Source organism: Pelodiscus sinensis, chromosome 7, assembly GCF_049634645.1.
Source record: "Pelodiscus sinensis isolate JC-2024 chromosome 7, ASM4963464v1, whole genome shotgun sequence".
NCBI classification, from domain to species: Eukaryota; Metazoa; Chordata; order Testudines; family Trionychidae; genus Pelodiscus; species Pelodiscus sinensis.
This window is the reverse complement of record NC_134717.1, coordinates 68,699,554-68,843,732: the sequence shown is the minus strand read 5'-3', so window position 1 is coordinate 68,843,732 and position 144,179 is coordinate 68,699,554. Positions and strand designations below refer to the sequence as shown.

The 144,179-nt window shown below is 41.7% G+C and overlaps 1 long non-coding RNA gene across 2 annotated transcripts; it reads left to right on the top strand.

Moving 5' to 3' along the window:
- The first annotated feature begins 24,947 nt into the window (after window positions 1–24,947).
- Window positions 24,948–133,333, top strand: LOC142830321 (uncharacterized). 2 transcript variants are annotated; one of them, XR_012905491.1, is made up of 4 exons: window positions 24,948–25,462; window positions 25,650–25,722; window positions 131,604–131,687; window positions 132,526–133,333. It is a non-coding gene; the product is annotated as an uncharacterized LOC142830321 (long non-coding RNA). The 2 variants fall into 2 exon arrangements; XR_012905490.1 differs by lacking the exon at window positions 24,948–25,462 and having other exon boundaries at window positions 25,473–25,722.
- Window positions 133,334–144,179: the final 10,846 nt, after the last annotated feature.

The following is a 144,179-nucleotide window of genomic DNA, read 5'->3' as shown; positions in this document are numbered from 1 at the left end:
GCATTATCACATAACTAAAATTAACAAAGGAAAGGCGGACTGTTGATGACTTCTAGAAGCTAATCTAATAGTGAGCTGAAAATTTTACCCAATTTTTCCCTACTTTAAAAGCCTCAGCCCAACAGAGCACTTTACCAAGAATTTAAATTTCTGTAAGTAAATGTCACTGGTCCCAATGATTTCACGTACCTATCAGTTTCTTAGGCTATGTCTACACTACAAGGTTTTTGGGCAAAAACGGCTGTAGTGTCCATACCTCAAGTGCATTTTTGCGCAAGTAACTTAACAGAATATGGTATAACAGAGGGCTTTTCGTGGTGGAATTATTCCTCTCCCCATAAGGAATAACTCCTTTTTGCGCTATAGCTCTTGCGTAAAAAGGCAAGTGGGGATGCTCTGGAGGGGTTTTTGCACAAGAACTGGCCTCCAGGAAAAAAAACAGGTGGCCTCTTGGACACTCCGTAGCAGGCAATCACAACTCTCTTGTTCCTGTCTGCTGGCCCCTCTTAAAGCTGCAGGCACCCTGCACAGCCATTGTGGCAGGAAGCTTGCCCTGCAGGTACCTTGGCCATGCGGCTCTTTGTCAGCAAAAATGGCAGAGCAAACAGGAAGCCGCGGATGAGCCAGGTTTGGGGAGGAGCTGATGCGCCAGCACATAAGGGTGATGCGCGACATCCATGCCACCCTATTGCGCCGGCTGAACACCAACCTGGAGTGGAGGCAGAAATCCTGGAGGGATCTCATGGTGCTCTGAGACACCGTGTGTGGCATCCTGTCCCACATGGGGAAAAAACCACCTGCTGCCACTGCTCCCGCTTTTCACCCTCCTCCCCTCCTCCTATACCCATGGCCCACCCATCTGCCCACTCTGCCATGCCTCTGCTCCCTCCCTTCCCCATGGCCATGACTCCTCCCTCAGTCATGACTAGGGCCCCTCCTCATGCCCCCCCCCCGCTGCCGACCCTGGGCCTGCTTTAGCTGCCCCTCCTGCCCACGCCATGGGGTCCTCATTCACGCCTAACCCTGATGATGTCCCCACACCGGCGGTGGCTCAGCAAGCTGCCCCACCACTCCTCCCAGTCCTTATCCCCCTCTCTGTTCAGACCGCACCCCCCTCCCTCCGCCCACCCTCATTTATGTTTAATAAAGAAAGAGTCATTTTGTAGTAAAACCAAGCAGGTGTGTTTAATGGAAAATCAAGGTAGGGGCAAGGGGAGGGTGTGAGAGGGGGAAGGGAGAGAGAAGGAAGAGTAAAGCCCCTGTTGTGGAAGTCCTGGGGCGAGTTACTGTGTATCTGAGAGAACCTCTCCCTCACAGCCTCCCGTATGTGCATCCCACGTAGATGTTTGTGAAGTGGTCCACCAGGGCCTGGAGGATTACAGAGTAGTAGCCTTTGCGGTTCACAAACTGGGCCGCTCGATGTTCCGGGGCCCGGATGGGGATCTGAGTGCCGCCGATTGCTCCCACGCAGCTGGGGAACCCCAGGACAGTAAAGACACCCACGGTGGCATCCAGGTCATGGATCCAGATGACTCTGTGCAGCAGCGGGGAGTCGATGGCCCGGACGACCTGCAGAAGGAGAGAAAGAAACACACAAAACAGAATGAGAGCGGGGTTGTGTGCTCCCAGTGAGACCTGGACACCTCCCCTCCTGCTCCCCTCCCCCCGCAGGAGCCCCACCCTTGACCCCGTGCCTAATCCTCCCCTCCCTCCCCCGTCTCCAGGCCAGTACGAGGGCAAGAAGGTACCAGCCCCCGGGACCAGGCTTTTCCCCCCACCCCCAGTCCATCGTGTACAGTCTCCAGTGCCCCGTCCTGAGGTTCCCCCTTATGCAACACCCCCTTTCCCCCCGTGCAGGGGCTGTAGCCTGTGATCTCCTTACCTGCATCAGGACGTCCCCAATGGTGGACGTCCCCACCCCAAACTGGTTAGCCACTGAGCGGTAGCTGTCTGGGGTGGCCATCTTCCAGAGAACGATGGCTACCCGCTTCTGGAGTGGGCCACAGCTGGGTGTTGTGTCACTGGAGGACAGGGACGAGCCAGGCACAAAGCTCCTGGAAGGTAGCCTTCCATATGTGGAAGTTCTGCACCCATTGCTGGTTGTCCCACTGCTCCAGGACCAGCCAGTCCCACCAGTCCGAGCTGGTCTCCAGCCTCCAAAATCTTCTGGGTATGGTGGGCAGGGCAGCCAGAGTGGAGCACCCTCAGCCAGACAGAGGCTGATCATCAGGATCTCAGGGTGCAGCTCCAGCTGGAACAGGACCGCTGCTTTAAGCAGGCGCTGCAGGAGTTCAGCATGGCCCTGGGGGTCCATTGCATGTCATGGGGCAGCTCCATAGCACAGGGCAGAGGAGGCAAAAGCTGTCTCATCCCCAAAAAAGCACAAGGAAAACACAGGAGGCACTGCTGAAGCTTTGCTTTCCCAAAGAGGCTAACAAGCAGGCAGCAGAAACAGAGAAGTGGCTGTCCAGGGGACTCCCTTTAAGCAAGCGTCTCTGGAGGCTCCAGCAACAGCACTCAGGAGCGACTGGTGACCTCTAGTCCTGCTAGAACTGGTTCCAGGGGGCTTTATGTGCTGGAGAGCGTCCAATAGTGTGGACGTTCTCTTGCACAAAAGCACATTGCAAAAGCCATGCGCTTTGAGGTCTCGACGCACTTTTGTGCAATACGTTTTTGCGCAAGAACTCTTCCACAAAAGGCTTCTTGTGCAAAAACCGTCCAATGTAGACAAAGTCTTAGAACCTGGCAAGATTTGTGGAGACAAATGAGAAAAGAAAGAGAAGGAAAATGTAACTTAAATAGGATTATTCAATGCTTTGCTGGCTCACAGCTACAAAGCAGGTGAAATTGTAGTAAATAGGATTACTCCATTGAGGATGAGCATAACATTAGTACTTCCTGCCAACACACAGGCTATAGGAAACTCTGCTCTTCATTTTATCCAGCACCTTAATTGTTTTACTTTATACAGCTGTGAAAGGGTGTCCTCCATTATCAAAAGTTTCCTTTTCTGCTGGCAGCAATCACATTGGATTGTCGTAACATTAAATACTGCCCCCAACTTTGGATTTAAATGATTGATGGATCTAAAACAATAAACTGTAGTTACAGTCCCTAGAAACTACTTGTCTTTTTCTCTCTGATTTGTTTCTTCACCTACATACTTTAGGAATCTAAGAGCAAAATTACAGGGTTCACACTTGTTAAAAATAGATGTACATTGTGTTTTTCATAATATACATTACTTCACGTTCAAGAATAATCTGCTGAAAAATACAGAGCAGTATTTCTACTTTAAACTACCCTCAACTGTTATGCTTTTGTTTCAAAAAAGAAGGAAAAGCAACTTGGATCTTCCTCCCCTAGGAACAATCAAAATCTAGAATAACAAATATACAATATGCAATATGTGCACTCCTGAAATATTGACTACCAGATGGTATGATGTTCAATGATGGAGACACACAAGAGAATTTTAGGTAAGCGGGAGCCCAACTAAAAATTGTGCGCTTGTTAATAATTTTCATATAATAAAATTAAGTATTTTGCTTCAGTAAGTGCTCAATTTACATTTGTCAGTGTAAATACTCATGTGACTAAGTCAAGTATGGTTTGGATTTCTATGTAGGGATAGTTTTTTATACACATTAAAGCTCAGATTGTTTGATATTTGGCTCTTCATACCCATTTATCTCATCCGAGCAGTGAAGAAGTGGCTGCAAGTTTCCATGAGAGTATAGAGCTGGTGGAGAGGAATTCTCTGCTTCTAGAGATGGGCAAGACCCTCACCCTTCCCTAATCCTCCACTTGCCACCCTAACACATCCTCTGCCTAGGGTAAAGTTAGTATAGAGCATGTCTGGGAAATGAAAAGGAATCTACATCTGCCCAGCCAATACTCCCTGTGGTAGGGCCTATACTGATAGCTTATTTTGCAGCAGTCTGATAGGTATTAAAAGCATTCTTAGGGCCAAAGGCCAGCAAAGAGCAGTTATCAGGACCTGGGAGTCACAATGGTTTCCTGGAGGTTCCTGTCTTTCTCTTGCACAGAGTAGGTCCATACCAAATGAAACTGATACTCACACTACCTCTGACCAGATTATGGGCCATTTCAGAAAGCTTAACTGGGGAATCACTGAAGTGAATACTATAATAAAAATAGATAATCGGTTGCTGATCTATACAAACTAGAACAAACGAGGAGATGTGCAGTCCTCACTGACCTGAATGGGGCAATTTCTCTGCTTTATGTACTTCTTCAGATACTAATCTATATCCTAGGAAGGTTCTTGCAAACACATGGGATTATATGACTCTTCCCAGTTCCCTTTTTTAAGAACAGAATTCAGGGAAGCTTTTGGGGCTGTATACGTAATGGAATGTATATAGTTTCACTAAGAGGTGCTTTGTCTGTAGCTTGCCAATATGAAGTTATTACTAATATAAACTTGGATCCTTAGACTGATGATATTTACAAACATGCTTAACATTACCCTTGTGAGTGGCCCAACTGATGTCAATGGGACATACCTAAAGTTAAGCCTCTGTGCATGCATCGGCTGGTTTGGGAACTTGATTAGGAGCTGTATGCCAGTCAAAATACTTTAAGAACATGTAGGAGAACTTCCACACCAAAGCTCAAAGGTTAAGATTCAATATGTTTTGTATTAATTGTGTGTGTGTTTATGCCACGGTCCCCATAAGTATCTATCTATCTATCCGTCTATCTATCTAGATATATCTTTTGATCATCGAACTCTTCTTCTGGACTGTGAAAAGATTTATTTCCTAAGACATCAACCATCTCCTAGCACAGTTGTTAAGTCTTAGCAACTCCAAGGCTTTTATTATTGAAATTAAGTGAGCTCTGTCTCTGACCCTATCTGGGTCTTCTTTCTATAGTCTACTACGCTGTTTATGTGCACTTCTTTAGTCAGGCTTCAGTACAGGAAAAAATAAATATATGACTGAAAGGCATGACTAATGTAACAGTAAAAACAGTCTTTTATAACAGCCCAAAGCAAGTGTTAGAAGGCCAAAAAGTGAAGTTGTAATCTGTGTTTATATGAATAGAAGCTATTACCTAGTTAGCACTTACTTATTCTTCTATGCAATCACAGAGTGAAAATAATGGCATTGCCAGTGGATGGGAGCTCTAAAACATAATGCCTTTTATTAACAGCTATAACAAAACAGATTCTTCCACTTCTGAGAGATATAATGGTTTTCCAGTTTGCAGGAAACAAAAGCAGAACAATCTGAACTGAATAGGGGTTTATTTGGGGGAGGGGGAGCCAAAAAACACTTAGGAGTTAAGCCTCCTAAAATGAGGTTGAGAAGTGTCATTGACATTTATGGGAAAAGAATCAAGTCTTTAATGTTTTCCACGGTAGCTTTTATAAACAAATCATTTAATTTTTCAACATCACTTTCTGAAAATAGCCCCCAAACTGACAGCAGCTGGCATATTGCTGCAACAAAAATGCAAGCATGTATTTTGGTCTCTTCTTTTCCAGCTATTCTCTATACCCAACTAACACTTTTGACTCCATGGGTCTGTCTACACAAGGAAATTATTTCAAAATAAATAATTTTGAAATAACTCCCGAAATAATAATTTTGAAATAGCACATCCACACTGAATGGAGCCTGCATCCATTTTAAAGCCCCCGAAAAGCACTCTCTGTGGCTGCTTGCTGAGATATGTGCTTACAGGGGCTCCTCTCTACAGTCGCGTCTCACACACCACTCCTCCACTGCCTACCTCCTCGTGTGACACCAAACTAATGCCGTGTGCTCTGGTTGCCCTTGCAGATGCCACCGCACTCACATCCCTCATGGTGCAGTTCATCCTGACTCCCCATATGCTGCTCCAACACGAGGACAACTAGCCCGAACTAGAGGCACTCCTGCTGGAGCAAATGGTCCTCAATCTCTGCATACTGTCTAAGGCCGCTTCCGGCAGAGGGAGACCAGTTCCAACTGATGGGACCGCATCGTCCTGCAGTGATGGGATGACCAACAGTGGCTCTAGAACTTCTGCATGCAGAAGTCCCCCTCTCTGGAGTGCTGCAAGTGGTTCACCCCTGCCCTCAGGTGATAGGACACCTGACTGCAACCTGCCATCCCCCTGCAGAAGAGTGTAGCCATTGCACCCTGGAAGCTCACCATGCTGAACAGCTACCGCTCCTTGAAGAACCAGTTCAATGTGGTGAAATCCATGGCTGGGACCATGCAGGTAGTCAAGGCCATCAATAACCTCTTCCTGCAGAGGGTTGTCCCTCTGGGGCATGTCAATACCATTGTGGATGACTTTGCCACTATGGATTTCCCCAATGCTGAGAGAGGGCATACATGGCACTCATATCCCCATTCTGGCCCCGACCACCGTGCCTCGGACTATATCAACAGAAAGGGGTAGTTCTCTAGGTGGTGCTGGCCCTGGTAGACAACAAGGGACAATTCACGGAGATTAATGTTGGCTGGTCAGGGAAGGTGCATGATAACCTACATCTTCTGGAACTCCTGCCCACTCCAGAAGATGCATACTGGCACTTTTTTCCCTAACCACACCATCAAGGTCGGGGAAGTGGATATGTCCATCTGCATCCTGGGTGATGCAGCCTACCCCTTGCTCCCTTGGCTCATGAAGCCCTATCCAGGCATCCTGGACTCCACCAAGGTGAATTTCAATGCCAGGTAAGCAAGTGCCGCATGGTTGTGGAGCATGCCTTCAGCTGCCTGAAGGGGAGGTTCAGGAGTCTCCTCACCTGTCTGGACATGAGCGAGCACAACACCCCCTATATGGTGGGCAGCCTGCTGTGTGTTCCACAACCTATGTAAGAGTAAGGGAGACTTTTCTGCCAGGGTGGGGTCAAAGGTGTAATGTCTGGGCAGGGCTTATGAGCAGCTGGAGATCAGTGCCATTTGAAAAGCACATTGAGGGAGAATTTCAGCCATGGCCAGCTGTGAGACTCTCCCCCATTCCTCTTCCCAAGGGGCCCCTGCATTCCCTTTGTGTGTCTTTCCTCCCCAACCCTTCATTCCCATGTCCTCCCTTCCTGCCTCCCCCCCTGGAGACACTGAACATAAATCCTAGCCCTAATCTCTACACTGACACCAAAACACCAAAGGTCTCAGTTCAGCTGATGGTGATATTTGAGCAAGTCTATCTGTTGCCTAGACAGTGGGCACTTTCCTGCAGGGGTGTGGATGGTCCAAGGGAGCCTTGATATCCCCACATCCTGGGGACAGTAGACATGGGAAGGTGCTGGCCAGGCCAGGAGCCTGCAGGCAGGAATGGAGAGGTGAGAAAATTCATTTGTCATCTGAGAAAATTCAATTGTTCCTGTTTCTATTTTATATCATATACTGATCTCCGATTTGCTATTACCCCTCTTTTTGAACTCTTAGTGACAGATTTCACTATGATCAGATAGATACAATCTATAAGGAGCTATTTCTTTATTTTTTCCCATTGTAAGCTTATTTTCAGACACTAATTCCTGTTTACTCTGTAAAGTTGCTCTTTAAAATATTTCTTTCAGCCTGACAGCCAATTAGTACACCATGGATTTTTTTTTTGTGTAAACTAAGAACATATGTTGTTTATCATAATCGTTTTCATTGTGTGGGAGGCCATCTCCTTGCAAATCTGCCCAAAGACACTTTGTTCTGTCCTATTTGCTTTACACTACATTTCATTCTTTGCAAGTGAGAGAGGCCTCCTTTTTTTGCCTTATTGATTTTATTTTTCCCTAACCACTTGGACTAAAATATACAGTAGAAAAGTTTTCCCTGACATTGTGATTTGCTCATTTTTGTTTGTGATGATTTTTATAATGAAACCATGGGATTTTAAAAAAGCCAACAACATTAAATTAATCATTTTTTTCTGCATAGATAAGGACATTTTTAAGATAATTTATAACAACATGTTCCATAGCTCATCAAATAGATAAAATCACACAGGCACAGTTTAGATGATGACAAAATGCACTATCAAAGAGAAGTAACAGGGTAGCTACAGTAAACCCCATATACAGACTAAGACCGGGTCTACACTAGGGGGCAATGTCAAATTATGCAACTCCAGCGACATAAATAGCATAGCTGGAATCGATGAACCTTAGATCAAGCTCTTGCAGTATCTCCACTGCAGAGGGTCGATGTAACTTGTCAACTCATCTTACACTTCTCAGTCTGGTGGAGCACTGGAATCAATGAAACCCTGATCAGCAGTTGATGTAGTAGTCCTTTACTAGATTGCTATATTGACCCCCCTGAGGACTGATCCCTTCAATTCTGATCTTCCAGTAAGTGTTCACAAGGCCTAATGTGCTAAACCTGCCAGCATGCTTTCTCTTTCGGTACCTTGATTCATTGGAATGCCATGTGGGTACAGGTGTTCACCCACGTAGGATAACTTGCAAAAGCAAGGCTTACTTTTGGGGCAAAATTTCCCATTAACTTCAATAGATCAAGACCACTCAGGGGGTATGTCTACACTACCCTTCTAATTCGAAATAGGAGGGTAATGTAGGCATACCGAAATTGCAAATGAAGCCCGGGATTTGAATTTCCTGGGCTTCATTTGCATAAGCGGGGAGCCGCCATTTTTAAATCCCTGCTAGTTCGAACCCCGTGTAGCGCGGCTACACGGGGCTCGAACTAGGTAGTTCGAACTAGGAAGCCTAGTTCAAACTACCGTTAATCCTCATTTCACGAGGATTAACGGTAGTTTGAACTAGGCTTCCTAGTTCAAACTAGCGGGGATTTAAAAATGGCGGCTCCCCGCTTATGCAAATGAAGTCCGGGAAATTCAAATCCCGGGCTTCATTTGCAATTTTGGTATGCCTACATTACCCTCCTATTTCGAATTAGGAGGGTAGTGTAGACATACCCTTAGGTAGTAAGTACCAATACTTTGTATTGGTTGGAGCATCAACAAAAAGGTGCAAATGAACTGCAATTGTGCCTAGTCCTTGAAGGGATTATGTCATTTAGTCCTAAGTAAGCACTGTTTTATCAACTTGATTTGCTAGTTTACAGTTTGCTTTTACAGATACCTTATTTGACTATGATAATACTGAGATTTAAACTTCAAATTTTCTTTTCTCCCAAACCTAGTGAAAAGACTAGAGGGTAGAGGATCTCATGCTGCTTCTTGAGAAAAGCCTCTCAACCTTCACATCTGCTAACAGCCCACATACGAAGCTAAAACTGTATCACACGCATTCACAATGTGGGAGCACCTGTTTTGTTACACGCCATGTGTGACAAATCAGTTTTAATCATACACATCCTTTTTAAGACCTAAATAACTACACCCTTTTCTTTTTTAAAAAAGAAAACTGGACATCATAAGCTCCATCAAATGCCATTTAAAGGCATCTCATATATGTCACTGGCCGGGGTTTGAATGCAGAACCCCTTCTCTGACCACAGATCTCTATCATTTGAGCCAAAAGAGTTGCTCTGGATCAACTTCTGGTGGGTAACATGCCAGACATGACACACTTGGCCAGCAAGTTACACAAATATTTACTAGACGTCAATTAAAGACAGGAAACCAGAAAACCTGGCTTCTATTCCTGGGTTAAGTGATGGAGTTGTAATGTGGGCTAATATACACTTAAGGCTTATATCACCATATGTCATTTGGGATCTATAATAGGATATATTTTTAGACCTATGCCTGAAGAAATTCTGGACTAGTGCATTAACCTACTGTACCAAGCAGTCCCTTCATAGAAGGCATTGCTAATGCTTTCACAGTTTAATATATTGACCACTACTATTATTTAGTCATTATCATTAAGTGAATGGAAGCTCCTTTCTGCTGTTGTCTGAACCTAATGTTGCTAATTTTCCTAAAACAGTACTTCTGGCCAAACTGTTAACGAACGATGCACTAAAACTAGTTTAATCATCAATTAAGTTTAGAAAATTGAAACATCTTACAGATAGTCATGCAGCTACTTATGGTTGAAAGTGATTATCTCAGGTTTCATATAGTTCAAGGACAAGTCTCTTCATTCATATGCAAAAATGGGGCTACTTACCACTTTGTGTGGGTATCACTAAATGATGCATAAACTTAATGTTATTCTACTTAAAACAGCTGGGCACAATGCATAATGTTCGCAAATTATTGCCTTACAATATGATCACAATTTTATTGTGTCTATTACATCTGTTGGCAACAAATTCAGGTGCTACTGAGTTTTTAGTATTAAGTTTAACAAAGAAGGTTACGGGATGATTTGCTTACAGTCTGTAAGTGACAATGTAAAGACCAAATTTTAATAAAGTAGAGAAAGCTGCAATGTAAACCAATGGCTGGAAATGGTTATGGGGTGATTTGATTACTTTCTATAAGTAACTACATGAGAAACAAATATTTATAATGGGATCTTCAATCTAGCAGAGAAAGGAATAACACAATCCCAAAAGTTGAAGGCTAGATAAATTCAGATGGGAAAGCAAGTGTAAATTTGTCAGTGAAAGTAACCATTGGAACAACTTACCTCGTGCTGTGTGTTGGATCCTCCATCACTGACCATTTTTAAATCAAGATTGGATGTTTTTATTTTTCTAGAAACTCTACTCTAGGAATTATTTTGGGATGTTCTATGGCTTGTGTTATACAAAAGATCAGAATAAATGATCACTTGGTCCTTTGTGGTCTTGGAATCTGTGAGTCATATTGATTAATCTCAGATGCCTTCTTCTTGAAACTTGACATACATATTGAAATCTGAAAAGGTGATGAATGTGCATGTCGGTCTATCAAGGCAGCTGACAGACTCTACGGGGCAAGGTGTGTGTGTGTGAGGAGGGGGGGGAGGGTCCAGCTTTTCACTCCTGGCAGAAGGGAGAGGCGGGGGGCATTCAGACTTCAGTGTTGTCTGGACAGCAGTGCACCCTCCCCCAGCTCTCAGAGCCACCTGGAGCATGTGTCATGGCACTTCGGTGGCAATTTAAAGGGCCCAGGGCTCTGGAGACTGCTGCAGTACAGCAGCAGTGGCTTGGAGCTCCAGATTCCTTTGAATTGCTGGGCACCTGGGCAACTGCCCTTTTTGACCTCCCCTGTCAGTCTTCAACTACTTCCATTAGATAGGAACTATGAAGGAGATAGAAGTCCTTCAGAAAAGTAAAGTTCTTTCCCCCCATCTTTTAGGGTCGTATCAAATTTAGTTCTTATGCGGCTTCTCCAAACTTTGAAAAAGTCAGGACATGAATTTCTAACATGATACTCTACATTTAAATGTAAAAGGTCATTTATCTTTTATCTCACAGTAAGTGAAAATTTATTCACATGTCAAATCTTTCATGTCAGGGAAAATCCAGAGTGTGGGCGCGAAAGCTTTTCATGTCATGTTTCTAATTAGGTCTGTGACTCATTCTCATGAATAATATATCAAGTCACATATTAGCATCTAATCCAGCTAACTCATCAATTTTCAGTAACCCTTGGCTGCAGCAACTATAATAAAAATGTCAAAGAGGCTGCAGTATTTTTCCAACAGCTGTTAGAAGTTCTGTATTGTCTCTGGATACTGAACTTCAAAGCAATTTATCAGGATTATAGGAAACACAGTGGGAATTTTGGGGTTGAATAGATTTGACTGAATCCATTACACTGAATTTCAGTGAAGGACTTTTGGGTCTAATTACAAAATTTTATACCTGTATTGATGGAAGCTATTTTCCTCCTTGATGTGAAATGAAGGTCCCCTGCAAGTGCTGTCACCTTCTCAGGAGCAAAATTTGAACATAGTGCATTTCGTATGTGCAAGAGACCCTAGAGCAGTTTGGGACTGCCACAAGAAAATGGACCTTATTCCAAAAGTCTTAACCTATTTCAGATATTCCATTTGTGTACATTGTGATAGACTCTGACCTTAATTTTACGGAACAATTTTTGCAGTACTTTTCCCAACTCTGGAAGTGACTGTTGCAGATGTTGTTTGTGATCACACTGACAAGTATTGTCTAACAGTTACACTCCGTCATACGGTGATCATCACCAATTAGTTTATTTGACAGCTATAATTTCCCAATGCACCATCGCTATTATAACTGCAAATTATTTTAGAGAATGTCCTTAAAATGTCTCATTTTGATTTGACCATTGTTGTCTGTTTTCCATCACTATCCTGAGAGGTCAATATTTCTGGCATATAGTTCCCTCTTGTTGTTTTTAGATATGTTATATATCTTTCTGCCACTCACAGTCCCCGGAAGAATCGGACTTTGTGTGAGGCCCCAATCAATGGCTAATAAGTGTGGGGATGGGAGAGGGATATGGAATTTAACAAGCTTTGCCTAGCTTTTCTGCCTTTCCAAAAGCTGCTGTTCCACTGCCACATCTTCTGAGATCTGCAAGAAAGGGAATCTTTGAAATTGATGTGGCTCAGCTGAAGTCTATGTCAGACTTCATGAGTCTAACCAGCACTGAAAAAAGACAGATTATATATCTGCTCTTCCTTTTGCATGTGTATTTTCTCCTCTCTCCACCCCATTTCTTCCTCTCTCCTTCCAAAGGAGCAATTATAAATATAATATTTTAATTATAGAAAGATTTGTAGACTACAGAACACATTTCTGACGTATGTTAATGAAAATCAGTTTGTTAACATATGTAAACTGCAACAAATTAAGAGCCTGATTTTCAAAAGACTCAAACTCCCATTTAGGCATCTAAATAACATGGCCAAATTCTCAAAAATACTTATATTACTTTAGCCACAAACCCATTATCATAGTGGAATATGAAAAATCCAATTAATAACATTTCACAATATCTTTCCTTCAGTATTTTAAGTTGAAACACATTTGTACTACAAAGTAGATTTCACAGATTTTTACAATAAGAATACTCAACAGGTATCTAAAGGTATGGCTACACTAGCCACGCTAGTTCGAACTAGGGTGGCTAATGTAGTCATTCGAACTTGCAAATGAAGCCTGGGATTTAAATATCCCAGGCTTCATTTACATGTTCCCAGGCACTGCCATTTTTAAATGCCCGGTAGCTCGAACTACCTGCCCGCAGCTACACGCGGCACGGGCTAGGTAGTTCGAATTAACACTCTTAATTTGAACTACCGTTACTCCTCGTTGCAGTAGGAGTAACATTTGCAAGTTTGAATGATTACATTAGCCACCCTAGTTCGAACTAGGGTGGCTAGTGTAGCCATAGCTTAAGGGTGTGTCAACACAGCACCCTAAAATCTAAATAAGATATTCAATTTTCTCTATGTAAATTGTGTTTCTTCTTTCAAATCTATTTTGAAATAGGCTATTTTGAAATTTGGCACATCTACACAGACATCCCTTAACCCCCATGGAACAAGGATTACTTGGATGCCAAAATAGCACACCCATTATTTTGAAAAATAACGGGCATCTTCTGTAGACGCAGGGTAGCTATTTTGAGATACCTCTGTTATTCCAAAAGAGCCATGCAGTGTAGATATACCCTAAGTGACTTAGGAGCCTAAACTGTATTGAAAGTTAGTGGAAGCTATGCTTCTATGGCATATGAGTGCTTTAGCTCTGAAGCTTATATCCAGGTGAAAATGCATACAACTATTTTGGTCATAAAAATATATAAGGGGTGATGCAAGTTGTTTGATTATTACATATCAATAACATATGTGTGTTGATAGCAGTCCCTTCGAAGGTTCTGTAACAGACAAGGCCTGTAGATTTTGACATTTTTTCCACATCTGAAAGCCTTCAGTGTGGCCCTCAAGGCATGCTAAAACTGAAAAAGTAGTAAGTGAAACTTCATTAAGTATTCCCCAAGAAACTCCAAAAAGGAACTGTAGAGTTTTCTATTTAATATTGCACGTGGGGAAAGGAATAATAAAGTAAATACCATGGGTTTATATGCCTAATAAAAGAGCATGAAACATTATAGTTAAGATACAGCACTTTCAAATGACTTAGCATGTGCTTAACACAAGTGTCAGGTAACAGGAATATCAGCAGGACAATATCAATAACAAACAAAAGGGCAAATAATAATTCTCAAATGCAAAAAGTTGAATTTAGAGAGTGGACAAAATATGTAAGCAATAGGATTCTGAGCCTTACCTAAATCTAAGCTTTAGAAGTGGGACACACAGAGGGTACGTCTACACTACAGCGCTAGTTCGAACTAACTTAGTTCGAATTAGTTAATTCGAACTAAGCTAGTTCGAACTAGCGCATCTAGAACTAAAAACTAGTTCGAACTAGCGTTTTGCTAGTTCGAACTAGCGCGTCCACACTGATTGGACGCAGGGGGGCATTTAAGGGCAGCTGAAACCGGTTCTGGCAGGGCATCAGGTCAGCAGTTGCTTTGTGTGGCTGCTGTCTGAGGCTATCTGAGGCTCGTGCTTAAAGGGACCCCCCCTGGACAGCCGGTTCTCAGCTTTTCCTGCTTGCTTGCCAACCTCGCCGAGGGACAGCAAAGCGTCGGTCTCTGTGCCCGTCTGTGTCGGTGCTTCCCTTCGGGGGGGACCGCCGCAGGTGGCAACATGGAGCCACGGCTCGCCCTGCACCTTCTGGTGCACGTTCTGGACTTGCTGCTGCAAGCCTGCCAGCAATGGCTCGAGGCTGCCTGGCACCACCTGGGGAACGTCAGCCCCCTGCCTCTCCGCCTGGCCGCCCTGGGGGCCGTGGAGGAGCCGCGGCGGCGCCCCGGCACCGGCGTGCCCCGCCGCATCTGGCGTCTGGACACCAGCAGCGACTGGTGGGACCGCATCGTCCTGGAGCGCTGGGACGACCGACAGTGGACCCAGAACTTTAGGATGAGGAGGGACACCTTCCTGGAGCTCTGCGAGTGGCTTGCCCCTGCCCTGCAAAGAAGGGACACTCGCATGAGGCCCGCCATCCCCCTCCAGAAGCGGGTGGCCATCGCCCTCTGGAAGCTCTCCACGCCGGACAGCTACCGATCCGTCGGGAACCAGTTCGGCGTGGGGAGATCCACTGTCGGAGCAGTGCTCATGCAGGTACGGCGCTCGTCGGCCACCGAGCCGGGGGGGAGAGGGGCTGCGAGGAGGGGATGGGCCGCCCCAGGGACAAAGGGGGGGGGCGGGAGGAGGCGAAGGCGCCCCGCACCGGAGGGGTCGGGCTGTCCCGGCCGTACTACACGCCGCCAGGGGGGTTGCTTCCGGGAGTGGGGCGCGGGGCACTGCCAGGGCACGCACGCTCCCAGCCACCCGGGCGCCCCACTGATTGACGCTTTGCTGTGTCTCTCTCCGCAGGTGGTCAAGGCCATCAACCGGGTGCTGCTCCGCAGGGTGGTCCGCCTCGCCGACCCGGATGCCGTCATCCGGGGATTCGGCGCCCTCGGCTTCCCCAACTGCGGGGGGGCCATCGACGGGACGCACATCCCCATCCGTGCCCCGGAACACCAGGCGTCCCGGTACGTGAACCGCAAGGGGTACTTCTCCGTCATCCTGCAGGCCGTGTGTGACCACCGGGGACAGTTGACGGACATAAATGTGGGCTGGTCCGGCAAAGCACACGACGCCCGGGTGTACCGGAACTCCTCCGTGTGCCAGCGGCTGCAGGACGGGACCTTCTTCCCCGACCGCCACATCAGGGTCGGGGACGTGGACATGCCCGTCTGCCTGGTGGGGGATGCCGCCTACCCACTGCAGCCCTGGCTCATGAAGCCCTACACGGGACACCTCAATCCCTCCCGCCAGGCCTTCAATAACAGGCTGAGCAGGGCCCGCATCGTGGTGGAGGGGGCCTTCGGGCGACTGAAAGCCCGCTTTCGATGCCTCCTCACCCGTCTGGACCTGGCCGAGCACAACATCCCTCCCGTGGTGGCGGCATGTTGTGTGCTCCACAATTTGTGTGAGCGGAAGGGGGAGGCTTTCTTGCCAGCCTGGATGGCTGAGGCTGACCGCATGGCTGGACACTACGGTCAGCCCCGCACCGCCGCCGTCCGGGAAGCCCAGCGGGGGGCCATCCGGATCCGGGAAGCCCTGCGGGACAGCTTCCAGGTGGAGGAGGAGGAGGACTGACCTCTCCCTGCATGCCCCACCGGGGCCTTCTTCCACCCTACCCCCCCCCTTCCCCTTTCCCCTCCCTATCTACTGTACAATAAAGACACCTGTTTTTCCAACAAAAATGTCTGTTTATTTCAGAGAACTGGGGTGGGGGAGGGAGGAATGAAGGTGGGAGAAGGGAGGGGGAAACCTGGGACGAGGGAGCTGGAAGGGGAGGGGAGGGAAGGGAGGAAGGGAAAGGAAAGCTCAGGGGTGGGAGTCTGGGTGCCTCTCCCGTCTCGCCACACTGCGGGTCCGGGGGCGTCGGTGGGGAATGGTTGTGGAGGGGGGGGCAGAGAGGACAGGGGGTGTGGAGGAAGCAGGAGCGGAAGCAGGAGCGGAAGCAGGAGGAGCAGGAGGAGCAGGGGGAGCAGGGGGAGCAAGAGGGGGAGCAGGGGGAGCAAGAGGGGGAGCAAGAGGGGGAGCAGGGGGAGCAAGAGGGGGAGCAAGAGGGGGAGCAGGGGGAGGAGGAAATGGAAAGCGGTCTAGCAGGCTCTGGAGGTGGCCTCGCAGGGCACGGCCCTGCTCCTCCAGGGCCTCCAGACTCCTCTGGCGCAGCCTGAGGTCCTCCTGGACCCAGTGGTCCTGGAGACGGAGCTGTCGGTCCAGGAACCGGAGATGCCGCCTCTGGTAGTCCTCCTGGTTCCTGGCTGTCCTGCTTGCCCGGGCGCGGGCGGCTGCTGCAGGCGGTGTGGTGCGCCCTGCAGTCCCCGGTGCTGCAGCTGTGGTGCAAGAAGACCAGCGGTCAATTACCCCAGGGGCCCAGGTGTGTGAAACCCAGCTCCCCTCTGCAAGGCCAGGGCCCCTGCAGGATCCCCAGCTGCTGCTCCGTAGTGGGCAAGGCCCAGGCGCACGGTCCCGGGGCTCCCTCTCGCCCCAGCCCCCCGTACACATAAGGGGAACACGAGGGTACTCACAGGTGGACGCCTCCCCGGCCTCTGATGATGCAGGCGAGCGGCTCTGTGGGGTGCCTCGGGGGTCCCGGGTCCTGGGAAGGCTGGCGGCAGGCTCCTGGCTCTCAGAGCCCTCTTCCTCCTCCTCGGTGTCCAGGAGCGGTCCCTCTGCCCCGGGGTCAATCACGTCCCGGGGGGCAGGGACGGCATGAGGCCCCAGGATGCGGTCCAGGGCATGGAAGTGGGGGCAGGCCTCCGGGTCAGCCCCTGGCAGGCAGGCCCGGGAGTAGGACTGCCGCAAGTCTTTAATCTTGCAGCGCACCTGCTCCCGGCTGCGCTGGTGGCCCCTGGCGGCCAGGCTGGCAGCCATGCGTCCATAGACGGCCGCGTTCCGGTGGCTAGTGCGGAGATCGTGGACATTTGAGGCTTCCCCCCAAACCTCGATGAGGTCCACGATCTCCGCACTTGACCAGGCGGGCGCCCGCCTTTTGCGCCCCCGGGCAGGCTCCCGGGAGCCGCCAGGCTGGTCGTGGGGAGCAGTGGAGGGCTGGGAGCCCTCGGATGGCTGGCTCATCCTGTGGCAGGTGCAGGCTGTGCAGGCACGGGTGCTGGCAGCCTTGCAACTGGCACAAAGTGAGTAGCCAGCCCGTGGCCCTTTAAGGGCTCCGGGGCCGGGAGGGGGGCAATAGAGTTTCCCTGGTGTTGGCCAGAGTGGCCACCAGGGAAACCTGGGAAGCCTTAGCCTCCCACTAGTTCGAACTAAAGGGCTACACAGCCCTTAGTTCGAACTAGCTAGTTCGAACTAGGCGTTAGTCCTCGTAAAATGAGGTTTACCTAGTTCGAACTAAGCGCTCCGTTAGTTCGAATTAAGTTCGAACTAACGGAGCGCTAGTGTAGCGCATAGGAAAGTTAGTTCGAACTAACGTCCGTTAGTTCGAACTAACTTTCTAGTGTAGACATACCCAGAGGGACTTGGGCGCTGTGAGGCTCAATGTTACAGTGTGTATCTTTTTGGCACCTAGAAAGACATAGGGATGGCACTATGATCTATAAGGCTGAATTATGCGCTTACATTCCCTGTAGAATGAATGGAATAAAACAGGATCTTAAGAATGCAATCCATGAAGCCAGTATGGTGGGCAGGGTACTGCTGACAAGAGGGGTGCATGCTAAGTCCCTTCTCTTTCTGAATATGCTTCAGGGTTCTTTAAATTCCTCTCATTGAAGCTGTTCTACTGTGGATACATAATGAAAGGATGGTTGGAGAAGGAGGACTGGACCACACCACTGGGGAAAAAATAAAATCTCTCTTTTATTAGCTGAAAATGTACATGTTGTACGAGTTTGGGTGCCTACAGAATCTAGCAGAAGTTTCATGGTTTGAAGTGGAGCAAAAAGAGATTCAGACTGTCCTGCTTTGAACTGGTGCCACAATTTATGAGCTGAGGCAAAGGATTAATAGATTCTAAGCTCAGAAAGGATCATTGTTATCACTTAGTCTGAACTCAGAAAATTCCATCTTCTTCATCAACACTTAGGTGAATAACCATTTATGTTCTTCGCCATTTGGTTTGTCTCTGTAGTATCATAAAGGATTGTCAGTCCAGACTTTGTGCACTCATGTAATAGAGGATCTGCCTCTTAGTTGCTTCTACTCTTCTCTTGGTAGAATTTTGTTCTGGATGTTACAAGCCATCTGGAGAATGGGATTCACCAGAACAGCTTGCAGCATAACCAAAAAGTGTAAGATGCTTCCTGTGGACAATGGCTTCAGTAGGTTGTAGGAACCCTAAATATTTGCATTATGACTGATGTTGGTCCATATACAATGCTGGAATTGTGTGTGAAAAGCCTGCAGCTTTACCCAGTCTGAATGATATGGCGTCCACAACTATACAGCAATATGAAGAGTTGAAATAGATCCTGAATGTCTTTGTCATGCTGAGATGATGTTGATTCCATGTGTGTCATAAATACCGTATTTTCTGGCGTATAGGGCGACTGGGCGTATAAGATGACCCCCTATCTTTTTAATTAAAAGATAGGGTTTCATCTTATACCCAGCGCCCCTCCGCCTCCTTTGCTCCCGGTGTCCCTGGTCTGCTGGAGCTGGTCCCCAGCAGACCAGAGGCACCGGGAGCAAAGCCGCCAGGAGCGCCAGGAGCGCCTGGGCTTCCCCCCCCCCCCGCCGGAGCCCCTCCGCGGCTTTCAAAGCCTCGGGGGAAGCCGGCGGGGGGGTATCCCAGGCGCGCATGGGCTTCCCCCCCGCCGGAGCCCCTCCGCGGCTTTGAAAGCCTCGGGGGAAGCCGGCGGCGGGGCATCCCAGGGGCGCATGGGCTGCCCGCCCGCCGGAGCCCCTCCGCGGCTTTCAAAGCCTCGGGGGAAGCCGGCGGGGGGGTATCCCAGGCGCGCATGGGCTGCCCCCCCCGCCGGAGCCCCTCCGCGGCTTTGAAAGCCTCGGGGGAAGCCGGCGGGGGGGCATCCCAGGGGCGCATGGGCTGCCCCGCCGCCGGCTTCCCCCGAGGCTTTCAAAGCCGCGGAGGGGCTCCGGCGGCGGGGCATCCAGCGTACAAGACGACCCCCGATTTTTGGGGGATGTTTTTTAACTTCAGAGGTCGTCTTGTACGCCGGAATATACGGTAACCCATGGCAGATGCTGCCAGGCCAGTCTGGTGAAGAACCTCCATATGAGATTTGGAGGAAATATACATAACACAAATAGGAAAAACTAGGGACCACTTCAACCAGGCCATCTTTCACCTAGTATGGAGAATGGGAATCTTCTCTACCACCTGGAAGGGTGGTACTGTAATCTCACTTTATACGGGGAAGGGAACATGAAGCAAATCTAGGAGCTACAAACCAATCATCTTGTTGTCCATTTCAGGGAAGGTGTTTGCTCATGTTTTGCTGGTACATTTGGAGTCCATGCTACATTGGAAGCTTTGCCCCCAACAGTCAGGCTATACAAGGAACAGGCCAACATTAGCTTGTTGTCAGAGATACACCACAAGTTCAGGAAGTCTCTGTGTATAGCATATGTCGATCTTAAGCGTATATGTCATTCAGTTGACTAAGTTGTACCGTAGAAAGCCTTAAAGGGTGTAGGTGTCCCAACAACTCTGCTGGGACATGATTAGTGAGCTATACAATAGAACCATTGCCCATGTACATATGGGTAATTGGATGTCAGCACTTATTAAATCAGTATTTGGAGTCAGGTAGGACTATCTCTTGACCCTTCCACTCTTTTGTCGGGCAACAGATTTCATAATTCAGCATTCCATCAGGTTCATAGGCATTAATATTTGTGATCTCTTGCTCTCAGATCTTGACTGTGGTGATAATACTGTTCTTCTAATAGAGATGCCCCCAAAAAGCACTCCAACAAATGTCAGCCAACATCAGCTTACCTGTTTCATGGTCAATAACAAAGCTGCAAAACTTAGGATCGGGTCCGCCCGCCACTCCAATCTCTTTTAATAATGGAACTACTGAAGTACTATAGTTCCTAGAGCATATGTTTTAGCAAAACATCTAATCTTGATTTAAAAATTGTTGGTAAAAAAATCCACCCTAACCTTTGGTTAACTGTTCGGTTAATTACTTTAATTACTTTCACCCTTAACAATTTATGCTGGTAAAAGTTTAATATCAAGTCTGAATTCATCTAGCTACAACTTCCACCTCTGCTAGATTGAAGAGACCATCATTAAATATTTATTCCCCATGTAGATATTTAGACAGTAGCCAAGTCATCCCATAACCTTCTCTTTGTTAATCTAAATAGATTGAGCTCCTTGCTACTATCACTGTAAAGCGTGTTTTATAATCATTTAATCATTCTCATAGCTCACCTCTGAAACATATCGGCTACGTCTACACTGGCCCCTCTTCCGGAAGGGGCATGTAAATTTCACTAGTCGTCGTAGGGAAATCCACGGGGGATTTAAATATCCCCCGCGGCATTTAAATAAAAATGTCCGCCGCTTTTTTCCGGCTTTTAAAAAAGCCGGAAAAGAGCGTCTAGACTGGCCCCGATCCTCCGGAAAAAGTGCCCTTTTCCGGAGGCTCTTATTCTTACTTCAAAGTACTACGACGACTAGTGAAATTTACATGCCCCTTCCGGAAGAGGGGCCAGTGTAGACGTAGCCATCTAGTTTTATCAACATTCTTCTTGAACTGTGAGTGCCAGAAGTGCATATAGTATTCCAGTAGCAGTTTCATCAGTACCAAATACAGAGGTAAAATTACCTCTCTGTTCCTACTTAAGTTTCCCCTGTTTATGTATTCCAAGATCACATTCGGTTTTCAGTGAGTGTCACGCCTGGCCTAGCAGGGGTGCTATAGAATAACCACACATGTAACAGGCTGCTAAAAATAAAAACTGAGAAGCAATTATAAATGACTTGTAGGAGACAAAATAGCTACCCAATTCACTAGGAAGTCATTAAAGTGCACAGTGTACCCAGAAGTTGGGGAAACTCATTCAACAATGAGCACACATGCCAAGAAATAGATACTGGAAATTTGTTGATCATTATCTTTACTTTAATGTGAGATGGACAAAGATAAGAAGAGGTAAAATGAGTCAAACCATTTTAAATATTCTTCTTCTTAAGGGGAATGCAAATAATTGTTTTGGGGAGAGCAAAAAAAAGCACTCCCAGAGAAGGGAAAACAACTACACCTAAAATGTGACCAATGTCCTTTTGTAAATCTGGAATGAAATAACACAAAAAGGCAAAGTAGGCTGATGAACAAAACTGGAGATTATTGAGAAAAAGAATTGCTAATTAAATGTAAGAAAGTAGCCTTAAAGAAGGAGGAATAATTAGCTGTCATGAATACATTTAAAAGAAACAGAGCTAAAATTAAACATGATCATTTAAGAGATTGGCATCAGTGATGAGTATCTGCTGGGTGATGCTTTTCAAAAGAATATTGAACTGGCCAAGATCAAAGTTACTTTCACATGCAGAATTTCCAACTGAAAACTATATGAGAAAATAGAACTGATATAGATTAACACATTTCAGAAGGTATTCATTATCTAAAAATAGCAAAACAGCAAACATTGATCAGACCTCTGAAAAAAGAAGAGGAAATCAAGGTTACGACAAAGTAGTTATGCTTGATCCACCGAAACTCAGAGAAAAAGAGATCCCATAAAAATGTGAAAGCAGACTCATTATTTGACAACTTATTGTCCCTTGAGAATGACAAAGGGCCCAAAAACTGAAAATGGGAAGGCCAGGCACCCAATTTAATTTGGCATTCTTTCAGGGGATTGGGTTAAAATATTATTTCTCCAGCCTGAACCACGAGCAAACTCACCAAAAGTCCTGTTTGCCTAGACATAATCTCAGTGGAGCTGAAGCTCATGAGTTGACATCCCTCTCATTAAGAGAAGGCTAGAAGGGTTTTTTGTCAGTAATAATTATTTTCCATTAGAAACCACTTCTTGCTGCAGTTTGACAGAACCTCTATGTGTTGACCCTCAGAAGATGGTCTTTAAAGATCATCTGTTCTTCTTGGTCGTGAGTAAAAGGGGAGTGAGAAATGAGCAGCTGAAAGGAAACATTGGAAGGGTCTCTTTTTAAAAGCCTGGAATTAATGTATGTGCATGCACTCCGGGAAAGACACCCTCTAAAAAGAAATCTAAGTAAATGGATAGATCACCAGAATTATGCCACAGAAAAAAAAAATGTCAAAAATCAGTTTTCTGCCTGAAAACAAACTTATCTAAAACAATTATAATTTTGCAGTCCATGTAAGCAATATTAAATACTTGCTTGTGGTTCAACACGAAGCTTTTTATTTAGGAATGATTTGAACAGTGTTTAAAACATCATTCCTACTAAGGAAAAGGCAAAATAGATGATCCTATCCCATATAGGGTGCACTCCTATTTCAGAGGTAACATATAGTACTTTGCTCTGTGATTTCTGCCTTTTCTGAGCTGGAGGGTATAATGCAGTATATTTCTCTTTGCTGCTGTTGCACTCGTTGGCTATGTAAGACTTGCAAATCTACAGCATATGGCTCTGCTATATTGGCCAATAAAGAAGGAAATAACTGCATATGACTTTTATTTGGATGGTGAATGCTGGAAAAAAAAACCAAGAGTCCCAGGAGATCTTAAACTAAAAAGCCAAGGTGTTTGATGTGATGTCAAGGACTGCTGAAATATGTAATTCATTCCATCTGCTCTCCTCAGCACAGGAGAACTGCACATCAGTGCCAGCTGCCTATGCCGCAAACTGAAAGAAGAGAAACCTTGGCAGTCATACAGTGCAATACTTGTAGAGTGCTGACAAGCCTCAAGTTCCACTTTCTTTCTTAAGCAATGTCTCTTTGTTAACAGGATGGGCCAAATTCAGAGGTGACTTTGGATGATACCAGGGAGATAAGAGGTGTCCTGGTCCACACAGTTTTCTGCAGCTCCAATTGGCCTGGAATGGTGATCTGTGGCCACTGGGAGATACAATCGCCCATACCTGCAGACACATCAGGTACGCCCATATTGACAGTGGCCTGTCAGGGGCTAACCCTGGTGAACCACTACCATTTTATTGACCATCCCTGTCTTAGAGCAATCCTTAAAATTTTGAATGTACAGCTCAAGAATATGTTACCTCCAGGAGACAGAGTTTATCATCCCTACAAGAATTATAAGGAAAGTCAAGGAAGAACAAGTGCATTTGAACTCCTAAAATGCAGGACTTCTGTAGAAAAGTTAAAAAAAGGTTAAAAAAACTCCTGACTACTCAAAACTACAGAGTTAGTTTGTGACCAGGATTTATTAGTGGCTTGTGGGGAATAAATTTTAGATGATAGCTTTCTTCTTTCCATACTCATAGATAACTGTGTGTTTTACAGCTAATGCCAATCATGTAATACTGAGAGATGATTATATTAATTATTATTTATTATTATTATTAATTTTGCCACTGAAACACATTCATCTCTGAGGTGGAAATGTTGTATTTTGGAGAGATGAGAAGAATAGCTTATCAAACTACACAGGGAATTTAAGAACAGCAGGCAAAATTTATTTACCGAAGCTGGAACTTAGCCAGGACACAAAGGGTTAGCATCCTTGATCTTACAGAAAGCGCCTGAGGATTTTTAATAACCATGAGTAATCAAGAGGCCTGCCACATATCACTCATTTGAATTAATTCTCAGGAAGGTTTTTAAAACATTTTATTCCTGTAATGAAGGGTTTTATGATGTGTTTCAATATGACAGTTAAAATCCACTAGGTGTCTGAAATCTCACTTATTTAAGTTGTCATATCTTGAAAGCCCTGTATCAGGGAGTTCTCTTTCACATCTCAGAGCATATAATTGTCAATAACACTTTCTTCTTTATGTGTATACTTTTTGTTCCACAATGAAAATGTAAATTGCTGGTATAGAAACTGATTAGTATCAAGGTTGAAAATAACATTTATTTTTCTAAAACCCTATGAAGTTAATAGGCAACATATGATTATAGACCCCACCACACACACACACACACACACACACACACACTGATATATACAACAAAATCCTAGATTAAATTAATATTCTTGAGGAGGGAAAATCAAAGGCTCAAAATTAGGAAATGCAAGTTTTAAGGTTCCCCATGTAATTTTCATTTGTCCCCCTTAAATTACATGATCACATACTATTTGTTCTATGGGACTCCTGCCTCATTTAGTACATATACTTTGTGAGGACTTTATGTATAGGAATGAATTGATCCTCTCTTGCTCGCTCTCTCTCCCTCTCCCTCCCTCTTGTTATGGGGGCGAATAAACACTATATTAGCAATGTCAGAATTTTGGAAAGCCCAAGTAGCCCATTTTGTGGCACCTGTAAGGGAGACAGGTAATTAATTATTAGACCCAGCTGAAGAGAACCAGGCTGAGTGTTTCATATAAAGCAGTGGTTCTCAACTAGGCATGTAATCAACTCATCTAGAAATTTACTTATTTTTTAAAAAGCAGATTACAGGAAAAGCAATAGCAAATCAGTACAAACTGAAATTTTCTAGAGTCATGGATTTGCTCATACTGATCTATAAACTGAACTGTCAATACAGTTTTTATATTTGAATTGATTTATAATTATATGATAAACATGAGATAGGAAGCACTTTTTCAGTAACTGTGCTTTGTCTTTTTATGTCTATTTTGTAAACAGGTGAGGTGAAACTTAGGGGTATACAAGAGAAAGCAATACAACAGTGTGGAATGGTTGAGAGGTATAGCTACTGGTAATAAAAGGACTGAGGGACCACTAAGGAGACTTGAAAGGAGGGGAAAAAAGTTGAATTAGGATTCATCTAGCCTGGGGGGTGAAGGGGTTTCAGGAAGAAAAGTGTCTAGGTGGCTGTGAACTATTTTGATAATGAGGAAGCTCATCAGCAACAAAGTGTCAAGAAGTCCCAGAAAGGAGTGGGACTTCTGAGTGTGCATGCTGTAGGTTGTGGTCCTAGGAAAAGTGCTAGTGGACAGGTGGAGGTAAGAAGTATTAAGGGTTTGCATGGAGCATGTCAGCTATTAAAACACAGACCCTGGGGGCTTGAGTATGGCCTGATGTAGATCATAATACTTCATGTCTGTGACTCTCTACATCTCTCTGGAAAAGGTAAGATTATGAATAGGCTGGTTAGAAATGGGAGTTGAAAAGAGCTTGATTGTCCCACAGCAAACCATCTGTTGGGGAGGCCTGAGGACGAGTTGCTCCAATGCTCCATCCATCTGTAAGAAGACTCAATCTGGTGAGTTTGCTATGTTACCTTTTCCTTGCTGGGCACATGCTATTCTGCCAAAGATATAGTTCCTGGTTATAGTACTTCCTCACAGAGACTCTTCAGAGATGGAGATCCTTCCTTAAATGGATAATGATTGTATTAAAATATTATCAATGTACGTTATTGAAAGTGTACAAGTGAAGGCCAAATGCACCCCCCTCCTCCCACCCAAAAAAAAGCTGTGCAGGTTTATTCAGATCTACCAAGTCTTGCCTTACACCACTGGGCTGTGAGAAATCTCACAAATAGCCTTGCTTGCATTTATTTATTTTCCTTTTGATCCCACATGGCTTCAGCTGAGTCAGAAACTCTAAGAACAATTATTCTTGTGGTACGACACTTGAGAACCACTCCTTCTGACCCTGGCAACAACCACACTGTTTTAAAGCTGTCACAAAATAGCCCAAACCTCTGACTTAAGTATGGGGGAGGTTGTTGTTTTTTATTTTTATTGGGCTTAGTGAGCCCTATAAATTGGTAATGGAATCTTGGGTTTCATTTCATTCTAGCCACTTTGTCCATCTATATTGCCATCAATGTCTTTAAGTAAAAGGACATAGCTTCAGCAGAGATTAAATAACTGAAATGATCAGTCTTTTACAAACACTAAATGTCAGAATAATTATTGTTAAAGTTTGGAAGCTGTGGGAGGTAATTTACAGGTGGGAGGGAAGAAGCCTTTCTAAAACTTGAACAGCTGTATTCAAACTACTTAGTTACTCATAAACATGAGCTTTTTTTTTTTAACACATACAGTGGAAACTCCTTACTCTTGTGTTTGAAGAAAATAATGGAATTTATTTATTGATTGCCCTAGAGTAGATCATGATGCTTGTTCTGTTTGTGTGGATTTTGTGTGGATTTTTTTGTCAAGTCATAGTCACTATCTCCAAGAGATTGTAATCAACACTAAATTAATCATTGGGTCTACTTCCTCAATATTGTTTATGCACTGTTTAAATTGAAAATATGCAATTCTATGAAGCACTAAAATATTGGGCACTGCTGGGGGTTTTAGTCTATTTGAAAAATGTATGGAGTCACTACTGAATTTTCCAAGATTCTGAAACATGTTTGTGTGTGTTTCTCTTTATAGCCTGATCTAAACAAAAAAAGCCGAACCCCTCTTTTCAGAAAGGTGGGAGCATGCCTTTTGAGTGAGAGTCTATAGGTTTCAGAGTGCTAGCAATCTTGGGAAAGAGTTACTTTTTCAGTTTAAATTGCATTTAATTGCTAAATTGGTCAATTTCTAAACATTTTGATACTAATTACATAATTACTTTGAAGTACAAAAAAATACTTGCAGTATTTCAGCCAGCTCTATAGAAGAATAAAAAATACCACTACTTGATCTAAAACTTGATGTAATTAGAAATGTAGAACGATGAATTGAGTGAGTACTGTGAATGCCTTGAAAGACGGCAGCTGTATTTTAAAATACAGCTACTGAGCTGATAGGATACACATTTTGAATACTCTTCTCCAGGCCCATCCACGGGGGTGAGGAAGAGGAAATTGTTCTGGCAATTCAAAGGTGCCCTGGCTGCTTATGCCTAGGTTATCTCCTGGCTCAAGTGGTCCAGACTGACTCGACACAAGTATAAATGGTTAAGTGGAAGGAGCTAAATGTGACTTAGTCTCTGCTATACTCTCCCGTTCTTAAGGTGTTGCTGGCTGACCAAAACCCTGGAATGAAATATTCTATCATGAATGATGCTCAGTGTTATACCATCTGACAACTACTGAATTGGGCATGGGACTGTTGGTTTTGACCACAAACCTTTTTCCCGGGCTTACTCCTGGGTTATGAGAGGCGACAGTGTAGTAGCTGTTGCAGCAGCTACTTTATGCACACACAGGATCACCCTATGCATTGGGAATCCTTTTCTGCGAGTGCTAGCTTTAAAAATGGCTTTGTATCAAATGGAACATGAGCAAGCTGCCTTAAAGGCTAGATTTAACCCATGTGGCTTTAAAGAAATAGGGGTTTTTTACACAGACCAGCAAAGGAGAACTCATGGTATTTTTTACTTAATTTGGTCAAGTGCAGAGGTTAACATGAACGCTACTCTGGAGGGAGATTAACTGCCATGGGCTCTTTCTAAGCAGTGCAACAGAAGGAGCTGCAGGTTCCTGTATAGGTAAAAGAGGGTCCAATTAAATAAAAATAGCCAGCCCAATGGCCGTCTCCTTAGTTCTGAGACTCCCACTGGAACAGCTCCCAGCAGCTTGTTAACTGAACCAAAAGGTGTACACCAGAAGTTTTCTCAGGCTACCCCAAGCCCGTTATCAGGTTGTCCATACCGTAATTCAATACAGAATTGGGCCTGTATGTGCATCAGGCCCATTGTTTGCTGTTGCTTTAACACCCCTCTACAAGATATTAATCCGTAAGGCTAAATTCTCTAGGGTGATGTAATTATGCACAGCTTAAATGGAGTTTTGTCTGTTAGACCAGCAAAAAACTTAGCCCTATTCTTTTGATGCCTTGATCCTGTATCTGAGCAATAATGGGATATCACTGCAAAGTGATTTATTTCAAAGTTCCATAATTTATTCTAGCACTTTCTTTTTTCCCCTTCCTCCACATTCCCACCCCTGCCCAATGGAATTCTAGTGTGGATATCTATTGTGAGTCTCCATTAACATGTGTAATTTCTAGCCTAAGATTTCATGCCATAGGGCAGGTGGCTTTTGTGAAGGGACATGGGTCTCAGTTTGTGACACAACCTTCTCATGTAACTTAATTCTCTCCATGTGGGGAGGCAAAACAGTTATGTATCTGGGTAGGTATATTGCTACCTCTGCTCCCACAAAGGCCTGTTACAGTCAAGAGGGGACCTGCAGAGCACAGCACTAGGAACAGACTCCTACCATGGTCCCAGAGGAAGACCATCATGGCCAAGGAAAAAATCCCATGTAGAACTTTTTCCTTTTTGATGGAGAAGGCAAAGTGGATAGTCTGAGGTTGTGTCTCTTTCCAGTTGGTTGAGAAGAGTAAGAAAACACTTGAAGTTGGGGCAGTGGCAAGCTTATGACTGGAGGAGGAAATTGCACTGAATTTCATGTTAACAAACCAGATCCCATAGAGTTGTTCTTATTGGACTTGTGACCATCTCCGGTGTATTGGCGATGTCTAAGAAGGGAATCCAGGGAAAGAGCTGCAAAGCCACTACTGGCCACAAAGGTCTCCTGAAAAGCAGTTGACCTTGTTTGTGACTAGCTCCTTCAGTGATTTTTTTTTTTCCTCTTTCAGAAGAGTTCAAGTCCTGTTCAGGCACCCAAATGCATGCTTGTGTTTCAAAAGAAAATTTGACCATACTTAACATTGTTACTTGGTGAAGAAGAGATTTGAACACCTGGCCTTCATTCAAATGCTTAAATGGGAGCAAAGCTGTCTTGACAATCAGGCCCCAATTTTGGATTCTGAACAAACACTTGACAATCTAGGTCTACCTTTAGTCATATCGGTTAAAGATGTAACCATTTTTATTTTTCCTATTCTAGCTGTTCCTCTCTGTTCCAGAACAGCCTTTAGTCAGTATTTAAAAGTGCACATCTTTCCTCTATCGTTCCCACTTGTAAATGCCTCGTCCTCTTTCCATTTGGAGTAATTAGCACTTATGTATACATTTTTTTTCTCCCTTTCTTACCTGCCCTCATCCTGTCCTTATTTTAATCTCTAACCCATAGGGAAAACCTCAGTTTCTCCTAGCATGCTTAATCCTTTTGCTAGGGCTGGCTTCTTTGCTTAAATAATTGACTTCAGACCTAAATCCTGAATATATTCAGAATCTACAAGTTTCCCATTGTGTAGGAAGTCAGTGTTTTCATAAAAATGATGGATTGGAATTACACAATGGTTTGCTGCTGGTACCATTCAATTTGGAATTATTGAATTGCTTTAAAGAAAGCACTACTGCGGTAAGCTTTGACATACAAAAAAGGCTTTTTCAAGCTCTCAGACATCTACAAGAGAAATCATACAGCAACTTTAAAACACTAATACATAGCTCACAAAAGGGAACAAAAGTATAAAAATGCCCTCTACTTTGCAATCAATACAGTGAATACTTGGACTTCATAAGATGTTTTCATTTTATAGAACGTCACCTTACCATACTCTAGTAACATTCTTTGAAGTTCTGCTTATTATGACAAGTGACCTATAAATACAGACACCTATTGACAAACATTCTATTTGCCAACAACAGATCAAGATTGAGGCTCAAGAATAGTGAGACAGTGTTAGGTCAAAGACTTGAACAGAAGACTGAATAGCTTAGTGAAGACAATGCAACATGAGGCCATTCATAACTATGGAAATGTTAACTTAACCTTGGAAATCCTTTATGGACAATGAAAGGACTCTTATGGACAAATATTGGTGTTAAGAAACTAGTCTATTCCTCATAGAATCATAGGACTAGGAGGGATATGAAGAGAGCAACTAGTCCAGTCCCACGCACTCATGGTAGGATTAAGAACCATTTAGATGATCCTTGACAGGTGTTTGTGTAACTTGCTCTTAATCTTCAATGGTGGAAATTTCACAACCTATCAAGCATTGTTAAAAGTACAAAACCCACCTGGAGAAGTAAAATAATGGATTAATAAAGTCAGGCAGATACCTAGAAGTCGCCTACTACAGGACATACCCAGCAGCAGACACCATTAGCCTTTACCTACAGTCCCCAGGTAAAACCTCTCCTACACATCATCCAGGATCTACACCCTATCATAGATGATGATCCCTCACTCTCTCAGACCTTGGCAGGCAGGCTAGTCCTCACTTAATGACTGCTCCCAATCTGAGAAATATTCACCACCAACTCTACATCCTACACCTAGAAACCTATCCTGCAACAAACCCCATTGCCAGCTCTGTCCACACATCTATCTTAGGGTATGTCTACACTTTATTTTAAACATCCCAGGCTTCATTTGCATGTTCCTGAGCGGGTGCCATTTTTAAATCCCCTTAGTTCGAACTGACTGCACGTGGCAGTCAGAAGTTAATCCGAACTACGTCTTTAGTTTGGATTAACTGACTGCCAGGTGTAGCCATTGGCAGTCAGTTTGAACTAGGGATTTAAAAATGGCACCCGCCTGGGAACATGCAAATGAATCCCAGGATATTTAAATCCTGGACTTCATTTGCAAGTTTGAATGCCTAAATTAGCCACTCTAGTTCGAACTAGGGGGCTAGTGTAGACATACTCCTAGTGATGCCATCCCAGGATCTAATCAATCTGTTATACAGATTGTACCTCCAAAATCCAGGAGTCTCTGGTCCAGGCCAGCCTGGTGGGGGTGAGGAGGGCAAAGAAGGGTTGTCTGCTAGGGAAGCCAGCCAGCAGCGGGTGATGGGATTGGGGACCAGTGGCAGGAGACCTCCTCTGGTCCAGCAAATTCTCTTGTTCAGGAACTGGCCCAGCCAAAGGGTTTGCGGGGCCCATGGCAGGACACTGGGAGCGAGGCCCCATGCCCGGCTAGTGAGTACTCAGCAGCATGGGGACCTAAAAGCATGGGGCCCAAGGCGTTTGCCCTGCTTGCTTTGCCCTAGGGCCAGGCCTGGTCCCTGATGATGCTGGACCAGAGAGGTCCAGCCTGTACCATAAAAGGCTTATTCACATGCACATTTATTAATGTAATATATGGAATCATGTGCCAACAATGTCTGCTGCAATCTATATTGGACAACCCATATTTTTCTCTCCACACAAAATAAATGGATGCAAATCAGACATTAAGAATGGCAACATAAAGACAGTGGGGGAGCACTTTAACCTCCCTGGACATACGGTTTTGGACTTGTAGTCAGTGGGTTTTTTTGTGTATGTTTTTTCCCTGAATGTCAGCTTGCAACAAACCACTGAGATGGAATTCATATGAAAACGTGACACCATGAATTGAGGTCTAAATAGACATATGGAGTGGTTCTTGCATTACAGTAGGTAATTTCCCATTCAAGTACAAATATAATCACTTGCTCACCACATTGGAGATGAGCCCCAGCCATTCTGATTTAATTGTTGCTATTGTGATAGTGTGATCTCTGTATCCTTTTTTCTCTTCATCTGGGCTACGTCTAGACTGGCATGATTTTCCACAAATGCTTTTAACGGGAAAGTTTTCCGTTAAAAGCATTTGCGGAAAAGAGCGTCTAGATTGACACGGACGCTTTTTGCAGAAAAGCGTCCATGCCAATCTAGACGTGCTTTTGTGCAAAAAAGCCCCATCGCCATTTTCGCAATCGGGGCTTTTTTGAGCAAAACAAATCTGAGCTGTCTACACTGGCCCTTTTGCGCAAAAGCTTTGGAGGATAGGACTTTTGCCCAAATGGGAGCAGCATAGTATTTCTGCAAGAAGCACTGATTTCTTACATGAGATCGTCAGTGTTCTTGCGGAAATTCAAGTGGCCAGTGTAGACAGCTGGCAAGCTTTTCCAGAAAAACTTGCCAGTCTAGACACAGCCAGGAGGAAGTGAGTTTTAACCCACAAAATCTTATGCCCTAATATGATATGTTTATTAAAGTGCCATCAGACTCCTTGTTTGCTGAAACAGACCAACACAGTTACCTCTCTGAAACATGTCCCTTTTGTATTAGTTCAACTGATTGTTCCTTCCTAGTACATTGAATTTGTCGTTGTTCAGTTTCATCCTATTTTGTTAATTTTGAATTGTAATCCTATCCTCCAAAGCACTTTGAAGCCTTCCCATCTTGGTAGCTTGGTACTGCACACAAGCTTTGTATGAGGACACTTTATGCCATTATTTAAAAATCACTGAAGATTTTGAACAGAACCGCACCTAGAACTGATCAGAGGGGAATCCCACTTGTTATGCCCTTCCAGCATGATACTGAACCGTTGATAACTACTCTATGAAAGTAGTTTTCAAATCAGTTTTGCACTCACCTTATAGTTACTCCATCTCTGTTGCATTTCCCTAGTTTTTGTGTGTTTGGTCATGCAACATTGTATCAAAAGCTTTACTAACATAAATATGTGCAACAGCTACTGCTTCTGCATTATCCACGAGGGTTGTTATCCTCTCAAACCAACCTGATAGCATTTTTGACACGCTTTGTTCTTCTCAAATCCATGTTGAAATTTAACTTGTTCTTTCCTTATTTTTAACCTCTGATCCTACTTTATTTTAACTAGCATTCACAGTTAGACATTGTTAGCAAAGTCACACTTGGGGTGTGTCTAGACTACATGCCTCCTTCGACGGAGGCATGTAGATTAGCCAGATCGGAAGAGGGAAATGAAGCCGCGATTAAAATAATCGCGGCTTCATTTAAATTTAAATGGCTGCCCCGATCTGCCGATCAGCTGTTTGTCGGCAGATCGGGGGAGTCTGGACGCGATGCCCCGACAAAGAAGCCTTTCTTCATCGACACAGGTAAGCCTCGTGAAACCAGGCTTACCTGTGTCGATGAAGAAAGGCTTCTTTGTCGGGGCATCGCGTCCAGACTCCCCCGATCTGCCGACAAACAGCTGATCGGCAGATCGGGGCAGCCATTTAAATTTAAATGAAGCCGCGATTATTTTAATCGCGGCTTCATTTCCCTCTTCCGATCTGGCTAATCTACATGCCTCCGTCGAAGGAGGCATGTAGTCTAGACACACCCTAACAGAATAGATAGGGCCTGATGTGGAATGGTGGTATAATGCCTTTGTTTCAGAAGAGGGTTCGCCCTGGAATCTGCCGTATCTAATCACCGGCAGATTTTACAGCTTCAAATAAACACAGACTCACTTTCAAATTTAACAAATATATTGTATAACACAACAGGTGAAAGATTACAATCAATAACAATAAATCAATACTGAACAATTCCAGCCCCTCTCCCTCTGTTATAATATAATGGTGATCTTTGCTAACAGTAGAATACTGTACTCAGTCAGCGGTCTGATGGAACAGGTGCTCAGGACCTTCTACCCTGTGGCTATGGACAGCTGTAGGGGAGGAACTCTGAGGAGTCCTTAGGCGTATAAGCCTCAACAATGTTAGAGCTGGTGAGTTGGCAAGGTAAATGAACAGTTCTGTCTTTGCTTAATCTTTGCCTTCACAATGGATTACAAAGCTGCTCAGTATTCATGAAGCTGTTCTGGTACTGCTGAGGGCCTTTGCCAATGACATGTGACACAGGTAGCTATGGACTCCCTGTGTTGGACAATTGCCACAACAGTGGGTCCAAACACCCTGGTGGTGGCTGTGGGATGAGGCCTGGTCTGTAACTTGAGATGGTCCCGGCCTTCACCATGGCTCCCAGGTACAGCAAGCGATCTCTTCCACAGTGTAATGAAGAACTGCCAACCCAATCCTCTCAGGAATCAGTGTATTTATGAGTTCAAAGGCAGGAAAACAGCTAGAGTCCTGTGTGCAGAAAAGTAGAATGTGTACAAAGTCTACATGCCTTGTACAGATTTCTGTGCTGTGTGCAAAGCTGTTTTGGTGGCAAAATCTGTCACTCATGATGGGTTCCATTCTGAATTCCCTTTCAAAACCCTGACTCCATTTTTTTTACCAACTATGTCTTAACAACATCTAATTGCCACCAACCTTCTTCGAGAAATCAGAATAAAAGAATAAATGTTTCTATTCATCTTCATGTGTGCAAAAGCCTTCCTCTATGATCTTAGACAAGTTACTTTCAATCTAAATATCTGAGCACTTGAACACCAAAATTCACAGCACTGTGGTTGTGCACATGGCACCAATTATGTGCACACGGCACGGAAATCTGCACAAGGCATGTAGACTTTTCACACATTCTACTTTTCTACACACAGGACTCTAGCTGTTTTCCCACCTTTTGAACTCATAAATACAAGGTAGTGTTGGGTATCCATCCAGGTACCTAACTCCCATTCAAATCACTTAGCTGTCAAGTGAAGCAAATATTTTTCTATACGAAGATAGCATTGCTAGTGCTTATGAAGCTTAGAACAGCAATAGCAGCTTGCTATTAAGTAATGTTTAAATAATAATGCCATGGAAGGACATTCAGGGAACAATCACATTTTAGAATGAAAAGACAGGCAATAGAAGATGAAATCAGATCCCACACTTTCTGTGCCACATGGTAATTCACATTAGTAGCATGAAGGTTCAGATTTCCAGTATTTCTTGCTTCAAGAAATATAAAACCTGTGTGCAGTAGGTAGCAAACTTAATACTACAGGTTGAGCCTCCCTTGCCCAGCACCCTTGGGACCTAACAGGTGCCAAACCAGAGAATTCGCGAAACTATGGGATGTCCATATTACCTAGCCACATTACCAACACTTCCATTGCTTGCTGGGCTCTTAGACGCTTATGAGTAAATTAGAGTTAAGTAACAGCATAAAACTCTGAGAACCAGGGCTGGTGGCTGTACACAAACTTTGAGATGGCAGGAAACTTAACCATTTATCATGGGTGTGGCCATCTGACTAACTAAAATCATGGCAGACCATGGATGTTGCCAGACCAGAGTGGTTCAACTTGCATGAAAAATGCAAGTTAATAGGAACTGATGGATATGCTGGACACCTTTAAATACTGGGCTATTCATTAAAATTCTTTCAGATTGAAGAGGCGTACTCCAGGCTTTTGAAAACTTTAGTCACTGTGAATGCTGGAATTGTATGTCAGGCTTCTGACTATTAGGCTTTAAATGATAAAACACTCCCAGTTTAAAAAAAAAATCATTGCATAAGAACTTATCTACACAGCACTATTGTGGACTATCAGGATGTGATTCCTAAAGCACATTAATATGTTGAGCATTAATTAATTCATGAAGACCTTGCTAGTATATACTAAATGTTTGTCAGCATACTTAATTGTAGTAATATCACATTAAAATACATTGGGAAACATTACCATTGTGACTCCTTACAATATGCTTTTTTATAAGGAGTTGTATCTAGTATACAGAACTCTCTGAACTTCATTTTCAAGGTTTATTTGATTTAGATGTCAATACCTCCCTCCCCCAAACACCCATACTGTGCTATTTCTTAAATGAATAGTTTTCACTTTTTTTCTTTCTTTGTGGCCCTCCAAAAACTTCAGGTGGTGGTGCAGACTCCCTTAGAAGTCTTAGTCTGCAAAAACCACTATGTCTCTTCGATCATGCTTCCTTGTCATGTAACTTTATGAAAGGAGCAATTCAGTAAAATCTGTACACGGAAGGAAACTCATTACTATATATCATTACTGACAACACCACAGCATTAGAATTCTTTTTAAAGAACTGAAATAAAGGGCAATTGCCTGTGTAATTGCCCCCTAAACAATAGTAAACTGTAGCAGGGTTTAGCTCTTCTCTGTAAGCCGCAAGTCTACAAATGCCTAAAGAAATAGGGTCAAAATAACGGACTTCCATACCATTTTTGAGATTTTTCCTAAGGTATGTTCCCACTAGTGAAGAATTTTCACCTAAAACTTTATGAATACCAAATACTGATTCTGAATATTATCTAAGGAAAAGATCCTCTGAAGTTTTGTTTTCAGGACCACATTCTATGCCGTGTATTTAGCCTGAGGTGAAATATAAAAATTCATTAATACTCCAGTTATTTTGTGGTAGCCGTAGTCAAAAAAGGCCAAGTGAGATGACCCAGGCACTAAATAGGCTAGGTAACCTGACATCAATCCTGGGCAAAATAGTGAAAATGCTGTTATGGGACCAGTTAATAGGAGCTAACATACTAAAGAGTAGCCATCAAACTAGTGGATGCTTTCCAGTTGGAATCGTAGCTGTATCTTTAGTTTTTTGTAAGATGTCTGACCTAGTACCACATCACACTTCTTTCCCCACAAATCAAAGAACCTCTAAACATCATTAGAGAGCACATCGTAAATAGGCAGGGTTGCCAACTTGCACAAAACTGAGCATCCTTACCCTGCATCTTCTCCTTGGTGCTATGCCTCCCACTCATCCTGTTGTTAGGATTGAAAGTTTTATGCTTTTTTATATTTGTATTTTTAGGTTTAATGATGTAGCAATGTAAGGTAACATGACATTTAAACTAAGCCTTTTTGAAGGAAGGTTTAGTGACTTTAGTAAGGAAGGAAATAGTTTTGGTATTGTCTGTTAATGAGACTAGAGGGATGTTGAAGGCTGTAGTTTTAATTGTTTGACTTACAATGCCTCTTGCTTTGCCCAATATGAGATACTAAAGTTATGCTTTTCTTAGAAAGGCCTTGTAAAAGATTATTTGTGTGGAAGTGGTATGTGTGCTTCGAGATAAAGGTGCAAAGGTTATTGCTCAGGACCAGATGGCCAAAGAAGGAGGACTGAGCGTGGGTGAAAACAGACTGTTTGGCGTCAGAAGAATCATCAGTCCCCACCAGTGCGTACCCGTTGCCACGGAGTGATCAGGTTGGCAGATTGACCACTTTAAAGTGAAGCAAGAACCCTTAAAAGCTGATTGATTACAGGATGAGCTTTGGAAATGTTTTGGGAATGATTGACATCAACAAGATAACACGCTGGTCGCAGACTGATGCAGCGGAATCCATATATTTCAACAAAGAAAAGGATTCTAAAAGCAGGGTGCCTTGCTATGGAACTTTGGGTTCGTCTTGTCACCGACTCCAGATGAGCATCGGATCACAACCAACGAAAGGCCCCGCTCTCCCTTTGTGATCAATCTAACTGGCCACTAGATTGATACAGATTCTGATACAGATTCTGGACTGGTCTAACATTGTCTGACGGGACTGTGTGTGTGATTGAAAAGCATATGCAACTGTTTTATTCTCAATAAATGCCCGTAATGCTTTTCGCCCTATAAAAGATCTTGTGTGCTTTGTTTAAGCATAACACTATTGCTTGCTAGCCTTACCCTTACTTGCTTATTTTTCCCAGGTTGGAGTAAGGGGAGGTTGATTGGTCCAGCTGCGGGTGCAGTTTCTGGGATGGGGCTGAGAATGAGGGCTATGCTGTACATGAGTGTTGCTGGGCTGGAGCAGAATGTTGGGGCATGAGAGGGATCAGGGAGCAGGCTCTGGGCAGTGTTTACCTCAAACAGCTTCTACATGTGATGTGTCCCGCCTCCAGTCCCTAGGCAGAGATGTGCCCAAGCAGTTCTGCATGTTGCCCTGTCCACAAACTGTCTCCATCGCTCCTATCATCGCCTGTTTCTGGCCAATGACAAAGCAGAACTAATACTTTGGACAGGGGAAGCATGCAGAGCCCCCTTGCTTCCCCTGTGCATAGGAGTTGGAAGGGGGACATGCCATTGTTTCCCAGAGCCAAGGCAGGAAGGGAGACTGCATCAGCCCGGTTGTGCCACCAAACAGACTTCTAAAGGTTTAATCTGTAGTGCTGAGTGGAGGTGCCAGGATCCCTTTTTGACCAGGCCTGCTGGTTAAAACTAAGACTCCTGGCCATCACATAAACTTCCTAACTGAGGGCTACTTTGAGATCTGTCAGTGGGGAATCCCAGTGGAAGAGGGGTGGAATGATGATCTCTACCCACTCCAACATTCTTTGTCTTCAGTATCTCCATTCTACACATAAAGGAGATTAGATATGTCCCTTTGTCACCTGATACCTTCACCTCAATACTGAATTCCTGACAGACTACAGTATAACATTTTGGATTATTAATTATTATTGGATATGCTAGTGGTGGTTTGGCATATGTTCCCTATAAATAAACAGATAAAGGCAATTAAATATTATTGCACACATGAGGCAAAGTGATGCTTGTATGCCTATATTTTGTGTAGAATGTAAAAGACTCTAAATAGTGTGATGTGAATGAGGCAGTTACATGGCTTGTTAGCTTAAAAAAATTACATTTAGTCATCTTTTTTCCCCCTTAAAATAAACCATCAAACTTCCCAAATAAGGATGAGGGACTATCACTCAGACCTAATACCTGACTAAATAATTTGCACAGTTATTATCATAGTTCTCTTTTTCCTCGGTCTTGCATAAATAACTGAAGTAAACGTGATAGGTTTGGAAGAACCATCTGTCATGTGTGGTATCACATCCCCAGCTCAGACAGAAAAGTGGTCTTGTGATAAACAAGTAGGCAGTTTAGGAACATAAAGTGCTTAAACCTCTGAAGGAAAAACAGCTTCCCTTCCCCCTTCTCTACTCTTCTTCTCCCTCCCTCTGCCAACCATCCTGTCTGGTGTAATATAATCACTTCCAGCATTTAGGGGATTTTTGGACAGAATTATCACCAACTAGAATAAATAAAATAGGCAATGACAGAAAAAGCTCACAGCTCTGATATTAATAGTCAGTAGAAGAACTTTCATAATAGCGTCAAGGTTTTCCTTGGTAAAGTGAACGTTGCACTCAGAATCTGGTTTATACATGAAACACTGAATGCAGCTTTCATAGACAGCGTAATTTTTTTTGACACTTTTGGAAGTGTTCTGCAGAACTGACAGTCCCATTTTAAGTCCATTTTGCTGATGGTAATTTTCATAAAGGATACTTCGGGTAATTAAAGTGATTCAAATATACTATATATGAACTTAATGGAAGGTAAGTATTGTCCCCATTTCACACCTTGACATTTGGGATAAACACAACCCCAATTTTATTTTATTTTATTTTTTTTCTCATAGGAGCTAGGATTTCACTCCCAGGACTTGTGACTACCAGTTCAGTACAGATCCATGCTTCCCCTTCCTCAAGCTATCTATGAAACTTTTTGTTTGACTTTACTTTCATACTAACCTTTTAATATTAAATATCTGAGCTTTTTATGCTCACAGCTGTAATGCTTACAAACTTGCCCTAGCTAATTAACCTTACACTTGTAGTCAGGTGCACCAACAAGGGGAGGGAGTAAAAGAGGCAATTGCCTAGGGCAATTGTAAAAGGCCTGGGGCTTCTGATTGTAGCATGCCACATAGCACTCTCATGGCAAAGTCCTGTCCCACATTATCCAGCCAACTCTAAGAGTTGGCAGGTGTTGTTTCTTTGTTAGGACCATATCCTGCAAGTTGCCCTATATAGAATTCTTTCTTGTAGTAATGTCAATGGTAAATTCACTACCACACTGATTAGGGCATGTGTGTTACATGGACCTTTCTAAGCTAATGACTCTGCATTTTCCAACCACAGGTTTTCTTGTTCCTGAAGATTCTTAGTATGTGGAGTGGTTTTGGGCAAATCCTCAGTTGTAGTGTGGCCTCTTTGTCAAATGTGAACACTGCTAACGCTGGTATAGATCTCCATGGGAGATTGAACCCGTTATTGCCCCTTCTTTGGTGACCGCGTCAGGAAAATGACAGAGAGGAGGAAGAAATTATGGCTTGGATTTTCCCTGATCCCTGGAACAACCTTTGACATCATTGGTAGATAGTGCTATTTGGACTGTATTCACTGGCTGCTCTAATTTGGGCTGGGCCAGTTAAGTGTTGTGGATTCAGGTTAAGGCAAAAATTGCTTGGTCGCCTTGGCATCCATTCATGAGTTGCACTGGGTACTTCATGGCCATGTTCAAAGACTAAAGCCTACATCTTTTCATAGCTGCAGGAAATGGTACAAAATCTGTATGTACACTTAAGAACACCTAATATTTGTTCCTTAAAAGAATGTCTTTTGTTTTAAAAGACATGTGCCACCTCTACGTCATAACCTTGATTTGGCAAACTAATGTGTTTCTTCAAGCAACAAGTCAAATTAACACAGGAAGAAAAGTCTTGTTAAATAAAATAATCCACACTCACTTCTTTCCAGTTGACTTATATTGCACTCAGCACAAGATCTGTATAAAACCATGATTTAGTCACTTTATGCTTTCATTTAGTGTCTTGTTCCACAAAATCTTCCCCACACGGTGACCATTTGAATCCATTTCAAGAAGGCATAACCCAACATTGGATTTACTCACGACCCTCACAGTTTCAACGCATTAGCCAGCAGAATGAGTCACAGTGGTGACCATTTCATATTATGAAATAAAAATTTTAAACTAGCCTAGAGTCCTAAGACAATCTATATAGAAAACAATGTTCTCTGAAATGCTACTGCTTTTTAAAATTTTGCCTACCTAGTTTTCTTTGGTTTTATATATCTTTTAATGGCATTTCCCACAGTGGGATCTACTTTTGTTCTTTAGTCAAAGGTAAATAGCACATGAGTAGAATATTTTTTCATTGTATAAAATGTGCTTGTCATATGCTCTGAATGTATGTACATGGACTAATATATAAAATTGACCTTATTTGTCTTCTAAAAGAACTCACCAGTCTTTCATTTGCTGCTTCAGCCAACCTTGCAGGAAGAAGCCTGACTAACACAAGCTTTCCCCATGTCCTGATGGTCCATAAAAGAGGACTTTGTCAGACTAATGTGAGGTATGAGGCTGGATTCAGTGGCTCTCAAGGGCAAGAGCCTTGTTTCTGGATATCAAAACCGCAATCAAGGAATTGATTAGTGGGGCAAACACACAGACTAACTTCTTCAAGGCCAGAAACAATTTCTGTCCTAATCATGAGGATTTGGAACTCGAGTTATACTTTGATGTGTAGAATGCTTACCACATCTCTAGTTCCATTCCCTCCTAATGATGATGCTTTTTAAAACATTGCCACTAAAGAAATGGCTCTCTCAATGTACATAATATTTTCCAACTCCTCTCTTCTCCCCCATCAGCTATGTTATCAGTGGTATAGCATATGGAGTATTTCATCAGGAATTAAAAAATTGGGTTTCAATTCAGGAAAAGAGAATTTCATGGATCTCTATTCAAATTTAAATGTATATGTAAACTGATACTAGTTCAGACCATAAACTAAAAACACTATTCAGGCAAGTGCAGCCTACTGCTAAAGAAACAAATGAACATTTTTCTATGATTTATCTTAACTAGTAGCATTGGAAAATTTTGTACACAAAAATGGTCTGACCTAGTGTGGCCAAAGATCTGCCTAGCTCAATATTCTGTCTTCTGATGGTGACCAATGCCAGTGGCCCCAGAGGAAGTGAACAGAACACGTAATCAAATGATACATTCCAGGCCCTTGCAAATAAAGTTGGGAATGCCCTCCAGTATACATGACACTACACTTACAAACATTCAATTTCATCTACCACTTTGTTACCAAGTTTGAGATCATTTTGTAGCTCTTAGCAGTGTGCTTGTGCACTTAACTATTTTGAGCAGTTTGGTATCTGCAAATTTTGCCATCTCTCAAATCATTTTTTCCAGATCATTTATAAATGGTTTTGACTAGGCCTGGTCCCAGTACGGACCCCTGCGGGACACCACTAGTTACTTCTCTCCAATTTGAAAACTGAGAGGACCTTCCTTCTTATCCCTGGATAGCTTACTTTGCGTAAAAGCCTTTGAGGGACCTAGTCAAAGGATTTCTGAAAATCTAAGTATACTATCCAGTGGGGCTGTCAGACTCTCTGGGCCCCTGGATAAAGTTTGGAGGTGGGCCCTTGCTCTGTGGAAGGGGCAGAGTCTTGAACCCAAAGGACAGGGCTGGTATTAGTCTCCCCCAAGCTGTTCAGAAAATGCACTCTCACCCAGGCAACCCTCAATGCTGTCTAGAGTGCACTATACAGGATTCCGGCAGTGATTTAAAGTGAATGGGGTTCAAGCAGTGTCTGCTGATGAAGCAATAGTGACAACTGGGAGCTCTGGACCGTTTTGAATCGGTGGGCCTGAAGCAGTTGCCCTCTTGGCTTATCTTCCCCCTTCCAAAGGCCTGGCACCAGATTCACTGGATTCCCTTTGCCTATGTACTTCTGGACAAAGAGTTCTAGAAGGGTGGTGAGGCATGATTTCCATTTACAAACCCAGTGTTTTACCAGTCTCCAACACATTGTGTTCTTTACTGTGATTTCAACTGGTTTGTCTAGTACTGAAGTAAGACTTTCTGACCTGTAATTGCCAGGGCCACCTCTAGAGCCCTTTTTAAGAGTAGGTCTCACATAGCCATTCTCTAGTCTTTTGGTGCAGAAGCTGATTTAAAGGAGAGGTTACATAGAACAATTTAGCAATTCTGCAATTTCACATTTGAGTTGTTTTAGAACTATTGAATGTATACCATCTGGTTCTAGTGACTTATTACTGTTTAATTTAGTAATTTGCTCCAAAACCTTCTCTAATGACACCCCAATCTGGGACAGGTCCTCAGATTTGTCCCCTAAAGAGAGAGGCTCACGTTTGGGAGTCTCTCTCATATCCTCAGCCAGAAAGGCTGATGTAAATAATTCATGTTGTTTCACCACAATCCCCTTCTCATCCTTGAGTGGTCCTCTACCACCTACAAAATCTCTATCAGGCATTCTTAAAACTGTAATACTCAAGTGGGGCAGTGAAGAAACAGATTGACACCAGCCAGACGAGTACCCAGGAGTCTGTTTCTTCAAGGCAGGCCCAGCAAGGAAGATAACAGAACACCACCAATCATCACCTACAACCTCTATTTTAAGCTATTCCATTGTAAAACCCTGTTAGACACTAAGGCTATGTCTACATTGGCTCCCCTTTTCTGGAAAAGGGATGCTAATGAGATCAGTTGGAATTGCAAATGCCGCGGGAGATTTAAATATCCCCCGCGGCATTTGCATGAACATGGCTGCCGCTTTTTTCCGGCTCGGGGTTTTGCCGGAGAAAAGCGCCAGTCTAGACGGGATCTTGCGGAAAATAAGCCCTTTTCCATAAGATCCCTTATTCCTACTTTCAAGTAAAGCGTCAAAACAGAAGACAAGGACAAGTAGAGTAATGGAGCCTCACAGCAGGTCAAAGGAAAAATTGAGGCAGAAATGAAAACTGCCTATGTAGCAAGAAAAGGAATGTGCCTAGTATGTAGTCAAAGGGGACACTCAAACACTAAGTAAACTTTCCGGAAGACAAGATCAAAAGCATGGTCAGTTCTCAGTATGTTCTCAAACAATGGTCAGATGAATCCAGTAACCTCTCATTTTCTGATATCAAACATTATAAACTCATCGAGAACTAACAATGAAAAGACATCTTTCCAATCAGTCAAAAGAATTGTCATTTTGAAAATTTTACCAAGTGCAATTTCAGGTCAAGTTCCTGAACTAAATGCTTGCTAGAATGTGCGTGTGCTATATTATTTTCATTTCACTGAATATATTGTATAAATTAACTCGGATCTGTTCACTTTCAGCCATTTGAAGGAACTTAGCTTGGAACTGCAAGGTATAAATCATAGTAGGATAATCATTAAGAAAACCAGCAAACGTTATGATCCAAGGTCTAGTAATTTCCATCTTAAAGGAATTCAGAGTTACACTGAAAGCCAAAGACATTTATGAACTGTGTACATCAAGATCCAAAGGAATAAAATACAGTTTATAATCTAGACTCTTCAAGGCACACATCCAAGGAACAGAAGCTTAGAATAAAAAGCATAGTGAAAATTATTCAAATAATTCTCATAAGATGTGTCAGCACTTTAAAATCTAGTGTGATAGCTAATGGAATATACATGGATTCAGTTGTTGAAAATGACTACACTTCTTCCACTGAGCCATGGAAGAGATGACAGTAGGACATGCACAAGCCAAACGAGGCCTGCATTATGAGGTCACTATTAGCTTTTCTGCTGCAAGCTGATGTAAAAGTTAAAGTTTTTTTTTTTTATATAGAGAGAAACATTTGACCGTTACAAAGTAAAATAAACATAAAATCATCCTTTGTTCCCCTCTTATTATTTTGAACTGCAATCATCAGCACTTGTATATTTATGGCTATAAAGGAAGTGTTTTTTGTTTTGGTCATCTAGGGAAATGGCAGAGGCATTAACAATACCTGTTGGATATTTGTATGTTAGCAGGAAAATTAATCCAGTCACATCACCATCATCACTTCAGTGCTATGTAAGGATTAAAGATGGTTATAGGCATTTTTGGGGGGGGGAGGGGAAGGAGAAATCTGCTTTCTATGGAATTGCTGATAACGGGTGTGACATTCATGACTTCCATAGTACCAGGAAGTTAGGTGTTTGGTTTTTTTTTAAACTGTAATCTCACGACTACTACAGCAGTCAGTGAAAGGCAATGGACCTAGGACAATTCATACTTATCCCTAAACTAAAGCAGGTATTTAACATGCTGCTTTTACAGTCATGTGCAAAATCTTCACCCAAGTTAAAACAATAGCTGTGACACCGCAGAATCATTTTCTCCAACCTCTAGGGCATTACACCTCATATAAATCCTCTAGGAAACTATTCAAATAGTTCTTTGGTCAGTTTGGGCCTCCAGCATTCTTCTACTGGAACAGGATAGAATCCTATATGAGAGCATAAAAGTTTGATTTGTTTGTTTCCATTCTCTATTTTTTTTCTTTATCTACTCAACACTTTGCTCAATCCCATGTTAAACAATGTGTTGGGTCATTATGAAAACACTCATTTTTAAAGAAAATCATTGCCTTTAATCTTTTTTTAAGCATTTTCATTCTCCCCCAAACATTCCAGCAATTCTACTTTTTTTCTGTGTTTGAAAAAAAGGTTTTACTTTGTAAATGTTGTGGCCCCCAGCCAAGGCTAGCGTACTCTCTTCCAAAATCTGGTTGTGGTCCTGCAGGGTAGATATAACTTTTCAGAATGCTGTGGCCATCCCTGCAGCATCATATCCCTTGTATCTAGATCATGAGGAAGGCTCTCCATGGACTTCAGGCCATGGGGCAAAGGATGTGGTTTAAGGGAAAAGAGGGGCTATATGCATTGATCTTCACTCTGGAGATTGATAAGCAGCTATAAAGCTACAGGCTACATGTACTTCAGTATATCTGAACTGGGGAACCTCCTCTGGAAGACAGGGGGTGGACCCTGGGGTAGCCTAGGGTAGTACCCTTAGGGGTACTCAAGAAATCTGGGGGAATGTCAACACAACTGAACTTTGGGAACATTTCTCTCAAAAATAGAAATCCTACATTAAGATCTTTAGCTCCTATCTAGCAAAAACTTACAAACACCTGTTTGCTGGATCATTGACTTCAATTGGTAACTCTTCTGTGCAGGAATATGTTATTTAGAATAATAGCAACATGGGTTTTGGGAACAGACAGGCAAACTACAGCGTAAATGAAACTTTTTTTTGTTATCCTGTACAGATTTTTTTTTTAAGACTTCAATGTAAAACATTCCCCAGAAAGACTTGAGTGGCTTTTTTTAACCATAGGTACCCTTTTCCTTGTAGCATTGTGTTGTAGAAGTATGTCGGCTCTGGTTTATGATGGGACTTTTTTGGGGGGAGGGCGGATTGGAAAGGCAAGAGGGTTCCCCATATATGGATCTTCTCCCCCACCCCCAATCCTGGTGGAGTGGGGGCAATCAGCTGCTTCTGCAGAACAACAGCTCTTGGGAGCAGTTGAGTATAAACATACTGTCGTTAGTCCCTGTTGAAAATCCACTCAGAAGTTAGGAATGCAGATATCATGGTATTGAAGGCTATATAAGAACATACCCAGACAATGGGAGCTCAAGGTGATTAGTACCTCCTGGAGCTCATCACATCTGCGGGATTGCTAGTCGTTTAGTAATGTACTAGACAAAACACATTATACAGAACCATTCTGCACTGAATTTTCAAGTAAGAGGGATGACCAAGATGACCAAACAGGTCCTTGCTATCTAGGATTTCTGTGATTGTTAGCTATCGATAGTACAGGCAGTCCCCGGGTTACATGGATCCGACTTACATCAGATCCCTACTTACAAATGGGGTGAGGCAACCCTGCACTAGCTGCTTCCCCCCAGCAGACCAGGGAGACGCGAAGCTAGCGCCCCCCTCCAGCAGACCAGGGAGACGCGGAGCGGCTTTTCTCAGCAGACACCTCAGCTTGAGAATAAAAGACTGAGGGAAGTGAGGTGTGGGAGAATAAAACTGAGCTCTGGAGAAAAGTTTGGCTAGAGTTTCCCCTACAATATGTACCAGTTCCGACTTACATACAAATTCAACTTAAGAACAAACCTACAGTCCCTATCTTGTACGTAACCCGGGGACTGCCTGTATATTAAGAGCTTGTGGAATGGAACACTTTATTAAATTCTTTTTTAAAAATGTCACTTTCACACATTCCCTATTCTATAACTTCATACTGTCAGTTGATCCTTCACCTCATTCTAGGTGTGTTTGTGACAATGATAGTGATTAATGTAAATGAAGCAATGGATGTAATTTACCTGCTATGTCTGTGGGTGACTCAAGCACAGTACCAATTTAACTTAAGGGTATATAGTAATAGCACAAATGAGTGCATAAAACTTTTGTAGTTTCCCTGTTATAAGTGAAATTCCAAAGTGGCTGATGAAAAGGCTGTGATGGAGAAAGGAAAAAGATTCATTAACACTGAAAAACAACTGTGTAGGACGGGAGCATCTTTACACTGCTGCAGTTTCTGAACTGAAATGGCATTAAACAGACTAGCGGGCAAGAGAACAACCTGCAGTGAGAATATAAGGGAGGAGATAATTTAGTTTATAGGATCAAAAAATGAAAGTGGCTGAACAATGAGACTTCTGAAAAGGCACTTTGTGGTAATGTTATAGAAATGTGAGTCTTAGAGGAATCAGCAGAGAAATAATAGAAATGAGTGAGTGGTCAAAAAAGGAAACAAATAATTAAAGGCGCGCGTGTGCACACACACACATATCACATTCTATCGTGCAAGTATAAGTTTGGTGCAGTGAATATTTACCTGGAATCCCATTATATAAATCATAATATCATGGTGATCAAATGTATACAAAAAATTACTGATTTTATTAATTTACAAAAAGATGGTTGAGTGTGTGTTCCTTATGTCGCTGTACATGTTCAACTTATGATTATCAACTTGTGACTATTCAACTATGGCCTGGTTCAAAGCCAACTGAAATCAATGGGAGTCTTTCCACTGATTTCTGTGGATTTGGGGGTCCCAGAACCTGTGTGAAGAGGATAGTTGACTTCTCTTGCAGTGCTTCCATGAGCAAGGATTTCAGCCATGAAAGGAGGGATGAAGTCAAGGGTCAAAGGGTTGTAATTCGGAGGAAGGTTGTTTTGGAGAAGTTAGAGGAAATGTAAGACTAATGTGGACAGATATTAGCAGGGTTGAGATGAGCAGTCTAAACTTGACATGGAAGACGGCAATAAAGTGGGTGACAAGGGGGAGACTGAAGCAGCTCTGAATCATGGATCATTCTGAAGTTTTTCTTTGGCACAAAGTGCAAAGGTGAGCTCATGTCTTGCATGTGCCATTTTGTGACATACTCCCCTTACTCTTCATGACAACTCAGTTACACTTTGTCCTGACATGGTGCCCGAGCAAGACAATGTTGTTGAACTCCCATGAACCGCTGAAAAGTACTTAGCATCAGCTATAACAGATGATTATCAAGCCCCTGTGTCTGTGCATTTTTTGGGCAGAACTGAAACGATAGTCCCTGGGCTGCATGAACTAGCAGAGAGACAGAGAGCGAAGGAAGGTACAAAGTGGAAAAGGACCTAGATGGGGAAATAAAGTTGTTGACATACCTCTTCTCTCTTTCTTTCACCTCCAAAAGCCCTCTATCTTTCCTTCCCCTTATGGACAGAAGTTGGGAGGAGGTGATCAGTGGCTTTCGTGTGGGGCCTCTCTAAGTCCAGGAAAGTACAGGGAAGTGGCAATTTCGAAATAATGGGCTTGGTACTGTAGACGCTCTGCTTGGTGTTTATGAAATAAGGGGAGGTTTTTTGAAGACTCCCACCGCATACATCAGGGCTTAGAAGCCTGAAGAATGAGGTGTGGATGAAGCATCCACTCTGGCATTTGCACAAACAGAGCCTTGGGGTAGTGCAGAGGCAATTGACTTCTAGAGTTACTCCAAAAGTTCAGGGAAGAAAAACACTTCTAAAATGGTGGTTCCTCCTCTTTGGTCGCTAGTCCAACAGATGGCTGGCTGCTTTCAGAGCATGCCCACCACAATTGTAGCAGCCTGCTGATAGCTGCACTCAGGAGATGAAGTTTCTGGAGATGAAGAAGGTGTTGGTGGGTGTTCTCTGTAGAGTCAGTTCCTCTTCCATGGGTACTCCATCTGCTAGCTGAGAATATAATTAATTTCCTTTTGAATTGCCAGCTAGTCCAATGAGCAAGCTTCAGCAAACTCTTGCTGTGGTGCCATTCAAACTGATTCTTTGGGTTTAAGGTCAGGGAAAATGTGATTGGCCTATCTTCGTAGTTCAACAAATCCTTAACTCAGCAATATGCAGAGGAGCAAAAATTTTTCTGCTTTCCAGAAAGCCACTTCTCTTTTCCATTCCATTGACCTCACAAGTCGTGGGAGCATGTGTTCATATAAGTGTAAGCTAGGGCTGAATTACTGCTTGCTATCAGCCAACTAAAAGGAGAGAACTGCCCTGGGGGTGGATGTGCTCACTCCAATTGTTTAGCTCTGCAAGATAAGTAACTGTTGATATGTAAACACAGCTCATGCCAGGAGGGGGAAGGAATACAAGGTGTGGCTATGTAAATCCAATTCAGCCAGGGCTGATGGAGGATCAGTGTTGGAATGGAATGGGCGTATTGTAAATAATTTGGGGCTGTTGTGGGGGGTCACAAATCATGCTACCCCTAAATGTAGGAACTGTAAAATAGGACACCAGTGCTTGCAGGAGAGAGACCCTCATTGTAAGAGGTCTCAGAGGAACAAGCCTCCCCCCTGCCAGAGTTGAGTGAACTGAGTTGGGGTGGGAGGAGGGCTTGAGTCAGCCTGCTTCATGCCTACCAGGTGTGAGCTGTAAGACTGGCTCAACCTGCCCATTTCCCCCTGGTTTTAAGGACAGACCTAAAGCAGACACCATGAGGAGACTTTTTGCTAGTCCAGTGGAAGCTGGAATCTTTGGCCAGCCTAGGTAGTGGCTAAAGAGTTGAAATCACTAAGGGTATGTCTACACTACCACCCTAGTTTGAACTAGGGTGGTAATGTAGGCATCTGGAGTTGCAAATGAAGCCAGGGATTTGAATTTCCCAGGCTACATTTGCATAAAGCCGGGCGCCGCCATTTTTAAATTTCCGCTAGTGCAGACTCCGTGCCGCGTGGCTACACGTGGCACGGACTAGGTAGTTCGGACTAGGCTTCCTAGTTCGAACTAGGGTGGTAGTGTAGACATACCCTAAGAGCTGAAATCCCTGGTTTGGCTGGGAGCCAGACCCACTGCATCCAGTTGAGTGGCTGGCGGGAACGACTAGCAGGCGGCCAGTAGGAGTGGCAGCAGGCAGCCAGCGAAGCGGCTGGCAGGAGTGACCGGCAGGCAACCAGTAGGAGCGACAGCAGGTGGCCAGCAGAGGGCAGCCAGCGGAGTGGCTAGTGGGAACGACAGGTGGGCAGCCGGTAGGAGTGGTGGCTGGCGGCCAGTGGTGTGGCTGGTGGGAATGACCAGCAGGCGACCGGTAGGAGCAGCACAAAGGTGGCCTAGCCTCAGGCTCAAGGAGTAGAGTAGTCAGGATGATGTGTCAGGGTCTGCACTGACTGGACAGAGCTGTAAGGGGGGCATTTGACATGGGGTATGGAGAAAATTTGGGTAAGTGAACGGCACCCTTACCTTGTTGGACTGGTGAGCCTGAGAGGCAAGAGACATTGCTCAATCCTTTTGATCTGGGACAATTACTCGTGGGGGAGGGGGCTATGAACTCTGTTTGTGGTATTTTCTCAAGATAATGCCATGTGACTTTCTCTCTCTTTCTTTCATTAAAAGTTTTGTTTCTACACTCAGGGTGTGTCTAGACTACATGCCTCCTTCGACGGAGGCATGTAGATTAGCCAGATCGGAAGAGGGAAATGAAGCCGCGATTAAAATAATCGCGGCTTCATTTAAATTTAAATGGCTGCCCCGATCTGCCGATCAGCTGTTTGTCGGCAGATCGGGGGAGTCTGGACGCGATGCCCCGACAAAGAAGCCTTTCTTCATCGACACAGGTAAACCTGGTTTCACGAGGCTTACCTGTGCCGATGAAGAAAGGCTTCTTTGTCGGGGCATCGCGTCCAGACTCCCCCGATCTGCCGACAAACAGCTGATCGGCAGATCGGGGCAGCCATTTAAATTTAAATGAAGCCGCGATTATTTTAATCGCGGCTTCATTTCCCTCTTCCGATCTGGCTAATCTACATGCCTCCGTCGAAGGAGGCATGTAGTCTAGACACACCCTCAGACTCTTTGCTTGTGAGTGGGGAAGCATTGCACCTCAGAGGCACCCAGGGGTGTGTGAATTTCCCAGGCTACTGGGTGGGGGCTCGAGCCGGTTCTGTGTGAGATGGACCCCTAGATATTGAACCTGGCCCTGGTTGCTGCCGGGCCTACCCAGTGGAAAGGTTACATAAGCACTAGTCCAACAGGTGACTGAATGCTTTCAAGGCTTGCACACCACCTCTGCTCCCTTCCTGCATCACATAGAGGATCCTCCCCCTTCCTGCTTCCACTCCTCCTCCAGCTTCAGCCCAGGCTGCTGCTTGCAAAGTGGTCAGAAGTATGCTGGGCCTCCAGCATAAAATATTCCACCATCACCCAAAATTCTTCCCCCTTACCCTGACAGTAAGTATGCAAGAAGAAGAGCAAGAAGATATGTCCACAGACACTATAATGGTTACCCACTTCACTGGGATCTGTTTGTTGACGTGTTCTTGTTTTTATCTGTTTTGATATGTAAATAAGTTATTGTTCATTTCACTTGTGTGCACATTCTGTTTTCTGAGTGTGAATGATGTGATATTTGTCAGATTTGGGATGAAGTAGCAGAATTCACTATCATTTTTATGAGAAATGCATGTGCCATGAAAGTGCAAACAACTCCATCCCTCCCATAAACTGTCCCACCCAGTGCCTGTGAATTTGAGATTTTTTTTAAGGGGCTCTTGATAATGAAGAGAGTTGTGAAATAACCATTGCTGTCCAAAGCACCACAATGAAGTGGAGAATTCAAATGAAACATCTTTCACTTTGGTTAATAGCTTCAGTGACAATACAGAGAAAGGAAATATAAGGGAAAATAACTTTTAATGTGATTTTTATTGACATTGGTGCATTTGCAACCCTAGCTCCCTCATCCCCCTCCCCACGCACACCCAAAAGTTTCAACTGGTACCCATGGGAATACTCATACTATAAAAGTGCTCACATCAGGTAGATATTACGCATAAGTATGCAATACTGCCAGAAAACATTGAGGAGGGCATGCAATGGAAAGTGAATGGACTCTTTGGTCAAAGGTGGTGGTTAATTAGTAGCCATAACATCTCATTAGGGCTGCCACTCTATGGCCTTTTGTTGAGATGGGGGTTTCATGTCAAGATCTACTAGAATTGGACCTGGACCACACGTTACCTGGAGTGAACCATTCTGGTAGCTTTTTCTTGAAGCTGGAATGTGTTTGATCCTTCATTTGGAAGAGATGGTTAGTCCAGTGTAGGTGAGGATGTTTCTTATGTTGATGCACACATGGTATAATCAGCTTAGTGTGTGTTCTGCTTATTAGCCTGCAGTTCCCATGGATCTTCCAGATCTGAACTAAGGAGAACTGATTTCTATTTTTGGTAACTGGTGTTCGTGTGGGGATGTATGAAATGCCACAAATATTGCCAATTCATCCCAGCCACTGTACTGAAGAAATAGGCAAAAACTTCACTGATGAGAATGGATTTGAGAATCTTTGTTTGGGGTTTTGTGCAAAGTTATATAACAGGAAAAAATTACTGTAGCAAATCAGAGTTCTGCTTAAAATAATTCAGTCCTGTCTTTCTGATGCATTTTAAAAACAATACAAGAACTTTCAAATAATAATGCTTTCCACAGAGGTGCTAAACTCTTCAAAATTATCAACCTGGGAAAATATTAGTATACTTGATCTAGAATACTTCACTCACTCAGTGTTGCAATGGCATTATAAAAATGGTGTTTAACGGTGGATCCCAAAGGACAATGCTTACTATATAGGAGGTTAAAAGCAAGCAGTGTAAGTATTGTTTATTTCTTTCACTCTCATGAATTTTGAACTGAACTGGGAATTGTTTGTGTCCTTTTTTTTGTTTTGTTTTGTTTTCCCCTGGGGCTTTAACAGATTCTGAATGATGACTGTCAGAGGTACCGTGGAGTTCAATACATTTGGTTATTTGAATTTCAACAGCACTCACGTGCAAAGACTAATGTTGTACACAAACAGTAAAAGGAGCAAGTGCATACCTCATTTACTGGAACAATGAACTGCAGTATAATGCATGTTGATGAAAAATGATATTTTTTTCCTCAAGCACTTCTATGAACACCTCATAAGGCATTTAAATAGTCAAGGAAAAAATTATTGCCTGGAAGAAAAATATTGTGGCATTACATAAACCAATTATTAGCTATTTAATATATCCTAACACATAAGAGCAGAGCATTCACCAAGAACCTTTGCTTTTTTAATGATTTGATTCTATGACACTGACATTTGTTCTCTTCTCTCTTCTGTACCTTTTTAAGAATGAGATCCAGTTTTTGTTTTTCCCTCTACAAAGAGAAAAAGTAGACTGAACCTTTTTGCAATCATGATGGCTGTGTCCAGACTCAGGGTTTTTTTCTGAAAAAGTAGCCTTTTTCCGAAAAAACTTCACCTGTGTCTAAACTGCAGCCGCGTTCTTTCGAAATTAAATCGAAAGAACGCAGCTTTTCTTTCGACGGTGGTAAACCTCATTTTACGAGGAAGAACGCCTTTTTTCGAAAGTGCTCTTTCGAAAAAAGGCGTTCTTGAATGCAAACAGGGGTTTTTCAAAAGAGAGCATCCAGACTGCCTTTCGAAAAAGCGGCTTGCTTTTTCGAAAGTTCCGCTTGCAGTCTAGATGCTCTTTTTCGAAAGAGGCTTTTTCAAAAGTATCTTTCGAAAAAGCCTCTTTCAAAAGAGGCTTGCAGTCTAGACATAGCCGATTAGTGGGACTTTTTTAAAGACACCCATCACAGGAAAAAAAATCCCCACACCTATGGATGGCCACACAACTGGACTTGAGTAGGATGGAAACTTAAAGATCACTGTTGTAAAGACCCCTTCCCCTCCCTTCTTTTAAACCAGGTTCCAGTAACAGGGCCTGTTCACCAGGTGCCTCTTCATTTCTGGCCAGAGTCAGTGAAGATACGTCATCTACCTCCATGGATAAATTAGCGGGTAGCAACTACGAATCTCTGGTTCTGGAGTAATGCAGTTCATATTGTTGCCTCAGACTTTTTTTAATCTCTTCAGTATGTTTTGCCACTTTATGTAGATCATAAGAGTTTTTTAGTTGCTTTTTTGTTTTTGAGTGAACCATGGACAGTTGGATGCTGTCACAGTTCAGGGAAACTGCACCTGTATTTCCCCTCAATTGGGTCAGTCAGGGTACTGACTGTTAACTTCTGTTTCTTTAGGTATTGCCTTTCTGGATGGAGACTAGAATCTTTCCCTTCTGAGGAGGGTGTTTATCATGCTGCATGGTTCCCTACTTTCACTGTGCATTTTTTTAGCAAAGACAAGTTGCCTACTGACACCTGCCTGCTGTCTTTACCGGGTAAAGACCTACAACTGGTCAACTGGCACAAAGCACAGCTGACATAAAACCAGAGTAAGATGGCAAAACCTTTGTCTCCAGGGAAAAAGTTCTGAGTACAGCCCACTGGCAGAGGTGGATTGGGTTAAAGGCTGTGGACTCATTCAGCCAGAGAGGTGCGCACAAAAGGAGTGTGCCTATCCAGTTCAGTAAAGTTTTGCTGACTGTCAAATTACAACAGTAGGTATCCTTTTCCCTTCTAATTTTATCCATCACTGTAAATCTACACAACACTTTAGTACAAAGTAAAGAATCCACATAAAATTTCAGGGGTAAAAGTAGGTAGGCAAAGTCATCAAGGCTAACTCACTTGAATAAGGGTACGTCTACACTACAGCGCTAGTTCGAACTAACTTAGTTCGAATTAGTTAATTCGAACTAAGCTAGTTCGAACTAACGCATCTAGAACTAAAAACTAGTTCGAACTAGCGTTTTGCTAGTTCGAACTAGTAAGTCCACATTGAGTGGACTCTGAACAGGGCTTAATGATGGCCGGAAGCAGTGCCGGCAGGGCATAAAAGGAGGACTTAGAGCATGGAGATACTGTCTCAGGCTAGCCGAGGGCTGCGCTTAAAGGGTCCCGACCCCCACCCCGGACACACAGTTCTAAGGGGTGCCCCGCTTGCAAAGAAGTTCTGGCTTGGAGTGCCCTGAGTGCCCACACTGGGCACATCACACCACTCGGCCATCAGCCCGGCTGCACTTGCCGCAGGCTGCCATCTGGGGAGAGGGAGTAATTGGGGGGCTGCAGGAGAGCTTCCACCCCCAGAAGCCCGCAGAGCCAGCCCAGTCCTCCCCATCGGGGGCTCGTACCCCATTCCTCCCTCACCTCCTTCCACTTGCCCTTCCCTAGCCCCCCTTCTTCTTGATGTACAAAATAAAGATAACGTTTCTTCCAACATTGACTCTGTCTTTATTGAAAAAAACTGGGGGAGACTGGGAAAAGGAGGTGGGAGAGGGGAAGAGAAAGGCTGGGAGAGGGGAGGGCAACTAACATGATCAGGGGTTGGGAACAGGTCCCAGATGAAGAGAGGCTACAGAGACTGGGACTGTTCAGCTTAGAAAAGAGGAGACGGAGGGGGGACAGCATAGAGGTCTGTAAAAGCAGGGGTTGGGTGGAGAGGGTGCATTCAGAAAAGTTCTTCCTGAGTTCCCATAAAGAAGGACTAGAGGACACCAAAGGAAAGGAATGGGTAGCAGGCTTGAAACTAGTAAGAGAAAGTTGTTCTTCTTGACAAAGCAAATAGTTAACCTGTGGAACTCCTTGCTGCAGGAGGCTGTGAAGGCTACAACTAGAACAGAGTTTAAAGGGAAGTGAGATCAAGTCATGGAGGTTGGGTCCATGGAGTCCTATTAGCCAGAGGGTAGGAGTGGTGTCCCTGCCCAAAGTTTGTGGAAGGCTGGAGAGGGATGGCACGAGACAAATGGCTTGGTCATTGTCTTCGGTCCATCCCCTCCAGGGTCCCTAGGGTTGGCCGCTGTGGGCAGACAGGCTACTGGGCTAGATGGACCTTTGGTCTGACCCAGGACGGCCATTGTAAGCTCAGGGCTCAGTGTCGGGGGTCTCAGTGGACCCCCTTGATTTTCATGCACACCTGGTCCTGGGTGGCCAGGCTGGCAGCTCTCCTGCCCTAGACGGCCACTTTCCTGTGCCTAGTGCGGAGATCGTGGACGAGGTCCACGATGTCCGCACTAGCCCAGGAAGGTGCCCGCCTCTTGCGGTCCAGGGCAAGCTCCCGGGAGCCGCCAGCCTGGTCCCGGCAAGAGGGAGTGGGCTGGGGGGCATCGGGTGGGTGGCTCTGTGCCGTGCCAGGTGCAGGGTCTGCTAGCTGGGTGCTGGCAGGCTTGCACCTGGCACGGGCACCGTAGCCAGCCCGTGCCCCTTTAAGGGGTCCGGGGCCGGGAGGGGGGCATAGAGTTTCCCTGGTGTTGGCCAGAGTGGCCACCAGGGAAACCTGGGGAGGGCTAGCCTCCCACTAGTTCGAACTAAAGGGCTACACAGCCCTTAGTTCGAACTAGCTAGTTCGAACTAGGCGTTAGTCCTCGTAAAATGAGGTTTACCTAGTTCGAACTAAGCGCTCCGCTAGTTCGATTCAAATTCGAACTAGCGGAGCGCTAGTGTAGCGCATAGGAAAGTTAGTTCGAACTAACGTCCGTTAGTTCGAACTAACTTTCTAGTGTAGACATACCCCTAGATACTTGACACTGGGTAAATAAACTCCATGCTGGCTTTGGCAGGGAAAGGATTAATTTCTTGCAAAAGAACACAGGCTTGCTCCATCAGCTCTGTGTGCCAATAAGGAAGCAGTTTTCACCTGGACAGGAAGTCAAGTGAATTTGTACTTAAAGTGAAAACAGCTTTTGCTTAGGGAAAATCAGGATATGTCTTGTCTCTTCTCCCCTCCCCAGCCTTCCCTGCAGTGGGGGGAGTTATGAAAGCTGAGCATTTCCCAAGACTGAGAAGGAGCAGTGGCAGACCCTGTCTCTCAGGCTTTCTCCAACCTCTGGAGAAACTAGCTTTGAAGGAAGAATGAAGCGGGTGTTTGATTATTGAAATAGAAGGCTGTTCTGTTAGCTAGAGCTGGAGCTCACAGTAAATGGGAGGAGATACACCAGGGTGACACTTGATGGGAGTGGGTGGGGAGTGGCTACTACTCCTAATGAGGGAGGAGAGAGTATTTGGAAAGTTCTGGTATCAAAGGGGGAAGATTTGGCTACTGCTTTCTTTTTGGACTTTTTTGTGAATCTTGGGGGTAGAAGATTTCTCAGTTTAGTTGGAAGGCCAAGCTACCTGACCAACAGAGTAAAGCAGTGAGGAGAAACTGAGGCATAACTCCACCAAGTGAAAATATAAAACGACTCTGAAGTTCCAGTATTTTGTCTGAATATATGTAGTTCATATCTTCATTTCTTACACAGTACACCACATGCCCCCCCCCCCCCCCCCCACGCCCCGGTCGAACAGTGTTGCCTGACACTCTGCTGAGGTGTTTAATGATTCATTTCTGAGGAAAAAGTCATATCTCGTGTTGACTCTTCAAACTAGAACTATCTTACTCAACGACTCTGAAGCTTCTGTGCATTCAGAATCATAGTTTTTGTCTCTGGTGACAAAAATAAGTGTTAACTACTGTTGACCGAATACAATAACAGTATGAGAGAAGCGAGCTGGTTTCTGTTCATCTGAGTCATCCATATAAATATCACCTTGTGTAACTCTTATTTTCAGCTCTTAATGAGATACATGTCAAGAAACACACAGCAGGCAATCAGATTGCACATGTGTCCAGGTATAACTTAGTACAGTAAACTTCCGATAATCCGGCACCTTTAGGACCCAGGGGGTGCCGGATTATCAGATATGCCAGACTATCAGAAGGGGGAGTTATGAGGGGTCTGGGGTGGGAGGATGCTACCCCAGACCCCCTCATAGCCCTCCCTACTGATAGTCCGGCTCTGCCCCAGGAGTCCCCGATTCAGCCGCTGCTGGTCAGTTTCAGCAGCGGCTGAATCGGGGGCGCCTGCAGCAGAGCAGCTGGGGTGCTGCTGGGTTGGTCCGGTAGCGCCGACCCTTGGCTCCGTGATACCAACTCCTCAGCACCCCAGCTGCTCTTGGGGACGCCTGAAGCAGAGCAGCTGTGGTGCTGACGGGTTGGTCCGGCAGTGCTGCTCCTCGGCGCTACTGGACCAACCCAGCAGCACCCCAGCTGCTCTGCCCCAGGTGTCCCCAAGTCTGCCGCTGCTGATACTGATCAGCGGCTGACTCCAGAAAGCCAGAGGCAGAGCTGCTCTGCCCCGGGTTTCCTGGAGTCAGCCCTGGTCAGTTTCAGCAGCGGCTGAATCGGGACGCCTGGGACAGAATAGCTGAGGCGCTGCTGGGTTGGTCTGGTAGCGCCAAACCTTGGCGCTGCAGGGACCAACCCAGCAGCACCCCAGCTGCTCTGTCCCAGGTGTACCCAAGTCAGCTGCTGCTGAAACTGACCAGCGGCTGATTCCAGGAAGCTGGGGCAGAGCAGCTCTGTCTAGGGCTTCCTGGTATCAGCCGCTGGTCAATTTTAGCAGCGGCTGAATCGGGGAAGCTGGGGGCAGAGCAGCTCCAATGGTCTGGCTGCCCGGAGCACTTCCGGGTTCCTGATGGTGCCCGACCATCAGGAGTGCCGGACCGTCAGATGCCGGACCATCGGAGTTTTACTGTAACAGGTAAATGAGGACAAAATTGGACTTGTAAAATCTTGGTCACTGGTGCTGATGCACAAAAAGGGTTGATCTCATCTTGATTCCTGAAGCCCACATTGAGTGTGCAGACCTAGCTGTGTGGTTTTTTTGTTTTGTTTTTGGTTTTGTTTTTTTTAAAGAGTATTTTAGGGCTTTAATCCTGCCTTCCTGCTCTGTCCTCTTTCTCCCACCAAAAACTTAGCTGTAGTAGACCCCTCTGCCAACATGATTCTCTTTAATTCAGGGTTTCCAAAACAGGATGACATTCACTTAGGCTTTGTCTACACCGCAGGGTTTTTGCGCAAGAAGCTTTTTGCAGAAAGCGCATCCACACCTCCAAAAGTGTTTGTGTTTTTGCTCAAGAGAGGATCCACACTGCATGGATGCTCTTGCGCAAGAAAGCTCTGATGGCCATTCACAGCAGCGGTGGATTTAGGGCTGGGTGAGCAGAGTGGCTGCCCCAGGCCCCGCGTTTCCCAAGACCCCACGCATGCGCCGTGGCACCACAGCACATGCGCTTTGTCAAAGGGGGGGGCTCCGTGAAATTTCACTGCTCAGGGCCCCACAGCACTCTCATCCATCCCTGATTCACAGAATGGCCGTCAGAGCACCTATGCTTTTTCTGATGGACTCTTTTTGAGCAAGAAACCCCTGTGGAGCATCCACACATGCCTTTTTGCACAAGAGCTGTAGAGCAAAAAGTTGTTGTTCCTCGTGGGAGAGGAATAACTCTACCAGCAAAAGCCCTCTGTCCTGTCGATTTACTGTATTTTTTTGTGTACAAAAATGCGCTTGAGGTGTGGACAATCTACCGATTTTTGTGCAAAAACCTTGTAGTGTAGACCTTGCCTCCGTTCAATGAAGTGCATTTCCATATAACGGCAGTTAAATAGCTGTTGGGCTCAACCTTTCAAATGACTGTTTCAGTGAAGTAAAGGCAATGTAACAAACTATACGGTAAAGTGGTGTATTTAATATGATTCTGCACCTGCAGCTTCTGGAACTTAAAATGTCTGATTTGGACTTGACACTTGCAGGCATTCTTTAAGCTTTGTGGGCATTTACATGTACTGCCTGTGTGTGGGGAATGGGCCATCATTTTTCACTGAAAAGCTTTAGATGAAGCACATCAAAGTCTACTGAAAGGGAATATGAATAAAACTATTTAATTAGACTTCCACAAGAGAAATATCCAAACAATAAATTCCTTGTCTTTATGTAGAATGATTTTTTGAACTAGTTTTGTCTAGTGCTCCTAAGCCCTTATTTCCATTTAAACAGGACTACTGCAAAGCCTAGTCATTCACTCCTACATTTGTGAAGCTGAACCTTAATCCTGCCATTTCTTGTCCACTGAATTAATTGCAATGGCTCCTATGTTAACTTACTTGCATGTGTCAGCCCTAGTGGGATCAAGTAACTCATTCATATCCTTGTACAAACTGCCTTGCTGTTCTAGAATCATCACTTTGGAAATATTGTGTGGTGGTTAAAACATGCTATTGATCCCAATGCACCACTGCAGAGTTACAGGGTAGAAAGCAGAAGAAATGGAATGACACATGATATAGATTATCTGAAAAGTTCACAAAAGAGATTATTAAATTAAATGTAAGTATAGTGGATTTTCACACCAGTCAAGATTTGGTCTTAATGAAGTGACACAGTAAACATCTGGGGCTGTGTCTACACTGGGCCACTTATTCCGGAAAATCAGCCGCTTTTCCAGAATAAGCTGCGAGCTGTCTACACTGGCTCTTGAATTCCGGAAAAGCAACCATGCTCTACTGTACAAAATCAGCTGCTATTCCGGAAAAACTATTCTGCTCCCGCTCGGGCATAAGTCCTTATTCCGGAACACTGTTCCGGAAAAGGGCCAGTGTAGACAGCCCAGTAGTCTTTTCTGGAAAAAAGCCCCGATCGCAAAAAATGACGCTCGGGGCTCTTTTCCGGAAAAGCGCGTCTACATTGGCCACGGACGCTTTTCCGGAAAAAGGGCTTTTTTGGAAAAGCAGCCTGCCAAAGTAGATGCTCCTTTTCCGGAAAAACTTAAAACGGAATACTATTCCGTTTTAAGCAGTCCCGGAAATTCATGCCAGTGTAGACACAGCCCTGGAGAAAAATCCCTGCACACATCCATGGATACAAAATAATGCTCTGTGTGTCGCGTTCTTTTCTAATAAAATGAAATATCTCATTACAGCTTCACTTAAATTGTAATGCAAGTTGTCATAGATGAAAGCTCATTGTCACTGCTAGTTATTTATGGCATCGTGGCCCTTGAATTATTTCTTTTACAGATACAATATGCCTCAGCTGTTGTTCCTCTGATTGCTTATGGCATGTCTATAGGTACACTTATAATTAATTTACAGAACATTTGATAGTAAAATACAGCCACTTCAGGACTCTTTCTTCAATTTACACTATGAGCTTTAAAATGACTTACCTCTAAATATCAGTTTTGAAGACACAAATATTTAGTAATTGTCAGATCAGGATGATGTAATGTGAAAGGAAAACCGAGTGTTCAGTATGGTAGGAAGAAAAACAAGGCTTTGGTTACATCTTCATGTATTTTGTAGCTTGTACACATCACTTGTTATAGTAGTGACAAATGTGATCTTAATTCTGTACCCTGGTAGCTTTCTCATATAAAGCTAATGCAGAGAAAAACACTAGGGCTACGTCTCCATTGGCAGCTTCTTGCACAAGAACTGTTTTGCGAAAGAGTCCTTGCACAAAAAGTCTTCCCCGCCAGTGTGTCTACACTGGCATGTGCTTTTGCGCAAGAGCATTTATGGCGGTGTGGATGCTCTCTTGCGCAAGGAACCTCTAATGGCCATTTTAGCCATAGAGGTTTCTTGCACAAGAAATTCATGTTGTCTGTATACACTGCTTTCTTGCGCAAGAAGGCTTATTCCCCGTGGGGAGAGGAATAACTTTTCTAGAAGAAGCCCTGTTTTCTGATGCTAGATTGTAAATTTACTTGCATAAGAACGTGCGTGCAGTGTAAACACCCGGCAAGTTTTTGTGCGAGAATAGCTGTTCTTGCGCAAGAAGCTGCCAGTGTAGACATAGCCTAAGTGAACAATCCTATGCTGACAGGGAGTTATGTAAAATTGTCTAACATTTTTTCACTTGTAGGGCAGCCAGGTCAGTCTTTGCATCACCTATGTTTGTCTTTTGCACCACTTCAGCAATACAAGGGGCTCATTCTAGTATTCTCCATGCCAAAGAGATCCTTACTATCCCACTTAGAGCAGCTGTCTGTGCCCTTTCCCTGCCTCTCTGGCTGGCATAAGAGGCCTGTCAGGGCCTTGGATAGAAAGGACTGTGCTTCAGCTATCTCATGCTTCAGGTGCAGTTTAGCAGCTAAAATTTGGTACACAATGAGCTATTTCCTTTCTCCGTCCTACCCTGCCTCCAGGTTCTGTCCAAAGCAAGTGTTCAGCTATCCTTGGCATCCAGTATTTAGTAAAGCTAAATCCCAATTAAAACGCTTGTATTTATAACTACAAAGAGGGGAAAGAATAGGACTGTCCTCATGTTGATCACTCCTGGAGGGTCATATGTCAGGGAAGCAACATGCTCTGGGTTATTGTCTGTATAAACACTTTCAAAAACAGTGAAAATAAACTAAAACCTTTGAGATGAGCAAACAAGTAAAGGCAAAATTACACATAGTGCTATGAGATGCCCAGCTATGACAGTCAACATGGTGGGGACAAGTTACATGATTGCTCATGTTTTGGTTTTAAAGGTTTCCCTTCCTTCATCCATCTTATTTTATTTGTTGAATTACATTCTTCGAAGAAAGGGCCATACAATGATAAGATGCTTTAAAACATCCTTATTAAATATGCTGGTTAATGAACAAGTAACAAGAATGGTGCTGGCACTTACGCTATATCTTGTAAAAGTTTGTAGTGTCACTAGCAGTTTTTCAATTCACTCTGTCAGTTCTTAACACCAAATGATATAATCTTCTAACTTTTATGCCATGCAACACATCCCACCATATTTCTATGGGGAAGGCATTCTCCTTTGTGTGACACCATCTCTAGAACAGCCTGTTTACTTTCCATGCTCGAGACTAGCATTCCTAAACAAACATTGAGGAATCTTCACTCTCAGTGCTGAACTAAAGCATTCTGCTGTGTGACCTAGATGCTGAGAGAAAACAGAGTAAAGTCATCCAAGTACTTTCTGCCCCAAGTATATGATGCTAAAAATACAATACAGGCAGTCCCCGGGTTACGCGGATCCGACTTATGTTGGATCCGTACTTACGAACCCGGTTTTTCTCGCCCCAGAGGACACGGCGGCGGGACTGCGGTGCAGTCCCGCTGCCCGCATCCTCCTGGGCGAGAAAAGCTGCTCCGCATCTCCCTGGTCTGTTGCCCCCCAGCAGACCAGGGAGACGTGGAGCAAAGCCGCGGAGGACCCGAGCGGGGGGACCGCGGCGTATCTGGGTGGTCCCGCCACCCGGGTCCTCTGCAGCTTTGCTCCATGTCTCCCTGGTCTGCTTGGGGGGGGCCCCCCAGCAGACCAGGGAGACGCGGAGGACCCAGGTGGTGGGATTGCGGTGGGTCTCAGTCCTGCCGCCCGCGTCTCCCTGGTCTGCTGGGGGGGGGTGGCTCAGCTAGTGCGCCCCCCCCTCCAGCAGATCAGGCTTTTCTCAAGGACGCCTGTGGTAGAGTAGCTGGGGCGCTGCTGGTTGGTCCCGCAGCGCTGCTCTCGGCGCTACTGGACCAACCCGGCAGCACCCCAGCTGCTCTGCCCCAGGCGTCCTGATTCAGCCGCTGCTGGTCAGTTTCAGCAGTGGATGAATCAGGATACCTGGGGCAGAGGAGCTGGGGTGCTGCCAGGTTGGTCCAGTAGCGCCAAGAGCAGTGCTACTGGAGCAACCCAGCAGCACCCCAGCTGCTCTGCCCCAGGCATCCCCAAATCAGCTGCTGCTGAAACTGACCAGCGGCTAATTACAGGAAGCCCGAGGCAGAGTTGCTCTGCCCCAGGCTTCCTGGAATCAGCTGCTGATCAGTTTCAGCAGCAGCTGACTTGTGGACGCCTAGGGTAGAGCAGCTGGGGTGCTGCTGGGTTGGTCCCCGCAGCGCCGAGGTGCAGCGCTGCGGGGACCTACCCGGCAGCGCCCCAGCTGTTCTGTCCCAGGCGTCCAGAGTCAGCCGCTGTTGAAACTGATCAGCGGCTGATTCCAGGAAGCCCGGGGCAAAGCAACTCTGCCTCGGGCTTCCTGTAGTCAGCTGCTGGTCATTTTCAGCAGCGGCTGAATCTGGACGCCAGTTCCGGCTTACATACAGATTCAACTTAAGAACAAACCTACAGTCCCTATCTTGTACGTAACCCAGGGACTGCCTGTATTTCAAACTGAGGAGCTTTAAAAGTACTGTCCCTTTGGCCACAAAACAAACATTACTCTGATCTGAAGGGAGTATGGATTCAGTGTCCTTGTGTTGCATGGAGGTTCTTAGAAATAACCTGAGCTGCCTTGATTCTTGCATTTACTAGAGTCCAACACTTTTATCAGAAGGTAGGTGATTATAATGATAGTTCTGTGGACAGACCAGATACAGAATCAGGCCTGAAGGATTCTGAGAGATACAGAAATGAAAATATTGGGGAAATGATTGCTTGTCATCTGCTAAAACTTGGAGAAGTAAATAAGGAAAGGGGAAAAGATTAAATGAGGGACTCAGCCAGGATGAAAAAACGGGAATGTGAATATATAAATGCATAGGAGCAAGGAGAGCATAAGTCCAGGGTTTACAATTACTTCATAAAGAATGTGATTAAAGGGAACTGTGCACCCATACTATATTTAAGGTGAATCAGTCTATTCTCTGCACTCATTAGCATCTTTGGTAAACCTCCTAATGATTTCAATGAAGTCTGAGTAAGAACCTTTCTTTTAAATTGGGTCTCTGAGAGTAAAAAAACATAGTCTCCCTCCCTAGGTTATCACAATTCCATTAAAGATGCATTTTCAAACTATTCTGAAGTACTTCAGTGATTTGCATGGGGCATATTATTTAAACCAAAAAAAAATGGGGGGGAGGGAGATAAGAAGCACATCAAAATTTTGAAGGACTCGAATTAGGAAGGATAGCAAATAATGAAGTGGAACTGCAAAATGAAAACCCATGGGGTTGAAGTTGAGCATGGCTAATATGAAATTCAGAAATACTGGGTGATCAAAAGAGGGCATAATGAGGAGGAGGGAGCATAGGCCTATTGTACATTTGATAGGTTTTTAAGCTAATATTTTTCATAGAATGCCTTAATGGAACTGGCTCTAACAGTGTTGCACATTGAGAGGAGTGTGACATGCCTGGCTATAGTTTTATGAATCTTTGCCATGCCTTTAAGCAGTTGACTGAACACTGCCAGCTATTGGTGGAAAAATTGTAAGCATTACTCCCACAACATGAGCGTGAACATGCCATATGCCACGAGCTAATATATTTAAGCTTGTAAAATTGCTGTACAGAATGAGATAAAATACAATAATATGTTACCCACTGAATATCTATTTAAGCTGTAAAAAAAACCCTACAAATCAATATTTTCTTATTAAACATAATTCTTTGAGATTCAATTAAAAAGCACCAAGAGCATGCGAATATTTTTATATCATAAGCCACTACATAAGGTTGGGAGTGGATTTTAAAAGGCTCAGTCGAAATCTGTGCTGCAGTTTGGAATCTACAGTATGTTTCAAATAAGACAACAGTTGGAACAGATGTCCATACATTCATCTGTCAGTGCTATACCCATCTGAAGCTTTATTTCCAGGCTTCTATAGGGTATCAGTAGAATTTGTCAAGTGGGAAATGTAATAAATATATTTGTTTTGTTTAATTCCAGGTGAACTTTGTTTGACTAAATGTTGGTTTAATGCTCCATAATGGCAGACTGACCGCTCCGAGGCTGTCAATGTACCCAGTGTGTTAATGTAAACTTCATCATGCAGCATCCTCCATGTTCTTCAGGCTTGACCAGAAGAAACTCATTCTGTGGGTGGAAGATAGGGTGCTTTCCATGGCCTCTTCAGGACTGCTTGGATAGGATTGCTAAAAAAAAAGGTGTTTCCAAAATGTATGTTGTATGATGTACAGGCAGTCCCCGGGTTACATGGATCCGACTTACGTCGGATCCCTACTTACAAACAAGGTGAGGCAACCCCGCACTAGCTGCTTCCCCCCAGCAGACCAGGGAGATGCGAAGCTAGCGCCCCACCCAGCAGACCAGGGGGACGCGGAGCGGCTTTTCTCAGCAGACACCTCAGCTTGAGAATAAAAGACTGAGGGAAGTGAGGTGTGGGAGAATAAAACTGAGCTCTGGAGAAATGTTTGGCTAGAGTTTCCCCTACAAATGTACCAGTTCCGACTTACATACAAATTCAACTTAAGAACAAACCTACAGTCCCTATCTTGTACGTAACCTGGGGACGGCCTGTATATATGTATTTGTTCACTAGCATAGAAATTGCACTGCAACCTGAAGAGCATAGATGGAGGCTGCCACATAAATCTTCATTACTAGTAAACTTCTCTGGGTTTGAACTAGCAACTTCAGACATGAGAAGGCTCTGTATCCTATTGCTATTCATGATTCCAAAGACAGTACTCGAAAGGGGAAAAGTGCAGTTCTAATCAGCTTAAAGGAATTGTTCTTTTGAGAGAGAGAGAATGTCTCCTGGCTTCCAACTTGATCAAGAAAGACTATAGAATGAAGGGCACATCTACACAGCATCATTATCTCAAAATAACTAGCATTATTTCAAAATAACTTAGTGTCTACACACCAGGCAGTTATTTTGAAATAATGTCAAAATGCTGTCAAGCTGGAGGACTACTTACTCCAACTCCAGTAACCCTTCTTGTACTAGGAGTAAGGAAAGGCAGAGAGAAAGGGCTCTATTTTGAAATAAGTGCTGTGTAGATGCTCCCAACTTCAAAATAAGCTACGCAATTGACACAGCTCAATTCATGCTGCTTACTTCAAGTTAAGCCCTGCTGTGTAGATGTATCCTTAGACTTCTCCCTTTCCCTCAAAGCATAAACTGTTTTTTTTAATTAATTTTTCCATTACCTTAAAAGAGAACAGAAAAAAATGTTTTATAGTAAATGTAAGCAGGTATAAGCATCCCTGTATGAGTTACCACTAGGTAAAACTAAAAAAGATAATTCTTACTTTAAAATAAATAAGGTAGAATTCAGCAGGCATTTAAGGTCACATTTTCAAAGAATAAATGGCATTCATGTAGTGGTTAATGCGGGCATATGCTTTGTCTGCCGCCATGGCAAAGTATTTATTTTAATTCTATAAGGTGGACTGAAAATTAAGCCTGAAAAGACGGGTGCACGTATGGGTTTTAGCTCCAATTTTCAGCTGTGGCCAATGAATCTACATAACGTGTGGAGAGTGAACTGCAGATGGTTACTTATGAGCCTTTGTGGGCCCTGAGAACTGGACTAGTGCACAGCCACTCCAGTACTCAAAGCATGCTAATAGTCTACTGAAGCAGAGCGGGAGATCGATCTGCTATTATCATATAAATATCTGTGCCCCTGGGATGTTGCTTTATGTACACTGGAACTAAATTTCAATGGCCAATTTCCCCAAAATGGTGGATGGGAAAATGGGCAAAAATACCAAGGCTATGTCTAGACTACATTGCTCTTTTGAAAGAGGAATGTAAATGAGGCAAATCAAAGAGTGCAAATGAAGCATGGATTTAAATACCCCATGCTTCATTTGCATATTCGTGTCTGAGTGCTTTTTTTTGAAAAAGGGTTTTTCAAAAGTGAAAGCGCAGTCTAGATGGGGTTCTTTAAAAAAAAAAAAAAACTCCACCCTTTTTTGAAAGAACCCATGCTCATTTTTTTCAGGAATACGAGTTCTTTCAAAAAAGATTTTTATTCCAAAAATCCCTGTCTAGACTGTGCTTTCACTTTCGAAAAAGCATTCAGACGTGAATATGCAAATGAAGCGTGGGATATTTAAGTCTGTGCTTCATTTGAACTTTTGATTTGCCTCATTTACATTCCTCTTTCGAAAGAGGAATGTAGTTTAGATGTGCCCTTGTTTAGACAGGTCATTTGAACCTGGTACCTAGTTCCTACATTGCTTAACCCCAACTCAATTGAAACCTCTTTCTTTTCAGCAAACCTTTCCTTAGCTTAGCTAGACCACTGAGGCACAATTACTACTTTGCTGAGCTAGCCCAGAAGCACAGTAAAACTCCCTCTGTCTAGTGAACTGGACAGTGCAATGGCGGCAGGACTGTCCCTTTATTATACATCCTTACCAGTTGGTGTGGTGAAAGAGCTCCTGTACTCAGGGCCAAGTCACCTACATAGGGTTGTAATATAGTGTCCATATCACCATGCGTGGGCTTAAAGCCTAAATCTCACTTTTAGCCGTTAGTAATCTTGTGTTTTATTTTTTTTATCAGAATCAAAATCCTTAATCTTGTGTTTTATTTTTTTTATCAGAATCAAAATCCTTAAAGTTAATAATGGAAAGAGAGGCTCCCAGCCCTGCTGTAGATATCAATCATGGTTTGTTGGGTTTTTTCAGCCGAAATAATTTTATTTTCAAAATATTACCTTCTCCATCTAACAGTCCAAATTTTACACTGTGGTATAACACTGAGCCACAGCAACTAATCTCTAGTTTGAAATGTTGTCAAGAGCATGCTGGAAATCTATCAGGCTATTGAGTTACACATGTCTCTTTGAGGTTGTTACTGACAAAGTACTTGAATAAATTAAAAACACGCTCTCATTTCAGAAACATGTTTGCAGTCTTTTTAATTAGGTCATATTTTTCCAAGTACTTCATTTCCTTTAAGGCTTCTGTTCCATGTATTCAGATACATTCAGTAGGCCATTAAAACATCCAGTCCTGAAGATAGATTATGAATTCTTATTCTTAAAATGATTAGACCAAGCACTTTCTGGCTTCTCTTAACAGATGATAGCAGGTACGAAGGCTATACGTAACAGTCAAATTACCCTCAATAGTTCTATTCTCCTTACGCAGCTGCAAATCCCTTCCTTTATTTCCTGTTTTTCCCTGCTCATCCTGCCCCCTCTGTCATCCCAGCTTTGTGTGTGAACTTACTAACATGCTTTCCTGGTATGGTTTTTCTTCGGGGCAGTTATTCTCACATGACCCAAAAAATATTGCAGTGCTACGGATACACGCCTCCGATTTCTTCATTTGACTTCTAATCACCAGTCAGCCTTTCAGGGATATCAATCTGCCTAGAAACAAAAGCACTGCACATTCAATTTGAAACTCATAAGGGAGAGAATTATGGAATTCTCCAAAATCTCTCTTAAAAAAACCTCTCCTCATAAGATAAGAATGAGGTCATACCAAAGATCTATCTAACCCAGTATCCTGTCTTCTAACAATGGCCAATGCCGGATGCCCCAGAGGGAATGAACAGAATAGGTAATCAGCAAGTGATCCCTCTCCTGTAATCCATTTCCAGCCTTTGATAAATAGAGGCTAGGGACACCATGCCTACGCATCCTGGCTAATAGTCATTAATGGGCCTAACCTGCATGAGTTTATCTAGTTTTTTTCATGAACTATAAAGTTCCATATCGTACATTCAAAGTTCCATATTATAAAATGAAGCTTTAAAAAATGTCTTTTTTTTATATTTTAAAATCTACATCCCCCTCGGTTTTGTTTCATCGTGTCAACCAAGAGTCAGTAAACAATGATCTCTCTTCTTCCCTTGTAAGCAACAGGTGGGCTTAGTCATCTTAATAATTATTTCACAAAGGGTGGGAGTATTGACGTGGGCAAAGACTGTATAGCAGGAAAGGTAGAACAAAGGAGTGGGTTTTGAATTTATTTCTCAGTGCTGTGAAGTCAGATGTAATTTAACAGCTGCAGTTTTTTATGGTGTAAACTAATTATTCACTGCAAGAACTTTGAGAGAGGTCATACTATATTAAAGCACTGTATCCCAATGGCACTAGAATCTCTTTTTATTTTAAATTAACTTTTCTTGGATTATTTTCTTCTGTAAAGAATGAAGCTTCTTTCTCCTGCCTAAATATGGAAAAAATCCAGTATTGGTCCGTAAGCCAACAATTCAGGAAAGCAGTTAAAGAATTAAGCATATGCTTGTTTGTCCATACAGAACAGGCGTGCCTTCCCTTAATGTACAAGGCCCACCTTAGGAATCATTTTACATTCCAGCTTCCCCCAACAAATTAGAGGAAATATCTTAGAAATGGAAAGAAATCCCTGTACACTTCTGAAGAGCTGTTGGACCTGTGGTTGGGGGAGAGATCTCCCTGCTTTTGTATAACACCTTCTCTAAACACGCCCTTAGAATATCTATTACAAAAGTTAAATAAAGGCTAATATTAAATATCTATTTTGATCCCGGTATTATAAACAGAGTAAATGATTTTAAATGCATTTCCGACATTTAATGTATTTACCAACCATACTCCTCCCCACAACACTTATTTTGTTTGCATACCTGTAAAACCAATTTAAAAACCAAGTAAAACTGAGCTAAACTGGGTCAAAGCCTTAGCTGTTTAAAATCCATTGTCATAGCTCTGTGAAATTCAATTCAAACTGTATGAAGAGCTGGATCTTTGAAAACTAAGTCAGATTGACTGACTAACAATTAGTCCATCTAACTCTGATGGATATTATCACAAACACTGCAAGGTATTCATTCAGTTTTAAGAATGAATTTTCTTTGGCTATATTTCTATTTAAGTATTTGCTGTCCACAAACATTAGAGCAGCTGAATCTTACTTGTGTAACTTCCCATTGGAAACTCATTCTAGGCACACAAATATCTAGCAGTATCTGTCTCACCCCAAATATCCATAACTTCTGTTGGTTCCTTAGAAATCCATACAAGTTGATAAAACGTCTTCCATATGCTGAGTATCCTCTCCAAGCTGTTTTATAAAATCATCTCCTTTAAACCCTTTCCTTTCATAATGCCTATGAAAACTGCCCAATTAATATTGACTATGTGCTTAAGTGCCTTTTCATATTTATCAAATGTTACTAGTTTTTTTTAAACACATTTTATAGCACTCTACTGCCTGCAGTTTGCCTGGTAATTGTCCCGCAATTGGATCTCCAAAAGCTGAAGAAAAAAAATACCATGTCAGGGATAAAGATATATTTCCACTGAGTGCCATATGGGTGCAAGTGTGGTCTTTCCAAATCAAAGTCCAGATTCAGGTCCTCTGATTGTAAACTTTTGAAGGCAGGGAGAGTGTCTTCCTAGCCCATTGTGATTTCTACTGAAATAAAAATAATAAATAATTAGCAGGCATGAGTCTGATGATTAAGGGGCTAGACTCAGTTCAGGGAATCCCAGTAACAGCTGTTGAAAACAGTGTTGTTTTAAAGTGCTATCAATGGATATTTCACATTGTGGATTATTTAACACTTGATTGCTAGGATGGTAACTTTTTTAGTTCATTTGTGTGTGATTTCAGTGACTTATGTAGAGAATGGGATCTTTTTATTGTGCCATTTTCACTTCTTTAGAGAACTACTTCAGAAGGCCAAATCCCTGACCAAGGCATTTAGTAAGCTATAGCAAAGCTTCATAAGGACAATTAAGATTTCTTTCTAAACCCTAATTTTTCTTTAGATCATTGAAAGGTGCCAGATAAAGACAGCCACAGCTGATAAAATAAAGGCTTGAAGCAGCATTCATGGGGACAACTGACTTTGTGAAAGCTCATTAATATGGTGCAGCTGTTGTGTCTCTGTTTCAGAAAACAATATGTACCACACACAACTCTATTATCCAAATTCCAAAAATGTCATTAGTATTGTAGGTGGAAATGCAATCTGAGGATTCTAATTCAAAAGGCAATACCCATCACTCTTACTTGATCTGTTTTATCTATTTCTACATAATTTTTTATTCCTAATGCTGAAAATATTATACAAACACTTAAGTAGTATTTTGCATAAATATGAACCTGTTTGAGAAGTAACCGATTTCTTTAAGCAAAAAGTTTGGCAAAGTACATCTTTCCAACATGAAGTTGAGTGTCTTAGTCCAGCATATCACGATATGTGAAATATACAGTAATATCAGTGAATATTAATGTAACTGAATGTAGCTGATATAAATGGAACACTGTCTTTGATATTATGATGTTTCAGCACTGAGGTAATATGGGAAAAATGCAATGTCCACGCCTTTCCTCCTAGATATTAGTGAAATAGTTTTTCCTAATATCCAATGTGGACCTCCCCACTGCAACTTGAAGCCATCGCTCCTTGTTCTGTCACAATTGAGAATAGCCTCGATCCATCCTATTTGGAACCCTTCCCCCTTTCAGGTAGCTAAAAAATATTTTCAAATCCCCTCACTCTTCTCTCCTGTAGACTACATAAGTCCAAATCCTTCAGCCTCTCCTCCAAAGTCAAGTGCACTGTGCAGACCTCCCGGTTCAAATCTGTAGCTTGACCTATACTCACAGTGCAACATGACAGTGCTTGAGCACGAGTCTCAGCAGAACACTGGCTCTGCCCCGCCCCCCACTCTCATCAAGATCATAGGGCCCTGGGTCTTGAATATTTGACCTGAATCATTCTGATGTGTGTGGAGATAGAAAGGAGCTTGGGTTCAAATCTGAGTCAGACCCTGGGCTTAGTGTGAAGTTTAGACACAAGCAAAAGTCTCTGTTATATAACAATGTGACAAAATAAAATTTGAGATGAAATGTAAACTTTCTCAAGCTCCTTAATAGGATTTGAGATCCCTAGTAAGACAGGGTGAGATTCACAAAAATACTTTGGTAACTAACTCACAAATGATTTTAACAGAAGTTAGTTTCCTAAGAATCTTTATGTATTCAGTCTAAATTATAGCTGAGTGTAACTTGAAAAGTTAAGATGTGGGAACAACACATGTTTCCCAAAGTTAGGATGTCTTTGTATCTAAAGTTTTGATTAAGGACCTTCTCTAACAATTATACTTTTGATATAGTAAAAAAAGTCATTAACTGCTCTTACTAGGATCTTGTCTAACCTAACTCCCACTCCCTGGTTTATGTAATCTATGCAACTTCAGCAAGGCATATAGCATTGCTGAAGACAATGAACTTACTGTGGTGTCTTCTGTGCGGTAAGGTCATGCGGCTGCTCTCTCAAAGACTCTAGATACACTTCTCGGAGTCAGCAGGAATGTACTCTGAGATCGATTTATTGCATCTAAGCAGATGTGATAAATCAACTGCCAGTAAATCGCTCACTGCAGCATCTATCCAATACATAGCAAAGACAAGCCCTACGGATCTGTTGGAGAAATATGTGAGTGCCATTTATCGATTTACTGATAGAGATACTAATATAATGGATGTGACATTTCTCAGGTCACACAACATATGGTAGAGAGAAAACAATTCAGGAGTTCCTTCTTCCCAAACCCCTGCTCCAATAGACCAGACTTCATTGTTTTGTTTTTCCTTTTTCCTCTTTCTTGTTACCTGAATTTTAGAAGGAAAATGGGATTCTGTTGATATCTGGAGGGGACAATTTCCTCTAGTGTTTGCATCTCTCTCACATATTTTGTGATTGCCTCAAGCGAAAAACTATGCATCTTGACCAGATACTTCTTGCTTTATCAGATCTCTCAGACTGGGGCAAGTACCAGATATTTCAATGAGTAGTGGAAAGATAACTGTCATGAGCAATTAAGGAGTAACCAGCCCTCTTCCTGGCCTCATGAAGAAAAGATAAGCTTTCAAGTATGATGGTCTCTCACTTTAGATAGGGAGGAAACATTTTTTAATGTAACTAGATGCTCTTTTCCCCCTCTATTAATATTGAATCCTATTAGGTTATTTTCCTCAGTTATAACATACGGCAGGTTATCTCTGTGCACGTGCAGAAAGGGTGGATTGGTACCACTTTTTAAATTCGTTGCATTTCAATGTCATTGTCTCTTAGCTCTTGCTTTATGAGAGGGCAACTGGCATCATCTGACTACTCTTCCGTGTACCATTCAGAACTCTTCCATGTATTTCGACTCCCATTGCCTTGTTGCTTTTGGAGTTACTGGCTTCCTCCAGGAGCTCCTTGCTTGACACATACATATCTAACATTACTTCATTAGTTGGGCCCTGCCAAATTGATGAAAAACACATGGACTGTGAAATCTGGCCTTTTGTGTGCTTTTTACTCTATACTATATTGATTTCACTGGAGAATATCTCCTCAATGACTTGATCACATGCCCTGCTCATATCATTATTAAATAGCTATATTATTAGCGAGCATTTTCTTCAGGATAATGTATTCGTTCCATTTCTGTCCTGCACGGAGCTTGGGGGAAAGTGATTGGATGCTTGCACAGGGAGCATTTGTTAGAGGGTAAATGGTGACCCAAGCAGGAGGGGAGGATTGACCACCTTCCCTCATTCAGGAATGGTCAGTTCCTGAGGGTGACAAAGTGAAGTGACTAAATGTGTACCTTTCTCTAAAAGATCTTGTTTTTGCTGCTCTGGATTGGACTAGATGGACAATAGGTCTGGTCCCATCTGTCAGGTCCTATATTCTTGCATTATACCTAACAATTGAGCCACTGTCTGTGTCCAATTTTCACTTTTTTATAAGGAAAAAGATTGTGAGGTTTTGAACAGACATAGACTAAAAGATGAGTGCCATTGTGTCCTTGACAGATATAAACTTTTTTCATTGTCTATGCTTTCACTCTTAATTATCAGAGGTCTGTCATATGGTCAGGATTTTAGATATGAAAGGAGCCAGTAAGCACCAAGGATAAACTGCATCTCTAACTTTATAGACAGAATAGTAAAGGAAAACAATCTAGAGTTACATAAATCCATTCCAATAAATAGGATGCAATAAATAGGATCAGCACAGGCAATATAATACCTACAGCCACCTACAACAATACACAAGATATTTAACTATATGGATATAACCATACATGTACTTATTTCTATTATTCACATGCAGTTCCACCGGTAGCAACTTACAGGTGTTGTATGGAAGGTCATGGCTTTCTTCTTTCCCCATGCACAGCGGCTTCCACAATGCACTTGCCAGTAGCAACAGGCACAAATTTCAAACTGCAGTGAGTAAGGCTACGTCTATACTGCAAGGCTTTTCCACAAGAGGAAATGCAAATGGAGCGCTCATTAACATGTGTCGCACTCGTATTTGCATTTCGTCTTCAGATCCCTTTTGCTCAAGAGGGTTTTTGTACAAAAACGCGCTGTGTAGACGGCTCCTTTTTGCGCAAGAGCAATTCTTCCTCCTTTTTTTGCAAATGCAAGTGCAACATATGCAAATGAGCCTTGTGGAAAAGCCATGCAGTATAGATGTAGCCCAAGAGTGTGGGGACCGCTTACAATCAGTGGAAGGGACTGGGTATTCTACACCAACATTTATACTCAACTTGGTTGTTCTAATCATATCTACCAATCAATTACGTATTGTGTAAGGTGCCTATTCTGCCCATTTTGAGGGTACATCCTGCTACTCAGGATGTTGCAAAAACTATGTGCATGGTTAACAGTTTTATGGCTGTATCTTGTATTTTTGCTTATCAGAAATAGAAGTACCAGTACAAGGCTGCTTGTTGTGTGTTCTTGACATGGTCTCGCTGTACTATGATGTATCTGCATGATTGTGAAAAAACATTCCTGCCTCTCAAAGCTCCCCCCCAAGCCTTGCCTATGTGCTTATGTACACCAGACTTGAGACAGGCCTGGGTTTTGCTTGTTAGAGAGCTGCACTGTAGTCAAAGCAGACAGTATTGTCAAGGCAGGGCTGTCCAGGCTCCCCTTCAAGGACTCATTGATTCTGGAATCTCATTCTCCCTTCTTGTTATCTTTGTGATGAGTGTCCCTTTCTTGATATAGCAAAAAAGAAAATCCCTTAAAAAATAATCCCCACAAACTGATTCTGCCTCTATTTTTTTTTCCACTGTTGAACTAATCTAGATCTTTTCTCTATGGTCTTCCTACTTCTCTATGGTTAGAGTTTAAAGGAACACCGCCCGAATTCTGGCACCTCTCTCCCCTTCAACTGCTCTTGAAAGAGCTGTTTGTTTTTTGGTGGGGTTTTTTGGGTGTGTGTGTGTGTGTGGAGGGAAGGGTCTGTAAATGAAGCTCAGTACATTTAGTCAGGATAAATGCTTTTATTCTATATTTCTTTGGGAGGGATAGCCTTAGCCATTTATGACATATATAAATGTTATAAGTGAATTTTCCCCCTAACATTAATCCTGTAGTAATGACTGAAAAGCTGACAGTGGTGAAAAGCTGACAGTGGTGCATAAAGTCGTGGATTTTTTTCTTTGGAGGTTCTGATATATGTATTTTGTATTTTCATTAGTGCCTTCCCAAATTCGTGAATATATTCATCCTAAATAAATGAAACCATCTGTAGGCTATGGGGATCACTTACACATGTTCAAGGGAACCATTTGACCCATATTCATTGTCCAGGCTTTCTTTTTATACATTGTTGCCACTTCTTTCCTCATTTTTCTCTGACTCATTTTCTGGTAGTTGCATATATTATGTGTCAAGTGTTAACCTTTGTTTAGATTCTCTCCCCCCCCCCCCCCCCCCCGCCCCATGAACACACAACAAATGAAATTGAGTGCAGGTTAACTTGAATCTGGATGTCACAGGATTGCTTTTCAAAACTTCTTTCTTTTCTAAGTGGAGAACAGGCTGAAAGATAATCCCTTCTTCTAACCAATTTGCATTTCAGACTTTTTGCCTTATTAGAGTTATCATTACACTGGTAACCGGTATAAATATGGATTATCTTTATGCCCGCAGAGGCAAGGAATTACATTTATGCCCTGCAAACTTTAATATAAAAAGTGTGGAAAAGTAAAATACAAAAGGGCAAGGCTAAGTAGAAAATAGAAACCAATTATACACGATTTAAACCCATGCACTCTTACAAAAAAGTGAGCAATATAGGTATTGTCAAGGGCAGTGTCTCTAAGTAGGAGTGCTATACAGGCTGTTATTCCTGTTTATGCAACCAAGCAGTGGGCACTGCTAGATTAGTCTCAAGTGCACCATATCAGAAAAACTAAGCTAATTTCTGCAATCTGTTACATCCGTGCAAAACTAAAGACCTGCTTCTGAACTCAGTGGATATTCTGAATTTGCACTCATGTAACTGAGACCTAAATTTGGCTCCTGAAACTCTCAATACTGGAAGTTATTTTGCGTACATAATTAAATGCGATACTCATGCTTGGAAGATGGGAATTACCAAATGCATTTAACCAAGCCATCTACTGACTCCATAGAAGCATATGATAGAAAGTTTTGCCTTCTGTATACATTATGGTAATAATAGATAATAGGATAGAATGGACCATAGAAAATAATCTTGCTCAGCCTGGGGCTGAGGTTGGATCACAGTAACCCCATACTATTCATGACTTGATTTTTCCACCTTTTCTGGAGGGGGGAAAAACCCACCCTCAATAACAGATTCCACAGCCTCCAAAGTTCAAAAACTGTTTCCAAGTTTAAATATCCTTAGAATATTTTTCCTAATATCTAACTGAAATCTCCATCATTGCAGATTAAGCCCATTAATGTCTTGTCCTACCTTCAGTCGGTATTTGATAACTGTTGTCTTTGAACAGCCATTAGCACATTTGAATAAAAGTTTGCTCCATCTCCACACTTCTTTTCTCAAGATTCAACATAATCCTTTTTTTTTTTAACCTTTCCTCATAGGGCTGATTTTCTAACTCTTTTTTCACATATACTGTAGTGTTGGTGGTTTTGTATTTCTTTTGTAGCTAATTCCTCCAAAGAGTAGGGCTACATTATCCAGTGTAGCACCTCTGATGCCAAAGGGAATCTTTCCATTGACTTACTGGGGATATAATACCAAAGAGAATATAAAAGGACCAGTTGTTAAAAGTTTGTAAACCAGGGGTCTGAAGGACTGCTTGCAATGCAGCCAGCTGAAGTTGTTTAGCCCTGTAAGATAATTAACTGTTGATATGTAAATACAACTCATGTTGGGATGGGGAAGGAATACAGGGTATGGTTATGTAAATCCAATTCAGCCAGGGCTGATGGAGGATCCATTGTTAGAGTGGAATGTGATGTATTGTAACTAATTTGAGTTGTTGTGGGGTCGCAAACAATGCTACCTCTAATTGTGGAATAGTAATAGAGAGGTAGCCATGTTAGTCTGATCTTGCTGAAACAAAAGACAGGACAATGCAGCACTTTAAAGACTAACAAGGTGGTTTATTAGGTGATGAGCTTTCGTGGGCCAGACCCACTTCCTCAGATCAAATTGTGGAAGAAAATTGGCATGGTCATGGTCATGCCATGGATGAAAAGGTACTCCTAGATATTGAACCCGGCCTTGACTGCTGCCAGCACTATGTGGCAGAAGGGTTACAAGTTGAAAAGACTTAATCATGTCAGTTATTAACAATAAGCTGAGTCAAAGGGGGAGGGGGGATTCACTGGGGCTACTCACAGTAATGAACAGAGCCTTGCATGTCCGGGGATATATGTTTCAGATCCACAAATAGTGGAGTGGATACCAGCACAAGGCTTTACCCCCCACATCCCACCCCACTCCATCCCACCCCATCTCCAGGTAGTGGGGGAAGGCACCAGGGCAGGCCTCTGCACTGCCGGCAGGGACAGAATTCAACAAGCTCCTTCCTAAATCTCCCTGCATGAGGAGCAGAGTGTCAGCCTGACTAGCTCCCCTCCCCACTACCTGGTGAGCTCTGACCTGCATAGTCCCTTACCCCCAGTCTCTGCTTTCATGCTGCCTGCCTCTTCCCTGTATGACTCTGCGCCTTACTCGCTCATCTGTGCTCCCTCCCTCATCCCCTCCTGATGGTTTGTGAATTGGATGAGTTGCATCTGGCAGATGTGGATCCACATTTGTGAATCCGTCCAGGGTTCTATTAATGAAGACATTTATATCTGGAAGTTCTGCAGGATTGGCAGCAAGTGAGACATTCTCTGATCCTAATCTACTGTCTGTGGATCCATTCAGCCCATTTTTGTTGCTGGAAACACAGATGAAAATATTGTACTGCTCTGTTCTTATGATCAGTTTATAGTACTTAAATCATCATGATCTTCTGAGATACTTCTCCCCCTCCTCCCCAGATTTATAGTTGGTGTATTATTCTAATGATGGTTCCAAAAATGGAATCTCTAAGATATTCCAGTAACCAACAGGGTTGTTGCTTAGTAGATTGTACTTCTAACAGATGTTCACTCTTTAAAACCTTGTGATTAAAATTAAGGGACCCACCAAATATGTTTTAGGATAGCATGTAGGCCAGTAATAAATTGTACCATTATGCAATTCCCAGTAGACAAAGTATAGACACCATTAATATATAAAAATGATTAATTGTATTAGGGAACAAAACATTTTTGTAGTTTTGTTTTCTGAACTTAACATTCTAAGCGAAAATCCTGCCAAGCAGTAACTTTTTTTTTTTGCCCATTTTGAATAAATGGATTGACATTTTGCAACTGGTACTTTTTTTCAGAGCCAACAAAATACTGCAGTTTCAAATACAGCAGCAGGAAAAACTATTCTGCATCTAAAAAAATTATCTGGTATTTCCAGGTAAATAGATATGTTTTAAGTAAACATTTACCTATGGAAGTATAGCATCTATACCTAGGGTATCTGGAAAGAATGGCTGATACCATACTATGTATATTCAAATACTAAGTATTGGTTTTGTATATGGGATGTGATTCATTTAAGTATTTAAATGCTTGCATTACTGTAAATACATACACGGTCCAATGGAAGTCAATTAAATTATGTGTGTAATTAAGAGAGATTTATGTATCTTGCTCAATTAGCGCTATTACATTGCAGTTTTTTGTAAAATCTAACTCCATTTTCTTACACATAATGGAACTTTTGGTTATGCATTCTGTAATTAAGACATTCATGGAGTTAATGTTTGGTGAACTCTAATTGTCTCAAATTTCTATTGATCCAGAGAAAATGAGGTCTGTGCTACAGGTTGTAACTCTCTGAATCGATTGGCAACCAGTCCTGTGCCAGAGAATCTTCCAGATCATGAGACGTCAGTGCTGGCTCCTCGGCTGCTGCCAGCTATGGGGCTCCGCATCTGTGTCAGTGGAGTGGCTAGCATTGACTGAGAGAAGACTGTGGAGGGCCTTCAGAGAAAGAGGCAGAGTGTGGGCAGAGCTCTACAGCTGGGGGCTAGGAGCTCAGGCCTGTGGGAGCACCCAAAATATCCATGGGCCCTGGGCTCCACAGCCACCCTGCTTCTTCCTCTGAGCATCCCCCAACCCCGCTCTTCCTCTTCCTTCCTCCCTGAGCTTGAGCACCACAAATGAGCTATTTTTTGCTGCTCAGGAACCTCTGGGAGGGTGGGGGAGAAATTGCTGAGTGCAGGGCCTGATTTTTCCCAGGAGTGCTCCAGCCCAGGAGCACCCACAGGGATGCTGGATCAGAGATGTTGCCAGATGATAGAAGTCTGGCCTAAAGAGTTTGAATCTGTTCTGTTATTCATAACAGCGCCCATGGGATTGCCTCCACTGTGCGACTTTTCATACTGAGCAAAGGAGAGAAATATTAGTAAGAGTTAGACCATGACCATTTGGAATGAATAGCTCATTGTTAATAATGAAATAGAGCATTTAGGAAGACTGTATTTAAAACGGGGAGGGAGGTGTTTGTGTGTATAGTTCCCAATACTAGGATCTTTCTTTCGTTCCCCCCAACTGTTTGATTTATATCTATCTTAATCTCCCTATTTTATTCCTGAAACTCTGTAATGTGAACACTGTCACTTGACCTCATAGCCAATAAATATATCCTGATTCTCATGTATTAATAAAATTCTTAATATTTCATGTGTTCACAAGATTAACTGTTTCTTGATGACAACTATTGAGGCCTCTTTGAATTGTAATGGAATTGTTCTGCTGGTGATGCATTAGTGCATGACCCATATGCTGCTTTGCTTTGAAAAGAGCTAGACTGTTGGCTGAGTGAAAATGTGCACTCAGACACACTTTTTCTTTAAACTTTAAGTAGGTCTTCATGTTAAAGAAAAATGATAAATTTAGCATTTTAAGTGTGTTTGCACATTGTGCCTATTTAGTATGCAAGATATTTTCCTTTTACAGATTAATTTTGGCAAGGTAGTTTATCTTGTATCTTTTGCTAGTGGCATTGCTTATGCAGAATGAAGGTAGGTTCACTTGGCTCTCTCCTGGGTTTAAATGGGTGCTTTAATGATTTTTCAGGGCACTTTCTGTGTAAGGAATCCATACGCTGTATATCATTTTTTTTTAACCAGGTATCTATTTGTTTTATTCTACAACCATTGTTGAATCAAAAGGTTTAATGTTTTGCATTTTAATACTCTCCAGTTTAGCTGCAGTCAGTAAATCTGTCTCGAGGTCTATCAAAGTGTTTCAGTGCAAACTATTTCAGATAGAAGCAGAAATTCTGTGCTTCTCCAAAGGTACAACGAGGAAGGCAGTTGAGAGGACGATACAAAATTATAACTGACATTTCAAAATAATTTGCTGTTGATGCACACATCAGCAACCACTTAGCTTAAGGCTGGAAGTGGCTGTATGGGGGACAGAACTCATAGTCATTAGCTCGGGTTTTGGAGATTTACAATGCATATTTGTGCAATAACATAAAGCCATTGTAAAGTAGTGAGGGGCAGAGTTCATAGTCAAGAAGAACAGGACTCAATTGACCATATGATCCTTTTCTGTCAATTTCTCTGCTTATATGGACTACTTTGACTTCTTTATAAACTCATTATAATATAAGTGTGATAGATCCCATGTTCGTTCTTTACAACAAGAAGATGCATAGTATCATGTATATATTGTATAGATCTAATGGGAACTATAAATATAGAGGATTGATTACGTATTGTGGTAGGAGATTTACAGGCAGATGTTGGCACCATGTTTACTCTCGTGTTGCAAAAGGATCATATAAGACGGGTAGGTACCAGAAGTTCTTATCTATGTTTAATGTTTTAAAAAGTCTCTCAGATTAGGTGAAGGTTGATATTTGTATGTATTTGCCAACCAGATGGTAACATTAGCCATGGCTGCTGGATAATTTAAAGTCTGATGAAGGTAGTAACTGGAAGCCCAAACCATTGCAATTAGTTTAAAATTAGGAAAAAGCTATTGTTAATGTCCCCTTAGCCACTCACTGTTTTACTTATTTCTATCTAGCCTGAATGGGCACGTCTTGGAGCAGTGACAGCAATCAATTAGTAACATTAATCTCCGCCTCTAGGAAAGCAGGTTTGTTTCGTATAGAATTGCTTTTTCTGAGAAAAGGACAGGTGTTTAAAATCTTTTTTTAAATGTAAATCAATGAGAAAAATAAACTTTGTTTTCATAATGTAGATCCATAGGAAAGCAGCTGCTTCATCATCTGTATTTCTGCCAAAGAGAAAGCAACTATCACAAATGAGCTGCCCATTACTATGATCAAATGTTGCCAGTCTCACTTGATTTTAAAAGTATTATTGAATAAACAAAGCTATTCTTTTCTTAGTCTCAGTCTCTTTTGAAATATTTTTTTCTTGGGAGATGGTGACTCTTCCTCATTAGATCTTAAAATATAGTAAAACAGGTTTCAGTGGAAAATATTTGATCTGACTCTGCATTATCTGTATTTCCCAAACCATTGTGAACTCCAGTTTTCATTACATGGAAGAATGAGGGCTTAGGACCAAATTTCAGGGAGTTGTCTTTCAACTAGTTTTCAGAAATTTTGAAGAACCACCCCCAAAAATGTTGAAACACCTGGGGTATCAAGCAGATTAACTAGTCTTTTAAAGGACTATTTTCATTACCAAGCTTACATTAAAGACAATAAAACATGAATACTTCTCAAATATGTATATTCGGGGCTTACCATTTTAATAAAAAAGTGCTTGCCGATTTCAGAAAAAGTTGTAAAGTTGGAATTGCACAAATGGAATATGAATTACGTCTAGTCAATGCAGTTGTGGGCACTGGGAACTTTGAGAGAAGTTAATGTTACCTGTTGTTTTGTTCCAATGGCACACTCCCTTGCATTTTAACAATGACAATGTATATTTAACCCACCACCAAAACGTATCATGATAGAAGTTTAACACACAGGAGTCAGGAAAGCTTCAAGCGATTCACAGAAGAATGAGCAACTATAATTGTGTAATCCAGCCTTTTCCACTATCACAAGCCTTATAACTTCCCTAGAATATTTCCTATTGGAACTAGAGCATATCTATATGGATATACTAGAAGGTTTAACTGGCACTGGTTGGGTCCTTCGGGGCAGGGGATTGGGGGTAAAGGGGCTGCAGGAGACAGGGCAGGGATTTGGGAGGCGTGGGGCAGAGCTCAGAGGAGGGAGTAGGGGCTCATGGGAAAGAGTGGCGTTGGCCACTGGCCACTCCCTGGGGGTGATGAAGACCATGCTGCCTAACTGCTGGCTGCGTTCCCAAACTTCCGGCTGCTGCCTGAGGCTGGGGTGCTTGCTTTCGCCCAGTGGTTATTCAGTAGCACACCCCTCCCTTTCTGTTGGAGAAACAATTGCATTCCACACACATTCCATTTTCCTGGCACAACCAAACCCTGACCTTGATTTAAGTTAGGACAAAAGGAAGCTGCATTCCAAATGTGGTGGTCCTAGCTCTTCCGGTTTAGGAGGAGTCCTTGAACACACAGACTCACAGATGGACATACGCACAGACAGATGCACAAACTCTAATGTAGTAGAATAAATAATCTTGTTATTCCTGTAGATGTTAAGCCTAGTACTCAAAGAAACTTGTTACATGCAATTTTTCACACTAAAAGTAGTTCTAAATCTTTCCTCACAAGTGAGACAGTCTCCCAACTTGGGCCTGATCCTTCTTTTTGCTGGAAAGAACATTTTGAAGATCTTCTTAATCATAATTCCATGGATGGCAGATGAAGGCTTTTAAGCAAATCCCTCAACGAGCTTCTAGGGATGAGGTTGGAGACCCTCCCAATTTGCATCAAACAGATTAAGAACAACAAGGCAGCAGATCCTGATGGGATCTCTGTTGAAAACTTTAAAGACTGTGCACCAGAGTTAATTAGGCAGCTCAGCCTGCTTATCCTTAAAATCTTGATAATCGAGGAGATACTCAGTGAAATGAGGGATGCCTTGATTGTAACTCTCTTTAAAAAGGGGGATATATCGGACTGTGGAAACGATCATGGTATCTCTCTTTGTTGTTGCAGGCAAAGTTCTGGCACGGGTCCTTGCAACCAAACTTCTGCCACTTGTCAGAAGAAATTTTACCAGAGTCACAGAGTGGCTTCTGACAGTCATGGAACTGCAGATATGATCTTCATTGCACAGCAGCTGCAAGAGAAGTGTTGGGCGCAAAAGTGACCACTGTACATGGCTTTTATCGATCCAACTAAAGCCTTTGATTCTGAATCGCTGTGCCCTTTGATGTCTTTATCAGGACATCTCATCTTCAAAAGGACAGTACAAAGTTCTAAAGATGCTTCATGACAACATGAAAGTGACTGTTCTGAACAGCACTGGTTCCCAGCATGAACCTTTCAAAGTACAAACAGAAGTTGACCAGGGCTGTATCATCGCCTCAACCATGTTTGCAGTCTTTACTACAGACTTTTTCAACCTAATTGCTGGAAAGCTCCCAGCTGGCATTGACATCTATAGAATGGATGAAAAGTTGGTTAGGCTTAGTAGGCTGAAAGCTAAGAGTAAGATTTCCAGTACATTTTTAATGGCACTTTAGTATGCTAATGAAGATGCAGTTTTTGCCCACTGAGGAAGAGATCTTCAGGCTATCCTGACTGTTTGCGCTGATGCTTATGAGTGTCTTGGTCTCACCATCAACATTAAGAAAACCAAAGTGCTCCATCAGCCCTCTCCAAATGAGGTACCATGTATCCCATCTATTAAATTGATGGCGAGGCACTGGAGAATGTCAATCATTTTCTCTACCTTGTAAATTGTCTTTCATCCAAGGCAGATATAGATTAAGGATGCTAAGGACTAGTCGACTATCCAATAAGTATCTGCTTATCGGATATGTTGACTAGTCGACTAGTCAATTCCCTTCCCCTCCCCCCCCCCGCCCTTGCTGCCTTTATGAGAGGCAGTAAAGGGAGGTTGGGAGGAGTACTTCAAAGGGGCAGCTGCGGAACAGCTGATCCATGGCTCAGCTGTGCAGTGCTGCCCCTTTAAAATACCAAGGCGCTATGGAGCCCGGGGTCAGCTGCAGACTCCCCAGCTAACCCCACATTCCACACGGCATTTCCCCAGAACCCAGAGTCATCTCAAATGCCGTGTGGAGCCTGGGATCAGCTGGGGAGTCCCCAGGTGAGCCCAGGCTTCATGGTGCTGCCCTTTGAAACACGGAGGTGGCATTCAAAGAGGCAGCCACCACACAGCTGATCCCCAGCTCAGCTGTGCAGCGTTGCCCCTTTAAATTGCCTCCTTGATGTTTCAAAGGGGCAGCTCCACACAGCTGAGCCCAGCATCAGCTGTATGCTGGCTACCCCTCTCAAACGCTGCCCCAACATTTCGAAAGGGGCAGCCATGGAACCCAGGGTCAGCTGAGGACTCCCAGCTCTGCGTGGCATTTCCCCAGAACTTGGTCAGTTGTGGAGTCCCCAGCTGATCCTGGGTTTTGCTGGAGAGTCCCCTGCTGACCCTGGGCTCCATGGCTTTGAAATGCACAAGAGCCCCCACTGGAGACTCTTGTATATTTCAAAGTAGGCACCTGCACGCAGCCCAGAATCAGCAGGACATCCCGCTGGCTCTGGGCTGTACGCGGAGTTCCGCATTCCTCCTTTGAAATGTAGAAGAGCCCCTGTATTCAAAGGAGGAATGCAGAATTGCCTATCAACATCAAATTCTATTGACTACTCAATCAACTTCAATTTAACATCCTTAATACTGATGTAGAAATCCAAATTGGTTTGAGTTGTGCCAGTGCAGTCTTTGTTCGTTTGACAGAGTTTTTGATGATCACGACATTCAAACAGACACCAAGCTGTCATTCTCCCAGCACTATTGTATGGGCCTGAAACCTGGACAACCTACTGACCTTACTTGGAATCCTTGAGCAGTCTCACCAATGCAGCCTCCACAAGATCTTGAAGATCAAATGGGAAGACAGATGCACTAACTTCAGTGTTCTGGAAGAGGCTAAGACCATCAGTACTGAGACAATGATCATGCATCAGGAACTTCGCTGGACTGGTCTCGTTGTTCAGATCATTGCCTCCCAAAACAGGTGATGTTTCTCAGCTGAAAGAAAGATACCCTAACTTGGGAGGACAATGGAAGCATTATAAGGACTTGCTAAAGGATAACTTAAAGAAGTGCAGCATTGACATTGACACTTGTGAGACACTCGCCCAGTATGGTTCAAAATGGAGACCAGTCCTACGCAATGGCTCCCTACATTTTGACTTTGCCCACTGACAAGATGAAGAAGTCAAGAGGAAGGGGAGACTGGCTTCTAGTCATGGTCAACAGCCTCCTGCTGTACCTGGAAACCTCTGTCCTCACTGCAGCAGAACTTGTGGTTCAAGGATCGGCCTTATCAGCCACCTGAGGGTCCACAACTCCCATGGAAGATGATCATACTCCACAATGAGCGATCACCCATCATCATCATCAGTCCTACAAGGACCGAGAAGCAGCTTCCTAAAACTATGCTAATCTTGCAAATGTTCCAGAACTGGTATGAAGAAGTATACTCTTGGCTATCTCTTGCCAGATGAAACCACAGCTGCCTTTTAGGGCAGCTTTAAATCTCTTCTGTGCTGCTGGGGAGGTGCAAAGCAGATTTCAGATTGTACCCAGATATGGCTCATATTGCATTCAGTGTAAGCGTGTTGGTAAACTGAGAGAGAAACATAATATGAAATGAAAAAATGTAGGAGTATTGATATTTTAAGGAAGGGTATGATAGATGCCTGGAACTGGAGCCTAGTGCATGCATGGAATAGTGACTATGGGTTATAGAGATTAGTAATTGAGCTTCTGTTTTTAGCAGTTTGCTAATCACGAATACCAGTCTTAGAATCATAGACTACTAGAACTAGAAGGGAACTCGAGAAACCATGCAGTCCAGTTCTCTGCCCTATCTTATATCCTTGATAGATGTCTATCCATCCTTCTCTTAAATATCTCCAGTGATGGAGATTCCATAACCTCCCTAAGAAATTTATTCCAGTGTTTAACCATCCTGACAGGTAGAAAGTTTTTCCTGATGTCCCTTTCTATAATTTATGCACACTGCTTCTCGTCCTATCGTCAGAGGTCAAGGAGAACAATTTTTCTCTCTCCTCCTTGATACCCTTTTGGGTACTTGAAAACTTCTATCATGTCCCCTCTGTCTTCTCTTTTCCAAACTAAACAAGCCCAATTCTTTTAATCTTCCCTCATAGCTCGTGTTTTCTAGACCTTAAATCATGTTTGTTTCTCTTCTCTGGATCTTTTCTAATTTTTCCACATCTTCCTTGAAATGTGGTGCGCAGAAATGGACACAATACTCCAACTGAGGCCTAATCAGAACAAAGTAGAGCAGAAGAATTACCTCTCATGTCTTACTCACAACATGAATTCCAGAATCATGCTTGCAATGACTCATATTTAGCTTGTGGTCCACTATTATCCCTAAATCCCTTTCTGCAGTACTCCTTCCTAGGCAGTCACTTCTCATTCTGTATGTGTGAAACTGATTGTTTCTTCTTAAGGGGAGTACTTTGCATTTCTCCTTTTTAGATTTCATCCTTTTTACGTCAGGCCATTTTTCTAGCTTTTCCGATCATTTTGAATTGTGACACTATCCTCCAAAGCACTTACAATCCCTCCCAGTTTGGTATCATCTGCAAACTTAATAATCATACTCTCTATGCCATTATCTAAATTAGGGCTGGGCAAAATATGGCCCGGGGGCTGGATCCGGTCCACCATGCCACCAGATCCAGCCCATGGACTACCCTGCCTGGACCCCCAGGCATGCAACTGAGAAGTTTAAAGCACAGTCAATGTGGCTTTCTCTGCTCTGGAGGAAGGGTGAAGCTTTGTGTAATCTCCCCGCCCCCAGCTCAGTCCTCTGCTTCTATTGGCCAGAAACAACTAGCCAATAAGAACTGACCCCAGCCAATCTCTCAGCTTCTATTGGCTGGAATCAACCAATAAAGATTGGCCTGGGGTACGGGAGCAGTGCAAATCTCTTTCCTCTCCTCAAGCTGAGAGCCAAGCAGTTTCAAGCAGGGCTGCAGGAGGCAGGGAGCCCCCTACCTTGGGATGCTGCAGGGCTGCTGGCTTAGGTAAGTGCCTCCCCGCCAAAGTCTGCCTCTGGCACCTTAGTCCCTCCTGCATCCCAATTCCCTCCCCCAAGTCCTCATCCAAATCCTGTGCACCCCCCTGTCGCAGGTAATAATTCCCTCCCAGATCCTGTGCCCCTTCCTACACCTCTTCCCCAGGCCAGAATCCTCTCCTGCACACAAACACCCTCTCAGACCCTACACCCACTTTCCCTGACCCAGGTCACAACACCCTCCTTTGCCCAAACTCCCTCAGACCTCACACTGTCTCCTGCACCGCAGTCCCTTACCCATTGCACCCTTCTGCACCCAACCTCCATCCTATATCCCGCAGAAAAATGCAGCCCTTGACCACTTTCCAAAATCTTGGAGCCAAAAATTGTTGTCCACCCCGATCTAAATTGTTGATGAAAATATTGAATAGAATCAGTCCCAAAACCAGACCTCTGAGGAATCCCACTTGTTATGCCCGTCCAGCATGATTGTGAACTGCTAATAACTACTCTCTGAGAACAGTTATCCAGCCACTTGTGCACCCACCTAGTGGCCCCATCTGGGTTGTATTTCCTTAGTTCATTGAGAAGAAGGTCATGCAAGACCATATCTTCCTCTTCACATTGTCTACAAAATAACAAGATATGTAATGCATGTTTTTATCATGGCTTTACACCATTTTCAGTTTATTGATGTGTATTTCCAAAAGCCTATTTAGAAATACATAAGATATTTAATTGCTTATGACATGAGAGAATAGTTGCATCACACATCATTTTTGACATACGCTCCATGAATGCAATTAAGAGTTCAGCTTTTCATTACGTTATTTCTTTCCTTAATCTTCAGTGTAATTGTGAAATATCTATTTCTAATCAAAATCAAAATAAAAGCAAGTATCTGAATAAAATCATCTGATAAACAGGATATTGCAGACAGCTAATTTAGCAAGTGACATTTTGGGGTATGGGATCAGAGAGTAATAAATGAAGTGGCTGCAATGCAATCAAAAACAGCAGGGATGAGAATTGTTTTTAATTATAATTTGTATTTCTATTAGGGAATACTGGGTAGATTGGAACTTGAAGCAGACTTGATTTGTGGATTGCCAGAGACACTGCCCATGACTCTCCATGAAACAGGCAACTAACCATAATACTAAGTAGTAGGGCTTTAAATATGATCAATTCACTGATAAAAGCGAAAAAGTGTAATTACTTTTTTACAGAAATGCTATGGTAGAATGAAAGCAAAAAAAAGTTAAATGGAGACAAAGTGGACCTCTTTCTGAAGAAGACAGATTTATTCATTATCACAGTTAAAGATCTTCAGTCCCTGAGGTTTCAGACATTCAAATTATATGATTTAAATAATTTAGTTAGTTCTCTAATTTCTTTACTACTGATGAGCCGGCAAAGTGTAAGTACTAAGAATATGGGAGAAATGAATAATAGCAAACTTCTCTGGGTAAAAATGAGATTTCTTTCCTACAATAGCATAAGCCAAGATTCTCTGTTGGTGGCAAGGAACACAGAGAAATGTTCCCTTCTTTCTTTTACCTGTTCAATGTCTGTGAACGATTGTCTCATCACAACTGTGCACACGTCACGTCTGGTCACTTCTTAACATGCCAAAAAACATGAACAATTTCATGCCTGATACTTCTTGCGTGTCTTGTAAACTTCCTCTCTCTTAATATGCAAATATAATCTGAAACAAAAAACTGCACTGGCAAGAAGTAAAGGTTAAAATTGAGTCAGTAATTTAGAGTGCAATGCCATTTTGTAAGGGTCTCCAAAGCAGCATTTATAAATACAAGAAAGTCAGATTTTAGGTTCAATTTAAAGAAATCCATATGTAATAAGAAATGATCGCTTGAAGTTAGGAATGGGAGGGGTAACAGAATTTCCTGGTCCTTGGCAAGGTTGGGGGTTAGGTGGACCCGTGCACCCAAAAATGGCAGAGCCTAGGGCAGAATGGGTAGGGCTGGGGGCATCCAGCTCTCAGTACCACTCAGACTACATGGTGCCCAAACCCCTTAGCCTGCCCTAAGCATTGCCCAGTGCTCTGGCTGCTGCCATTGCCAGTATAGTGTCCTGGAACCTGGACCTTTTTAAATTGCTACCTTTGTTTCCATCTTCTACCACCCTAGGGCTATGTCTAGACTGCAGGCTTCTTTCGAAAGAGGCTCTTTCGAAAGCATCTTTCGAAAGAGCCTCTTTCGAAAGATCGCGTCTATACTGCAGGCGGATCTTTCGAAAGAGCAATCCGCTTTTTCGAAAGAGAGCACCCAGCGAGTCTGGATGCTCTCTTTTGAAGAAGCCCTATTTACATTGAAGAACGCCTTCTTTCGAAAGAGGAACTTTCGAAAGAAGGCGTTCTTCCTCGTGAAACGAGGTTTACCGCCATCGAAAGAAAGCCGCGTTCTTTCGAAATAATTTCGAAAGAACGCAGCTTGAGTCTGGACGCAGGGGAAGTTTTTTCGGGAAAAGGCTACTTTTCCCGAAAAAACCCCTGAGTCTGGACACAGCCTAGGAGAGAGAGCCTGGTTTAGGCAGTCAGACACCCTTATCTCTGCCTTGCAGTGACACTGTGCAATTCCCATGTGTTTACCATATTAGTGCATTAAAGCATTTTGAGTGATCATGGTCCCAGGTTAGATTTTTTTGCATGTTTTCATTACAAGGCAGACTCTCTTGTTCCTCTTCTGGATTTCTGTTGTCCTCCTGCTTTGTACCCATATCCACTTCTTATGAAGTAAATTTAAGGTGTATGTCAAGCTGATGTAGTGATCAAACTTCAGAAGTATTTGTGGTTTGTTTAGTCGGTGGTTTTCTCTGTGACAGACAAGGTAGTTGCAGTTTGCCTGTTTTTAGCTAAAGTTGACAAATTGGGAATTCTGTCATTTGAGTCAACTTTTGAACTATTCCAAATATGTAAGAACAAGTAAACAGTTATATTTTGGTCCAGATTCTTCTCCTCCTCCTTCCACAAAAAAAGGTGTGTTTTTTGGTGCTAGATGATTTTCTCATGCATGGCTGCAGAGTTGCAAAACTTCATAGACACCAATTCTCTAAAAATGTGTTCTTATCCTGAATCTCTGCTGTACATAGATACAGAATTTAGAATAGTGAAATCCACATTCTTGAGCACCAGACACACTCCTCGTGATTAGAAAGGACTTTAGACTTATCCTCCTTCCTCTCTTCAACTCGTGTTGTTGCTTCTCCCCCATGAATCCAGGCAATGACGGTCGGTAATCTTAGCCATTATATCCAGAGGTAGATCTGAATGAACACACCACAGACCAGATCCTCTCCTGCTCCATTGAAGTCACCACCTCTACACAATGGCTGTGTCTACACTACAAAGAAAAGTTGGCAAAAGATATACAAATTGCAAACCGCAATTTACGTATCTTTGTTGGCTTTTCTTTCAGAAGACACTTTTCCAAAATTTGGTGCATCTACACAGCGCCAAATTTCAGAAAAACCTCTCTTTTGGCATATCCCTTCTTCCCTTCTTCCTCATACAATGAGGATGTGAAAGAACGCATCCGCTTTTCTCAATTTTTTTTTTTTTTTTTTTGAAAAGCCAACACATTCCTTGGATGCGGCATAGCTTTTCTGGGATTCCTCCGGTATCCTGACACCGGTAGCCCATCTGAACATTTGTGCACAGAGCTAAAGTGCCCATAACTTTGGATACTTTCAGCTCCAAAACTAAACTTTGCAGAGGGGCTTTATCTAAAATTATTTTAACAGTCTTCTGTCAAATGAAATGGTATTTGGCCAATGAACTCCTAATTTCCTCTCATCCTATTACTTTAAGATGATGTTTTAGAATGAGATAGTAAAAAGAAAAGGCAAAAAGTTATTGAAAAAAATAATTAAAAGTTTGACATTTATGCAATAAGTAGGAGAAATATATAAATGAAAGAAACTTCTTCCTAATATAAACATTTAATTAAAAGTCCCGGGAGGAGTGGGATTAGGTGAAATTGAGGCAGATGTGAAGTTTAATTGTTAGGTTAAAATTAAATAGAGGCAAAATCCCCGAGGATGTCAGCCTTTTATGTCTAAAATTGGCTACAATTCTTAGGGTTTTTTTTTTTTTTTTTCAGTTGAAGCCAGTATGATAGTTGTCACAAAATGTAAAGCCCTGACGTGTTTGCCGCTTAATCTTTCCCAGGGAATCTGTGTTAGAAGAATTTTCTGTGTCAACAGCAAGAACAGATGCTCTTCAACCTTTATATTTGCACAGTGTTCAGCAATAATAAAAAAAGTGTAAATGCTTGAGTTGGGCTTGTTCACAGAGTGCTGGATTGACTGTGCCTGCAGCCTGGACTTTACAGGCAATCTGCCTGGAGAGGAGTTGGCCGCCCTGATGCACACTGCCTGCAATGCTTACTTTGGGAGGAGGGGGTCAAGAATCTGGATAGTGTTCTCACCAAGTAGTCAGAGTTGATAAGGACAGTGATTTAATACCTTCCCGCATCAGGTTCTGACAGCAGGATGCCGAGCTGGAATCAGTGTCAATCACCAGATGGGATTTCACTGGGGTAGTAAAGCCACATCTCTAGCTGCGCCTCCTGGGGGTGGTGGTAGTTGCTCTGCATCTGGGGGCAAAGTGGCCTAACAACCCCAATGAACAGTTTCAACATTCTGAAGCTTTCCTAATGTCACATGACCTTGATGCAAATTAGAAGGAGAATGGACTGCTGATCCATCTAGTCCAGTTTTTTGACTGTGGCAGTGTCCTCTGGTACTTCTATGGCAAAAAAGTGCTAACGTGTTTGATATGTGTAAAGAAAAATCACGGAGCAGTACATTTTATGGAACTTTTTGCATGTAAATGAATAGATCAGGACATCAATATGCAAATGAACAAGTCCTGGTTCTAGCTCTTTACCACAGACATAGTTCAGGGTGAGTGTATTAGAGGCTACCCAATTAATCACACACACAAATATGAAAAGGATAAAAAATTGGATCAGCTGATCGCACCTATCCTGTACATAGCTGAGCATTTGGCACACAAGTGTCTGATGGAGGCTTGTTAGTCAGATTTGTGATGACATTAGCACCACAGCTGTTACATACATAGGGAAAAGGGAATGTGAGCTACCCACTCTTTTTTGCTGCCAGTAATCTGTGTCTTCTATAATAGGCTTAAAAATTGAGCCAGAGCTATCACAATAGCCTGCAGAATTTTACTCTTAGAGTCCACCATCTCCAGAGTCTTGGAGATCAATGGGTGACTACATGGCATTCTTAAATTAGTATCAGACAACTCCTCATATAAGACTCTCTTGTTATACTATTTGTTAAACTCATTCGGGTCCTGGAGTATTTCTGGCTTTCTTACTTCCACTGGCAGGGCTTATGTTATGTAAAGGTATTACCCTTCTCAGAATCTACACCCCGATTGACATACTAAAGCCAGCCTAAATGTCAGTGTAGATAGCATTATGTCCAGGAAGAATTATCCCTTTAACCTAGCTACCATCCCTCAGGGAGCTGGATTACCTACACTGACAGGAGATCCCCTTCTGTCCACATATGTAGAGTCTGCACTGAAGTAGTGCAACTGCATCGCGGTAGCATTTTACTTTTAGATAAGCCTTAAACTATGGCTAAATCTACAGCCATGTGGAGAGTACATACACTGCAGTCCCCCACATAGATATCAATAGCAGAATAGAGAGTGAGACTTGGGTGGATAGAGGAAAAGCACAGAGGTTCTGCACAGTGGCTTGCCCATACTGAGTAGTTTATAGGCTTGGGGCCTATGTAGATCTAGCCATATAAAACTGTTAGAACACAGTAGTAATTCAGGGCCAAAATCTACAGACCAATGACATTCACGTTTTATTTTTGGCATGTGACAGTTCTGAAATATTTTGGGTTGCCAATGTTTGGGTTGCCAGTGCAGAAGCAAGCACACACATTATTTACTTTTTATTCTGTTTAAGACATAAGTTGCACCATCATGATGCCTTGAACCTTGTTCTTTTCTTTTTCTTTGTGAATATTCCAACTTACACAATTGCATATCCTTATTCCTCTATTTCATTTAATAACAGATCCTTTCAGCTTTGTAAGATTTAATTAAAATGTACTGTAGTGAGATAAACAAAAAAAATTAAATTAGTTGAATTAGTAAATAACAGCAAATTAGTAGTAGTTTAGAGATTTAATTAACACAGCTTTATCCCAGCACACTACTTAATGAAAGGAAAGTGCTAGGCCATCTGGTACAGCTTCAAGAAATGTGGAAACAGAGCTGCCTTACTTTGTACCTTCCTCTCATTTGTCATTTGCATTTTGATGAGTCCATTGGTTCTTATCTTTCAGATAATTACTCATTTTACCTGTAAAAGTCTGTAAAGCATTTCAGGATCCTTGAAAATGAAAATTGCATTATAAAGGCAAAGTAGTATTCTTCCTGCTCTTATTTCCTGAGATTGTTGGATTTTCTAAACACGGTGTGGAAAAATACGTGCAATCGCTACAGAAGGGCTGGCCATCACTCCATGTTAGTAATGAAAAGCTGCATATCTTGGCTACATGGTGCTCATTTTAATTGTCAATAATAATAGTTTATTATTTCATTTTCAAAGTTCCAGAGAATGGGTAGCTACAACTTTAAAAAAAAAAAGTTTAATCTTTCGTGCTCCCTCAAAATGATAGTACCTTGATGCGGCAGCATCTTGTGATGTAATCACATAAATAGGTTCTCCCAAGATTTTAAATGCATGCTTAGAAGAGGTAACTTAATTTCAGAGTCCATAGTTTTGTGTGTAAAATTCTTACAGATGAAAGAAAAGGAAGGCATAGAAGGATATTTGTGGGTGAGGAAGTGAAAGAAAAGAGAGGAGCTAATAATCTTCAGCCATGAAGAGGACGCAATTGGGAAAGTTGAGCAGGAGGTTTTTTTCCCAAGATTTCAATTTTGTTTCTTGGTCTACAGCAGGATAAAACTGAGACCTTTTAAAACTTTGTTTGGGTAGAGAGAGACCTAATAACTTGGTGAGCAGGGATGATGGAGATTCTTGAAATTCAAGTATCTGAAATGCTCTGGGTGGGAGGGGAAATGGTGTCTTAAATCCCAGGTGACTTCTCTAATCATTGAGGGAGTGATTGTTCCAAATTGTTTTGACCAGAAACTCAGTCTGGGACCTGAGAGCTACACTACAAGGTTATTTCATTTGCACCAAAGGGATTCGTGAGAAGTGATGGATTGATCCACGCCGCTTCCTGTGGCTCCCCTTGGCGGCAAATGGTGAAACAGAGCCAATGGGAGCTGTGAGACTCCGTGGCTGCAGAGCCAGTAAATAAACACAGCGAAGCAGCCAGTTAGCAGGTTTCTCGAGGTGGTTTTGCTGACCACTTTCAGAAATGTTGCAGTAGACCCAAGTTGGCATGGATGTTCTTAATTCCTCTTAGTCCATCACTAAATCCAAATTACAATGTAGTTCTTAGTAAATACAATAAGTTAAATCCTGGTTCTATTGACATCAATAGCATAACTCAAATCCATTTCAGTGGGCCCACGATTTCGCCCTATATCTTTAACAGATAACAGTTTACGGGAAGAATATATTGTAATAAAATAAAGTTTAGTTTTATCCTGATCATGTTTCAGAATAACACTTCCTATTCCCAATTTAAGCCCATATTGAGCAATGCTTTTAGGCATGTGCTTAGACATCAATCATATGAACAGTCCTCATGAAGTCAACAGTATTACACATGTTAATACTGTAAAGTAAAGCATGTAAAGTAAAGCATTATTTAAGTACTAGAGAGGAAATCAAAAAAGCAGCTCTAGATTTATGAAATGTTTTGTACATTTAAGACCTAACAAAGGATTTAGTTATTACTTAATCAATAGACAATGAGGAACTCTCTGTATACAATTCTTTGAGTTAAATGCACAATATATGGGGCCTGTCACAATGATGAAATCTGGTCTCCTCCACTCTCATGAAATCTGGCCTTGTGTGTGCTTTCCCCCTGTACTCTATAGATTTCACAGGGGAGACTGTTTCACAAATTGGGGTTCTTGATGCAAAAGGGAGTTGCAATGGAGGTCACAAGATTAGTTTAGGGGGCTTACAGTATTAGCACCTTTACTTCTGCACTGACTTCAAAGCAGCAGCCATTGGCTGTGTGTCAGTTCTGAAGGTAGTGCCCTGCTACCATATTACCATTCTGTGCTGCTGCCTTCAGCATTGAGCAGCAAGATAGTGGTAGCAGGTGACTGAGGGCCCATCTCTGCAGGCAGAAGCACAGAAATAAGGGTGGCAATACCGTACATTGTCTAGCTGCCCAGTTCAGAAGGCAGTACCACTGCCAACAGAAGTGCACAAAATAAGGATAGCAGGGCCCCTACAATTACAGTGCTGTGAAATTTCAGATTTAAATAGTTGAAATCATGGAAATGTATTACTTTTAAATTCCTATGACTCTGAAATTGACCAAATGGATCATGAATGATGTGGTTGAACCCTAATAATATCAATCAACCCATTATCTATGACTTTTTTTCATTCATTTTTGATGAGAGAAAACAAATAGAGGAGGGAAAATGTTTTGTTTTGCACTAAAGGCTTATTTATCTCCCTACATCTTGCTCACCAATTAACAAGAAAGTGTGCTGGTCTTTCTATCCCCAAATGCAAGTGGCTGTGGTTACTGTGTGTAACAATAAAATAGAAATTCTAAAGAGTGTTTTAATGGTGGGTGGAGGTCAGTTATGATCAACTCAAAAGAAAGCAGGCTCTGCTGTGAAGAGCTCTGCCTGTATCAATTAGGTGGATATTTTTAGATAATGTGATTTTTTGCCTCCTTCCTTTAGCTAACCTAATGCTACAGTATTTTTGAACGAAAATGTGAAATTTAAACTGATCCATTTCCAGATGGCTTTCTTATGTTTAACCACTGTGGGAGATCTCATTCTGCCTTCATTATAATAGCGGCTACATCTTAATTTTGCGAGCTATAAGAAAACTGACTCTTCATTAGTGGTGAGCAGCATAAAGGACAAGTTTGGGTTTTTTGAATAACTCTTACTGATGCCAAGTAGCCTTTATGCACACTGTCTCAATGTGGGTAAGAACTGCATAATCTAGCCTATAGAAATTGATAAAGATATACTTTCTTTGTGTACAACATCCTAATTTGTGTTCGTGTTCTACAGCATGTCTAAAATAGTGTTTTTCTAAAGGCTTTTCTTTTTCTGAAGTGGAACATGTGAAAATCACTTGACACTGCTCACAAACCTAATGACATTGATTATTTTATTCTGTTTAAAGCAATCATACGTTCAAATCTCTCAAGCACTTTATTAATTTTGGAATAATAGTTCTGTTATAGTTTTATACTATTTAACACTAATTATGTTATTTTTCTTGGTCCCAAGAACCAACCAAAATATTGGGTTTTAGATTCTTGAGTTTGTGGAAAAGATTCAGGCCAATGATTTAAGCCTTATAATTTGCATGGTGAATTTGTGGGATATTGGCATGGAGACCTATTTTCTTCAGTACCTAACATTGTATTTATATAATAACTTATGGCAAAACCTTGATCATTCAGGACTTTATTCTGATCTTACTTTTTCCATATGAAGGACATCAAAATAATAAGCATCTGTGTTCTCACTGAATTAACATAACATGTTTTATGTACATTTTGAAAACCTTGTTAGGTGTAAGAGGAAAGTGCAAATAAGATTTTTGCTTTTACTAAAAATTAGAAAATTATACAGCAACTATAATGCCATTTATATAAGTTGATGGACCATAAAAGATGTATGACATGATCAACAGAGTGTTTAGAAGAAAAAATAGCTTCCTGAGTAATTCAAAGCTGTACAAATCTTCATATATACACCAGATCCTAGAATAAAGAAGTATGACCTAGTATAGAGAACATTGAGAACTTCTGTTTTAAGCAATGTTCCTACACTGAAGTAAAGCTATGCTACAGCCTATCATGATGTGAAAGATTAAATGTGGTGACCATGTAAGAGAACCATTCGGTGTGACAAGTAGAAATTCAGCATGAAATGAATAGTCTGTGATGTAAATCAGTGCCTTATAATAAATGCTGTATAGTGCATGCTAATTTATTTTTACTGCATAATGAACTTGGATGAGTGTTACGTTTGAGTGGCATATAAGAGCTTTTCCAGTTAGAATTCTATGACAGACCTTTGATTCTGAATGAAAAGATATAGAGTTCCCACAGAAATAAAAGCTTTAGTTCAAAACACTTCTGAATCCCCTTTGGTGTTTTTAAAGCAGGATTTCACTTCAGTGGCAATGGGATTTTGCCCTAAAAATAAAATGTGGGAGGTCATGTTAAGTTTAGTGATAGGTTCTAATGGGGTCAGGAGTTGACCCTCATTTACAATTAACTATTGATAAAAAGGGTTACAAGGATTTTAACTTGTTATTTGTTGTTAACCATTTTATAGTAAATTATATTATGGTACAATCCTATTATGTAGCCGAGAGTGTTAAAAATACCTGAAATTTGGTCATCATCTCAAATTCCAAAATGATTAGTTTACTAAGGATTTAAGACAAAATGTTTACTGACCATAGAATCATAGAATACTAGGACTGGAAGGGACCAATCATCGAGTCCAGTCCCCTGCCCTCATGGCAGGACCAAATATTGTCTAGACCATCCCTGATAGACATTTATCTAACCTACTCTTAAATATCTCCAGAGATGGGGATTCCACAACCTCCCTGGGCAATTTATTCCAGTGTTAAACCACCCTGACAGTTAGGAACTTTTTCCGAATATCCAACCTAAACCTCTCTTGCTGCAGTTTAAGCCTATTGCTTTTGTTCTATCCTCAGAGGCCAAGATGAACAATTTTTCTCCTTCTTCCTTATGACACCCTTTTAGATACCAGAAAACTTCTATCATGTCCCCCCTCAATCTTCTCTTTTCTTAACTAAACAAAACCAATTCTTTCAGTCTTCTTTCATAAGTCATGTTCTCTAGACCTTTAATCATTCCTGTTGCTCTTCTCTGGACCCTCTCCAATTTCTCCACATCCTTTTTGAAATGCAGTGCCCAGAACTGGACACACTACTCCAACTGAGGCCTAACCAGCGCAGAGTAGAGGGGAAGAATGACTTCTCGTGTCTTGCTCACAACACACCTGTTAATGCATTCCAGAATCATGTTTGCTTTCTTTGCCACAGCATCACACTGCTGACTCGTATTCAACTTGTGGTCCACTATAACCCTAGATCCCTTTCTGCCATACACCTTCCTAGACAGTCGCTTCCCATTCTGTAAGTGGAGCACTTTGCATTTGTCTTTATAAAACTTCATCCTGTTTACCTTAGACCATTTCTTCAATTTGTCCAGATCATTTTGAATTATGACCCTAACATCCAAAGCAGTTGCAATCCCGCCCAGCTTAGTAATATCTACAAAATTAATAAGCATACTTTCAATGCCAATATCTAAATTGTTGATGAAGATATTGAACAGAGCCGGTCCCAAAACAGACCCCTGCGGAACCCAACTTGTTATACCTTCCCAGCAGGATTGAGAACCATTAATAACTACTCTCTGAATATAGTTGTCCAGCCAGTTATGCACCCACCTTATAGTATCCCCATCTAAGTTGTATTTGTCTAGATTATTGATAAGAATATCATGGGAGACCGTATGAAATGCCTTACTAAAGTCTAGGTATACCACATCCACCGCTTCTTCTTCTTATCCACAAGACTCGTTATCTTATCAAAGAAAGCTATCCGATTGGTTTGACGTGATTTGTTCTTTACAAATCCATACTGGCTGTTCCCTATCACCTTACCACCTTCCAAGTGTTTGCAGATATCCTTATTACTTGCTCCTTTAACTTCCCTGGCACAGAAGTTAAACTAACTTGTCTGTAGTTTCCTGGGTTGTTCTTATTTCCCTTTTTATAGATGGGCACTATATTTCCCCTTTTCCAGTCTTCTGGAACCTCTCCTGTCTCCCATGATTTTCAAAGATGATAGCTATTGGCTCAGATACCTCCTCTATCAGCTCCTTGAGTATTCTAGGATGAGTATTTCATCAGGCCCTCATGACTTGCAGGCATCTAACTTTTCTAAGTGATTTTTAACTTGTTCTTTTTTTATTTTATTTTCTAAACCTACTCCCTTCTCACTAGCACTCATTATGTTAGGCATTCCTTTATCAGACTTCTTGGTGAAGACCAAAACAAAGAAGTCATTAAGCATCTCTTTCATTTCCAAGTTTCCAGTTACTGTTTCTCCCTCCTTGCTTAACAGTGGGCCTACCCTGTCCTTGGTCTTCCTCTTGCTTCTAATGACTTTTATAAAAAAGTCTTCTTGTTTCTGTTTATTGCTGTTGCTAGTTTGAACTCATTTTGTGCCTTTGCCTTTCTAATCTTGCCCCTGCAATCCTGTGTTGTTTGCCTATATTCATCCTTTGTAATTTGTCCTCGTTTCCATGTTTTATGACTCCTTTTTTAAACTCCTACTTCATTGACTATTTCGAATGCTTGCATTTGCATCCTTAGTTCAAACTAGAGTGCAAGTGTAGACATACCGCATATGACTCCTTTTTGATTTTTAGATCATGCAAGATCTCCTGGATAAACCAAGGCAGACTTTTGCCTTTCTTTCCTTTTCCTTTTCCTTTTCCTTTTCCTTTTCCTTTTCCTTTTCCTTTTCCTTTTCCTTTTCCTTTTCCTTTTCCTTTTCTTTCTTATGAAGCAGAATAGCTTGCTTTTGGACCCTTAATAGTGTTCCTTTGAAAAACTGCTAACTCTCCTCAGTTGTTTTTCCCCTCAGTCTTGCTTCCCATGGGACCTTACCTATCAGCTCTCTGAGCTTACCAAAATCTGCCTTCCTGAAATCAATTGTCTCTATTTTGCTGTTCTCCCTTCTACCCTTCCTTAGGATTATGAACTCTATGATTTCATGATCACTTTTACTCAAGCTGCCTTCCGCTTTCAAATTCTCAACCAGTTCCTCCCTATTTGTTATAATCAAATCTAGAACAGCTTCCTCCCGGCAGCTTTTTCAACCTTCTGAAATAAAAAGTTGTCACCAATACAGTCCAAGAACTTATTGGATATTCTGTGCCCCGCTGTGTTATTTTTCCAACATATATCTGGATAGTTGAAGTCCCCCAACACCACCAAATCTTGGGCTTTGGATGATTTTGTTAGTTGTTTAAAAAAAGCCTCTTCCACTTCTTCCACCTGGGTAGGTGGCCTGTAGTAGTCTCCTAGCATATCACCCTTATTTTTTACCCCTTTTAGCCTAACCCAGAGACTCTCCACACTTCTGTCTCCTACGTCCATCTCCACTTCAGTCCAAGTGTGTACATTTTTAATACATAAGGCAACACCTCCTCCCTTTTTCCCTTGTCTATCCTTCCTGAGTAAGCTGTACCCTTCCATCCCAACATTCCAATCATGTGTATTATCCCACCAAGTTTCTGTGATACCAACAATGTCATAGTTGTATTTATTTATTAGCACTTCCAGTTCTTCCTGCTTATTGCCCATACTTCTCACATTTGTAGATAGGCATCTAAGATACTGATTTAATCTTGCCTCCCAGTTTTGCCCTGACCCTCCTCTTTCTCTATTATTATAGCTCATATTCCCTCTCATTTCCAACCCATATCCTAGGTCTCCATGTTCTCCACTTACCCATGGACTTTGCTCATCTGTCCCCATCGAATCTAGTTTAAAGCCCTCCTCACTAGGTTAGCCAGTCTGTGTCCAAATAGGGTCTTCCCCCTCCTCAAAAGGTGAACGCCATCTCTGCCTAGCAGTCCTTCCTGGAATAGCATCCCTTGATTGAGGAATCCAAAGCCCTTCTGGCGACACCATCTTTGTAGGCAGGCATTCACCTCCAGGATGCACCTGTCTCTGCCCGGCCCCCTACCTTTGACAGGAAGGATCAAAGAGAATACCACCTGTGCTCCAAACTCCTTCACCCATACTCCCAGAACCCTATAGTCACTCTTGATCTGTTCAGTATCACATCTCACAATATCATTTGTGCCCACATGGATGAGTAGCATGGGGTAGTAGTCAGAGGGCCGGATAATCCTCAGCAATGCCTCCATAACATCTCGGATATGGGCCCCCAGCAGGCAGCATACCTCCTGAGATGAAATGTCAGGGCCACAGATGGGTACCTCCGTCCCCCTCAGAAGAGAGTCTCCAACCACCACTACCCTATGTTTCCTATTCGCAGTGGTGGCAGCAGACCTCTCTGTCTTGGGGGTAGGAGGCTTCTCCTCCTTTGTTGTAGGGGGTGATTCCTTATCTCCTGTATCAGAAGAGCATAACGGTTTCCTAGTACCGTGGTGGGAGGGTGAGGAGCAGGAGTGGAGCACTGCCTGCTTCCAGAAGTAACCAGCTGCCAGTGTCCACCCTGAGCTGTCTCCTCCTCCACCAGTGATGTGTCAGCAGTCTTGTGTACTGGGACAGTTACCTCAGCTGCCTCCACATGAACACTGTCCAAGAATTGCTCATGGATTTAGATACTCCTCAACCTAGCCCCCTCCTCCTGTAGCTCTCTCACCAGCTGCCTGAGAGATTCCACCAGCAGGCACCTTTGACATTGGATGGTCCCCCTAGCCTGGATATCAATAAGTGGGAATTGGAAGCCACAGTCCCAGCAAAACCACACCAGGATCTGGGTAGAGGCATCCATGCTCGGGTGTTCTGTCCGGCTACAGGCTCAGGTGGAGGAGACAGAAGCAGTGTGGGTCTTCCTAACCATCGTAGACCTCCCTCTGTCAAACTCCCTCTTAACTACCCTGTTAGCAGCCCCCTGTCCACTTCGCTCCCCTGGTCACTCTACCTCTGGCTTTTAAAGCCTGCTCGACTAGGTCAGGCCTGCCCCCTCGTGAGTCACACAGAGGAAGGCTGACACTGATGCCTAAGTGAATGTCAAATGTGTACTCAAAAACACTTCAATGTGTTGCCAAATAAAGTTCTATGTTATTGGTCGAGAACTTTAGTGATATTTGAAGATATTCAGGCAAAACACACTTATAAAAATTTTACACTCGGAAAAATTCTGATAGGATTGGTACCAATTTTTTTATCTATCACATCTGACTCAAAACAGTATAGGCAAAAATTGCACTGAGAGCTTTACCTATTTCAGCAAGGACTTGCTTAAATAGATGACTATCTACCTATCTAACTTGTGGTTCAACAGGCACTACCTTCTGGGGGTTGCCACCTACTTTACTACTATGCACTTAGCAACTTTAGAATGTTTTGGTGTTGGGCTATGTAATATTGACTTTTTTTATATTGAATTGACAATCAATACTACTTGCCTGTAGCGGGGAATCAATAACCTTTTTGGATATTGACAGGATAAATCCTATGAATGTTCTCACAGTGAGAGTGAACTAACCAAAAATATTTGATTGAAGTAAATGAACATTGCAATGCTCATATGAGAGCTCGTGTTTTTCAGAATCTGCAGTCTTCAGATACCTGCTAGCACAATACTACCAAATAGTATAGGTAGACACATTTTAACTTATACTTGGTCACTATATATCATTACTTGGGTTTGACTTCACAAGGAATTTCATCCACTTAAATATTCAGATGAAGAAATTGCCTTATTAACTAAAGAAACTTTAAATGTAGCTCCATTGCTGCAGCCCTGTGTTAGAAGTGGAAAGCCAGCTCACACTTTCCAGAAGTCCCCAAGTCCTTTCTAGATTGGCTTGACAGAAAACAGAGTTGTCAAATGAACAAAATGCATTAATGAGAAGTATCTACATTCTACAGGAAATTCTAATATGTTTCCTCCCTCAAAAAAGGGCCTCTTCTCTCTTTTAGGGGCTGGACTTGATCTTTCATGCTGCCCTGTGGAATATCAGCAAGAAGGGAGATATATGTATCATGGGAGATATAGTATAGCTGAGGAGCCCAGCCCTAGGAGGAGAATGGGAGCATAAGGTATCCAACCACAACTCCCATGACGTACCACCAGTGCTTTCCAAATAAAAAAAACTGTCAGGAAAAAAAAGGTTTTTTTTAGAGTTGTCTCCACCATCATTTTGGGCTTATTACATTCGCTGATTCACAGAAGCACTACAATACATTCAGTTTCTCAGTATTAGCAATATGTTGTGTATTCCAACTGAACACTGTTAAGCAAAGTAGGTTTAGATTCTCTTCATTTATACTGGTCATTAACATTTCTCTGTTCCTTCCCATGATGCAATGATTTTTCAATATGAATCCAAAAATAAAAGTGTGAATTAGGCATGACCAAAAATACAAATTCCATTTTTACCAAAAATCAAGGTTTTCTTCCACATTAGCATGAACTTTTTTTCCCCAAAAAATGACAAAAAGAGATAGGCAGAACTTGAAATTGTATTTCCTACACCCCATATGAGTGCCCTGACTGCTAGACTATTGGCTATTCTGAAATGGGTGTGTCTTTCTTCTCCCATTTTCCACAATGCTGTATCAGTTTGACCAGAAATCCCATCCCAAATGATAAAAATTTCCAACAAAAATTTAGTAGAACTGCTGTGTTTTTCTATGAAAAGTTTTGATTTTGATGAATCTGTATTTCGCAATAGAAAATGGATTTCTCAAATAATCCTACCATCTCTTAGGTGACTGACATAATATTGGAGCACTTTGCAATACCCCCAGCATTTTCATGATGGCTTTGAAGCCCCAGCTGAGTGACTTAAAACTTAATATTTCCAGAGCTTGTCTATTTTATTTGGATATTTTGAGTCCATTTTGAATAGTACAACAGAATTGGTTAACTAAATATTCTAGTGGGAGACAAATCCACAAAACTTCTTCCTATCTACTTTTATCTTCTTTTCTCCCTCTCCAACTTTTTACTTCTTAACTTTGATTTCTTTAATTTTTACAAGGGCCATCATAACTGTTTGCTAAGAATAATATGGTTAATATCTGGGAATTGAGGCACTGTATACATATCTTGGTCTTTTCTGATAATAGTTCAACATCTGTCCTATATGTGAGCGCCTGGAATTTTTGTTTAGTCTGTAACAAGAACGAAGATTGAAAAAGCTTACATTATAAACAACCCATCTAATGTACTTTATTAGTTATATTTAACAGCATATCATCAGCATTCATGTTAACCTTTCTGCTTTTTTTGTATAGTCATTCTGCATGACAGATCATTTTAACATTTTATTTATATCCTTTAATTCCTAAATGTCCATTGCATTTGGGACCCTGTGAAGAATAAAAAAAAAAATAAGTCACGTCTGAACTCAGACTTTCAAGAGCTACCACTTAGCAAAAGAGAAATGGGCAGAAGTTAACAAATAAGCTTAGATTATTTTTTTTGGTTGGTTTTTTTTAAAGGAACATTGTTTAACCTATTGGCCCTAAACCTATTTGTGTCAACAGTTATTTATGGGCATAATTTTACTTCCTTAGATGTCTAAAAGAGTCTGAGTGTTCCCACAAATCAGGTAGTCAGACTTCTAAATGACCTAAACTGCCACCTCATATCAAGCAAAGAGGATAAATAGCACATCAACACAGGATAAAGGAAGCAGCTGAATAGTAGTTGCAGGAAAATGGTCAGCAATGGCAAAACATCTGCTGCAGCAACAAATGATCCAAATACAGTGACTTCTGAGAGAGCAGCATAAAATGGTATTATGGTAAACAGGAAAGACAGCTAATATTAGTAGCAATAATTGCAATAGTTAATTAAGATATCAGCAAATGGGATGAGGGATCTTTAGTTTCCTCATCCATCCATCCAAAGACTAAAATGAGCAACTTTCAAATATGAAAGCAAATATATTTATTTGATTTTTAGTTTGTTTTTCAAAGAATTCCAAAGCCAGTGCTGGATTAACTAATCTGCATTTTAGGGCCTCACCATATGAGTGGTTTCTTTAAAAAAAAAAAACAAACACCCAACCCCTTGTACTGATAGTGGTTTAGTATTCTGTACTGAAGGAAGATTTCTTGCTCATCACAATTTCCATACTGGTTTTGACACACTGAATAGGTAGCAAGATACCATACAAAATTCCTTTTTATTAAACTGTGAAAACCAGGAGGTATTTGTTAATTAAAAATCTTCCTGGAACACTAAAAGGAGGAATAGATGGCTCAGTTAATTAACAACAATATAGAGAACTTTTTGTCTATAGGCCACAAGTTCAAGTCCTAATGACTTGAATTCAACTTTCAGTTATAAGCAATTGTCTGAGAAAGCCAGACAATAGCTTGAAATGGAGGATTATCTATGTGCGTGCATACGCACACAAAATTTTATTTCTTGATATTCAGTTGAGTTAGTTAAAGAAATAGGTGTAGAACTGGTTGGCTTGCTTTGGCTTCTTTAATATTTAATTGCAAGATTCTGGCTGAATCCTTCTTTATAAAAATGAGATGTTGTAGGGAAGGTTAGACTCTCTCAAAATATTACACATTTTAAAGTACACCATTGATTAAAGCACAAGACCGCATAGTGTGGTAATACACTAGCAATAATGCTATGAATAAGCAAACAGTAGGGGGACAGTTTTTGAGAGAGCATAAATGACCTCGCTCTTCTGAAGTCAATGGAACAATATCATTTACAGCTACTAATACACCCCAATAGTTTTAGCATCAGAACTGCATATACAATTATCCTATTCAGTTGGGGTATGTCTACACTAGCTCGTTAGTTCGAGCTAGGTAGGCAAATGAGGGCAACCAGAGTTGCAAATGAAGCCCGGGATTTAAATATCCCGGGCTTCATTTGCATCTTTCCGGGTGCCGCCATTTTTAAATCCCCCTTAGTCCGAACTCCGTGCCCGCGGCTACACGTGGCACGGAGTAGGTAGTTCGAATTAGGATTTTTAATTTGAACTACTGGTACACCTCGTTCCATGTGCCGCATGTAGCTGCGGGCACAGAGTTCGGACTAAGGGAGATTTAAAAATGGCGGCGCCCGGGAACATGCGAATGAAGCTGGGATATTTAAATTCCGGGCTTCATTTGCAACTCCGGTTGCCCTCATTTGCCTACCTAGCTCGAACTAATGAGCTAGTGTAGACATACCCTTGTATATGAAGTGATCTTTCAATCTAATTAAACTAAACTAAGCATGGGACTAGAGTACATGGTAATTTCACAATGCCCAAATCCTGGGAGTAGATTGAATGGAATTAAGGAACAAGTTAAAGCACCGCATACAATGTGTGTAGCCCATTTTATTATGAGAGATTTTTCCAAAGGCATTTGGAGAAACAAGGGCCTTTAATTGTTCCTGGGATTTGTAATCCTAAATCATTGAGGATTACAAAATCTCTCTCAAATATCTCCTCCTTCATCCTAATCTCTAAATGTACTTTTCATCGAACAACATTTCGAAAACAAGCAACTGTAATTTCAAAGAATTTCTGGGCAAAAAAGGAGAGAGAAATTACCCTAAATTGGAGTTTACTCAGAGACGGAAAATCTCATCCTTACCAGAGCTGTTTTTCAGTAATTTGTACTTGTTTCCCTTTCTTTGTTGGAATCGATTTATTTCTTCCTATGTTTTAGACATCTTTCCATTTTAGACGTTGATGATTTCAGGCAAGATGCAATATTATTTATTTCCCCTTTTATCTTAGTGTCTAGTGCTGCTAGAGATTAAGCAATAGCCTTATAAAAGTTTTCTAACATATTAGCTCTGCCATTTTTTTTAAGTATTTCACTGCTATTTACAGTTGATTTTTTTTCCCACTATGACTCAATTTGATTCCATCGCTCACTGTTTTCCTCTAAGGTAAAATTTAAAAACCGTATTAAATAAAAGAATAGTATTTTTGGTTTTTAGTCTTGACTTTTGACAGGCGCTTCAATCTCCAAAGCAATGCATAAAATGATATTTGCAAATCACAAGCATTTTCTTGGGTAGCATACAACAAATAAACTGATATTATTTACTCTTAGGCTACTTTCTTTCGAAACAGAGCGTCTAGACTGCACGCGGAACTTTCGAAAGAGCAAGCCGCTTTTTTGAAAGAAAGCACCCAGTGAGTCTGGATGCTCTCTTTCGAAGAAGCCCTATTTACATTCAAGAACGCCTTCTTTCGAAAGAAGCACTTTCGAAAGAAGGAGTTCTTCCTCGTGAAATGAGGTTTACCGCCGTCGAAAGAAAATTCGCGTTCTTTCGATTTAATTTCGAAAGAACGCGGCTGCAGTCTAGACATAGGTGAAGTTTTTTCGGAAAAAGGCTACTTTTCCCGAAAAAACCCCTGAGTCTGGACACAGCCCTAGGGTATGTCTAAACTTACAAGCCTCTTGCGAAAGAGATCGTCTAGACAGCCACAAGACTTTTGAAAAACAATCCGCTTTTTGAAAAGAGAGCACCCATGCAAGCTGGATGCTCTCTTTCAAAAAAGCCCTATTTGCATTCAAGAATGCCTTTTTTTGAAAGAGCTCTTTCAAAAAAAGGCATTCTTCCTTGTAAAAGTGGGTTTACCTCTGTCAAAAAAAAAAAGCCACATTCTTTCGATTTAATTTTGAAAGAACACGATGGCAGTCTAGACACAGGTGAAGTTTTTTTCAAAAAAGGCCACTTTTTTCAAAAAAACCTCTGTAGCCCAGACACAGCCTTAGTGTAATGACAAAGTCTGCAGGTATCTTAATATCTAAATTGACCCTGGGGGAACATAACCTGAGTTTCCTCTTAGAGCAGATATCTCAGGAAATGCATATGTACATAAAGTTCCAATTATCATTTGAGCTGTGCCACATAAAATTTCAAAATATAAAACCCATTTTAGTCCATTTAAATTACAAATGCATTTTCTGAGTATTCAGCTTCCTCTTTTTCCAAATAATTCTTTCTTAAATGTGGGTGAAGTAGCAGATTAATGAACATTTAGTCCTCTCAAAACATCATTTATTCTTTTAATGTGACAAATAGAATAACAAAAGTGAACTTTGAATAGAATGAGAGATGCTTTGATTTTATGATTGGCAGGGGGTTGTGGGATGATCATGTTGATTCTTAGTTAGCCCACTGTGTCTTTCCTTTACTCTCCGAAGCCAGATTCTATGTTGACTTACTCACCATTGATTTCTATGCACTCAAATCGGTTTAGATCTTGGCCCGTGGTTTGAGTATAATTTTCTCTAACACCAAAATCCAGCTGTCAATTCATGCAGTATTGACTCCTTTCTTGGTAATACTGCCTCAATTAAGCACAATGACAATCATATTCTTTACTAAGGAAAAAGACTGCGCTTATAAACTCCTTAGGGAAGAAGGATCAAATGAAAAGCTCATTGAAGTTGATGGACTTATTACCTCAATAGGTTTTGAATTCAATGCCAATTCTGGGGATGAAACAAAACCTGGCTATATAGATTCAAATACATATTAATAGAAATCACCTGCAAGGACACCCAGCCCACCTCCCTGTCCCATCAATGAGCTACTGTTACCTGCAATAGTATTCTAACACTCTAGCCCAGTCAAAAATTAATTTTCCTATGTCACTTTTTTCCTTCAGGCAGAGACTTAAATGCTTCTTGCATTGCTAAGTTCTATCCTTTCTAGACCTTTCTCTATCTATAATTTGCTGTAAGTGTTAATTTTTATGTAAATAAGTCTAGCCAGAAAACCCAGGTACAAATGCTACAGTATGTTTTCTGATTGAAAGAAACAGGAAAGCTGTATGGGCTAAACAGTAATTTGCAATCCATCCCGATAGATAAATGCACTACCCTGGGGCAGATCCTGCTCCTACCCTGCTCTGGGGAGAGAGGAAGTTATTTCACATCTTTTTCATGAAGCAGCTCGCTGCTCCCAGTATCCTCAGGCGGCTGCACATGGGGTAAGAGGCAGAGCTACCTCTTACTCATCCCATGAGGTAACATCGGGCAAGCAGTGTCTGCTTTCCCTGTGGCTAGAGTCACAATCTGACAAAGAAGGGAAAATCTCCTGTGTGACCAAGCAAAGGCTATGAGACTGTAACTTTATGACAAATAGATTAGTAATTAAAAATACAGGCAGTCCCCGGGTTACATGGATCCGACTTACATCAGATCCCTACTTACAAACGGGGTGAGGCAACCCCGCACTAGCTGCTACCCCCCAGCAGACCAGGAAGACGCGAAGCTAGCGCCGCCCCCAGCAGACCAGGGAGATGCGGAGCGGCTTTTCTCAGCAGACACCTCAGCTTGAGAATAAAGGACTGAGGGAAGTGAGGTGTGGGAGAATAAAACTGAGCTCTGGAGAAATGTTTGGCTAGAGTTTCCCCTACAATATGTACCAGTTCCGACTTACATACAAATTCAACTTAAGAACAAACCTACAGTCCCTATCTTGTACGTAACCCGGGGACTGCCTGTACTCACAAAGTGGCTGGGGAGATGCACATAATTATTGCCTTATTGTATGGTGTTATGTTGTAAAGCATTTGCTCTGATATCATTTCTTATTCTGCTTGCTATTTGTCACACCATTGAATTGTGTGGACTGATTGCATTTTCTGTCTTTGTTGGTTTAGTTTTATGGGAAACAAATGTCCTTATTTCATCCAGATCAACTTGCCCCTTCCCGGTTCCAACCTTTGATATGTACTGTTTTGAATGACCAACTGCATCACCTAATTGTTACATGCTGTTCTGTCAGGAATTGTAATTAGCAATCAATTATCTAAAGCAGGGGTTCTTAAACTTCTTTGCAGTCCCTTTCTGACAACAAACATTACTACACAATTTGAGAAGGGAGGAATGAAGCTTGAGCCTCTCTAAGCCCTGTCCCCCAGGTAGGGAGACCAAACACCTAGGGGTTCAGGCCCACATGTGGGGGAAACTGTAACTCAAGGATGATGTCCTCAAGCTTTCGCTCTATGTGGTAAGACTCAGGGTTCAGCTTTGCCTCAAATACTACAAAGTCTAATGCCGTCCTGACTGATTCAATTAAAATAGATATCTGATCCACTTTGGGGTCTGACCCCTCAATCTGAAAACTGCTATTCTAGCGCTATTGCTACCAAGAAAAAAGCTGCAGGAATTTCATAGACCCACAAACAACTACAGAATCTATTTCTTGCCCTTTTGAACAGTGTTAGATGCACTTTACAAAATTTTGCCTCCACATGCTGCACTTCATACCAAGTGAGTAGAACATCAATCTTTTTCATCATCCATCATTGTGTTAAAAAGTAGGTGAGTGTAGGTTCTAGCCGGGCTGGTACATTTTCATAGCTTATTTACAGCACTGTCCCATGTGTTTAGAAACCCACAAGTTGCACCTTTATCTTTTTGTTTTCTGTAGCTGCAAGTTTATTTCTTCCCCTATTTTTTCTTTTGTTTTTATTGATTTAGTCAAGATTTTAAAGGAGTGAAACTTCAGGCAAAATGAAAACATGGATTCGTACATATGAATCCTCTGTTCTCTCCTTTGCTGTTCCAATCATTAGGAGCCCACTTCCCATTCCAGTTTATTAGAAAACCAGACTCCCCAGTGAGTTAATATGTGAAGTAGGAAGAAAGCCTCAAACATAAGCCCATCTATGAGAGGCCTAGGCTAAAGTGGTCAAAACTTTGCTAATCTCAAGAAAAGTTAAATTGTGAGCAAGAGGCAGGCCCTGCTCACAGAATTTGGCAAGCACAGAGCTAGTATTGCAAAAAACATTCCTAAGAGGGGCTAAGAATAGACCACTCATAAAAGCATATTCCAGAAGAGTGATACCAAACACCTCAATAATAGCACATCCCCCAAAATAACTTGAGCTCACTGATCCAGCCTAAAGATGAGGTGAGGATGACAGCATAATACATACATTTTTTTTTTTATCAAACCCATACATAGAAGGTGGTACCATGATACAACAGAGAGTGGCAGCCTAATATGTCAGGGGGAAATGTAAGTTGTCTCAGAGGAAGTGTCTTTGGGCAGCCTAGGGAGCAATGGAAAGTCCCATTACTGGCTGAGTTCCATCCATTGTTCTAGGCATTGCATGATTTAGTATCATCATCGAGTCTGCCAGGTGATATTCATCCAGAATAACCTGGATGGGCGCCTTTGCAACTAAACCAATTCATGTGGTCTTATTGGGCTATTTGGTCAGAACCAGAGCAGCACAAGGAGTGTGCATACAGACACAGCTAAACATCTGATCACACTGATGATCTTGACCCCTGATGTGGTAAGTAAGCAAGCCGTGGTCAGCAATAATTGTGATCTAATGTGTCAGAAAACCGTGGGCTAAGGAACTTCCTTAACCCCTACTTGTGAATCTCTTCCCCACAGTTTAAGGAGGTACTGAACTAGCCACATGCTAGCTTGCAACACAATAAATTTTACAATCTAATCTACATAGCTGATATTTGGGATGTTGAGAAGAAGGGGGAGAAAATTCCTTCCGAGACCAACAAGGTGACACATTAGATGACAACAATTAGGCCACAAACCCTTTTGTCCTAATTAATAATGCGGGAGCCAAGAATTGCAACATTCTAGTGCCCTATCAATCAGCTGAGACCTCCTGTCTTCAAGACTATGTGAAGAAGAATGCCCACAAGAATGGAAGATGAGCATATTCTTCATGGGACAAGTCTGACCTTTCCCCTGCTGGTCCAGACAAAGCTCAAGTCAAACAAATGTTTTATACCCTGTTCTGAAATCAATAAGAAACTAAAGTTTTGCTTTATGCGCAAAACTATATTTGAATAGGCCTTACATATTTTTAAACCCCTTTTTCAAATTAATCACTTTCAATATTTATTGTTTAATATTTTGGATGAATAAAAATGAACAATATAAAAATAACAAATCAAAACATATTCCATGTTTACTTTATTCACAAATTACTGAGTCAAATTCTGCCCTGACTGATACCCTAGGTGACCCTACCAAAGTGTGCGCACATTTAACTGTAAGAATTGACTGTTTACTATTTATACTGCACTATAATAGGATGTGCAGCAATTAATAAATGTATTTTGAAATCTTGTGCTGGTAATCCAACAGAGAAAATGGAAGCACTTCATACTAATAGCTGTTTATTATTATTATTGTTGTTATTTATAAATAATCAACACCACGCTAGTGAAGGATGACAATAATCTCCTTTCCAAAGAATTTGACATCTAAATAGACAGAGTAAAAACAATAGAAAAAGGAATTCTTTGGAACATGATTTGCCTCAAATTGACCTTTCTTGTCCTTGCTTTCAAGGACTACATCATGCATGCCTCTGCTCAACCAGTCTGATCTCCCTTTATTCCCACTCTTCCTCCATACTGTGCGGCTACGTCTATACTGGCCACAATTTCCGGAAAAGGGATGCAAATCAGGTAAGTCAGGATAGGGAAATCCGCGGGGGATTCAAATATCCCCCGCGGATTTAAATAAACATGTCCGCCGCTTTTTTTCCGGCTTGGGGAAAAGCCGGAAAAAAAGCGTCTAGACTGGCGCGATCCTCCGGAATAAAGCCCTTTTCCGGAGGATCTCTTATTCCTACTTCGAAGTGAACTTTTAGAGAGTGAACAATGTTTTTTTTTTTTTTCCTGTTAATCATTGAACGTTAATTTAGAAACTTGTGACTTGGTTGAGGAGTGTGGCATATCTTCAAACCTTCTCATGTGCGTCTCAACAAGTGTGTCTAATCAGTGTTTGTCCATATTAGCAAATAGTTGTGCCAGGGAAGCTCCAGACCAAACTTTCCTATTTTCTTATTTGTAAGCCAATGGTTTCAACCAATTACGGAGAGCCTATACCTACCAACTTTTATAAATCAGATCTTCCATGTGGCAAGTCCTGCTACATGCACCAGTCACTAGATACTATTTAGAATATAGGTAGCTGTGCAGAGGAACCTGCCCTATGTCTGCAGAGGGTGTGGGTACAGTCTGCATGTAGCATTTGATACTTTTGATGCTTTAGTAGCCTTTATGTTCAGAGAGCAAACTCTTAAATACGGCAGTCAGACTGTACAGTTGCATACAAAGCAATCCTATGTACAACAGAAAGCATGAAGATAATCAGAATTATACTGCTGTGTATATTTGCTTCTTCTGGATCCAGTCCTGCACTGTATTGAGTACCTTCAACTCAGTGGCACCTAGCGTTGTTTGAAACTTCTTCAGAGGAGCAAAGGACTGAATTTATGCAGAAATTTAACGAAACGCTTATCTCTGAAATTGATGGAATGGGAACTTTGAAATCAGTCTTAAGACACGTTAGTAATTATCCATTTTATAAATTCCCATTTAAAATGTAAAGGTGATGGAAAGCTGCTCCAGTTTTATTGGAACATTGTGGGATCCCTTCAGGAAATGCTAGGCTGACCATTTCCTACTACCATTCCTACCCTAACCCACCATGCCTGGAATTTAAGGCTGGGTATATACTTCAGAAATGAATTTAATCTCTTAGTCTATTCACAAACAGTCCAGGAACAGACTGTATTTATTCCAGATATATTTATTACGAAAAATGACTGGAAAGCTGAGTCATGGTTTATGGCTGGCTCATTAACAATTTCTTAGGAGATTTTTATATTGGGAATTCAAGCAATGATTCAGATGGCATGTTTCTGTTAATTGATTTGTTGGGAGCAACCTTGAGAATTACACTGCTTGGGACCATAATCACAAATACGAATTCAAAGGTCATTTTTGGTTAATATTCAGCAGAATTTGCCTAAAATTCACAGCTTTAGCAAACATTCCTGCTGATAATTAATTTACAAAAATGTGTGCCAAGAGCAAACACAAAAGTGTGTGGAACTGAATTCCAAGCAAATTTCTTTAAAAATCCAAATGAATAGTCAAAAAAATATTTTTCAGCATTTGTTCAGTTCTAGTGTCAGTTAATTGAGAACATACCATCCTCTACTTTATTAACGAGAGAAGGTGTAATTTATTTTTAAAATCTATGCAAATAATGATTGTAGCTTTATCGATGTTCAGAGAATCAGAGACTTTTCTGAACTGGCTCTCACTGTCAAAATGTTTCCATGGTCTTTAAGTAATCACCTACTGCATTTGAAGCTCCTCTGTGGAGCATAAAACTCAGCTAGAGTATATATAATGATACACATCTCCCCAGAATATTTCAGAAAAGAGAAATAATTTGTTAGTGTAAAAACAGATCTGCCAGCAGAGAGACTTCAAGTAGGATGGCTTTGATCCAGAATAAATTATCCCTTAAATTGCTTAGATCTCCTATAGGCAGTTCAGAAGCAAAAAAAAACCATATGCCTTCATCTGGCATTTTTCTCCTTGCCATCCCATAATACAAACATTTTAGTACAGTTTTCTTCCTTTCCCCCTCCTCCCCACTCATACATTTTACCCACTCATTGTCAATCCATAATGGTTCTATATTAGAGCTATGCTCCTGGAAATAATTAAAATTAGGACACAGAGTTAAAGTATCTCACATCCTAACAATATTTTGGTTGTTAAAGCAGAAAGAAATTGATTATATAGATGGAAATTGTACTCAATAAATGTTTAGAGGTTAAATAAATATGGCTAGTGAACCTTTAATAATTGATTTTCATAATGAGTTTGTGTATAAATTTCCTCCCCTGGTCTGTATTCTCTTTGTTTCTTTTGATGATTACAGATATTTTATATTGGTTATACTACAGATTTATTTGTGTAAATCTAGAGTAATTTGTGCTCGATGGAGTTTTTTTATGAATTTACACCAATGTAATTTAGGAAACTATTATGAATTGCTACTCTGCTTGACCATTACCTGGTAGGCATCTTTTAAAGTAGCATGGTCCAAACTGGATCATTAATTGAAAACAAAAGACTAACTGATCGGATTTCTTCCCTGCACCAGGAGATAGAGGCAATAACCAAACTGAAAAACAAAAGGAGCCAGAGTGCTAGTAACTTGACATCTCTTACAAGACAAGCAGCTGTAATTACCTGCTATGTGTGTACGAGAAGATTTACCTAGAGTTGCTCAGGTCCTTAACTCAACTAATTTTTGTTTGTGTTCATTTGAGGTGGAGCTGGGGATAAGATGTTCAATATGCAGGCTTCCTTGGGGAGAAAGGAGTACCCCAGTCCTCTCTCAAGGAGAGGAAGTGCTTCTCCTTGACCGCTGCAGCTCTAGCAGGCACAGCCAGAGGAGGGGTACGTGTCTTCTGGCTGGAACAGGTCCAAGTTCTTCCGCCCCCTGTGCTTCCCAGCCAGACTGAGAAATGGAGCAAACTGTGCACTTTCCCTTCATTCCCTAATGGAGGGGAACAGCCAACAATGTTCCCATGCAAATAGGGTGGGGAGCAGCACCACTCTCCCCTCCTCTTCCCTAAAGGGTGTCTGGGGAATGAGGCTCAGGGCTGGGTGAGTCCCAGAAGGGAGAGAAGAGGCAGTGCTCCCTGCCAGCCCCTTTCACCTGTCTGGTGGTTGTCTCCTTTCTGTATGGTTTCATGTGTCCCCATATGAATGGCGGCGGGGGGGGGGAGCGAGACAAGCTTCAGCCTCCTTTCTCCCGCACAACCAAACCCTTACCTTGCTTTACACACTCAGTGGTATGCAGCTTCCTGACTTGGTGGTCCTAGCTCTTACCGTTTAGGAGTAGCTCTTGAGCAAACAGTCGGACAGAGAAACTTGCCCACTCAGGCAAACAAGCTCTCTCAAATATGCATTTACATGAATGAATGATTATAAATATTTGAATCAATCACAATAATAGACGTATGACACGGGCAATCCAGTTTGAGTATAAAGAGGCGTTTCCTGCAATCAGAAAGGTGTGCTACACCATGGCCATGAAAATGAGAAAAATTAGGTGAATAATCTCCTGAAAACCATTCCAGTCAACCCTAATGGTTCATAAATGTGAAGATCTAAGAGAACCAATATGATATCCAATCTGATAACACAATACAACTTAATCCAGAAATTCCTTCACTGATACACTATTATGGACCAAACTCACTTTTTTATTATTTTTTAAAAAAGTAAGTCTTCCTTAAGTGAATCCAAGAAAAGGATGGATCAGATTACTGCCTATGCCTATATATTTTGTCAGGAAATGAAAAAGGAAATATTGTTGCTTTCTGTCAAGAATCTGGACAGCAACTAAAAGCAGTGGGATGGGAGCATCTGTGCAGACATCGATAAAGAGAAGGTGAGAAACAAAAATCAGATAAATGAGGTGTCTGTGTAAATGTGTGCGCCTCGAGATTTACAAGTGCCTTGATTAAAGAAGGAATTTGTCTACCAAAGTATGCCAGAGGAAGACAGGCTGTGAATCCCTTCTCTCCCCTCCCTCCTCCCAGAAAAACACCCCCTCATCAAGATATGAAGACTTCCTTCCTATGCTGCCTCTCAAATTCTTTCACCAGATGTGCTTATTCTTTCCCCTGAGGAAGTTAGTATGTACCTAATAAAATGAAGCACAGTATAATCCAGAATAGAAATGTCCTTTGCTTTATATTTGGCATTTTATACAACGTAATCTAATTAGTAATGGTAATACTTTGAAGATGTGCTAACTTTATTCCGGACCTGCACACTATCCAGAAAGGTGTTAACAGTAAAGCAGGTGAATTCTTAAGACTTTTTCATAAAAGTTGCCACCTGGGTCTTTGGGGGAAAAAAATCCCCCTTTAAAGGAGTCAGTATCCTTTATTGAACTGGGACTTGCTCTAACAAAGGAGTCATATTGTGTAAGTGTATCTTAAATCCATATTAGAAATAGTCTGGTAAATCCAAACACATGAGGACATATAATCTAACTTGATCTAAGGAGTAGATTTTAGGTCCGATTAAATTATTCTGTCAAGGTTGTTGTTTTAGTTGCATGGGACTATCTTTAAAGATAGATGGCTTGTTTATGCAGCTATCTGCTCAAAATATTCTGGGTGGAAAAAATTATCACTGGAATCTTCTGCCTTGAATTTTCCTCCTCTAGAAGTTAATTCCCAGAGAAGGAGTCTAGAAAAAAACTATTTTTTCTTCACTTACCTTCTCCAGGTTTTTATGCTTTCTATAATTACATTTATCCTGACTGATGATAGGCCATAAAAATGAGAAGGCAAATGAATCTAAGACTGAGGGAGACTGAGGAAGATTGCTGTTCTGCTACTTAAATGGTTTAGCAGACAGCAAGGATGCTCTTTCTAAATCCATGTTCTGTGATAAGGATACAGCTTCCCTTTCCCATGACTGACTTTTTAAAGGATTTTTTTTTTACCATGGCTGACGCATGACCCTTATCTAACGGTCCTCTGTTGCTTCTAGGACAGATGAATGTCTTTGGACTGAGATAAAACGGTGGGGGGAATTAATGGTCTCTGTGATGCACAATTCTTTCTTCCTCGCTCTCTGCTTTATTTTTTTTTTTAAAAAGGAAAAGTCTGCTTCAGCACTTCTGAGACTCTGGGGAATCCTGATGCTAAAGCAGTACCAATAGCATGTGTAGGACCTGAGGCACAAAACCTTTTCATGGAGTCTGTTGTAAAAACTTTTAATTGGATAAATAAGGATTGGACCACTGGCAAATTCTGTGACTGCAGAATCTGGTCTGTATAACGTGGACGCAAGAGCCTGAAAGATCTACTTAGTCCTACCTACAGGATATTATGAAACAGAGCTTTTCTTGCTGTTTCTAGAGGTGGCAATAAAACAACTTGCAGAAGAAAATAAATTTTCTTTAAAAGGCTGGTTTAATTATTGAGAAAAAGGGAACATACTGCACAGGAGAAACATGAAATCAAGTTGAATAAACCTCTTTTACCTGAAGTAGAATATTTCTTTCATGAATGTCTGTAGACAACCCTGACAAAGTTGCTTTGCTGGAACATCTAGGCTGAACAATGACTAAAAGTTAAAGATTGCTGGCATTGTTAGTTACCAGGGAAGAAAAACCCCGCACAGGTCTATCCACTGGTGCTGATAGAGCCATTCAGAACAACCCTTCCTGTGGCAACATCCTTCCCCATACAGCTTCATGCACAGGAGAAATGTATGGGTTGTGTCATATCTCAAATGATGTAGCTTACACCCAGAGGGTCAACTCTTTGGGTAAGTGGAAGGATATAGCAACGTCAACGTCATGGCCTAATCTTTCCCCTACCCTCTTAAAGGTGTTGCTTGGAATCTTTCCTTGCAACCCTTTAAGGAGAGGCTCCAAGACTCTGATCAATTTTTGCACAGGATATACAAATAGGGACATTTGGTATACTGTTCTGTGCACCCACACAAGGACAACACAGTCTGGCCCTGGCCTATTAATAAATTCCAAATCCTTTACCTGCCATTGCACCTTGTTTTAAATGACCAGCTTCACCATTGCTCTTTCCTCTATTCTGAGTTCCTATTCAATCCTCTGCAATGGAGATGAATGTGTCTGTCATTTGCTGTTAGTAAGCAGGAAGAGACATTTGAAAAGCTTAGTATGTGTGTATGTTTGCAACAAGGGATTTGTTTTCATCAGATTTTTCTGTGTGTTGGTAAAGGAAGGTAGAATGAGCCTTTTGTGTTTAACACTAAAAGTTGAACCTCTCTAGTCCAGCACCCTTAGGACCTGACTCATGCTGAACCAGAGAATTTGCTAAACTACGGGAGGTCAATATTGTGGTGAGTGGGTGTCTCTATTTTTATTTCACTGAGAAGAATAAATGGAACAGTGCTTGCAATGTTGCTTAATAATATACAACTGTTCTGATATACCATACACCTAGGCTATGTCTACACTGGCCCCTTTTCCGGAAGGGGCATGTAAATTTCACGAGTCGTCATAGGGAAATCCGCGGGGGATTTAAATATCCCCTGCGGCATTTAAATAAAAATGTCCGCCGCTTTTTTCCAGCTTTTAAAAAAGCCGGAAAAGAGCGTCTAGACTGGCCCCGATCCTCCGGAAAAAGTGCCCTTTTCCGGAGGGTCTTATTCCTACTTTGAAGTAAGAATAAGAGCCTCCGGAAAAGGGCACTTTTTCCGGAGGATCGGGGCCAGTCTAGACGCTCTTTTCCGGCTTTTAAAAAAGCCGGAAAAAAGCGGCGGACATTTTTATTTAAATGCCGCGGGGGATATTTAAATCCCCCGCGGATTTCCCTACGACGACTCGTGAAATTTACATGCCCCTTCCGGAAAAGGGGCCAGTGTAGACGTAGCCCTAGTCAAAGCTTATCAGTTCTCTTCATAAAGTGTTCGGGTGCATCTACACAGCAGGTCTTAACTTGAAATAAGCTATGCATATTGAGCTATGTCAATTGTGTCACTTATTTCAAAATTGTGAGTGACTACTCAGCACTTATTTTGAAACAGAGCACTCTTCCCCCAACTTCCCTTATTCCTCGTACAATGAGGGTTACAGGAGTCAGAGTAAGAAGTCCTCCAGCTTGACTGTGTTTCGACATTATTTTGCGATAAGTGCCTGCTGAGTAGATGCGGACTATGTTATTTCAAAACAATGTTGCAGTGTAGACATAGCCTCAGTGGTGTTACACAATTCTACTGAATTGGCACAAGAAAATCAGTAGATAAATCATAAAAAACATGCTTGTGCTTAACAGCATTACCAAGTCTTCCACTGCTTACTGGGCTCTTACAGGACATTTGAGGGTCAATTAGAGCTTAATAACACAGAACACTGAGAATTAGGACTGGTGGCTGTAAACAAACTTTGTGACTATAGGAAACCTGGCTACATCCATGATGAGCGAACATCAAGCTAATTAAAATAATGCTGGACCATGGATGTTCCTGGACCAGAAAGTGCTAGACTAGAGTGTTTCAACCTGTAGTGCCTTTTTCAGGGTCAGCAAATGGCTCTAACACCAGATTGCTCGTATCAAAAACTATTTTCTTAGACTGTAGCATGCAGGATCCAGCAGAACCATTGTCTAAAGTAGGCAAAGATGGCATGTCCCTCTAACTTAGCTTTCTGAGGTATAATGCTATTTATAGACTAAACAGGACCTTCATTATAGTGCTTGCAATCATTCACTTTGTCTTTTATGACTCTACATTTTTATTATGTCTTCATCACACAGCAAGTTGCATTTTAACTTGGACTATCTGCAGACTGAATGAAAACACCTGCTTTCGATAGGGGAAAGTATTTTTCATTGCCAGAAACTCCCTTTTGATGGCAATAACTAAAAAGCCTTAGATGGAAATGGATTTTTTTTGTCTACTTTGGAAAAGAGTGAAAAAGCATTTTTAGTAGTTAAATGTGGTCGTTTTTCCCAAACAACTCTACATTGCTGCAAGAAATATGATTTCTTCAGACACATTTTGTCATTAAAGGTTTAAATTAAGAAACAAAGCAATAAAAAGGTTTGTTTCATGATTTATGACCTGAAGATTCTCAATGAGTTAACATAGAGCTAAGAGGCCAATTATGCTACCTTGTTGCCCTGAAAAATGGCCCAGGCTTAACTGATGATGAAACCCAGCTACAGATGGCTCGGTTGTTAAAATAAAAAAAAGTCTTGAGCAGAAGGGAGGGGGGGGGGAGTTTATAAGCAGAGAATAAGGAGCTTTATCATCATTTTCTGGGACTTAGGGAGAAGGAGAGCCAGAAGCCCAGAGGACAATAAGCCCTGGGAAATTAGCCTGGATGAAGAAGGCTGTAAAGCTATCACAGGAATGATAAACAGTTACAGGTTCACACCTGCCAATGGGGAGGAAGGAGAATTAAAGTGGGGGGCAACCATCCTGGCACCTGGCTACTGCAGCGGCGAACAGAGCTCCAGGTCCTTTAAATCACTGCTGAAGCCCCATGCAGTGTGGTCTGGGCAATGCTGAGAGCTGCCTAGGGGAGGCTTTCCACCCAAGGACCTGCCTCTTCAGGGTGCAAGGAACCCTCCTCCCCCCTACACACACACCTTGGTCAAGGCCTTGGTGAATCTGTTGACCCCTCATATAGGACATAGCAGCCACTGGGGTGAAACAGACTTTGGTTGTGTGTTGTGAAAGAAAGGCAGCTTCTGGATGTCTGCACATATAACCCTGGCAATTAAAAAAACAAAAGAGAGAGACACTAGAAGGGGCATGAGATGCAAGCCCAAGGAAAGGCAGAAGGTTGGTTTATGTTATATGTTTAGTATGGGAGGAGTTTGTCAGGCAAATCCAGGAGAGAGACTTCAGTGCCCAGACCAGAAAAAAGTGTTAATGTAGAGATGTTATGGTGAGGAGGGGCTGAGAGAGTCTGTAGTAAGAAGGGAAACAGCAGCAGGGAGGTAGACTGAGCAGACTATGGCTTCTGGTTATAGTCTCACTAGGCTGGAAGGCCATGTAGTAAGGGGACCCAGGTTTCGCCATCCGCTATGCGTATGGAGGGATGAAGATGGAAAAAGTCTCAAGGACTGTGGTGAGCCTTGAGAAAAGAGAGTGGGGCCACTGGAAACGAGAGTTGGAGCCAAAGGCCTGGTATAAGGTCTTAGATGTTACTTTGGACATCCTGATTACCCCAGATGGGGTGGACCTAAATCATGACCGGGCCAGAGAACTGTGTCACAGAAATAGAGAAGCAGATAGGATGAGAGCTGCTACCCTATGCCTGGTTACAAGGAAGCACTCCAATGGTGAGTTTACATGTGAACTAGCTGAGATTTTATCCAGTTGATCTAGAAACACATCATTTTAGCAGCTTTGCTACTGTAGTTATGTGAAAACAAACCTTATTTTATTGGTCTACCTGACTCTCAATTAAAAGCTATTGAAATATTTTTTCTTACTCACTATCCAATTTTTTCTGCTATTTTTTTTCTTTTTGCAAGTAAAAAAAGTGCTGGCCCCAAACTTGGTCCTATGTGATGGTTTGAAATATTTCAGATCCAGTTAGTATATCACATTCAAGGTCTGCATTGCCTCCAACATGTCATGCTCTGCAGAATAGGCTATTGACAAATCTGACAGCATCTGCAGACCTGTTCTGAAAATAATCTTTATATCTCAAGGGATTCTCTGGTGTTAGAAATATGCAGTGCATTCTGGGATTCTTTTGACACAGGAGAAGTCCTAGAATACATGAAATGTGAAATAAGTCAGTTGGTTCTGCAGAGTGACTCTCACACATCTGGCAAATGGCAGTCATGGTTATGTTGGCCTATTTGCAGTGACAGGAGAGGAAAACAGTCACGGGGTGCACATTTTTGAGTCAGTACTGATTAAACTCGGAGGGAGTGAAAGAGGAGAGGGAGATAGAGGATGAAGAAAAAAAATAATGGGTGGAGAGGTGGGTGAAGGATCAACGTGGATGACCCACCATCCTTGTTCTCAATCATTCTCTTGATGCGCATTATTATTTTTACTAGATATATTGCTAAAGCCCCAGTTCTTACATACAATTGGATAAATGACGTGCCTGGAATAAATGGAGATGTAGAGCTATAAGCCATTACCATATTGATGATATTGTAGACGGTGCCATTTTTTCATTTTGCACAGCACATAGACATTAAACAAGGTCAATGAAAGAACCAAGTTCTGAGGTGCTTCAGAGTGGGAAGGAAAAGTGATTGCTCATGAGCAGTCTTTAGGATAACCTGAGGAAAGATTAAGCATTTCAACCCATCTCTACCTACTCTTGGTAGTCCCCACCAGTGAGCTAGCCATGCCTTTTTTATGAACTATGATTGGTAATATGGACTGAAAGTTACTGATGATGGATTCAACATCATTAAAAGGTCAACCATCCATGCTAGATGGAGATGATCATAACCAGGAAGTATTGGACTTCAGTAAGCTGGGCTTGAGGTATTTAAAAGTTTACAAACTAGTCAGTAGTCAATTTGGAAAATAGGGAATAAAGTCTTAGTAATCTGCTTTTCTCCAATCTAGAGTGTCTGGCTCAGGCATGTGATATGTGATGGAAATGGAATAATGAATACATACTTTAAAATAGATTTAAGAACTTTTTCCACTTCAGACCCTTTTCCTTTTTGGCCTGTGTCAGGATAAGCACATATTTGATTGTTAATATAAACTCAATGGGAACTGGAAGCCTAGTTGCACGGTGAATGCTGGAGACTCATTGTTGGATCCTCCAAAATGACACTCAAGTCCATATTTTCAATTCTGTTTCTGCTGTTTTGTGGTGATGACCTGGGATGAATGGAAATGAATATGGTATTCTAAGGAAGAGCATATCATTGAGCTGTATGAAAGTAATGGCACTATATTTTCTCTTCCATTTGCTTGCATCCTAACATTTACTTTACTTTTGGGATGGCGTCTGCACAGTGCTCTGTCCTTCTTTCATGAGAGGTTGCAATTAATTTAGAACCCTACAATACGTGTATGTAACTCAAACCCAATGCACAGTACCTTGATTTAATTGACCATGAATTTAATCTAACATGTGGCCAATTTTGTCCTTCTCTAGAATGCGTGAATTGTGATATATTTGTGAAGAGTATGCGTGATTTAATTTGCCTACATGCTAAGAAGAGATTGATTTCCTATTCTGCAAAAAGGGGGAGTGCTAGTGGTCATGCACACAATAGGTCTGCATGGGATAAACCCAAAGGGTATGTCTAGACTACATGGTTCCATAAACGGAGCCGTGTAAACTAGTTTACCCAGCATATTTAAATCCCCGCTTCATTAAAATAAACATAGCCGCCGTGCTGTGCTGACGATCAGCTGATCCGGCAAAGTGCAGCATTCTGGACGTGGATCTGTCGGCTGGGGAAGCCTTTGCCGACCGATCCCTTATGCCTTGTGAAACAAGGTTTACAGAATTGTTCGGCAAAGGCTTCCCCAGCCAACACATCCGCGTTTAGACTGCCGCGCTGTGCCGGATCAGCTGATCGTTGGCACAGCGTGGCAGCCATGTTTATTTTAATGAAGCGAGGATTATTTAAATCCCCGCTTCTTTGCCTATGCCGGGTAAACTAGTTTACATGGCTCCATCGATGGAGTCATGTAGTCTAGACATACCCAAATGCTCAATCAAAATGAGTCATATATGGTTGGAGACCCTATAACTGAGTAGGAACTTGTTCTGACTGGCAGCCCAGAGCAAGCTATCATCTGCCACCTCTCTGCAGGGAAGCAGAGTGCAAAGTCCTGAGAACAAAGGGAGCATGTGTGAGGAGACTAAATTTGTGCAGCTGCAGATACCCAGTTCCAGAGCTAAGATGGATTCCATGAGAGTATGGAATTTTGGGGCAGTTGTTCCGACCTCTATAGACTCCATTATAAGCTTAGCTTTACCATACTAATCTAAGGATCCTCAGACAATACATGCTAGTTGACCAATAAATATTGCCTTGTTTTGAAAAGACTTACTGTGTCACTACAAATACTCACGAGGTAACTGAACTTATATGGACTTGCAGTAGAACACACTGTGAGCCTAATGGCCTAGTCTCAGACCCCAGGGCCATATGGCTTAATTTTGTGAAGAGATAGGCCTAGACCAGGGCGCATAAATATTCCCACAAGCCTGTATAAATGTCTGAACATATCCATGACAGCTCTGACATTTTTTAAAAGCAGATTTCAATCATATTGAAAGTTTTCAAATGTTTATCCAACATTTGGATCTAATCCACAGACATAATTATAACACTTACAATAATCTCTCAAAGCCAGTCCTGCCAACCTTAATTAGCTTAAGGAGAGGCTTTCATTAGACCATCCCAATTAAATTTAATGCATCACTAAAACTGGGAGGCAGTGTGATTAAATATATACAACACCTGGATTTCATACTTTCTGTCTCTTTGTGCCAGTCAGTTCAACTCTCTGTGCCTTAGTGTCCCCATTTTACAGTTGAGGAAAATGTTTCCTTGATATCTCTGAATAAAAGAGTATTATAAAAAAAAACCCTCATAATGATTACTGATGAAATAGGGTGCTAGTTGGTGTGACTAGGGGAAACAGGACACAGCTCAAAAATGAATACTATGGTAAGAATTTTCTTTACAAAAAGCAAAACTTATGTCTCTGTAGAGATTCACCGATAGTATTTGCTATTATTTTTTAACTGTAGCATTTCTTAGGACAGGTAGATATGGATCGAGTATCCAGCTGTGGCCAACCTGCAGCTCGTGAGCCATATGAGGCTCTTCCCTCTCTTCCACAAACAATGCAGCTCATGAAGCTGCCCCCATGGCTTGCAAAGCCACCCCCACACCCCTGAGAACAGCCCCCGCCTCCTGGCTCCCCTGTGCTCACTGGGGAGGGGAGCCATCCGGTGCATCCAATATGGCGCTTTCAGTATGGCGGCAGCTGGTGGGAACCTGCCTGAGGCCAAAAAGCATAGAAACATGCTTTTCGTGCTTCTTAAAGGGGCAGGGCTTTTTTTTTTCTTTCCTCTGGATCTTTGCGCTGGATCCACTAATATCCTGGCTCTTCATCCAGAACGGGTTGGCCACCCCAGGAGTATACTCATACGATAGTAATGACTGGTATAAGATATAAGAGCAAACTTAACATTTATCTAAAAAATGCACCTGAATGAATAATGATAGATTTGTGATGGTTATAATTCAGAGCTAGCTTGCTCTGCTGTAAAATGTAGCAAAGGCTTCTAAATGGTAGATTCCCTTCTCTGAGAAGCTGCACAAAGAATTCAGAATAATGTCAGAGGGGACTTCTAATTAGACATGTTTTATAATACCAGCCATCCACATGTTGAAATGAGCATAAATTAGGAAATGGTCAGAATTGCTATATGTTCAGTCTGTAGGGGAAAATACTCTGGGGAGGGAGGAAAGGAGATGACTGAGCCTACCTCCACATCACAGCCTAGATCAATGCTTTGAGATCAATCCACCAGAGGCCGATTTAGTGGGTCTAGTTAAGATCTAGCAAATCAACTGCTGATCTCTCTGGACAGGAAGCGTAAGGTAAGTCGATCAGAGAGTTTCTCCTGTTGACTCCCTGGCATGTAGACTCTGTGGTAACGCAACCTAAGGTACGTCAATTCCAGTTATGCTATTCACATAGCTGGAGTTGCATTGCTTAAGTCAAATTATCACAGTAGTATCGATGTAGCCTCAGTTTCCTCTTATCCTTTTATATTGCCTGAAAGACAGAAGAAATTGAAAAGCATACTATCAGCTCAGGTAACTTAAAAAATGTCTTAATTAAAAAAAAAACATTGTAAAGAGATTTTTAAAAAAACCACCTCTTTAAAATGTATATTTATTTTGATACTTTTGTTTTGAAAGGTTGTTTGGGTTCCCTCTATATCCAACAATGTTCCTTCTTGGCAACTCTCATGACACCTTGATAGACTATAGAATACCACTGAGCAGTTCTATATCCCTGGAGTCAAAATGCTGTTACACAGTGTAGTTCCAACATTGACACACAACATTTTATTAGCAAAAAGGGAAGGCTTGATTGTCAGTCACTCCTTTCATGCACTTGAGGCAGTGGAGAGAAGATTGAACCACATTTTGCAGTCTCAATACTGTGGGTTAGCAGAGGGTCCTGTCTGGTCCCTGACGTAAGGTTTCTCTAATTCTGCTTCACTGGCTCCTCTTATGCCTTTAATCTGTCCTCATGCCATGACTGGGAGTTGGTGTAGAACCGTTATCCCCACTGTGAAAATTATGAGGGGGAATTCTAAGTCTCTTTCAGACATCTTTCACTGCTGGATTCACAGATTAAGACCAAAAGACAACACCAGATGCTGTAGGCCATATAATTTTACTCAATGATTCTTTCATAAAATATGGACTTTTTGGTTTAGCCAGAACATATGTAACTAGCGAGACATTCACACCTGATTAAAGACTTCAAATAACAGAGAATGATACAACCCTCATAAAGGTTCTTCAATAAAGGGACGTTTAAAGGGGGAGAGGTAATTTAATGACCTCAAGCCTACTCTTCTCTGAGGCGTTCCCTTCCAGAAACAGCTTGCTCCTTCCCAGTGCATGAGCCCCTACACACAGCCAATCCAAATTTAAATGAATGGCACTGGAGACTTAATGCCCTGGGTCACAGCATCACTCAAGTTTAAACCTGATTCATGCTACAATAACTCTCAGACAAATTTGGCACAGTCATTTCTCTGTCATGATAGGAAACAGCTGAGCCAAACTTGAGTGAGCCTTGCATACCAGACTGGAGTGTGCAAAGAGGAGGCAGGGCCACATTTGAGAAGTGATATACCCTAATCACATGAGGTTGCAGGGCAATTCAATTTTGGCCTGGCCAGATACCCTCATCCCAGCCCGGTTCTACAGCCAGTGCTCCAATGATTGATTATCTTTACCGGTTTTTTAAAGTAACTATTTCTATTTCTAGCTTCAAACCAATGTATCTTGTTATGCTTTTGTTTACTAGCTTAAAGCTACATCCACTATCAGAAATCTTTTCCCCATGATGGTACTTAGACCTCAATCAGCTCACCTCTTAATTTGCTTTCGATAAACAAAATAGATTTTGCTGCTATGGAATCCATTTATATTCCAGTGTTCTTGCAGATGTATACAACGTACTGTAATCTAGGGCGGCTGATGCCATCAACTGTGGCATGCCACAATTCAGCATTTTAGCAAGGAAATTCAAGGGAACTCTAATATGCTCTTGGGCTCAAAAGCAGTTGCTCTCTGTTCTTCTACTGAGCCGTTTCTTAATTACAAAAAACATGCATTAAAGTTTACAGGTTTGTTCCTTGAACTTTAATGATAATGTATAAAATAATATCCATGAAAATCTTATGGAAATAAACATTGCATGATAGTACATCTCTCATTATCTTTCATTTGACTAGCTTTTATTACTATATTCAACTGTTCTCTAATAAGGAAATGTCTTCTAAAAGAAGTTAATAAAGTGAGCGGGAATAAAGGAGTTGTGGCTTTAAATAAAATATAAAGTGGTTACATAAAAATGTCTGGTTCCTAAAATATTGGTTATCTCATTCTATGTTAAGGCTTTGTTTATTTATAGAGCTACCTGTTCCCCTTTCTTAACTAATGTGGGCACTTGAAGCATTAAAATTAAGTTATTTTACAATTAAAAACAATAATTGAAATATCATAAACCCCTTTTATAATGGTTTTTATGCCTCAAGAAAGCACTTAAGTACTTGTCTAAATGCTTTGATAAATCAAGGCCTTCTAGAGTCAGTACACCTCCTAACTACACACAAGTATATTGCAACAGTTACTCAACCCTTATTTCTATGGGCATTTCCCTTCTACTTCTGCTGTCCTTGAAAAGCTACTTAATTATTTGTGTGAAATTAGCTTAATTCATCAGGCCCACCTGTACTGCTGTGTAGAGAGCATAAATATCTCTGTGCCACCTGCCCCAACTATGAAAGCTCCAATAAATCATATAATTCCCTCTGACGACTGATCCTACCTGAAAGACACTTTTCTGTTTTCTTTTACTGCCTATGAAAACTTGTATTACCTAGCTGTCTGTGGCAAGAGAGGTGCCTATAGGATTGTCTTAGGGGGGAGGAAGAGAAAATTCGGGGTTTTTTTATGTTTATAATTTCTTTTCTTAGTTTAGAAGAGTATGTTGCCTGTTAGCCCATCTTAATCACATATGGCTGATTTCCAAACCAAGATGCCATCATACAGAAATCTCTGTCTTGGTAATATACCCCCACTTTCTTTGTAAGTGGCCATCCATTCAAAGATGGCTCTAATGTGGAGATACCCGAGGTGACGTGTGTGTGTGAGGCTTATTTTGTTTTGTTTTGCATCCTGAGTGAAAATGGTCCACATTAGCCTTCCATGAAGCACAATGTTAGGATAGCGGACAGAGAAAGCAGACAGCAGACAGGGGAGTTTGAGAGGGACCACAAGAGATCCTGCCGCTGAACAGGCTACCTGGGGAGAGTGAGAGTACTCTCTTTTGGTGTGAGTGAGTTTGCTCCACTGTTTGAATTTTGTTTGTTGAATTCTGATTCTGATTTCAGGTGACTGCAGTTTCAGTTTCAGCTGCTGTGGCAGTGGGTCTGAGTGCCTGACCTTTTGTTCCCTTAATTGCTCTCTTGATTGCATCTGGTCAGCCTTCCCCTGTGTGACTCATGAGGCTTTGCAAGCACATTCTGCATCAGTGTACCTATTGTGAGGGCACTGGCATATTCTTATGTAGGTCAGATAACAAGATCAGAGCCTAAATTTGCTGATTATCTGTCCTTATGCTTTTAAAAGCTATATTTTGGATGAGACCAATTGATTAAACCTATCAATACTAAGGCAACCCACCTTTTCAGAATTTTCCCTGTGTTCTCATGTCACACATTGCATCAGCTTTCTCTTTCAGGAGCCCACAGTTTGTCTGTAGCACTGATTTGTACTGAGGTCACTATTGAAAACACAGAGGAAGATAGGAGAAGGAAGAGTTCCTAGAACTTTACAGACTTATTTTGTACACTTATTTTCCAAGAAGCAATTTTTGTTTCTTTTAATAATTATCTGTAAAATTACTGATCTTTGAGATAGCGTGGTCCAGGGGAAAGGGCCCTGGATGGACTCAGAAAGATATGGGGGAAATCCTGTTTCCACTTAAATCAATGACAAATTTCCATTGACTTCAGTGGAAACACAATTTCACTCCTAGAGTCTATTCCAATCTTTGCCATTGACTTCTTATGTGATACCGGACAAGTCATTTCCACTATGGCTGTGTCCAGACTCAGGGGTTTTTTCGGGAAAAGTAGCCTTTTTCCGAAAAAACTTCCCCTGCGTCCAGACTCAAGCCGCGTTCTTTCGAAATTAAATCGAAAGAACGCGGCTTTTTTTTCGATGGCGGTAAACCTCATTTCACGAGGAAGAACGCCTTCTTTCGAAAGTTCCTCTTTCGAAAGAAGGCGTTCTTCAATGTAAATAGGGCTTCTTCAAAAGAGAGCATCCAGACTCACTGGATGCTTTCTTTCGAAAAAGCAAGCCGCTTTTTCGAAAGTTCAACGTGCAGTCTAGACGCTCTCTTTCGAAAGAGGCTTGCAGTCTAGACATAGCCTATATGTATGTTTCCCCTTCCAGCCTTTGTTTAGATTTATGCTGTATCTCACTATGACTATACAATCCCTAGCAAAATGGGATCCTTATTGCCATTGGAGTATTTGGAAGCTGCTGTAACCACTACTAATAATGCTAATCATTGACATCTTATATCCCTAGACCACTTTTTTAAGTCACTTAACCTGAGATGTCTTCCAGGACCTTTCCCATCTATATTTAACCCCTTCCAAATGAAGGTTATATGCATGTATATACTATAATCCTGGAAACATTTAGGCACATACTGAACTTTACCCGTGAGGGTAGTCTCATTGACATTCAACACGTATGCACACTTAATGTTGCTTTCCTGGGATGCATGTTACTGTTTTTTATCCAAAGTGTGCCATTCAAATTCAGTAAAACCACAAAAACATAATCATTATATCCCAAGTGTTGTGGAAAATACTTTCATTGCATAATCTTTGTTATAGTTAGTTATCTTCTGGGGGTTTTTGTCTGTTAACTATTTAAAGGTACCTGCTTGGAATGCATTGATGCCAAATACACTTTAATAACTATAGCCATTGTTCAGTCATTACTCAATCTTAGAATGTCAATCCTGTATCCCTAACTAAGCCAGAAGTCCCAATTCAATGGAAGTTTTGCCTAAGTAAGCAGTGTAGAATTATGATCCTTTTAGGTATTGATCCTTCAGTTACTTAGGCATGTGAATAAATATGTGCACATGAGTAATGTTGTGCTAATTTCCAGGAGAATCCTTGCGTAAAACTACTCGTGCAATGTGAGCAGGATCAGAGTCTTAATTTGGGGATTCTATGTGAGCCTCGGAAAAAGGTAATCCATTCACAGTGGTTTAATTTTTTTTAAAAAGCAAAAGTCAAATATTTCTGGCATCCATTTTGCATTGTTTTCAAAATCTGAGAGAATAATTTGTTTGATTAATAGTTTAATCACCGAAGTAATATAATTTTATACCACTATTTAAAAATATTAATAATTAAAATGAAAAAAAATCATTTGTACAAAAAAAAAATTTGTACAAAACCTGCCTCTGCAGTAACACAATGTATTGTTCTATTGTATCATGACACTTTTCCCCACCGAAGTTTAAAAAAAAGCAAGCTTTAAAAATATAATTGTACTTCAAATATATCTTTCCAAAAGTTTTGTTGAGTCCTTCTATTGACGGAAGGCTTAATTCTGTATTTCTCTGTCATCCCAAGTTTGTAATGGAGCTGGGATTGTTGCCAAACATTGTGAATAGGGGCTGAGAGGGGGAAAGATAAGTATGATTATATAAACTGTGTTTTGGAAATTAAATTGCTTCATTCACATTAGAGCTGAGATAAAGTGGAAAACCATACTTTGTGAACATGCTCATTATGAGAAAATCCAAGCTACCAAAATCAAATAGTCATAAAGCTCCTAAGTAAAAGATACTCTTTGAAGCTTAAATACTATGCTTAGATTGTGGAGGAGGAAGGTGTGGTGGAATGTCCAAAACAGGGGGTGGGGGAGGAGGAGGAATTAAATTTTTGTCTTCCCATTTATCTTCTGATATATGGGCTTCCTTTTTTCCTTACTAATACTGCCAGCTTTGAGACCTGGGGTTGAGGCAATACACAGATGTACACCCCAATTCAAGCACTGTTAATGCATGTTTTCCTTTTAGACATATCCTCTGTCATACATTCCGGCCAAAAAACTCAACATCAACAACAATAACAACATTTTTTGTACAATGAAAGTGTCTGAATATAAAGATCATCACATTGACTGTAAAAAAGTTCAGAGACTTATCTGCATTGTAAATGAACAACGTAAGTTCACAGAAAGCAAATTATGTCTGGCAAATTTAACAGATTTCCCCCTCCCCCCACCCTCCGTACACACACAATTGTATAATTATTGGCTGAAAGGAAAGCAGAAGATATATTGTGTCTGGAATTTAATTAAAGCATCTGAATTACTGCTTCAAAAATACTACTGGAAAAAACTGATTTATACAAGGCTTGCCCTATGCAAGCTCATATTGACTAGGAACTGACTGCACAAATGGAAACACAGACGATTGTAATACAAGGCAATGAACTGAACATGGGAAGAGATGTGTAGCTATGCAGTGTGGTTTGAGAAAGCAGTGATGCCCAGCTGAGTTTGCTTTATAAAATAGGATTGTTAAATTCATGGGGTCACAGATCTCAGGAAAGGGTCTTCAGTTGCTGCTACTGCTGTGGAAGCAGGAAATTCCTCCGGTGTCTCCTTCATGTCTTGTTGGATTTGGCTCAGAAATCTTGGGGGACAACTTCCAGGGGAAGACCAAGGAATCTCAAGGAGGCTGATCAACTTGCAAAGGTTTTTCAAGAGCATTCTTTGAAACGGTGCAGGAGGAAGCTGACAAGAAGTCATGTAGAATCTGTCACTTGGTTCACTTGTATGATGAACTGAGGTAGGCAGTGTTGTAGAGTTAATTTGTGCTGCCAGACTCTAATCAGATTAAAAGCAGTTCCTTCACTAGCATGTACTTGCACAAGCTATTTGTGCACCGTTGTGGAATAAGGATAGTGCTTCCAGATAGGGCACCAAGGCCCATCCAGATAGGGCACCAAGTGAAATGGGGCACCAAATGGTTTTACAATATCATTAAGAGGTTTGGAGGTGGGGGTGCCGATTGCATGGTTCGCCTAGGACACCAGTTGATGGAAGCTAGTCTAGGGCCACCCCTGAGTGCTTCCGATTCAGTGCTGCATTCCTGTACTTACAAAATTAAGGCTTGTGAAAATAGTAACAGTGTGCGCTTCTAAACCTCTGCTGAAATGAACTTGTCTGTAGATTATAGACCATGGAATTTGGTAAACCAGACGGACAGACACACTCTACCAAAGATCACTATTCCCGATGAAATCCAAAGCTTTGTTGATGCAGCTCTATGGTGGATTTAGTTTTAGCAACTAAAAGGCCATAGAAAGTGAACTAACCTCTTGGCTTCACGGTATGGGCGGGGAGGGGCAAATTGGTGGACACTGCTGGGAATCTTATGCTACTAGCATCTATTCTACCCATAATCAGGACTAACAACTGCAGTGCCTTTCACAAGCATCAACATTTGCTTTTAAAAATTCTCAAAACACCTCCTGCTTCCTGGTCTCACGATCTTTCTTCCAGCAACTCTTCAAAATGAGATCTTGATTTATGTGCTGTCACTCTTCTTTTCTTTCTGTAGATAAAATCACTAATGTTTAGCATGAGCTTTACTGAACTTAGAGCCGCGCTGTCAATTGGTTACACATCAAAAGCGAATCTTTGTAAAGGCTTTGACTGGCCAGTGGCAGGAAGGTGTTGATCCTGGAAAACCTGCCCCAGAGAAAAGCTGACCTGTGGTTTGAGACGCATGGAAACGACAGTCTTTCATTTTAGACTTCTAAGTCTGAAGGCAGCACCGAATGTCTTAAGCGTGCCCCACTATAGTGCTGCTATCACATGTTCTAAAGCAGCAAATCTTCAGAAGTTTAAAAATCAGCCCAGAAGGACATCCCAAGAGAAAAACACAGCCTGTGCTAGGGGAAGGTGATAAAAGCACCAGAAGGAAAGGAAGGAGAGAAAGCTACATAGGAACAAGCTGACAGATAAAATTTTATTCTGTATTATTTGCACAGTGGAAAACAAACAAAAAGGCCCTTGGTAGCTCAGATTCTCACCTGTGCTGTGGTCACTTTACACAACACTGCCACAACATAACCATGAAGATAGCCCCAGAGAGATCCTCTCTGTTTAAGGGGGCGCGTTGATGTGCGACCCATGCATGCACACTCATACCTCTCCGCACTACGGATGCAGAAGATACTGGAAAAGTGTCATATTTTACATTCCACTTATTTCATCTGACTGTTGGTGTGTTAGAACAGCCTCCAGACACACCAGGGCAAAGGCCCGGCACATTGCCCAGAGAGTTGAGGGTTGGAGTAGTGCATAGGACATTTCTCATCTGCAGTTTTCAGCTGCGCTCCTGCCATATCCGAGGGTCTGGGCTTCTAGGAGGGAGATTGTTTTCTAGCATCATTGTACTGTGGCTGTATAAATCCTGTAAAATGATACAAAATAATTCACAAGAGAGCAAAACCTCCCTAAAATAACTGACTCCTACAACACTGTGAAGGGCCACTTGTTAAATATTTATGCTTAAACAGAGCATTTGTGGGGGTTCATCTGCCTCTGCAGAGAAAGATACGGGAGTGTTGGCTGAAGCTGTACTGCAAGCTTCTGTATTTTACTTAATCCAAATCAAAAGGTCATATGATATCTCAAAAATGTCATTACTGGGTTATTTATTAGGAGATGTTGCATAATCAACTGAGCCAACACATATATTTAAAGGTGACATGATGTAGCACAGAAGCTGAACAAGACCAAAGCTCATACTCCGTTTTGCCGGGCAGGGCCTGGAATATAGGAAGTTACAGGCTGTCATCAAGAATAACACTACTCTTCTCTCCTGTGGTGTTGTGGTAAAATGCCACCACTGAGCAGAGTGTTGCAACATGGAGAATTTTTCTTCATACCCTGCTCCACCTGCCCAGGGGTTGGCTCAGTAGAAAACTCCAGCACTGCTAGGGAGCAGGGAGTTGGCTCCCTATACAGCAATGAAATATGGGAATGTTTCCATAAGCCTATTTTGTCATATCCCACTTAAAGGGCAACTCATTTGAAAATTATTTAAATGCTTCCCTCTCACCATAGTGTGTTCAGAATATCTTTGGCCATCTCACTGTGGTTGGTTTGAATCCAGACTATGGCCACCTTCCTCTCAATTTCTTTTCATTTTATTAAAGTGACAATGTCAAGTATATCTTACCAAGAATATTTTCCCCCTGCTGATTAGATAAATTTCTGGATGCTGTTGCACTGTAAGTGGGCCACTTTCTGCTATAAGCCCTTAGTCTAATAGGGTGTACAATGGAATATGAAAGGAGTTTAGAATAAAATTGCGTGTAGCAGACAAGTGAGAGTGATGTTATGTGTGTCATTTTAGCTCTCTTACCTTTGTCAACCCAATGGTTTCTATTGATTTCTATGGATTTAGGCTCAGGACTCAGCTGCTTTTTGTGCTGTTTCTTCATTAAACAGAGCAGACTTTCAATAGTCTGAATTTAGACTGAAAACAAGACCGGAAATAAACGTGTGAGAGATGCACACATGCGCCCCACTGTGCCTTGTTTAACTATTTGTACTCAACTAAATAATGTGGCTGCCTTCCCTGTAGAAAGAAGCTTTAAAGGGTTCGGTATGCAGTTATTCAGTACAGAGTTTTATATTGTATCTCATGGCATTTCGTCTTTCAGCCTCAGATAGGCAAGCCCAGTTATTATGTGAGTGAATCAGCTCTTATTTTTAAAAAAAGTTTTTTATCTTAATGGCTGTGAAGAAAAGCTTGAAAACATGACTGCTAAAGGCTTAATAAAACTGAAGGCAAATAAAAACAAGCTCAAATGCATTATTTCTGATTATTATTTTTGGAATGTTTGATTCCATTTTGAATGCTTGGGATAGGCCCATCTGACATGAAAAAAGTTCCAAATTGAGTAGCATTTTTCTAGATTTTTTTGCAATGCTGCCATTCATTGTATTTGGTGAAGGTCAACATTGTGATACTCTGCACAAGTTTCCTATTCTTTCCCATGCTAAACATATTATTAGAGAGAATGCTGCAGTATTTAGTGTTGGAATGGATCTTTCTGCTGGGAAAATTGTAAGAAGCGGGGTTGTATATATCACACATTTGTAACTTTTACTGACCCTCCCCCCAAAAGTTAGAAAGTTCCAGAAGTCCCCAAAACCTTGAATCTTGCATTTCATTTATTGTCCCTCTCTTCTACTGTTCAGTGTCATTTGGGAGTTGGCTGTATTTTCTTGTCAAAATTGGAAATAAACATTGCTCAGATCCAAAGTGAGCAACATCCTCCAAATGCATGCAGATATTTAGATATAGCAAAGGCCTTTATCTTCAGCTTTCTTGAGATTCTCTAGAAAAGCTACAAATGGGAGCTCCCAGAATAATCTTTTGAAAATGTGCAGGTTTATTTTGAGGATCAGGACTGAGAAATCAGTAGCACAGTAATCACTCTGTGAAAAGTATTCACTCACAAGTAATATAATAATCTTTATTGTGTGTGTTCACTTGAGAGTGTGTAGGACCCAGGGATCTTGAAAAGTGTGTTACATGTGAAATGCTGAGATCATCGTGTTCTAGCATGATCTGATGCTGCTTTCAGTTGATGAATCTTGGTCTGTGGGAAGTTTGTTTCTGATTATGAGCTTGGAGAGAGTCAACTGTAAAGTAAATATCAAAGATGAGTTCAGAGGAGAGAAAATAGAGAAAGTTTTAAAGAGGCTATGAAATGAAAGAGGCTATGAATGTGTGCATGGCTTCACAGCCACATACATATTATAATTGCTTTTATTTGTTCTAGTAGCCAGGCTTTAACTAGAGCCAGTCTGAAAAGTTAGATTTCCATCCTGGAACGTGTTTAAACTTGTTTTTTTAGATACATACACATGCTGGTATGATATATTGAAAACTGTTTAAATGGCTTTAAATTATAAAGGGGAGTTGGGGGCGCTGTGTGGTTATTTTTAGGCAGCCCACAAAAGTCAATCTGGATTAAGATTAGTAGAGTTGTTTTTCTCTACTTTAGGTAGCAACTGCTATGTCTTTATGGTTGGAGTGTGTTAGATTTCTGGATTCTAAGAAACAAAGTAGCATAAAACTGCAGCCTTTCAGGAAGGGTATATTGTTTTGTTTTGCATTCTGTGAACATAAGTCACAGTGCAGAGACAGAATATTTGTTCCCCAAGACAGGGCAATCCAAATACCTCGGAGTCAGTTTGCCATTCAAGTTGAGAATTAAAGATGGCCCAAGATACAAAGTTAGAATTTAGTCCTGGTTCTATCCAAAGTCGGGGGTCGTCTGATCTGGGGTTCTGGTTCAGATTCAGGTCAATCTCTAGTGGGTATCTGAGGTAAACTTGGTCACAGTAATTTTTTTTTTTTTTACTTAGTGTGACCTATTTTAAGAGTGCGACAGCAGTTCAAGAGTGATAATTTTTCAAATAATATTCAAGGCTTAATATTTAAATTGGAAAAAAAGAGAAACAGAATGATTATTTTTAATAAGTATTGAGCAGCAGCACTTTTCCTATATTTATTTTAGTGTTACAAACTTGATACTATATGCTTTTTTAGTCTGTCAGGTACCACAGAATTACTCATTGTTTTTAAAGTTAAAGACTTACATGGCTACCTCTCTGATACCTTTCTTCAGAGACAGATGTTCATTGCACCCCTTACTATGTAAACAGTTACAAAGGAGTTAGGCACCCAATTGAAAGAATGAATGCTGCCATTTCCTGTTTTAAATGTGCAATCTGATCAATTTTAATTTTAAATGCACTATTTGCATATCATTTAAAAAATAATGGTAATCTGAATTTAATCTGAAACCCAAAATTGTGTTCTCTAGAGCTCTTAATGTGACTTTATAATTAACAAGGAAGGGGCTATGTCCGAAGCATAATGTTCATATTTATAATAAAATATAAAAACAAAGACTAGTGATACATGAGAGAAAATTTAAAAAAAAAATCCTCCCAAAATACATTTTGAAAGGAAGCATTAGTAGAAGTTGGGTAACGTACAACAAAGGAAATTACCTTTTGTATATGGAAGTGAATAATGCTAGGGGATATATCATATAACTTAATCGGATAGGCTGTAACAGGAAGATGCAACTGTGGTTTCCTTAATGACCATAGGGTGAGGTAATCAAATGCTAAATGTACATTATCAGTCTCTGCCACTTTTCCATAAGTGCTAAAATGGAGTATAAACTTGGCTGGTGGTTTAGATTAATAACATATTCTCTGCAGAGTTAAGTGGAAGGTGTTAGAGGCAGACAGATTTCTATAGTGTTGTGACATGAAGTCATCTTATATCATTATTCTGTAATTTAAAGATTAGAGTCTGCTTAAAAGTGCTTTCATGCCATCCGTTTAGGAAAGTTATCAGCCTGCAGTCCTCTTTGATTTGTTTTTTCTCTTTATGCTGCAAATTGCAAATTAAGAATTACCTAAACTAATCCAAACTGGGTCACTGTGCTCTGTTAAATCAGAGGAAATCACTAGCTGGTGTTCTCTAAGGAAAGAGAACTGTGACCTATGCTGAGGCAGGTGCAGGTGACTCAGTTTACCAAGGTCACAAAGAAGGTTGAATCCGCCTTCTGGAGCAGTTCCACAGGAGAGTGTGTGAGCCTTATTGTGGCTAGAGAGAATCTAACTATGAATTAAGACTACATTGAGAATATGATAATACTTGCATCTCTTTTTATTTTCATGTGTTTACAAATTAAGCACTTGATAGTGGTATTACAAGGGAGCAAACGAAGAAAAAACATGTGTTGAAATCCATTGAAGTCAATGCACTTACTCTGCCATAAAACTGGAGTAACAAACTGGAGAATCAAGTCCAAAAGCTGTTAGTTATTATTTACAGTACAATCTTTCTGATTAAGGATAGAAATCTATATGTCAGATGGCATTATTAGTATAACAGGTCCAATGAAATGTTATTATCAACTGGCCTATTTTGTCCATGGTGTCTTGGTGATCTTCCAATAACACACCTTTTGAAAATGGTTTGTTAAATTTTAGTTCAAGAAATATGTCAGCAACTAGCAGAGGAAAAAAAAGTCTGGCCTTTATTAGTCAATTTAATATTAATAATGTGTTGATAGGGACTTATACTAATTGAATGTGTAAATTGAACAATAAACAAATTGAACCTTTAGTTGCACTAAAATTGTATGCAATGTATGTATGAAAGGCAAGTTTTTAAAAAAATCTTTTCACCTTCAGCAAGAAGGCATCTTTCTTGCTCAGATGCATAATTTTTATAAATACACTAAAATCGTAAAAACAGTTTTTGAAATGAATAAACGTAAATTACTGCTCAGCTTTCACTTACGAGAAAGCTAAGCTACTTCTGCTAAAGACCACAGATTTACTTCATTTCCATCAGAAATTAAAATGATTTTTCGTGTCATGCTGGATTTTGTTTCCATGTAGTATATGTCTCTATTACGGTCGTTTTTCTGAAAAAGCTTCTATGATGTCCATACAGCAGTAATGTTCTTCTGAAAGAAAATCGAAAGAACAGAGGGATATTTTTTTCTGATATTGGTAATCCTCATTTTAAAAGAAAGAAACCTATTTCTGAAAGAGCTCTTTCAGAAAAAGGCAAGTGCGTCTGGGGAAGAAGGAGTTCTTTCAAAAACAAGAGGAAAGAGGAAAAAGCACAAGTGCCCTAGTGGCCACTCCATAGCGATCACAGCTGAAATGCGATATAGCATCCATTCAGTGTGGATGCTATCTTTCGAAAAAGCAGAACGCTTTTTCAATGTGCTTTTGCAGTGTGGATGCACTTTCATAAGAAGTTTTTCTGGAAGATGTCTTCTGGAAAAGCTTCTTCCAAAAGAAGCCTGTGAAGTCTAGACATAGCCTCCCTGAGCCATACAGTAATTAAGACTAAAAAGGAAAATTTGTAATTGAATACAGGGGACCTGAGTTACCAAAAGTTCAGATCATCATCATGAACACAGGTTAATTTCTTTTTCTATGCTGTGTCTTTGGAAATGTTGGCATAATTTAGAAGAAGTCTTCTGGATGGTACAAATCAGTATGTTATATGTTTTCAGGTACATGGAAGATACGTACTGTATCTGGGGAAAAAAACAGGTTTCCTATTAATCCATATGATTGTGTGTGACAAGTTTCTTTAAAACTTCCAAGAGGGGTTCCTTGTGTTTGAGGGTAATACTAATACTTCAGTTGATTAAAGAGATTTTGGCATTGATACAAAAGCAATGAACAACAAGCAACCTTAAAACCATGCTCTAAGTAAACGCCAAGCTTGTCTCTCTCCTAGCAGAAATTGGTCTAGTAAAAGAAATTGCCTCATTCACCCTGTCTTTTAAAGGTTGTGTGTTGTTTGATGGTTATCATCTGATAAAGAATCAGTGTTTCTCAAACTTCTCAGTCAAAACATTTTCATGACCTCTCACAAGTCGGTAGATAATACTTAATCTTGAGGAGTAAGGGAGAGATTTTCTGTGCTTTACATTGTAATAAAATTTTCAATGCCTCACCTCTCCTCTGCTTGTCTTCTGTGAGCTCCCAGAGTACTGCTCTATGGTGTTTCAGAAACACCATTCTAGAGGATTGGTTTGTAAAAATAGTTCTAGATAATAGGTCCCTTAGGAACTTACATTAGAATTTTTCCTCAGGCCAAATGCTGATCCAGCACTCATGCAAAGCTGGCGCTGTCAACTTTTACAATTTTTATCAGGAATCTTGAGATATTTTACTGCTTTTCTTAAAGCCTAAATTTCAGAAGGCAAGTGGTCACCTAATGATCTTAGTTTTCATTTACAAAAAGTATGTTTATCCACTTTCTGGTTGTAGAGAGAGCCTGAGAATATGGCCCTGGTGCACCCTAATGGTTCAGAAACTAAAAGAGAAATAAAAATAACTCAGTGTATCATATTTTAAGACAAGTTTGGAAGACTAATAATTTTAGAAGGCTTGGGCTTGGCATGATTCCAAAGCTCCAATAAATTGGCTTTGTTCTTAAGGGGCGGGGTAAAGAATACTTCCCAGGTATTTTGGGGGTCTGACTGAAATTACTAGAAGTCTTTCCATTGACTTCTATGAACATTGACATGTTTTTGGACGGAAAACAGTTTCTCTGCCATCTCTAAAGTTTGTTAGATGTAGTAGTATGTGACCTTTTTCATAGAGCCGTGTTTTTCAAAGTGGTCCATGAAACCATTTTGATAAACTTGCTAACTGGTCTCTCTGTGTTTGTTTATGGGCTCCACAGCCATGGAGCCTCATGGCTCCCATTGGCTCCAGTTTGCCATTTGTAGCCAAGGGGAGCTGTGGGAAGTGGCTCGGGCTGAGCTGTTGCTTCCCGCGGCTCCCTTTGGCTGCAAACGGTGAACTGGAACCAATAGGAGCTGCAAGGTTCCTCAAAGTTGAGATCAGTGTTTGAGAAGCAGTGTTATAGAGGTAAGGATTGTTGCATAAAAAAGCCTCCGTCTGAGCTTGCTTTACACATGGATTTTCTAAAGCTACACCAAACTGTAAGGTCTAAGGTTTTAAACTACAACACTTGGTAATCTGTGTCAAATTTTGTAATCTGTGTAACTCTCAAATTTACTGTAAACTGCAACTTTGTAATTTTTTGTAACTCTCAGGCACCTTGCTTGTAATTTTCCCTAAAATGCATTCTCCCCTGAGTGAATGGAGAAAGAGTATGAGAGTGTGTTTGAAGAAGGCTCCCTGATGACGAGGTGAATGAGTCACAGGAGCCATTCAGACACTATATAAAGAGAAGGAGCACATGTGAGACTTCCTCTTTTTCCTTCCCCTGCTCTTGAGAAGCTCCTCTCCAGTGTCTCTCCTCCTGACCAGCTTGCCCAGCCATGATGAGCAGACAGACCCTCCAGGATCCACATGCCTTGGCTTCTTCTGCAACCTATATGTCCGTATGAGTGCCTGAGGGCAGGAATGAATGGGTGTGAATGAGGGAATGAATGGAGGGGGCGTGTGTGTGGGTGTGTGCACAGAGCTCTTTGTTAGGTCATGAGATGCTGAGATCAGGGCCCACTTGTGGCAGGTTCTGTATAAGCACATTGTAAGGGATGGACCCTATCCTGGGACAATTTTCAGTCTTAACAGAAAATTCAAGGAGAGGAGGGGGAAAAAATACAGAAGTGAAATGGCATCTCAAGAGCGTCACAGATAATTGGAGCTGGGAATACAAACCATGTTTCCTGGCTCTCGGTCTTGTAATGCTGTCCACTGGAACTTACTCAAATCCATGGAATAATGTATGTGTTAGATGCTTTGCTACCTTCAGGCCCGAGTACTCAGCACCTTACAGGATAGAGCGGATGGGGAGAACATTATAGTATAAATCTTGGTGAGATGCAGGCAGCAAGTCATCACGCTAGGTTTCAACTCAGTCATTATGACATGACTATGTGTAGAAGTTTCTATGGAAGAGGGCAAGATTTTGCCTTCACTTACAGAATGTGTACTAAAATATGAGCTCTCTCACTTTCTTTGTTAAAAGAAGATAGTAACAATGTGGCTTGCAATTGTATGACAGCAGGATCTGATCTTTGATCTCATTGAAAACTAGTATTATTTTCCTTATTAAATTATAAACATACTGTTTTATAGAGATTCTAATTACTATTTTTAATAGATCACACTTTAAAATTAAGATGCAATTTTAAAGTATACAGTCCATTTGCTATGGATGCAATTTTGATTGGGAGAGTTGGTCAGGATGCTAAATATTCCAGTGTGAAGAAATTAGAACATTTTGGGAGACTTTGCAAAATTTGAATATTTACAGAATTTGTTTACTGAATATAAAACTCTTAAAATTTTAGATATAAGTAAATATTCTCTTTTCCAAATTAAGTTCTCCCTTGAACTGGGCAGTTTACATGTAAAAAAATCTTATGAAACTATGAGAAGGAAACTTCTAAATGAAAGGAAATGCCATATACATTTATGAAAAACAAATATAATCAATTTTAATTGGCCACATATATGGTTACGTCTACACTGCTATTTTTTTACAGCAGAAGCTATGCAAATCGTTCTCTCATTTGCATATGTTCTGCCGATCCTTTTTAGGGAAAAGGTTTTTGCTCAAAAAAGCCCCATGTAGATGGGGGCCATTAGTTGGAAAAAAATCCGTTTTGCATAAGATCCCTTATTCTTCAAAAAATAAAGTTTACACAATCTTGTGCAAAAAGTTTTGCTTTTTTGACAAGTGGTCTTGTCTAAAAGGGGCTTTTTAGTGGCAATACCACTTCCGCAAAAGGGATCGGCAGAAGATATGCAAATGAGAGCACAATTTGCATATCTTCTGTGGCCAAAAAAAAGGCAGTATAGACACAGCCTATGTTAGAAACCTTTTTCAGTAAATTTCAAAACTTTAACAAATACAGATAATAAACTGACAGTAACTTATAATGTAGTACCGATTAGACACCTTAGAAGATAAAAGGTGTTTTATTCCAGTGCGTTTGGCTCATCACATTTGAAAAGTCATCCATTGCTGATCATTCTCTAGATTTCTAACTCTGCCTGAATGCATAAGCTGAGGCCTAAACTGAAATTTTCTAAACCGATTAACTATGATCTTTTCAAATAATAGTATTTCTGATTACAGTATTTAAATGGAGTGTGAATTAT